This window comes from Cornus florida, unplaced genomic scaffold (assembly GCF_030987335.1).
Source record: "Cornus florida cultivar Cherokee Brave unplaced genomic scaffold, ASM3098733v1 CherokeeBrave_3.0.0_Hap2_Chr05, whole genome shotgun sequence".
In the NCBI taxonomy this organism is placed as follows: Eukaryota; Viridiplantae; Streptophyta; class Magnoliopsida; order Cornales; family Cornaceae; genus Cornus; species Cornus florida.
The window spans coordinates 22,322,319-22,466,497 of record NW_026775575.1 but is presented as its reverse complement, the minus strand read 5'-3'; the positions used below and the strand labels follow the sequence as shown (position 1 = coordinate 22,466,497).

Below are 144,179 nucleotides of genomic sequence, written 5' to 3'. Positions count from 1 at the left end.
TATCTCCTCGTTTTACGTGCCGGACACCGTGGGGTATGCCGAGTGAGTCTCGAGAGTTGTTGGGGGCATTTCTTCGAGTTCGGGACTCTTTGAAATGCATTGTTGGTCATTTCAAATTTTTTTTGGATTTTCGAGTAGGGAAGTCCCTAGCGGGACCCGCAACCGGATTATTTGCCGTGCATAGGATTATTTTGCGGCACCGTTACTCTTCAAACATCATTATTTGGTACATAATCATGTGACTATGTGGTTAATTTTGTGTTGTGGCATATATATATAAAATGAAGCAAAGATGATATTTTGGGGTCACGTGGACCCCACCTAAGCAATCCATGACTTAAGGGTCCGAGCTCCCTTTTTTTTTATTTTTTTTCATTTCCCCTCCCCTTAGTCACAGTTCTTTCTCCCTTTCCTGTTTCCTGTTTCCTTTTCATTTTTCTTTTCTTTTAAGCCTCAAGCTTTTCTTTCATTTTTCGGTTGATTGGTTGGAATTCCGGGCTCGGTTCTTTAACGGAAAATGTTCCCCTCATCATTATCTACGACATAGTCCAAAGATTTAATTTTATGTTGAGTAATGAATATTTTACGAATTTTTTAAAATTTTAGATCTAAGACTTCGGAGGAGGTTTTGAGCCACTTCGAGCCAGATTCTGGAGACGTTCCTTTGGGACAGCTTACTCTCATCGTTGTCGGCTACATTTCCACCAAACAGTTTTCATTTGGCCGGTGTTGACCATAGTTGACCGGTGTTGACTTTCTGTTGCGTGTCACTTATAAACCATTAACACTAGCACAAGTTCACGTAGAAAATGGCTAAGCAAGGGTATCGATCCACAAAGATTGCTAGCTTATGGTAATCAAATTTCAAAGATTAATTTCTAGTTTTTAAGATGTCACAATTTGGTTTGAAGATTGGTTTGTTTGTTGTCACTTAGCATAAACTTAAAACATAATTTAACGAATTCAAAGATTGAATTTAAAAAATAGAGGAGGCCATGGAATCGAGTTCACCAAGACCTCATAAACATGCTACAATGTACTTAACTTGGGGAATACTATTATATGTAACAATAATGTATAGAAACATACAACAACTACAATAATTTTTCATAAAATCATACAAATCAGAACAAAGCATAACCCATCTTTGATTGACATGGCTCATCAACCTAAACTAAGGTGTGGTATGAGCCATCTTCCCTAGGCATGGCCTATTAAGGTCCTGAATTTGTAAGTTTAGCACAAGAAAGTAAACCATCTAGCATAAATTATCTTTGGTAGGTATGGACTATCTACCTAACTACATTAATCTAAAGGTGTAGCATGATCCATCTTCCCTTAGCATAATTTATTTAAAATTCTACATGACATGCCTAAAAAACCATTTCATGAAAAAACATACTCATATATGTGAATTCAGCATGGATCATGTATCAATTTAATGCAAAAACACCAATTTCAATATAAACCTTTATCTTATTCATAAAATCCATTGCATACAATGTTATTTCCCCAAATTAAACTATAAAGATTACATATTTAACTGGTCAAGGCTACCTCAATCCCCTAGGAAGGGATTTAGCTCATCTTGGTGGTGGTGGAAACTCTAAGGGTTGAAGAGGAAGTCTCCATCTTCAGCTCCATAACAGCTCCTCTCAAGAACACTCAAGAAACCTAATTATCCCTCACTTTCTCTCTCCAGAATGTATACAAAATTTGATCTAATATGAATAATGATATGAAATACAATATAGCCCTGTGTATATATCCCTTTCTGCCAGAATCAGTAAAAAATCCCCCCAAAACTCGTGCATTGAAGTTGGAGAAAAGAGAAAAAAAAGACTGAAAATTCAAATCTGCACATTTATTCGTAGGTGGGCGTCTGGATGCCAAGATTATGCTTGGTAGATGCGTCAGGATGCCAGCCTTTTTCAAAAGGCATCCGGACGCCAAGATTGTGCTTGGTAGCTACGTCCTTACACTAACCTGTAATGACCCGTTCATTTTCCTCCCTTTCCTTTTTCTCAAATTTTACGGATAAATTTTTTTTTCATTTAATTTTCTTTGCCGAGTTCTGTTTCTCGACGCTTAGTGTCGTCTCAAGTGCTCAGAAATGGTTTCCGAGACTCTTTCCCTTGGATTGACAACTTCTTTTAAGGACAGATTCATTTTCACATTTTCACTTTTTCGACATTATTCACTTTTCGTCCTTTTCCCTATTTTGTCTTTTCCCCGTTTGTCACTTTTTGGCACAACCTCACTTTCCGTGCTCGGAATTGGTTTTTGACTTCACGTATCTGCATTCTAAGTGGTTTCCATGAAATACATATCTTTACTTTTGCAGTAAAGCACTCTGGTTGCTCCCGGTGTCCATAGGGGTATGGATGCATAGTTTTCAAAATCTTTTTCTTTTCTTAGGGTGTTTTTCATAAATATTTTTTGAAGATATTTTATTTTAAGGATTTTTCAGAAAATATTTTTGGAAGATACTTTCATTCTGGGTCATTAGTGCAGTTTTCACTTTTTGGAGGAGCCATTGTGCAATTAATAAAAGTTATCGCAAAAATGCCTCGTTTTGAGCCTGGATCTTTGTATGGGATTCATTTTCACATTTCATTGAGTTGTGTGCTCTTAAAATTTCCTTCTGATCGTTTTTCTCCAGTTTCAAGGTTTTTGGCCCCAGTTGCTGCCGAATTTGTTCGGGGCATATCTCTCCGCTCAAGACTCAATTTTTGACGCCGTTTCTTTTGTTGTTCATATTTTTTGATTTTGGTTCTTTTTCGTTCATGAATTTTTTCCATTTGAGCGCGTATGCTCAAATTCCACTTTTCCCGACCCGGCGGGGCCCCTTCGGGGCACTTTTAGGGTTTTCCTATAAATAGGGGGCTACAAAATTAAAAAGTCATCTTCCCCACTCTTCATGTACGGTTAGAAGCTTCCATGGCAGCCCAAGGGGGGCTACCATGTAATGACCCGATCATTTTCCTCCATTTCCTTTTCCCTGAAATTTTACGGATAATTTTTTTCTGTTTAGTTTTCTTTTCCGAGTTCTGTTTCTTGTCACATAGTATTGTCTCGAGTGCTCAGAAATGATTTTTGAGACTCTTTCATGTGGATTGACAACTTCCTTTGAGGACTGAGTCATTTCCGCATTTTCACTTTTCGGACACAATGCACTATTTCGTCCTTTCCCTATTCTGTCTTTTTTTCGTTTGTCACTTTGTTGGCATAACCTCACCTTTCATGCTCAGAGTTGGTTTTTGACTTCACATGTCTTTATTTTAAGTGGTTTCCATGAAATACGTATCTTTACTTTTGCAAGAAAGTACTCTGGTTGCTCCCGGTGTCTATAGGGGCATGGATGCACAATTCTTCAGAATCTTTTTCTTTTCTTGGGGTGTTTTTCATAAATATCTTTTGAAGATATTTTATTTCAAGGGTTTCTAAGAAAATATTTTTGAAAGATATTTTCATTCTGGGTTATTAGTGCAGTTAACCCTTTTTGGAGGGGCCATTGTGCAATTAACGAAAGTTATTGCAAAAATACCTCGTCTGGAGCCTGGATCCTCGTACGGGATTCATTTTCACATTTCGTCGAATCATGTACTCTTAGAATTTCTTTCTGGTCGTTTTTCTCCAGTTTCAGAGTTTCTGGACCCGGTTGTCGCCAAACTTGTTCGGGGCATATCTCTCTTCTCGGGACTCGATTTTTAATGCTGTTTTTTTTGTTATTCATATTTTCTCATTTTAAATCTTTTTCGTTCACGGAGTTTTGCTATTTGAGCGCGTCTGCTCAAAATTCACTTTTCCGAACTCGGCGGGACCCTTTCGGGGCACTTTTAGGGTTCTCCTATAAATAAAAAGTCATAAATTGAAAAATCAGATTTTCTCTCATCTTCCCCACTCCTTGGCCGGCAGCCATGGCAGCACCTTGGGCTGCCACATTCTCTCTCCGCATTTGAACCACTTTTCCTTGGTGAAAAGTCTTCGGCCTTAACGTTTATTGTTCGCCTTGACGCCGCGCACCTTTCCCCTTTATTAGAATCTATTTTTGACCATTTCTTGAATTTGGGTTTGAAGTCAATTTGTGATTTTCATGGGGCTTCTTGTTCATCGTGTTGTCCCCGACAAAACCCTTCGGTATCGTCGGATTCGGAACACTTTTATTTCGGTGGGCCTTTGAGTTTTTCATCTCAAATCGAGGTAGGGGTGTTATAATTTATTTTCTTGTTATATTGCATGCTTGTGATGCATATACAACTTGTTTACATGTTAGGATATTAAATCTAGAACTTTTGATTAATTATTTTCTAGTATGAGATTTGATTTTCCCGGCTGCTCATAACTTTGTTTAAACATGTGGCATGATAGAAGATTACCCCTTAACAGGTTGATTGACATATATTAAATCTAGATCATTTGGACAAGTAACGAAGATTTTATTTAATATTTATCTTGAATAAAATATTAAATCATGTGGCCTTAACTAGCTTGAAATCAATATGTGTTAGCATATTATATTAGGCCCTAGCATGCTCTTCAACATAGGTGAATTTGAGAGTAATCAGACACATTTAGAAATCTAGTAATATTTAATTAATTTGATTGATTAATTTATTCCGAGTGAACTATTCACTCCATTAAAATTTTGACTTAATATACTTGATATGCATGTCATATAGTTTCACATATATTAAATCTAGAATATTTGATTTGCTTTTGAAACTTTTCATTTATTATTTTTCTAGTATTAAAGTTTAATACTCATGGCCGTTTCTTGCTTAGAATTCACTTGTATCATGTTTTTAAATCAAGTCTTGACATGTTGTATAACATATATTAAATTGAAATTATTTGGATGAATTTCAAAATCTAGAGATTTTAATTAAAAGAATTAATTAAAATTCATTCAATGGTTCCATGAGCATGTTTAAGTCACTATCTTGGTATTCATGATTTCCTTGACATGTTCCTTCACGTGTATTAAATTGAGAATAATCGGATAAGTTTGAGACTTACACTAACTTGTTTTTCTTGTATGGAACATAGTTCACTTATATGTAACTTGTATTCCATGGCACTTTTAGTTTTTCATCATGTAACTAGACCCCGTGTATCTTGGTTTCATTAATGTACTTAATGAACTTGCATCATTGTCTTGGAACGATTTAATTACACATGTGTTGCTTAGTAGGTAATTGAATCATGTATCTTATACTGATGGTATATGTACTTCAATGGATTTCTTATACTATATATCTTGGTTCTAATCTATATAGATGCATACTATGATTTCTTGACATTTCACATGCCATTATAGTTGAATACTTAGGGCATGACTTATGTGTTTCAAAATCTTGGTTGTGTGAAACGTGGTTAATGCATTTCTAGTATTTTGATAAAATCTTGACTTACACAACTTGTTGATTTTGGAACTTGGAATATCAATCAAGAATTGACATGGCTAGGACTAGGTTCTAGTACGGGGGATTGTCCCTCTAAACTATAGTGCGCACTAGGGGAAGGTACCTGTGGGTTAGTAGCCATAAAGTGATCTCAAGAATACGGTTTTAATCCGGGCGATATCCGAGTTTCCACATTGGTTGATTTCACTCTTTAAATTTCAAGTTGCTATTCCTTGAAGATTTAAACTTGTCGTGTATGTGAAATACTCCAATCTTGTTTCATTGCATAGATTTTATGCTTCATTCGTGATTTTATTCCTTAAATTTCAAGTGTTGCATTCATTGAAGATTTAAGACTATTTTCGTATTATATGGAGTATTCTATCCTTGTTTAAATGCATAGATATTATGCCTTATTCTTTATTTCATGTATAACTCTTTTCATGTTTTATGGAATGTTCCATCCTTGTTTAGTTGCATAGATATTATGCCTTGTCATTGATTTCTTATATTACTTCTATCGTGTTAATTGGAATGCTCTAATCTTGTTAATTGCATAGATATTATGCCTTGTTCTTGATATCATGTATTACTCTCAATCATGTAAATTGCATTTGATAATGTGATCCTAGTATTCTAGTATTCGTCTTATCGTGTTCTTGGATTATCCCAACTTGACTTGTTTCATATATGTATATATATCATGATTCTTGTTGCTTATACTCTAAGGTAGCTTAGGATGCTCCCTGAGTCTCATCTTAACATAGATGTTAGGTGGCATGACCCTTTTGAACTGTATCATGTTAGTCTAAAAATCTAAAAGAAATCGAGTCATGCATGCTCATTCTCTACGAGTAAACTTGTTTACTCACCCCAAAGTTACTAGGGTTTTGATTAGGTACGAGGACTTGGTTCGTGTTTCTTATCATGCTTGGATGATTTGTAGACTTGAAGATTTCAATTCTTGTAAAGGTCGACTTGAAATGCCATTTATAGCCATTTTGTCAAATGTGTATATTTGATTCCAAACTTATATTATGTGCTTAAGCACACTTTTTGGTATTCATTCTATATATATGATATGTGGCCAAGGGCTAAACTTCATTTGTAATCCATGTATATTGAAAAATGTAGAATTTTGCCTTTAATGAGAAAAACATGAAAACTTGAGTTTCAATATGTCATTTTTGTACCGGTGTGTGCATTGTGTATGTAATTCATCCTTTAGCATTCATTTACCATATGTGAGGTGTGACCAAGGGTCAAACACCATTTAGTGTTCATTTTTGCATTTTAGTTCACATATTGCATTTTTGGGCTAAAATAGTAGAAACCAAGCCTTTAAGGGTTCATTTTCAAATCGGGTTGTGTAAAGTGTGTTCCAGCAACTCTACTAGGTCTCATTAATCTTGTATGAAGTGTGGCCAAGGGTCAAACAGTCATTTGAAAGCATTTTATAATTTTAGTTTTCAAATTTCTCTTTTCTTGTTCATTTTCGCCTTTTTGGCCGTCGAGGGGTCGAATTTTGTATCGGCGGTATTTTTAAGCCATAGATCATTGTAGCACGTCCTAATAAGTAAGTTACATCCGCGTGCATGATCGTTTCCGGGAAAAACCCTTTTGTTTGTGTTTTGAGCCTCCTATGGACTCATTTCACTTTTTTGTTGAAAATACTAGCTTAAGGGCATTTTGGGTATTTTCTTTGGGAAATAAATTCTGTTCTCGACTTTGTCACATAGAAAATGTGATTTTAGGGGGAGTTTCTTCTTCGTGTTTTTCTGAAAAATGTCATCTTAACCTCGAAAACCGCGTTACAAACTCAATTTTCTGTTAAAACACTATTTCTGCTACCTAGGGTTGCTTCTGCCCATTTGGGCCGGCGCCCGCGGGTTCTGGGCGAGCGCCCGTGGGTTTTGGGCGGGCCCCCACCAAGATTCAGGGCTGCCCCACACCTTTTCCCACGGTTCTGCGGGTTTTGGGTGGGCGCCTGCATTGCTTCTGGGCTGCACTGCACCTCCAACTTCGGATGGCTATATCTCACTCGTTTTAACTCCTAATTGGTCCATTCTTGAGTCTAAACTGACCGCGTCGAAATAAGCTTTCCAATGGTATCAATTAGTGCTTCAAATTCTATTATTGTCTCAAGTTATTCAGATTTTAGTAAGGTAGTGTCAGAATTTGGTTCGAACCGGGATAGGGTTTTCCTTCCTTCGACTTCATGATTTCATATCTTTGCCATCTGGACTCCGAATCATGCGATTCTTGAGTCCATATTTGTTAATTTTTCATTGCATATCCAATGGTGTACACGGGGGTACTCATTTCAGTTGGAATTACCATTTTACCCTTTTAGCCTTAAGTGCTCGTTTTTTTTCATCTTGTCATTTCTCCTTCGTCCGGACTCCGAATTATGCGATTCTTGAGTCCATCTTGATTAGTTTTTCGTTGTCCTTCCAATGGTGTGCTCGGTGGCACCCGAATCTATATTCTCAGAAATGACTATTCTGCCCCTGGGGGCTTAATTGTTACTTTTTCGATCTATTACTTCCGCACTTATTCCTTTGAGTTCCGTGACCTCATAGAAGGTCATCTTAGGGTCTTAGAGGTGTGTTGTGCCTTGGGAGACCGTTGTATTATTTCTAGCTTCCGCATCTTGGATCCAGTTCGGGTCATCATAGGACACTAGGTTGAAAAAAATCCAGGGTCGTTACATGCCACCCTTTTTCTCTTAATTAAACCTTCTTCCTTTTGTTAAAAAGTCATAATGCATTTGCGTTTTGTGTTTGTCTTGACTGCGTGCATCTTTTCCCCTTATTAGAACCCGTTTTTGGCCATTTTTTGAGTTCCGGTTTGAGGTCAAGTTAGGATTTTGGTAGGTCCTCTTTGGAGTTTAATGTTCACGGCGTTGTCCCCGACAAAACTCGAAGTATTGTCGAATTCGGAGCCGTTTCATTTTGGTGGCTTTTGAGATTTTCATCTCAAATTGAGATATGTGATGTCTTAGGCTTTTATTTATGTTGTATTGATGATTTTATAAGCTTATACCACTTATATGCATGTTTTGTATTAATCCTAAAATTTAATTTAATTATTTTCCTTGTATAGGATTTAATTCTCAATGATGTGTATAACTTAGAATTAAAGTATAACATGCTAGTAAATTTGGCCTTGATATGGTTGTTGACATATATTAAATTTAGGTCATTTGAATAAGAACTGCAACTTTTATTTAATATTTTTCTTTTGTGAAAGATTAATTCCCATGGCCGTACATTGTATGAAATTAACTTGTGATAGGTTATTAAATTAAGTCTTGACATGCTCTTTAACATACTTTAATTTTGGAGCATTTGGATGAGTATGAAAATCTAGAGATTTTAATTAAATGAATTAATTAAAATCGATTTAAGGGTTCCATTGGCTTAATTGAGTTTTAAACTTGATATTTGAAATGACTATGACTTATTTACTAGCATATATTAAATTGGAACCATTTGAAGTTGCTTTAGAAGTTAGAGATTTAATTATCATGATTTAATTAAATTCTACTTTGTTGTTCCATTGGCTTAATTAAGATTTTGAATGAATGTATGTACTGGCCATGCAATATTGTTTAACATGTGTTAATTAGGGATCATATAATTGAGATTTGAAATTTAGAGAAATTAATTAGTTTATTTAATTAATTTTCGTTTCTATAGCATTAATGATTTAATCATGTGTTTGACATTAGTTATATGCTTAAATCATGATTTTGGACTTGTATTTAATTCATGAGTTTATGATTTCAATGTTGAGATATATTGTTATAGCGTGTAATGAATCGCATACTGAAGATTCGACATTTGTCATACCTTAGTAGTTGTGGACTTAGAACATGTATTGTATGTGTTTCATTCGGTTGTATATGGTAGATAGTTGATTATCTTAGATATACATCTTGATATATACGTTATTGCATTATTTATTGATATTGGAAACTTGGGGATGTCGTTGTTTGACTATGGCTTGGACATGGTTTTAATACGGGGAATTGTCCCTCAATAGTCTAGTGCGCACATAGATAGGTTACCCATGGGCTAGTAACCCTAAAGTAACTATGGTGTCGGTTTGATCCGACGTGATGTCCAAATATCCACTTTGTTTGATTTCGCATTTTGTTTCAAGTGGATAACTAGATGATATTGTAACTTGTTGTTCTTTAATTGATTTTCCGTTTTGAGTTTCAAGATGTTAACTTAGAGGAATCATGTTTTATGTATTGTATTAGAAGTTCTAATATTGGTTAAATTGCATCGATATTGTGATTTGTATTTTGATGTTCAAATTTAATTTAGGAATGATCTTTTAAATTCATTAGAACATAGACGTTAGGTGGCATAATCCAATTTAGTTGTTTTCATATTTTAGATTTCAAGTTAAAGACTTTGAGAATCTATATCTTGATATTTTATATAATATGTTTCCATGATTATTTGAGTTGCATGAACAATGTGATTATGCTAGAAACAGTCTAAGGTAGCTTAGGATGATTCCTTAGACTCATTGAAACATAGACGGTAGGTGGCATGACCCACTTTAGTTGTTTTCGTATCTTAAGTTGCAAGTTGATATTTTTGAGAACCTATATCTTGTTGCTTTGTATAACATGTTTCTATGTTATTTAAATTGCATGAATGGTGTGATTTATGTTATAAATAATCTAAGGTAGCTTAGGATGATCCCTGGGTCTCACTTTGACATAGAGTTAGGTGACATGAGCCCCTTTAACATGTTTCACCTTAAGGTGATATAATTGTAAAATGTTAGGTCGATGCATACTCATCTCCAACGAGTAGTTTTATGTTACTCACCCACGTAGTGGAGACATTTTTCAGGTACAGGGACCTTGATTTGGGATGCACACTAAGCCATGAAAGTTTCATAGACTTGAAGTATCATTTTCATAAAAATGTTGGCATGAAATCCTATTTGTAGCTTTGTATGTCAAAACTTGTATCTTTGATTCCATATATGTAACGTGTACATAAATACACCTTTTACGATGTATTTGACATGTATGAGATGAGGTCAGAGGCCAATTACTATTATTTTGTATCCTATGTAACTTTTAACTTCAAGAAATATTATGGAAATATTGGAAAATGACAAGTCATTACTTCACCATGTTAGCATCGGGTGTGGGAATTCCATTTTTATTCTTTCATAAAGTCTCATTAATCATGTATGGAGTGTGGTCAAGGGCCAAATGGTAATTTGAAACCATTTCATATTTTTTAATTTCAAATTTTCCATTTTGAGTTTAATTTTGCCATTTTTGGCCGTCGGGGGGTCGTATTTTGCATCGGCCATTTTTAAAAGCCACGGACCATTCCCGCGTGCTTAAAAACACTAAATACATTTGCGTGCATAATCATTTTAGCCTAGAAATGCATTGAGGGTCAAATGAACACTTGGTGCAAAGTTATATTTTCCTTGTTTTTGGCCTATACTGATCATGGGCGTTTTGGGCATTTCACAGCGCGTTTTTTTTTCTTCTTTTGAAATGGTCAGGTAGAAAACGTGATTTTAGGGGGAGTTTATTCTTCATGTTTTTTCAGAAAATATTGTCTTGGTACCAGAAATCCCTTGCAAAGTTCAGTTTTCTGCTATGCATGTAACAACTTTTTTACCCTCTTGGCCTAAACTGATTTAAGGGCATTTTGGAAATTTTCCTTGAGAAAAAAATTCTGGTCTTCACATAGAAAACGTGATTTTTTTTTTTTGGGGAGGGGGGGGGTGGTTTCTTCTTCGCATTTTTCCAGAAAATGTCATCTCGGACCCAAAAACCCCGCGTCAAAATTTGATTTCCTGTGTACACCTGCACTATTTGAAAAAGTCTGTTGTAAGGGCATTTTGGGGATTTCACGTCAAAAATATATATATATTTTTTGACATGGTCAGCTTGGAAAAATAATTTTAAGGGGGGTTTCTTCTTCGTGTTTTTTCAGAAAACATCGTTTAGTACCTCAAAACGGCGCACAAACTTCAACATTTTGCCCAAGTTACTATTTATTACTGTCAAAACACTATTCACGGCCTTGGCGACGTCAATACTTTGTTTTGACTTTTCTCTTCCATCCGGACTCCAAATCAAGTGATTCTTGAGTCTAACTTGATTAATTTTTCACTGTCTTTCCAATGATGTGCTCAGTAGCACCCAGATCTTGTTAAAAATTACTATTTTGCCCTTAGGGCTAAACTTGTTCAGTTTTCTTTTCTTTCTTTTTTTTAAATTTCTTCCGCTATGCTTTCTTATAAGTTTCGTGACTTCATGGGAAGTCACGGATGTGTCTTGGGAATGAAGTACATTTCTAGAGACGTTATTTCCATATAAAAGACTATTTTGCCCTTAGGGGCTTTTTGGTCTTTTTCTGATCTTTTCTTCCGCGTCGGTTCTCATGGAGTCCCATAGCCTTATGAAAGGTCACTTTGGTATCTTAGGGATATTGTATATCCCTAGAGACTCGTTTTCTATTTTCGCTTCTGCATTTCGGATCCGTTATCAGGTCAAACTACAGTTCATCACAAGATGCACTGGCTTGAAAAACCAGGGCCGCCACATAACCATTTCCACAAGGCGTCCGGAAACCAAGATTGTTCTTGAAAGCTGAGTCCGAACGCCAGCCTTATTTTTCTGCAATGCCTTTCATCTTCCTTGCTAGGCTTCTCGGGTCTACTTCCCTTCTCAGGCTGAGCTTGCTCAGGGACTTAGGACCACTTTGGTTGATTCTATAGCTCTCCATGAACCATGTTCATTTAAATCCTGTAAAAACTTGCTTTTATTCGATTTTGGAGATAAGCCCTGAAAATAGACAAAATATACAAAAACATATAAAATACACTTTATTAATATGCTAAACAGACTAAAACATGCAATTAAGGGCATTTGAATATGAAATATTCGGTGCTTACCAAACCCTCAAACTTACATTTTGCTAGTCCCTTAGCAAAACAGAAATAAAACACCCCCTCTTTCGTGGTAGTGATGATTGCATTTAGCATATATAATAAGCCTTTTAAACCCCTAAGCATCCCTAGAGGACGAGTGAAGTCTCATAAGATTTTAACAGAAATGCTACCCAAAACATTAGCAAGAAAGTTCATTCTTGAAGTTGGAACATATGACATTAGGGAGAATTTTATTATGAAGACTACAACAAGTATGTGAAGCAATAATATCTCAAAACAATTTTCAAATTTCAGCATTCATGCATCGATAATATAATCCATATACACAACTTTCAATATCTCATCTTTAATAGCATTCATCTCAAGCTTCCATCAAAAGTGAATCAGAATATTTTACTTTATTTATTTTTTTAATGCATTCTAACCCCTTCATAGCACATATCATAGCTTTCAGATCCTTAACTTGTCTTTTGAAATAAAATCTCTAAGGAATGAATTTTATTTCTATTTTATTTTATTTTATTTCAGGATGACCGTGTAATGTCTAAGTCCCTTAAGTTTTCTTCTAACTATCCCATGTAGCGAGCGTTAAGCCAACGACTCCCAAACCAAATAGTCTTAGCGCGCTAAGTGTAAAAACACTCCGAAGAGAGTAATGACTAGGGATAACTAGGTTACGAACTCAAACAGGCCAACACATGATACACTCTCCACTTGTCTTCCTTTTTACATGAACACTCAATGCTTGATGAGGCATAAGGTCTAGTTATTCGGTCGACAAAGTAAATGAATGTAAAATTAATATATATATATTTTTAATTCAATGCCAAGGAAACTTCTTCCATCCAACTCGTTAATTCAGATAAGCCATGATACCACAAAAAGGAAGTTGCATACATATTTTTTTTTTAAATTCCGATCTGCTCAAGTGTAGTGTGAATTCAACTTAGAGATGAAAACTCGAAAATGCTCTATCTAAGTCATGCAATGGACCTTTTTCATCTAACATGCATACTAACATTTTTCAACCATTCTTTGATATCATATGTATACATACCAGTTGTATTAATCATATAAATCTCCTCCCCAACAAGTTCTAACCAAAAAAAAAAAAAAAATCATTTGCCTATCATTTTTTTTTTTTTCTTTTCTAGCCAAGTTGACAATGAACTATACAACATTGCATGCATATAATTGGTCACACCCCAAACACCCCCAAACTTAATCAATACATTGTCCTCAATTTATGAAAACAAGCATAAACTGAAAATATAAAAAGGGTAAAAAGGAGCAACACTACCAAGTGTTGAAGCATGCATGCTATACATCCAATCCCATAGGATATGCTAAGTATCCTCCCCCAAACTTGTACCTGATAATCTGTCAATATACCACTAGGTACCAAGCATAAAAACATAGATATAGAAACATTGATATAAATCTGAAAAAGGCGCATCATGCTTTTAATTAAAACTGGGAAATAGAGCAAAATTTGTGCACATAAAACGTGCACCCACATGTCACGCCAAACATGGCCCAAACAAATATCCAAAAATACAGAGAAGTATGAGAAAGAAATGAAAGGAAGAATAAAAATAAGGAGAGAAAATGGGCTCAGTCCAAATTTCTAGGTTTGGGCGTTCGGACGCATCGGGCGGCGTCCGGACACCAAGTGCCAAGGAGCGTAGTGGTGCAGCCTTGCACTTGCCATGGCATGCAGCTGGACATTGGGCATCCAGACGAAATTTTGCCAGTTGGCTGGAATTTCTTTTTGGCCATTTGGAGGTTGGGACGGAGTCAAAAAATTTCAGAAACTCTTGAATACATTGATAACCTACTGGGACACTCTCTAGAACACTCGGAATGAAAAACGAAGGTGTTATATGAAATCTCAAATTTTTGAGTTCAGGAAACTTATTTGTGCCTAGTTGCCTTAGCGTCCGGACGCCAAGATGGGCATCCAGATGCAAATTTGTTTGAAATCTATTTTTTTATTTTGAAAGCCGAAACTAACCTGAAAAATTCTGAAACTTTAACTGGAACCTGTTTATTGCCCAAGACACCTAGTATAACCATCGGAATGAGATTCAGAGCACTTTTGTCAAAGTGCTAATTTTGAGGTCTTGGGCAAAAATTTTGAATTTTTATTTATTTATTTATTTATTTTTCAATGTAAAAATACATCTAAAAGATAAAAATGACCAAAATGACAAAAAGAGAAAAATAAAAAATTGAAAAACATCTAACAACTATGAATCTCAAGGTAAGGGCTAACGTTTACCATGTCTCTCTGGAGAGTCTTGTGTTCCCATATAAGAAAGTTTCTCTAGGAGTGGAGAAAATAGAGAGTGATGATAAAAAATGCGAGTAGGTAAAGGAAGGACCTTAACCCACTCTTCTCCCTCAATTAAGAAATTTGGATTATTTAGGGGCTGTTTTGGATTATGGGAAGGTTGATTTGGATTTTTGAGGGAAACAATCTCTTCACCATTCATTTCCTCATTTTGAACCACAATTGGATTTTTGAGGGAAACAATCTCTTCACCATTCATTTCCTCATTTTGAACCACAAATTCTTCATGCAATGTTTCTGATTTTTATCATTTTTTCATTTTCTAGAATTTTTTTGATTTATCGGGGTTATTTTTGTCTTGCCTCGTTTTACGTACCGGACTCCGTAGGATGTGCAGGGAGTGTTTGAGAATTTTTTGGGGCATTCCCTTGAGTTCAGGACTCTTAAAAATATATTAGTTGTCATTTTGGCATTTTTTCATTTTTCGGGCCAAGAGGTCCCAAATGGGACCAATAACTGGATTCATTGTGCACGAGGATCATTTTTCAGGGATATTACACTTCATACATATTTATTTGATGCATATTTATGTGGTTATATGTTTAGATGTGTATTGTATTATGTGTGTGTGTGTGTGTGTGTGTGTGTGCATAGTCTGACAAAAAGGATATTTAGCCACATGGGGCCCACGAGAACTTAAAACCTTTTATTAAGGCCACAATTTCATATTTGGAGGCCATTCTTTTCCTTCCAAACCGTGCCTCACTTTCTCTCACTGTACAAATATGAGACGGCCCAAGTTTTTCAACCCGGTGCGTCAGTGATGAACCGAAAGATAACCTGATAACGGATCCAAAATGGGGAAGCAAAAGACAAAACAACGGTCTCTAGAGATACCACGCATCTCTAAGACACCAATGTGACACTCAATGAGGTCACGGAACCCAAAGGAAACAAATGCGGAAGCAACATTTCAAAAATGAACAAGATTGAACCTAGGGGCAAAATCATCATTTCTAGCTTAAAATTGGGTGCCACCGAGCACACCATTGGAAAGAAAACGAAAAATCAAGGAACTTAGACTCAAAAATCGCTTGATTCGGAGTCCGGATGAAGAAGATATGGCTTACGGAAGAAGAAGGGGCAAAACGGTCAAAAATAGCAAACCCAAGAACATCTAACCGGTTAGATGGCCTATCTAACAGGTTAAAAGGCCAAAAATAGTGACAAAAACGCTGCCCACACTCATGTAACCAGTTACAAGACCCCATCTAAACGTTTAGATGTGAAGGGGTAGTAAGGGTGCGACCCAAAAACTTGGCAGCAGGGGTTTTTCCCGAAAAAATGAAAATTTGAGGGTCTAGATGACATTTTATGGAAAAACACAAAAAAGAAACCCCCCTCAAAATTGAGTTTTCTATGTGACTTACGAAAAAATTTAAAAATACTCACTATGAAATGCCCAAAATGCCCTCCCAAGAAAACTGGTCCAGAGAGTCCAAAAAGCTGCTAAATTAAAAAACTGACAGCTGAACTTCGGAAGCGATTTCCGATGTCAAGACAACATTTTCTGGAAAATCACAAAAAAGAAACCCCCCCTAAAATCATGTTTTCTATTCAACCATGTGAAGAACGGAATTTATTTCCCAAAAAAAATTTCCAAAATACCCTTAGGTCAGAATATGCAACAAAAGTGAAAAATGAGTCCGTATGAGGCTCATTTCACCAAAGAAGAAGCTTTGCCCGGAAACCGACCATGCACGCAAATGTAACTTACCTAGTAAGATGTGCTACAATGGTCCACGGCTCAAAAATATGGCCGATACAAAATATAACCCCCCAATGGCCAAAATGCCAAAAACGAAGTTTGGAACGAAAACTTGAAATTTAAAATCATGAGATGGTTTCAAAATGCCGCTTGGCCCTTGGCCACACTTCATACATGGTGAATGAAAGCTAATGGAAGAATCAAATGGAATTCCCACACCCAATGCAAACATGGTGAAGTAAAAACTCAATATTTTTCAATACTTTCACAATATTCCATGAAGTCAAAATTTACATAGGATACAAATTACATGTTATTGGCCTCCGGCCTCATATCATACATGTCAAATATATCGTAAAGAGTGTACTCATGTACATATTACATATAAGGAATCAAATGTACACATGTTGACATATAAGACTACAATTGGCATTCCAAGCCAACCTTCACAAAAATGGAAGTCTCCAAGTCCACAAACCATGCAAGCCTAATGAAAACCTCAACTTTGATTCTTGTACCTGAAATATGCCCCAGTATCGTAGGGGTGAGTAACATAAAGCTACTCGTAGGAAATGAGCATGCATCGACCTACCTTTTACAAGTTTGCATGATTTAATTATTGTGGTTTATTCTACCTAACGTCTATGTCAAAGGTGAGACTCAAGGAGCATCCTAGCTACCTAAGATCATTTCTAACATCAATCACCTCATTCATGCAATTTTAGCAACATAGGGTTATGCTTACACAAAGCAACAACATAGGAGCATTCTCACACAAAGCAACAACATAGGCGCATGCTTACATAAAGCAACAACATATAGATTCTCAAGGTTATCAACTTGAAGTCTAAAATGCAACATCAACTAAATATAACAATTTAGTATAATTAGAATATCTAATACCACACATCAAGACATAGATTCTCTAGGTTATCAACTAGAAATCTAAAAGTGTGAAATCAACTAAATATAGCAATTTAGTATGGATGTACTTAACAACATTAAAATCGCCAATAGCCAAAACCACAAGTCAACAAGGTAAACATGATTGTCAACTTGAAATTGAATGCGAAAACAAAAAGTGGAAGACTTGGACATCACACTCGGAATTCTGCCGAGACCTCAATGGTTATTCTGGGCACTAACCCGCAGGGAAGACCACCCTAAGTGCGCACTATCTCAATGACTTAGAGGACTCACGTCCCGGTACTAGAGCCAAACCCTAGCTATCTCAACTCAACAATGTTCCAAGATTCCAAAATAAGCCAAATAAGTTCATAACTTATACATATTACTACTACATAGTAACAAGTTAGCAATATAACTCTCAATTGTGCATAATAAGCATTTTATATCCATAATGCTACGAAATCACAAGCCAACGATATATTCATATAGAAACATACTCTCATGAATATAAATTTAACAACAATACCCTTCAATGCATATAACATAATCAAGTAAATACTTCACAAGTCTAAGTCCATGATCTTAAAATAGAAGCACCTTCTAAAACATGATTAAATCTATGGATAAACAAGATAGAATCTAATTACATCAAAATAATTAAACTCTCTAGATTTCAAATCATTTCCAATTGGCCCCAATTTAATATATGCTAATAGACATATCATGGTCATTACATATATCCCCACAAAAGCTTAATTAGGCCCATGAAACCACAAAATTAGATTTTAATTAATTCTCTTAATTAAAGTCTCTAAATTTTCAAACTCAACCAAATGCTCTCAAATTAAAGTATGTTAACAAACATGCCAAAACTTAATTTAAAAGCATAATACAACTCAATTTCATGCAAGGTACGGCCATGAACTTTAATCTTTCACAAAAGATAAATATTAATTAAAAAAGAGCAATTCTTATTTAATTAATCCAAATTTAATATATGTTAACCAACATGTTAAAACAAGATTTTTTACCATGCCACAATTCAAATCAAAGTTATATATCATCATGAATTTTAAATCTTATACAAAGAATTAAAAATTACTAACTTTCTAGATTTGATACAAGACACATATATAAGTTGTATAATCATGCTAAATACTCAATACAACACACACAAAAGCCTAAAACATTCCCTACCTCCATTTGAGATGAAATCTCAAATTCCCACCAAAATAAATCGACTCCGAATCCGATGAAACTCCTAGGTTTTGTCGAGGACAACACCACGAACATGAATCCCAAGGAAGCCCCATCAAAAACACAACTTGACTTTAAACTCGAACTCAAGAAATGGCCAAAACAAGATTCCAATCGGTTGGAATCGAAGGCCTCGCTGAGGGGAACAATAAACACTAAGGCATTAAGGTATTTCATTGAAGGGAAGAAGCTCAAAAGAAGAGAGAGAAGATGGAAACCATGGCTGCCTCTACATTCGGCAAGAGAGAGGAGAGAGAGAGCAAAAATCTATTTTTTCACTTAAAAGCCCCATATTTATAGAAAAACTCAAAAAGTGTCCCGAACGGGCCTCACCGGGTCCGGAAAAGTGAAATCTGAGCAGACACGCTCAAACAGCAAAACTCTATGAACGAAAAAGATTCCAAATGAGAAAATATGAACAACGGAAGAAACGGCGTTGAAAACCGAGTTCCGAACAAAGAGTTATGCCCAAAACAAGTTTGGCACAAACTAGGGCCAGAAATCCTGAAACTGGAAAACATCGTCCAGGAGGAAATTCTAAGAGTCCACGACTTGACGAAATGTGAAAATGAATCCCATACGAGGATCCAGACTCAAAACAAGGCATTGAGCATTAACTTTCATTAATTGCACAATGACCCCTCCAAAAAGTAAAAATTACGAAACTGCCCCAGAATGAAAATATCTTCCAAAAGATATTTTCATAGATACCCCTGAAATAAAATATCTTCAAAAGATATTTATGAAAAATACCCCAAGAAAAGAAAAAGTTTCCAAAGACCTTTGCATTTATGCTCCTATGGACACCGGGAGCAACCAGAGTACTTTTTCACGAAAATAAAGATACGTATCTCATAGAAATCATTGGGAATGAAGATACGTAAAGTCAGAAACCAACTCCGAACACAAGAAGTGTGGTTACGCAAACAGAGTGACAAATGATGAAAAGACGGAATAGGGAAAAAGACAAAAAGTGAATAGTATCGAAAAACGAAAAATGTGGGAATGACTCGGTCCTCAATAGAAGTTGTCAATCCACAGAAAAGAGTCTCAAAAATCACTCCAGAGCACTCGAGACGACATTAATCGACAAGAAACCAAACTCAAAAGGGAAAAGACAACGAAAAAAATTTATCCGAAAAATTCGGGTCTTACACTTCCTCTCTCTAAAATATCATACTTTAAGCTTAGATTTCTTCCTCTTTCACTTTAATTTGGGCTTTGCCGTTGTAGTCAAAGTTGACAAGCTTGGTAAGGGCTTCATTTTGATTAGACCTGATCCTCGATTGGGGCATCTTGGGATTTCAGTTTTGGGCACAAATTTAGGGTTTTTTTTTATATATTTTGAGGTAAGGGTGCTCTAACCCACATATTCTTTGATTTTAGTGAATTTTCTCCCTTAAATTTGTTCTCAAATATGTTTGATTTGATTATTTAGCTCCTAGATGCTTAGGGTTTTATATGATAATGTGGTTTATGTGAGTATTTGGCCAAATTCATGTTCTTTGAATTGATGTGATGAAATATGTTCAATTTATGACATAATGTATTATATATGTTAAATTGTCTATTTAAAGGATGATGTATATGTATGAATGTTAAGAATTAATGGCTTATATGTAATTTCATTATTATATTGGCATTTGGAAGCATGAAGCATTTATATATTCATTGGGAAGAAAAAATGAACAATGTTTTTAAAGCAAGAGAAATTTACTTTGGGAAAAATGTTTTCGGAAAATGTTTGCGAAAACCCGGACGCCTAGGAGTTGCCTAGTGGTCTGTGGAGTTAGTATGGTCAAGGGAGTCCAAAGCCGATGTTTTAGACATTACTTACTAAGCTGTTGAGCTCACCCCTTATCTTAATATTTTCAGGAAAGGCAGAAAAGATTTGGTGTAAAACTTGTATTCACGGACTTAAACGACGCTAGAATTTACGTTGTATTATGATGTTGTATTTAATGCCATAGTCGCCTTATTTATATACTAAATTCCTTGAAATCATGTAAAGACAATTTGATTATTAAAGATATACAAAATAATTGTTTAATGGATGTATTTATGTTAATTATGCATGTTTTTGGGACAGGTTTAGACTATATTTAAGCTCTCAAATGGACAAAAGGAGTGTCGGGACTTCAAACCAGCAGGAATAGGCCAAAAGGCCTTAACAGGCCAAACCGGTCGACGTCTAGGATTTCATATCAACTGGTATCTTCCAATGAGGTTTCTGGCTTGGGAATACTAAACTAGTCGACGTGAGGTAGGTACACATCGATTGGTTTAGCCAAACTAGTCGACATGTACCTCTTTACGTTGACCAGTTTATGGTCCTTATCTGTTTGGCTTTCTTCTTCTACTAGGGCCAATCTCAACCTATTTGGTAATGCTATGGGACACTATGATACTTGAAATGATATACAAATTATGTCTTGACATTGAAATGATTGTTTGCCCTTAGATGACCTCGGGTTCGGGTAATGACCTGGTTAGCGATTCGGACCCCAATTTTGGGTTGTTACAAATTTGGTATCAGAGCAAAGGTTCGAATACCTTTGGGACGATGGGTAGTGGCATACCTGGATGGGGTAGAGGGTTGACTTGCATTGATTACATGTTTTTATGTCAGTGTGATAGTGTGGATTCGAGTAGTTTATCTCGGGTAAGGAGGTATGCTAGGTAAGACCAAGTGTCCGATAAAGGTTTATGATTAGATCAAATGATTATTGAAGATTTTATTTGGGGAATTATGTCCTGAATACTTGATAGTACGCTTTATAATTGAGTGACTCATGTTTATACGGTAATAGGAGATTCAGTGTTTAGCCATCTTGAGAGATGTTAAGGGCAATGAAACTATAGGTTGCGGTTAGTAGTTGTTTATTCTGATATGTGATGGTGTAATAAGTAGCATGAGTATGGTTATCGAAAATGTGTTTACTTGGGTTGGGACTTAGTGTTTGGCAGATTGGATTCCTTGTGTAGGGTTTTGTGTATCCTTTAAAGGATGAGTTGAGATTGGATGTTGTCATATTCGGTGGTTTGGTGACCGTTATTCTTTTGGGCTTCGAAGCTTTGCGTAGTAGTGCAGATTGGACCGATGTCTGTTTTGAGTCAGGCATAGAATCCAACGAGTTTTGCGATATAATATTGTGAGTGATGAGTACCCTCATCGACTGGTGAACATTGTGTGTTAGTGGCAGTGGTGTGTGATTGCCTATTAACGTCAGGTGTCAAAGGCAATAAGGTTGGTGAGCTCATAGTCTTGCAGTTTTGTGAGGTGTTTCTCGGGAAGGTGTGTGACTGTGGTCCTTCTGCTAAAGGAATGTAGGTTTCGAGGACGAAATCTTTTTAAGAAGGGTAGATTGTAATGTTTCTCATTTTTTCTATTTTCCATTTTTCGGGATTTTTTCAATTTTTTGGATTATTTTATTTTTATCTCCTCGTTTTTATGTGCTGGACACCATGGGGTGTGCCGGGTGAGTTCTGAGAGTTGTTGGGGCATTTCTTCGTGTTCGGGACTCTTAGAAATATATTGTTGGTCATTTCAATATTTTTTGAATTTTCGGGCAGGGAGGTCCTGTCCTGGGCGGGACGCCCAACCGGATTTGCCGTGCATGGGATTATTTTGTGGAACTGTTACTCTTCATACATCATTACTTGGTGCATAATCTTGCGACTATGTGGTTAATTTTGTGTTGTGACATATGTATGTATATATATATATATATATATATATATATATATATATATATATATATAATGAAGTAAAGATGATATTTTGGGGTCACGTGGACCCCACCTGAGCAATCCATGACTTAAGGGGCCTAGGCCCCCTTTTTTTATTTTCATTTCCCCTCCCCTCAGTCACAGCTCTCTCTCCCCCTCTCCCTCTCCTGTTTCCTTTTCATTTTTCTTTTCTTTTAAGCCTTAAGTTTTTCTTCCATTTTTTGGGCGATCGGTTGGGTTTCTGAGCTCGGTTCCTGGACGAAAAATGTTCCCTTCATCATTATTTACGACATAGTCCAAGAGTTTAATTTTATATTGAGCAATGAATATTTTATGAATTTTTGAAAGTTTTAGATCTAAGACTTTGGAGGGGGTTTTGAGCCACTTCAAGCCGGATTCTGGAGACGTTCCATTGGGACAATTTTCTCTCCTTGTCGTCGGCTACATTTCCACCAAACAGTTTTCCATTCGACCGACATTGACCGGTGTTGGCTTTCCGGCCGGGGATGCCTTTTAGCTGCATTTTGAGGTAAGGGTGTTTAACGCATTACGTTTTTCCTCTATTTGAGTTTTCCATACTTGATTTCATCCCGTATTGGTTTTAAATGATGTTTATTAGAAGTTAAAGTGATGTATATGTTCTTGATGAAAATGCTGTGTTTATGCATGTTAAAGGTATATTTGTAATGTTAATATTATTAAAATCATGCTATATGTGCAAGTTGCTGCTTTAAGAGTATTTGCTGTAATGTGATGATGTGATCCCATTTATACAAAGCATGCTTATTTGAGTTTAGAAAGTATGAATCATGTTCGGTTATTCCTGAATAATGTACAAATTCACCTCTTATCTTAATATTTTCAAGAAAGCTAGAGAAGATTTGGTGTAAGACTTGCATTCACGGACTTAGATGACGCTACAATTTATATTGTATTGTGATGTTGTATTTACGGCCATCGCGACCTCATTTATGTACTTAAATTCCTTGAAATCATGTAAAGACAATTTGTATAATTTGATTATTAAAGATGTACAAAATGTTGTTTAATGGATGTATATATGTTAATTATGCATGTTTTTGGGATAGGTTTATATTGTATTAAAGGTCTCAAATGGACCAAAGGAATGTTGAGACTTCAAACTAGCAGGCATAGACCAAGCAAGCATAGGCAAAACAGGCATTAGCAAGGTTAACCGGTCAACGTCTAAGGATTTCAGGTCGACTGTTATTTTCCAGTAAGGTTTTGGTGTGGGAATGCTAAACCAGTTGACATAAGGTTGGTACACGTTGACTGGTTTAGCCAAACCAGTCGACGTGTACTTCTTCATATCAACCGATTTTTGGTCCTCATCTGTTTCACTTTTTTCTTCTACTGGGCAATCTCAACCTACTTGGTGATGTTATGGGACACTATGAGGCTTGAAATGACGTACAAATCATATCTTGACATTGAAATGACTGTTTGCCCTTAGATAAGCTCAGATTCGGGTAAGGACCCGGTTAGCAATTCGGACCCCCAAGTTCGGGTCGTTACAAATTTAGTATCAGAGCGAAGCTTCGAATACCTTTCAGATGATAGGTAATGGCTTACCTAGATGGGGTAGAGGGTTAACTTGCATTAATTACATGCTTTGTATTGGTGTGACACTGTGGATTTGGGAAGTTTGTCTTGGGTAACAAGGTGTACAAGGTATGACCAAGTGTCCGATAAATGTTTATTATTCGATCAATTGATTATTGAAGATTTTATTTGGGGAATTGTGTCCTGAGTACTTGATAGTACACTTTGTAATTGAGTGACTCATGTTTATGTGGTATTGGGAGATTAAGCGTTTAGCCATCTTGAGAGATATTAAGGGTAATGAAACTAGTGGTTGCGGTCGGTAGTCGTTTATACTGATATGTGATGGTGTACTTGCATATTAAGTAGCATGAGTATGATTATCAGAAATGTGTTTACTCGGGTTGGGACTTAGTGTATGGCAGACTGGATTCCTTGTCTGGGGTTTTGTGTATCCTTTAAAGGATGAGTTGAGATTAGATGTCGTCATGTTCAGTGGTTTGGTGATCGTTCTTCTTTTGGGCTTCGAAGACTTACATAGCAGTGTAGAGTAGACCGATATCTGTTTTGAGTCGGGCATAGAATCCAATGGGTTTTGTGATATAATATTGTGAGTGATGAGTACCCTCTTCAGGCGGTGAGCATTGTGTGTTAGTGGCAGTGGTGTGTGATTACCTATTGATGTCTAGTGTCAAAGGCAATAAGGTTGGTGAGCTTATAGTCTTGTGGTTTTGTTAGGTATTTCTCGGGAAGGTGTGTGACTGTGGACCTCTTGCTTAAAAAGGGTAGACTGTAATATTTCTCATTTTTTCTATTTTCTATTTTTCAGATTATTTTATTTTTATCGCCTCGTTTTACGTGTCTTACACCGTGGGGTGTGCCGGATGAGTTTCAAGAGTTGTTGGGGCATTTTTTCGAGTTCGGGACTCTTAGAAATGCATTATTGGTCATTTCGATATTTTTTGGATTTTCGGGTTAGGAGGTCCTAGGCGGGACTCGCAACCGGATTTGCCATGCATGAGACTATTTTACGGACCGTTACTCTTCATACATCACTATTTAGTGCATAATCATGTGACTATGTGATTATTTTGTGTTGTGGCATATATATATATATATATATATATATATATATATATATATATATAATGAAGTAAAAATGATATTTTGGGGTTATGTGGATCCCACTTGAGTAATCCATGACTTAAGAGGCCAAGGCCCCTTTTTTTCTTTTCATTTCCCCTCCCCTCAGTCATAGTTCTCTCTCCCTCTCCTGTTTCCTTTTCATTTTTCTTTTCTTTTAAGCCTCAAGCTTTTCTTCCATTTTTCGGCCGATCGGTTGGATTTTCGGGCTCGGTTTACTGACGAAAAATGTTCCCCTCATCATTATTTATGACATAGTCCAAGGGTTTGATTTTCTGTTTAGCAATGAATATTTTATGATTTTTTGAAAGTTTTAGATTTAATACTTCGGAAAGGGTTTTGAGTCACTTCGAGCCGGATTCTGGAGACGTTTCTTTGGGATAATCTGCTCTCCTCCTTGTCGGCTACATTTCCACCAAACAATTTTCCATTCGGCTGGCATTGACCGGCTTTGACTTTTCTGTTGGGGATGCCTTTTAGCTACATTTTGAGGTAGGTGTGTTTAACATATTATGTTTTGCCTCTGTTTGAGTTTTCCCTACTTGATTTCATCCCGCATTTGTTTTAAATGTTGTTTATTAGAAGCTAAAGTGATGTATATGTTTTTGATGAAAATGCTATGTTTATGCATGTTGAAGGTATATTTGAAATGCTAATATTGTTAAAAGCATACTATATGTGCAAGTTCTACTTTGAGATTATTTGCTGCAATGTGATGATGTGATCCCATTGATACCAAACATGCTTATTTGAGTTTAGAAAGTATGAATCATGTTCAATTATTCCTGGATAATGTACGAATTCACTTCATGGCATGAGCATGGTTTGTGGGAAAACAAGTTTGAAATGATTTTAAGGAATGTGTTTAGAAAAGGTTATAAGAGAGGGTTTTATAAAGGAAATCGGGTTTCGCGAGCCAGGGGCTAATTTGACCTAGAAGGAGCACGTGTCAGATTTGGACATGAAAAGTTGATACTAGGCTCCAAATAATTGCTAGGTTTGGAACCAAGAATAGTATCAATCTCGTCTCGGTAAATTCGGTTAGTAGTTTTTGGTGTGTGTTGTGTTGGGCCGGGACTATGGTTGTGAAGGCAATGCATTTCATAGGACATTGGTATACATGATTATGAGTGATTATTTGATGATATCTTTGGAATTGAATGGTGTGGATTGTGATTTTGATAATTCCCCATGTATAATCCTCTGACTTCTTTTCCCCGTTCTTTGGTTGTTGGTTCAAGGGAGTCCAAAGCCGATGTTTTTGGCATCACATATTGAGTTGTTGAGCTCACCCCTTATCTTAATATTTTCAGGAAAGCCGAAGAAGATTTGGTGTAAGACTTGCATTCACGAACTTAGACGACGTTAGAATTTACGTTGTATTGTGTGTTGTATTTACAGCCATGACGGCCTCATTTATGTACTTAAATTCCTTGAAATCATGTAAAGACAATTTGTATAATTTGATTATTAAAGATATACAAAATGATTGTTTAATGGATCTATATATGTTAATTATGCATGTTTTCGAGACATGTTTAAACTTTATTTAAGGTCTCAAATGGACCAAAGGAGTGTCAGCACTTCAAACCAGCAGGCATAGGCCAAACAGGCCTTAGCAGGGCAAATCGGTCGACGTCTAAGGATTTCACGTCGACCAATATCTTCAAGTGAGGTTTTTGGCGTGGGCATACTAAACCAGTCGATGTGTACCTCTTCACGTCGACCGGTTTCTGGTCCTCATTTGTTTGGCTTTCTTCTTCTATTGGGGCCAATCTCAACCTACTTGGTGATGCTATGGGACACTATGAGACTTGAAATGATGAACAAATCATGTCTTGACATTGAAATGACTGTTTGCCCTTAGACGACCTCGGGTTCGGGTAAGGACCCGGTTAGCGATTCGAATTCCCAGGTTCGGGTCGTTACAAATTTAGTATCAGAGCGAAGGTTCGAATACCTTTCGGACGACGGGTAGTGGCTTACCTAGATGTGGTAGAGGGTTGACTTGCATTGATTGCATGCTCTGTGTCGGTGTGACAGTGTGGATTTAGATAGTTTGTCTCATGTAACGAGGTGTGCTAGGTAAGACCAAGTGTTCGATAAAGGTTTATGATTCGATCAATTGATTATTGAAGATTTTATTTGGGGAATTGTGTCCTGAGTACTTGATATTACACTTTGTAATTAAGTGACTCATGTTTTTGTGGTGTTATGAGATTCATCGTTTAGCCATCTTGAGAGATGTTAAGGGTAATGAAAGTAGAGGTTGCGGTCAGTAATCATAAATATTGATATGTGATGGTGTAGCTATGTATTAAGTAGCATGAGTATGGTTATTGGAAATTTGTTTATTTGGGTTGGGACTTAGTGTATGGCAGACTGGATTCTTTATCTGGGGTTTTGTGTATCCTTTAAAGGATGAGCTGAGATTGGATGTTGTCATATTTGGTGGTCTGGTGACCTTTCTTCTTTCAGTCTTCGGAACCTTGCGTAGCAGTGTAGAGTGGACCGATGTCCATTTTGTGTTGGGCATAGAATCCAACGGGTTTTGCGATATAATGTCGTGAGTGATGAGTACCCTCATCGGGTGGTGAACATTGTGTATTAGTGGCAGTAGCGTGTGATTGCCTATTGACGTCCGGTGTCATAGGCAATAAGGTTGGTGAGCTCATAATCTTGCAGTTTTCGGAATCGTTTGATCTTGTCGATTTAGTGGTTAATTTAATGAAAAAAGAAAAAAGAAATGAACATTCTTACTTACGTTTTTTTAACCCGAAAGTTCAAAAAAACAGATATACACACATTCACTATATATACATTACCTCTAGTGAGACCTAAACACACAACCTCCCCGTTTGGTTAGAAGAATTTATATTATCTGAAGTACCCATTAGCACCATTAGGACTTTATTGCTCCCTAAACATGAGAAATGGAATGAAAAGTTGGAAAGAATATCCATTCAATTCCACTACGAAATTTATCCTTGAAAAATTAAAACAACCATGATCATTATTGTTTTATGCCCCCACTATATGCCATCAATAATCTTTAAATTTATCCACCTTAGATATGGCCCAACAATTTATTCATTGGACTTTGAAGTTTAGCAAGTTCAAGGTATGAGGTTCGAATTTCGATGGGTGTTTTTTGTGGTTAGTCTCCGCTATTCCTACAGTGACTCTCTCGGTCCGAGTGAAGAGGCGATCTTCCGAATTCTCAGAAATTAATCGGATTGTTGAAGAATCCTAAGAATTCGTGCCTTCCCCAAATACCCCGAATTAAATAATAATAATAATAATAATAAAACTCTTTTAACCTAATTACTCGAATATCACGACTCTTATAACCTTTAAGAGTTTGAGTACATTTGGTAAGAAAGGAGTGCGGACATTTAGTGGACCCCAAACCATTGAATGAAAGGTTTACTTCGCACAATATTTTTGTTATTAAATTAAAGTTCCAAAAAAAAAAAAAAAATTGTTATTAAATTGCTAACTTATATATATCAACAATTAATTGAAGTTTCTCTTTTGTTTGCATTGTTCATATATATATATATATATCAACAATTAATTGAAGTTTCTCTTTTGTTTGCGTTATTTATGAACATGATTATGTCCACTGTTCAATGCTCTAAGTCAAACTATAAAATATAGAAGTTAGAAAACTAAATAAGGCTGAAATTAATTTTAGTTGTTACATTTGGCCAGCAATTTAAGACCAAGAAAAGAAAGGCAAGATGAGAAACAACAAAGTTGTTAAAAAACTGTCAGTATATACTATACTAAGCAAAACAAATTTATTAAAACAACTCTCCCTCTACATTAATTATAGCAGAATTAAAAAATAAATAAATTTAATAGAAGAATTTAAATTCAAAGATACCAAATTTGGCAAGAAAAGTTTCCGAAAAACAGAAAAAGAAAAAGTACAAGTTGGTTTGTTGCTCCAAGACCAAAAATATAAAACAACTCTAAGGAAATTTGATTGTTTTGGTTTGACAAAAATGAATAGGAAAAATAAAATAAAAATTAATGATATTCATGACGAACACTTGTTATAAATTGTTTAGTCAAATAATTTTTAATTAATTATTTATACTAAATATGACTAAGTTGAGGTTCTATTTTTTTATTTGTTATATAATTAACTAATTAAAAAATTAAATTTAATAATTTATTGTAATGATTCGGTGCAATAATTATTTTTTTAAAATAACATAATTACTACAACACGAAGCAACGTCATCTGCCATATCTTTAAGGGTATAACTGTAATTTCATTCCCAAATCCTGGACGTAGTGGCACCACTGGTGTGGTGATTGGTGACTACAAAATAGATAAAAGGTAATACTATAATGTGCTCCACCCTATCATAATTATTGTGTGCTCTCCTTTAAATTATTACATTCATGGTGCAAAAGTTAAGATTATAAATGAAATAAAAGAAAGACAATAAAAAAGCTTTGATTATTTGGTAATTTTTACACAATTATTTTTGAATAATTACATATACGTTTCAACAACAATTATGAAATCGACCACATCGTAATATTAAAATTTGTTAAAAATCTTAATGATATTTTATAATATCATTTCCCCTTACAAAGATATAGAAGAGTAATATATATATACACACACACCTACACACACATCAATGTATATTATTGAGACCATGCACTCCACCAACCCCCGTCTCTTTCGACGGGTAAAAACGATCTCTCTCACATCTCATGCATCTCTTATGGTACCCACAAAAGAGACCTACGTGTCAACATCCCCATCCGTCCAATCACATGAAAATCCAACGGCCACTAAACGTTTTCAACTAACACTCCCAGCTTCTCACCTAACACTCTTTTAGACGTAGCCTCTATTTAAACAGCCAAGAACTGGTGAACCACCCTCAGCAAATTCATTGCATTTGCACACATATCTATCTATACACATACATATATATATATATATATATATAATTCTATATCTATAGTTTGTATCTGTATAGATAACCACACAAACACACAACAAATTCAACTCCTGGCCTGCATTTTTTTGTCATCTTAGTTTGTGTACGTCCTCCTAATTGGATTCAATTCCTTGTACCTAGCTTTTCATGTACCAAGAAGTTTCATAAATATATATATATATATATATATATACACACATATAAATGGAAAAATCATATGAGAATGGTAATGGCAAAGGTTTTTGCCTTAAAGATCCATTGAATTGGGTTATGGCGGCGGAGTCCCTAAAGGGTAGCCATTTGGAGGAGGTGAAGCACATGGTTAGTGAGTTTCGGAAGCCGGTGGTCCGGCTTGGGGGCGAGACACTGACCATAGGGCAGGTGGCTGCAGTGGCAGCAGCCGGGGAGGCCGGTGGTGGTGTGGATGTGGCGTTGTGTGAATCGGCTAGGGCCGGCGTGAAGGCCAGCAGTGATTGGGTAATGGAAAGCATGAACAAAGGGACAGACAGTTATGGGGTCACAACTGGTTTTGGCGCAACTTCACACAGGAGGACTAAACAAGGAGCTGCTCTACAAAAGGAGCTTATAAGGTTTGATCCCTCATATATATATAATAGATGTATAGGTGAATTATATCAATGTTGAAGTAATTGACATAAGTGGGCGAAATATAATATATATCCATCCATGAATCATGATTAATGTTTGTGACAATATTACCCTTTTGGCACCTTACAAGGAATATCTCCTCCTTTTTCTAAGCCATATTAAGCTTTGGAATTACTTAACATGAATGTGGAAACCCTAAATATATCTCAATTGGGTTTTCTAACATGTTACAGATTATATTATCAATCTACTGTAAATCAGAAAATTAATTGATTGTAATCTGTTTTATTATAAAACAGAGTGGACTGCATAAGGTCTTAGGAAGAAATTTGTTAATGGGGGTAGAGCAATGATCCCAACAAATTCGAAAACAAATGGAGATCACCTCATAAGAGCTGGGGTTCACAATTCCTTCAATTTATTTGGTCTACATAAAAAAATTCAAATTCTAGAAAGTGATAAAATGCAATTAAAATTAATAATAAAATTTCTTTATAATTATTAATGAATTTTTTACTAGTTTGAGTGAACAAACATTACCCGTCTAATAATTTCAGGACCATTTGGAGGAGGTGTCCTTGGTGTGACATGTTTTGTAAGATTGATTGGGTGGAGCAGTAGTTTTATTGTTTTTGGTTATCGGGTCCGTTAAAGTTTTTTTCAGCAAATAATTGAGTGGTCATTAGTAATTTTTGTGAATCTCAATAACTAGTATTTCAAATCTGGGCCACATTGTACAATTTTGTGATTACTTTTGGTGGTATAAAAGGTGACACGTTGGATTGAAACTGGTCCCACCTAATAATTTAGTGCATCAGAATTATGGGTCTATTCTATTTTTTTTGTTTATTTTTTATTATGAGAAAAAAAAATCTAGTGGGAGCCTATAAAATTTGTTTCCTTATTGGATTACAAAAATCGCAAATGGAAAAAACAGTGATAACCTTTCAAAATTGGTCACTCGCCCTATGTTCTATTAAAAATAAATAAATAAATAAATAAAAGAAAATTAAGGATTTGGAGAGATAGAATAAGGCATGAATAGTAATTTTGTTACCCTCCAAAAAATGAAATGATATAGAAGGAAAGACTAATATTTTTAATAAAAATTTGTTAATACCAAATTTATCCTTATTTTAATAAAAGACAAATTTTATAAATAAGGGTATGGTTATAAATACAGTAAAATTGTTTCCTTTTATTTCTTTCCCCAAACATGATTATTATCATTTTCTTTCTTTCTCTTTATTAATCAACCAAACACTATAAACAATTAACAATATACTTCCATTTCTTTTCTTTTCTTTTCACACCTAACTAATATTATTCTTTCTTTTTCTTTTCCGGCCACCATACCAAGCATAGCCTAAATTGTAGATTGGTAGATGATGATATGATGCATTGATATGTATAAATTATGTTCCAACAGGTTCTTGAATGCTGGAATATTTGGGAATGGAACAGAGTCATGCCACACCCTGCCTCATTCAGCAACAAGAGCTGCAATGCTAGTGAGGATCAACACACTCCTCCAGGGCTACTCAGGCATCAGATTTGAGATATTGGAGGCCATCACAAAGCTCCTCAACACCAACATCACCCCATGCTTGCCTCTGCGTGGCACGATCACGGCCTCCGGTGACCTAGTCCCTCTGTCCTACATTGCCGGACTCCTGACCGGCCGCCCCAACTCCAAGTGTGTGGGGCCCAAAGGCGAGTCCCTGGATGCCGGTGAAGCATTCCGCCTTGCAGGCATTGCGGGTGGCTTCTTTGAGCTGCAGCCTAAAGAGGGGCTTGCACTTGTCAACGGCACAGCAGTAGGGTCTGGTTTAGCCTCAATGGTCCTTTTCGAGGCTAACATACTAGCTGTTTTGTCAGAAGTTTTGTCAGCAATGTTTGCTGAGGTTATGCAAGGGAAGCCAGAATTCACTGACCATTTGACACACAAGTTGAAGCACCACCCTGGACAAATTGAGGCTGCAGCTATAATGGAACACCTTTTAGATGGGAGTTCTTATGTTAAGGGTGCTCAAAAGTTGCATGAAATGGACCCTCTTCAAAAGCCTAAAAAAGATCGGTACGCGCTCAGAACGTCGCCACAATGGTTGGGTCCCCAGATTGAGGTTATCCGGTCATCGACGAAGTCGATAGAGAGGGAGATCAATTCTGTGAATGACAACCCTCTGATTGATGTGTCAAGGAACAAGGCCTTACATGGTGGGAATTTCCAGGGCACCCCAATTGGAGTCTCTATGGACAACACTAGACTAGCCATTGCATCCATTGGGAAACTCATGTTTGCTCAATTCTCTGAGCTAGTTAATGACTACTACAACAATGGGTTGCCTTCGAATCTCTCCGGTGGACGAAATCCGAGCTTGGATTATGGGTTTAAGGGCGCTGAAATAGCGATGGCAGCGTATTGTTCCGAGCTGCAATTCCTTGCCAACCCGGTCACCAACCATGTCCAAAGTGCTGAGCAACACAACCAGGATGTCAACTCTTTAGGGTTGATCTCTTCTCGGAAAACAGCCGAAGCAGTTGACATTTTGAAGCTCATGTCGTCGACCTACTTGGTTGCGCTATGCCAGGCTATTGACCTGAGGCACTTGGAGGAGAACTTGAAGAACACAGTTAAAAACACAGTGAGCCAAGTGGCTAAGAAAGTTCTCACAATGGGCATCAATGGAGAGCCCCATCCTTCAAGATTCTGTGAGAAGGACTTGCTCAAAGTGGTTGATCGCGAGCACGTTTTCGCCTACGTTGATGATCCGTGTAGCGCGAACTACCCATTGATGCAGAAACTCAGGCAGGTTCTTGTTGATCATGCATTGATCAACAATGATGATTTGATGAATAAGAACACTTCAATCTTTCTAAAGATTGGAAGTTTTGAGGAGGAACTGAAGACCTTATTGCCTAAAGAAGTTGAGAACACCAGAAGTGCTTTGGAGAGTGGAAATCCAGTAATTCCAAACAGGATCAAGGAATGCAGGTCATACCCACTATACAAGTTTGTGAGGGCAGACTTGGTGGGGACTGGGTTTTTGACAGGAGAGAAGATCACGTCGCCCGGTGAAGAATTCGACACAGTTTTTTCAGCAATTTGTGAGGGAAAGATGATTGATCCACTGCTAGAATGTCTCAAGGATTGGGATGGTACTCCTCTTCCAATTTGTTAGAACTTCTTGGACAAAAAGTACTTGCATTTTCTGCTATCCCTATTAACAAATTGTCTTTGGATTAAACGGGATTACTGGTTTTGTGATCCCAAGCCCCTTTGTTTTGGACTTTTTACATTTTTTATTTTAAAATTTTAAAATTTTTCCATTATATATATATAAGTTTTCAGTTCCTACCTTGTATTCCTTGTATTTTTATGGATTTATGTATAGCAAGAATTGCAATCTTGTTCATTAACCTCTGTTTTGGTATTGAAGTGTGGTAACTGAGAATTCCAATGAATTTCTAGCAATAAAACTATTAAAGAAAGCTAATTCCATATTTTTTGGATTTACTGTATGATTGTTTCACCTAAAACACTAGAACAAAAATGACTTCCACATTTATAAACAACACATAGAAGAGTAAACTGGTTGTTAAGAGAGATGTTCTCTTTTCAGATATTTTAACCCAAAACTCAAATGACATCTACTCCAATCAACAATAAATTATTAGATGGTCTTCGTCTATTTGACATTAGTGGACTAATTCAATAAAAATCCTCCGATTATGAAACTTTGTAATTTATTAATACATTATTGTGAGACTATTTTCTCAATCCGAGAGTCTGTATTTAACTGGTCCACCACGTGTTAATGGTCGAGAACCATCTAATAATTTCTCTCAATCAACTACAATGATATCTAACAATGAGGCAAAGAAATTAATTATTACAACTACTAAAACGGTAAATTTGTACATCAGCAATTAGAACAAATAGGCAATTGCCATCATATACAGCGACAAATTTCTCAGGATAAGCTCAACGTTTCAACGATAAATTTGTACATCAGCAACCAGTTAGCCATTTTAGAACTTCTCCCCCAAAATCCCAGTTTCTGAGGCCCCTCAAAAAGTGGCATGATGTTAGAGCTAACAATTTTTAACGGGTCAGTCATCATCCGATAAACAAACTACATTTTCTGTATTAACCCCGACTCTACCTGGAGTTTCAAATTCTGACAGATCCAAAGTATCAAAGTTAGTACCCAAAGATGGCAATGACGGCAGAATGTTTGGTGGATGTGCACCAGCTTGGTTATCAACGTCCACAAGCAACCCCTGTGCAGACATTGATGAGTTATAAAGAGCTGGCACCATTCCCGCAATTTCAGGTTGGGGAGGTCTATTGTTAGGGGCAACAGCTGGTTCCATTCCTGCAGTTTCAGGGTGGGGAGGTCTATTATTAGGGGCAGAATGATATGTCGGTAGTGGCAGCGGTGGCGGAGGTGGTTGGGGACCAGCAGTAGAAGACGTGGACAGATTATTTGGTACATGATTACTTAGTATTCCTCGAGGAAGGGATGGAATATTGGTTGCAGATGCGGATGTCAAATGTCTGAACGGTTGAAGGTGAGGAGCTGGGGCACGAATTTCACTGACAACTTGGCGATTTCCTGTGGGAGGGGTGATGGGGCTGATAATTAGGGGTCTCGTTGGAATACTTGAGAGAGGTGCCGATAGATGGTGAAAATGTGGAAGTGGTGCTGCACTCTGCTGGGTAGTTGTAGGTGGGCAAACTGAAGATGAACCATTTGGAATGCTTGAGAGAGGTGCCGATGGATGGAGAATATGTGGAGATGGCGCTGTACTCTGCTGGGTGGTTGTAGGTGGGCAAACTGAAGATGAACCATTTGGAATGCTAGAGAGAGTTGCCGAAGGATTGTGAAAACGTGGAGATGGCGCTGTACTCTGCTGGGTGGTTGTAGGTGGGCAAACTGAAGATGAACCAGTTGGAATGCTTGAGAGAGGTGCCGAAGGATGGGGAATGCGTGGAGATGGCACTGTACTCTGCTGGGTGGTTGTAGGTGGGCAAACTGAAGATGAACCAGTTGGAATGCTTGAGAGAGGTGCTGAAGGATGGCGAATACGTGGAGATGGCGCTGTACTCTGCAGGGTGGTTGTAGGTGGGCAAACTGAAGATGAACCAGTGACAATGGAAGGTCTCGACATAAACTGTGATGGTTGGTGATGCAGCTGGTTCATAGAACTGGAAGGAACGGCTGCAAGAAAATTAAAGTTTAGGTGCTCACTAGCAAGGAACACAAAAGTGTTAAGACTACACGATGAATGCACGTAAAACATCCATACACGTATAAAAGCATATAAATAAGAACACGAATTAGTATAGTTAAAGGTAATTCGTATTGATACACTCATTCAAACATTACATTTTAAACTGAAACAGCTTCATAATATTTTCATAGAGTATGGACACAGCCTACTTGGATGCCGCAACTAGATGCAAGCCTTGTATACCAATAGCTAATGCAATGGGATGTTGCTGGGGGAAGTAGATAACAATTAACAAGATAAGTAGACATAATAGAAGAGAAAAAATCCCAACTGTAAGCACATGTTTAGTACCACAACTACAAATATCGAAAACACTAGTAATGGGCGTTTTTTAAAACATATGCATCATCTAATGATAAATGATTATTCCTGTTAGGGTTCATGTGCCCTAAAGAATCATGGACACATTAATAGAGCTAGTAATTTGATTATTTGATTTAAGGTTCCACGTTGAAACAGCATAATATATTTGGCGTCTTACAGAATTTAATGTTGAATCTAATCTGATCTGATCTGAATCTCTGACAATCACGAAACTAATATGAGGCATAGGTAGTTAGGATTTAGTGTCAACTGTCAAAGAAGCGTCCTCCAGCATGCCCCTGGAAAATTCGGAGAAGTTTCTTACACATCTTAGTTGAAAAATTGGCTCTGAAGCCTAGAAGGTGATAAAGATACAAATACGAGTGTCTAGTAGACTACCGTCCCTACGCCTACACTTGGTAGGTGGGAAAGAAGGGAGAGGGAGGCAAGAAAGTAGGGATGGGGCAGGCCTCTATTGTTTTGTAGAAGGAAGCATAAGAGGATGGCTAAGGCACCCCCTGGCCAACCATTTTGTTTACATCTAAAAATGGAAAGAAGATGAGTGAGAGGAATTGATATATGTTTTCACAAAATTGAAAAGAGACTACATTACCTTTATTCTAATAACTAATATAATTAAGGATATATTGGTAAAAATGACAATACTATCCATTTTCTTCCCCTCCACTCAACAGAACAGAAGAGGAAGGATACCAACCCTTCCTTAAGGATGCCTATTCCATCCTTCCTGTTCTCCCTTCCATCTATTTTTCCATCCTTCCTACCAAACAGAGCATAAGACACTAATCATGTAAAGTAATCATAGCTTGAAAAAATCACATCCTTTTGTCAAGATATTACTTTCTTCAAAATATTGATCTTCAATTGTAAATTCATTTAGATCATGATACCACTGTTCTGCTATCAGTGTTGCCAGATCTACTGATTGTGAGGTTCTTGGCCTTGCTGCAGTTCCTTTAGCTGATTGGAATGTCTTGTAATTGGTAGCATTTAGCTTTGCTTGTTTTTCTTTTTGCTTCCTATTGGAAGTGGACTTATTTCATTCTCATTGTGATGTATAGTGGGGGTATGCCTCCACTTTAAATCTGTACCTTATTGTCTTTTATCTTTTAATACAAAAAGTGGCTAAATTAAAATGATGAATTAAATAAATATATAAATTTACAAGTAATCTTACGAAAAGAAATTAGTCAAAGCTACAAATAATAAATTGCAGTCTTAGCAACTTACCAAAAAATATAAATAAATTGCGGACTTAGCAACTGAGCCCATGCTTTATGAATCCCATTAAGAAGACGTATCAGTATCAGATACCGATACTCCTCGGATACTCATGAATATCTGTTTACATGTAGCCATAATTTAAAAATTTTCATTTCAAGCATTAATATGACACTTCTAAGATATTTTGGCCACATATCCTATCCTTCTTAGAGTCACAATTAGCTCAAAGTGGGTGCTATGTCACATCCCGAGGGCAAATTCATGAATTAAAAGCAGATGCTTCATAAATTCATGACTTGGGATTTCGCAATTCACTGATTCAAATTTATAGTTCGTGGATTTGATCTCAACTTAACACAATCAATGATCCATGTTAATTTCTGAAAGATTTCAGTCTATAATAAATTGAAAAACTGACAGATCTTCAGGATTGTCAAATCTATCTTGGGTGTTGGGTCAAGAAAAGAAGAATACAGATCCATAAGTTTCTCAGACCTGCAGAGATTTATGACATGCTGATTGAGAAGAAGAAGAAGAGAGAAGCATAGGGTGATGCATGTTAGAAGTCATATATATATAATAGTGGGTCGTTATGTAATTATGTTTAGTTAATAGGCTGTTTGTGTTATTATGTAAACCTTGTAACATATATAAGCCTACATAGGCTAATTAGGTTTTGTAAGTGTTTGATATACAAAGTGAATACGATTTTGCTCTCTCTCTGTTTCTCTCTTGATCAAGAACATGGTATCAGAGCAAAATGATCATGAGTGTGAGAGTTAGTAGGTGGGTTGGTGGTGAATCACGATCGTGAATGTGGTTTTGATGTAACTGTCGGCAATTTCTTGTTCACCGTAATCAGATCTGAAGTGTGTTCGTCGTTTTTGCCTTCTTCATCGTCACCGGCAGCTCCTCTTTGGTGGTCGTCGTCGCCGGCAGAAGTTTCTTCGTCTCGATTTGCAGAGGTGAGATTGGTTTTCGGCCGCTGCTCGTGGTTGGTTTGCCGTCGCCTCCGCCGTATTGTTTACCGGAGTTTGTGACAGAGTGAAGAAGAAGACCCGTGTTTGGCAACATGGTTGTGCTATTCCAATCCCGGTTTACTAAACCAGGGATAGTCCAGATCCGGTTCCAAGATCCGACCCGTACTAGGAATCCGACCCGCACCAGGATCCGACCCGGTTTCAGAATCCGGCCCATTACAGACCTGCTTCCAGGTTCGGCCAAAATACAGAATTTTTGTTTTCTCTCCTTTTTCTTCTCTGTTTTGCTGGATTCAACATGGCCTCAAGTTCAAGTTCAGATTTGCTTTCACCCACGAACAGTCTTAATTCTCCCATGACTTCAGTTAAGCTCAATGGGAAGAATTACATATTGTGGGCCAAATCTGTTGCCATTTTTCTCAAAGGCAGAGGTCTTGGTTCTCATTTGACTAAAGAGAAACTCAAGGCAACTGATACTTCCTTTGATGCATGGGAAAAGGAAGATGCTCAGATCATCTCTGTGATAATAAACAGTATTGAACCCCAAATTAGTTCAACTTTACTTTATTTGGATATAGCCAAGGAGATATGGGATAGATTGCAGCAGTTATATTCTGGGACAGGTAATATCACCCGTGTTTATGAGCTATGTAAACAGTACTTCAATCTTGAACAAGGTACTCAAAGTATAGAAGAGTATTATTCCAAAGTTATGGGAGTCTGTGAAGAGCTGAATATGTATCAGCCCATCACTGCTGATGTTCGCAGTATGCAACAATAGCGTGCGGACTTTAATGTTGTCCGTTTTCTTACTGGTTTATCATCAGCATATGAGCCTTTTCATGCACAGATTATGAGCAGTCCAACACTTCCATCTCTTGCTAAGGTGTTTTCTCGACTTCAGCATGCTACAATAGCAAGTGATACCTCAAATTTGAATACTGGACAGAGTGGTGAGCGTTCAGCATTGGTAGTTTCAAAGGGTGAACATAATACTTACCGTGGAGGTCGTGGGGGACGCTTCGCCCGTGGTGGTCGTGATTCACGTGGAGGACGTGGCCGTGGCAGGGAATTAAGAAAGTGTGCTCATTGTGGTCTTTCTAATCATACTGTGAACTTTTGTTGGGACCTTCATGGGAAACCATCTAGTTATGCAAATCAAGTTTCCTCTTCTCCGAATGATGTCGCTTCTGGATCACACAATGTAGCTGAATCAGATACAGTTCATGTTCCACGGGATGAGTATACTCAGTTTTTGTCTTATAAGCAAGCATCTAATTCATCTTCCACGGCTACCTTTGCCCAGTCAGGTACTGCACACACATGTCTATTGTCTTCCACTCGCAGTCCTTGGATCATAGACACTGGAGCATCTGATCATATGACCGGATGTTCTTCTCTTCTATCTGATTTTCATTCTGTACCTAATTCTCAAAGTGTTATTCTTGCTAATGGTTCATCCATTCAGGTTTCAGGTTTGGGGACAACTCAACTTAGCGATTCATTGTCTCTCTCGTCTGTTTTACATGTTCCGCAGTTTCCTTTTAACTTAATGTCTATCAGTAAGCTTACTAAATCTCTCCAGTGCTCTGTTATATTTGATCCTACTTCTTGTGTGTTTCAGGATCTCAAGACGAAGAAGACGATTGGTACGGGACATGAAGCCGGTGGCTTATATTATTTTGATTTCTAACCTTCTCCTGTGGCTCTTCAGTCTTCTCTGTCTCCATTCCAGTGGCACTGTCGCCTTGGTCACCCGTCACTTCAAGTTTTGAAGCGTCAAGTTCCTAGTCTTAGTTATTTGAAATTCTTGTCATGTAAAGTTTGTCAACTTAGTAAGCACCATCACGTGTCTTTCAAGTCTAGGGTTAATAATCGTGTTTCTAGTCCTTTTCATTTGGTTCATTCAGATGTATGGGGTCCAATAAAACATTCTTCAATCAATAAATTTCATTATTTTGTGACATTTGTGGATGACTATTCTCGCCTGACTTGGTTGTTTCTAATGAAAGATCGTTCTGAGTTATTTTTAATTTTTCAAAAATTTCGCAAAGAAATCAAAACTCAATTTGGATGTCCAATTCGTATTCTACGTTCTGATAATGCTAAGAAATATTCTTCAACTCCCTTTGATACATATCTTAGTGATAAAGGAATTATTCATCAAAATTCATGTGTTTATACTCCACAACAAAATGGAGTTGCAGAACGTAAGAATCGACATCTCTTAGAAGTAACTTGTGCTCTTTTGTTTCATATGCGTATGCCTAAACGGTTTTGGGGTGATGCTGTTCTTACAGCTTGTCATCTTATTAACCGTATGCCGTCATCTGTATTAAATGGCAAATCTCCACATTCTATTTTATTTCCTGATTCTCCCTTGTTTTCTCTTCCTCCTAGGGTTTTTGGATGTGTATGTTATGTCCACAATCTTGGTCCTGGTTTTGATAAACTAGACCCACGTGCCACAAAGTGTGTATTTCTTGGCTACTCTCGCTCTCATAAAGGTTATCACTGCTATAGTCCTGTTTCTCAACGGTACTTTATTAGCGCGGATGTCACATTTTCTGAGTCCATCCCATATTTTTCAGATACTGATTCACTTCTTGATATCAATCTTGAGTCGCCTCCTTCTGCAGTTCCTCTTCGCTCACCTTCTCTTCAATCTCAATCTCTGGTTCCTTCATCTGCCCCGTTACAGGTGTACAAACGAAGACCAAAGCCATCTGCTGTCGTGCCTCCTCCATCATCTTCAGAGTCTTTGGATCCGACAAATTCCACTATGTCTGATTCCTTGCCGATTGCACTTCGTAAAGCTCCTTGCTCGTGTGCTACTAAACATCCCATTGCTCATTATGTTTCTTATAATTCCTTATCACCATCATTCTCATGTTTTTCCTCTCAGTTGTCTACTACATTTTTTCCTAAGACTGTGCAGGATGCTTTGTCTGATTCGGGTTGGAGGAAAGCAATGCAAGATGAAATGGATGCTTTGCATACGAATGGCACGTGGACTCTTGTTCCATTACCTCCAGGTGTCAAACCTGTTGGTTATCGCTGGGTATATACTGTGAAGTATCTTTCGGATGAGTCCGTTGAGCGTTTAAAAGCACGTCTTGTTGCCAAAGGTTATACCTAGACTTATGGTATTGATTATGATGAGACGTTTGCACCTATTGCTAAGATTTCCTCTATTCGTGTTTTGATTTCTCTTGCTGCTAATAAGCATTGGCCTCTGTTTCAGTTAGACGTTAAAAATGCCTTTTTGCATGGTGACTTAGCAGAAGAGGTTTATATGGAGCAACCACCTGGGTTTGTTGCTCAGGGGGAGTATCTTCACACTGTTTGTCGCCTTAAAAAGGCTCTATATGGCTTGAAACAATCTCCACGGGCTTGGTTAGGAAAATTCTCTGAGGCGGCATTAAAGTTTGGTCTTTAGAGGTGTCAGACTGACCATTCGGTATTTCACCAGCGCACTAAAGCTGGTTTCATAATTCTTGTGGTGTATGTTGATGATATTGTGATCACAGGTGATGATTCTGAAGGCATTGCTAAGTTGAAGTTATTTCTGCAATATCGATTCCACACTAAAGACTTGGGTAAACTTAGGTATTTCTTGGGTATTGAATTAACTCGATCCAAGACAGGTATAAGTTTATCCCAACGAAAGTATGTGTTGGACTTATTAGAAGAAACAGGTATGTTAGGTGGTCGTCCGGTTGATACTCCTATGGATTCAAATACAAAACTTGTAGCTGATGTGGGTGATCTATTTAGTGACCCGGGTAGATTTCGTCACCTTGTTGGGAAATTAATTTATCTCACTATCACTCGACCTGATATTTCATATGCTGTTAGTGTTGTAAGTCAATTCATGGGAGCCCCTAGAATGCCACACTGGATTGCTGTTCTTCGGATTCTTCGATATCTCAAGCAAGCTTCAGGTTTTGGGTTACCATATAAACCAAATGGTCATCTCAGGGTGGAAGGTTTTACAGATGCCGACTAGGCTGGTTCTCCTTCAGATAAGAGATCTACTGCCGGCTACTGCACATTTGTAGGAGGAAATCTAGATACATGGCGAAGTAAAAAGCAAACGGTGGTAGCTCGATCTAGTGCTGAAGCTGAGTATAGGGCAATGGCCCATACCACTAGTGAGTTGACATGGATACAACATTTTCTAAAAGAACTTGGGTTGACAATTGAAGCTCCTACTCCATTGTTCTGTGATAATCAAGCAACAGTTCACATTGCATCAAATCCTGTGTCTCATGAGAGGACCAAACATATTGAAGTTGATTGTCACTTTATTCGAGAAAAAATATTACGTGGGAGCATCTCTACTCCATTCGTGAAGTCTGAAGATCAATTAGCTGATATGTTTACCAAAGCATTGGGTCATAATCAATTAAGAACTATCTGTTCCAAGCTGGGATTATTTGATATATATTCTCCAGCTTGAGGGGGAGTGTTAAAAGTTATATATATAATAGTGGGTCGTTATGTAATTATGTTTAGTTGATAGGCTGTTTGTGTTATTATGTAAACCTTGTAAATGTATAAGCCTACATAGGCTTATTAGGTTTTGTAAGTGTTTGATATACAAAGTGAATACGATTTTGCTCTCTCTCTGTTTCTCTCTTGATCAAGAACAATGCACAATGAATAATAGGATGTCAGGCAGCTCGCTACACTGGCATAAGGCATCGTCTTATTCTGTGTCTCTCACTGCAATGGAGAACGTTGTTTTATTAACAAGGGTAAAGTGCAAAAAAAAAAAACCCTCGCTATATACAAAATGTGCAATTACCCCTGTTGTTTATAAGAGCCCCCAAAATTTTCAATTTGTGCAAATAAAGACAAATCTTCAATTTAGTCAAAAATTAACAAAGAAATGACTAAAATACCCTAACGATATAAAACATATATAAAGAAACAGTATTTCCTTACACCAAACACTAAACTCTCTCTCTCTCTCTCTCTCTACAACATCTATCAAATATATATATATATACATGTGTGCGTGCGGGCGTGTGTGTGTGGTTCAATCCCAAACATCCAAAAAACACCACCATCACCATCACCATCATCACAGTGTACACCACCAAACATCCAAAACACCACCACCAACCACTACTGGAGCTTATCAGAACAATTTGACACGTTCCATAACCACAATACCCAGAGCTATTACGACCCAGAGCTATTACGACCCCCACCAAATACAGCTGATGTATATTCTTGTGGGTGCCATGCCTACGGTCATGTTTGCATAGGCCTTTCCTATAGTTGTTCTGAATGTCCATTTAAACTCAATGTTAATTGCGCTTCGCTCACGCCTACCGAAAACCACCAAAGTCAGGATTACTGCCACCAAATTCAACTTTCTGGCCAAACTCATCCCTTGATTCTATGCCACACCAATAAGAATACGGACCTGAGGTGCTCTGCTTGTTGGTTTCATTTTGAGGACTACATGGTCTATCATTGCCTCTAACACAGACTTTGCTGCACAAATCATGTGCAGAATTGGCAGAGGAAATCAAACACCCCTTCCACCCACAACATCCTCTCATCCTCTTCTTTCCACCACCACATGAATATTTTTCTTGTATCACTTGCAAGGCATGTGGAGAAAGTACTCCGGACTTTTCGTATCAATGTTATGTATATGCAATTTCTCCGTGTCACATGTGCTTCACGAATGCCTACCATCAAATCCACAATCCATCAGCATCCTCTTGCTTTCATGAATTAGAGTGAGTGGGGGACGATCTTTTCATGTAACGCCACTTGTTTTCAAACCAAAAATGCGAAAAAAATTATTCAATTCACTCTCTCTCTCTCTCTCTACATCTATCAATATATATATATATATATGGTTCATCCCAAACACCACCACCATCACCATCATCACAGTGTACACCACCAAACAACCAAACACCACTACCAACCACTGTACTGGAGCTTATTAGAATAATTTGAGACCTTCCATAACCACCATACCTAGAGCTATTACGACCCCACCAAATACATCACCACAAAACATTAACCCAACTCTTCGCCACATCCCACACGACTGTTGTAGAGAGAGAAGAGAGAATGGAGAGAGACGGAGATAAGGTTTAGAGAGAGAATCTGGAGAGAGGATAAAGAGAATTATATTTTTTTTCCTTGCTTACATCTGAGGGCATTTTAGGGTTTTTGTAAAAAATTGTCAAAACCCCAGCTATGAGAAACTGTCGATTCAATTTTAAGTATACTTACAAAAAAGTCCTCTTTGTTTGTCATATCTGACCTTCACCTCAAATTTTACTCGATTTCTTAAAAAAAAACATAACATTATGCTATGCTAGTGGGAGTCTATTATGTTCAGTCATTTTTTTTGAACTTTTGTTACAATCAAATATGTATATAGATATTTTTTTTAAACATACAGAGACATTTATCTATACAAAGATATAGATGCTCTAGAAGTGCTCCCGCTTTGATAAAATTTTGTATTTAGCTTCTCTCACGCTCTCGCTCTCACTCTCGCTCCTGCACTCACACCTGCTCCTGTTCATTGAAATTTAACTTCTTCAACTATAATATCATTATAATTGTTAGGAAAACCATATAATTTATTCAAAAAAAAAGTATTGAGATATAATACAAATAGGTCATTTACTAGTTTAGTCCAAAATTTATCCATGCAATATAACTCACAACTCTCTATTCATTGGATTCAGGTTAACTCCGCCTCTGTGTTCCTTTTGGCCATTGTGTAGTTGTTTTGAGATGCACTCTCCGTTTGGACTCTCTACTAACGACACTTATTAAAAAATATGAACATGAATCCAATGAATATTCGACGACTAAATGCTAGGGTGATCCCCTTGAGCGTTGTGTTGCATTGGCTTCCAGATGCTTTGAAAAATTGATGAGGGGCGCCACATCGACACCAGAACGCCCGTGCTTTTCTAGATGAGTGCGGGTAAAGAAGTTAGCCCAGAATAGTGGTCTTGGAATATAGGAACATTGACAAGGAAAGGAATGGAGTTGGTAGACACTATGATTAGGAGGAGGGTGAAGATATCAAGCGGGTAGATGCACAATCTAGTGAAATTGAAGGATGTAAACTCTACTACACCAGAAAGGATAGACATAGAAATGGAGTACGTAAAATCATTGAAAAGAATGTAAAAGAAAATGTTGTAACTGTTATTAGAAATGAGAATAGGATATCTTAGCTCCTATGCACCCCAAGTAGGACTAGCCGAACACATTAAAATACATTTTTGGGAACATATGGATCAATTAACATGGTCATGCAGGAAAAAGATGTGCAAATTGAAACATTAACACACAATTTTATGAATTTGGTGAATTGTCACATGTATCATGTTGTGACCATATTCCCTATCCATGTCCATGCTTCACCGAATCACCAGTCATGCTTAATTTTTCATACTTCTAATTTTACCACCAACCTAATAGGCTAGAGGGTTTTATTGGACTTATTGACTTTAATGTCGAGAGCTCAAATCCATCTGCTGTCTAGCACAAATATATTTACATTTATATTCACACACAGACGATATTGCCTGCTGTAGTGGTAAAATGCTCAGGCTATCAAGCATAAAAAAATGCGCGATCAAATGTTGAGAACCCACTTTGTGCAAATAATGCCGAAGGTAGCACTCTTGATTATCAGACACTACAATGGGTATAAACATACAAACATCTATATATATATTTTCACAAACGCATGCACAGATATAAACTTATAAATTCAGTAGTGACATTCCAACATGGAAAAACAGAAGTTTAAGAAGGTATCTTTAAGAAATTGTACCTTGCTGCATTCCCAGGGTACCAGAAGGCCTGAGATCTAGGCACTTGGACCTGAAAGCCTCGGCCAATATCTTATGCATGAAAACTTTGTTGCGATTTGAATCAAGTTCCTTCCTTTTCAAAAGATATGCAGCCTCGGCATCTTGAAGTTTAGTATCATATTTCATGTGGATTTGAGCAACAATTGCCTCTATCTCCTTTTCACAGTCAGATCTCAGCCGCGACTTCTGCTCAAAGAGAGGTAATACTCAGAGGAAACAGACAAAAACTGATACAACTCACTAGAAGTGATCAAGACAAATGCACGTTGACACTCACCGTATCTTCATGGACCTTCATAGTGTTCTCCATTTCTTTTTGTAACCATTCAAATTCATTTTGAAGTGGATCTACATATAAAGGTAATGTAGAAATCCGGGAAGGCACTTGTGGTGCAATATGAATTGGCAGATTTGCCCAAAAGGCACCAGCAGAAGTATCAATTGGGAGATGTGGTCCCAAACTTGAGCCAGATTGCTGAAAAGCTGGACTTGGAAGCTCCGTTGTATGCTCAACCATTTGGAGTGGAGTTCCAGTACTTTGGAATGAGTTACATCCTTCACTGATTGGTTGATAATCAACTCTACTAGTTGAACTTAAATCAGGCTGAACAAAGCGAGGAGGTAAATTTGTAGCATCCACCGGAGGATGCAATGCTAGATTGGTACCAGTGTAAAGAACAGCTTGATTTGAAAGCTCAACCAGTTGTGGAGCCTCAGCAGTGTGCCCTTCAGTATGAGGCTGATGTTCAACACCATGAAACGGAGGTAAATCAGTGTGACCAAGTGATAAATTGCTAGATGGTGATGACAGCTGTTGCTCAACAGGCTCAATTATTGGTGCTTCATGATTAATTTGAACAGTCGGTCCAATATCAACTGAATGCAAAGATGAAACCTCAGCTTGATGCAAAACATTCTTATTTCCACTACCAGGTCCATCTCCATCTTGCATTTCAGCAAATGTTGGTAATTGAGAACCTTTGTCCTGGATTGCCTGGCCAAATGAGATATCAACAATAAAAATTAAGGCATCCCCTTTGGCATTTTATATATAGACTTTCTCAAAGAAAATGTATTGATTGATATTTAAATAACCATCTCATAAATTACATGGACTCTCCTAAATGCGTTAACATATGGGATATATCTTGTTGAACATGGACCTAAGATATCAAATATTCATATTTACTATATATTTATCATTACATTCTTCTACTATGTTCCTTTTGCTACATTACCACTACAAGACGAGTGAAGTGTCCATATTGAATGTTCTATGTAACCTAAAATTATAGTGTCGCCTAGGGCGTCTTTGTATTTCTTAGGGTTCGCTCCCCTTTTGAGCGTCTTTCAATGAAATCTTACTTATCAAAAATAAATAAATGTTACCTAAAATTAAAATATAGCATAGGAAAAAAAAGAAGAGTATTCATAATATATTCATTCATGTCCTTGTGTCCTTTGGTTTGTGTTGAAAGATGTTATGGTTGGAGTATCATTATAAGAGTGATTTAAGCCTTAAATAACTCCTTGACATAATATTGATATTAGTGCATCATGGGAGTGATTTTAGGAATCTTTTCTATATCATATTTATCACATGTTTGTATTATTTCACCTACAAATAGAGGTGATCATTATATACAAACATTAAGAGAATATTGTAAAACAATAAAATATAAGTGAACAGAGAAATTAAACAAGAAAAATACAAAGATATTACGTGGTTCAGCCAATAGGGCCTACATCCACGGCACAACGAGCCCAAAGAGCTACATCACTTTTATAATATTCTCTCTTAATCTTGGTATACAATGATCACCTATATTTATAGGTGAAGGAATACCAACATGTGATATATATGATATAGGAAAGATTCCTAAAATCACTCCATGACTCACTCATATCAATATTTTGTCAAGGGGTGATTAAAGGGATTAAATCACTCCTACAATGATATTCTCCAAACATGACATCTTCCAACAGTTTGATAAACTTGATCATTATATCACATTTGACACATGCACCTAGTCCATGTAATATAGATAATTTCATTGCAATATGAGGAAAACTAGAGAAACCAAATCCATAAAACAGTTTATTTTACTTTATTTCCTAGTTTGTACTAACACACCCCCCTCCAAGGAATTGTTTGCACCTAGCAGGAATCGATACTGAGACCTGATACTTCTTGAGGCACCAGGGCCCAAGTCTTTTCCAGCTAGGCCAACCCCTTGGGGTTAATTCATAAAACAATTGATCCACAGCTTACCACTCTTTTGGGCTGGTAATTATCCCCATTAACCATACTTCTTTATCACAAAAGAGTACAGCCAGATAATCAACCCAGAAAAGGTTCCAGGAGAAAGCATATGGTTATCTTCATAGACATTTAAATAAAAACACTAGAAAGATAATAAAATAGAACATGTTTGTCACAATAAATTGTTATAAATAAAAATAAATAATAAGGAACAAAAGTTATATACCAGAGCATGTGGTAACTGGACACCTTGAAACGGAGTAACAACTGGCCGCACTGGGGCTGATTTTACCAAAGATAGTTCAACAGAAACTGAGTCAGAAGTGATGATACCACCTGCATTATTCTGGGTCCCTGTAGCATTTTGTATGACATCTGATTTACCTGTTCTATTATTCTCTATATTTGATTCTAAAGGCAGCTCCACAGAAAGTGAGTCACCATTGATGAAGCTACCAGCTGTGCCATTCTGGTTTCTGATAGCATTTGTAATAATGTCAGATTCCTCTCTTCTATCATTCTCTATGCTAGGTTCTACAGCAGAAGTTGTCATTTCTGTGGAGTCAGCAGCCCCCGTTACTTCATTATGAGCAATTGCAGGCATTTTTGATGAAAGCACTTGATCTTGGATGCTTGATACAGGGATCTGTCCTCCAGAAGAAGACACCTTCGGAAAGACAATGTTCTCATGACCATCACTGGAACTGGCTCCTAAATTAGGCTGCTCAAATCCAGAAATTGATGCTCTCTCAGAGGAAGTACCTGCTGCATCATTTTTGCAATTTGGAATCACTTAAAGAGTCAATTTTCAATGGGGACATGACATGATACCCTATTTCGCCCCCACCCCACTTGCTTGCATACCATGCAAGAACCCCTCAGGATTTTATTCTCCTATAAGATGTCCACACATGGCAAACATTTCCAGGGAGTGTGCTTTTTTATATTCACTAGCATGTAGATCTATTAAAAAACCAAGTTGTTCTGGAACAGCTCAGCTTCCGCTCATTAAAGGCTCGGCATGCTTAACTCATTAAGAAGACGAGCCAAACTCAAACCTCAACTATGAGATCATATATAAATTGAGCCAAACTTCAATATTGGTAGGATCAACTCCTGTAGGTTTGTGAATGGAGTTCTAATTTTATATCATTTGTTGTTTTCTGTAATTTTGAAAGTTCTATACCTTTTTACTGAAAGTCACAAAATATGATAAAAATATAAAAAAAATTAAATACTATTAAGATGATAAATATATATATATATATATATATACACACACTAGATAAAAAGGACGTGCAATTGCATGTAATTAGAAATCTTAGTCTAGCATAAAAAATTTAAAAAAAGACAACTTTGACATGGTAAATTTGAAAATTGTCATATAAAAATTAAAATTTCATTGTCATCTTCATACAAAATAATTTATAGACTTTTACTGTTATCTTCATATAAAAATTAAAATTTTATTATCATCTTTACACCAAATAATATATATAGATATAGTTTAGTTATTATAATGGTTTAGGTTTCTTGAAGGTTGCAAGAAATGATTCACTCCCACTATTTTTCTCATGGTTAAATCTCTCACTTGTTAATTATTGTAGTCATGTGAGACAAGTACTATTACTAATTATTCAATTTAAAATTAGAAAAGAATTAATCCCAACTGTTGCAACTTGTTACAAGTATGTCCAAGAAACTTTTAATCTAATTTCAAAAGGTAAAAGGTTAAAAATGTGTTAAAATATAAAATTCTTTTGGCAAATAATGAACAAAATATTTCTCATGGTTAAATCTCTCACTTGTTAATTATTGTAGTCATGTGAGACAAGTACTATTACTAATTATTCAATTTAAAATTAGAAAAGAATTAATCCCAACTGTTGCAACTTGTTACAAGTATGTCCAAGAAACTTTTAATCTAATTTCAAAAGGTAAAAGGTTAAAAATGTGTTAAAATATAAAATTCTTTTGGCAAATAATGAACAAAATATTAGTAAAAGTGTATAAAAATTAAATACCAGATGTATCAGTTAGCAAAATACCAATGCAAATGAAAAATCTATTAAAAAAAAAAAAGTAAATTTGAAAATGGAAAAATATAAAAAGTAAAAAGTAAATGTGAATCACTAATGGTATGGAAAAAAAAATAACAAGAGGCAAATGAAATCAAGATCTATCAATTGAAATACACATTTAAAGTGAACGAAAATTGGAAATCTACTGAACCAAGAAAATAAAAAAGAATGGAGAATATGTAACAATGTCACAACAAAAGGTAAAACCAAGTCATGTCTATTTTAGAGAAACCTAATTCTTGTTAAGACATTTTATAACTTTTTATTACTGTTTTGTTCTTGATGCATTTTAGGTCGAGATTTACATAGGCTGGCCGTTGGAAGGTTGAAACTATATAACAATAAACCGGATATGTATATTGAGAAACACATGTTTCTTCTCACTTAAAATGTTTGTAATTAGTAATTACTATATCATCACAATTTAAAAATATCTTTAATTTAAAATTTAATGATATCTCATAATATTTTTGTAACGAATTTATCAGAGTGTCAATTCCCCCCCCCCCCCCCCCCAAAGAGAAAAAAAAAAAATCAATTAGTAGTAAAATCAATATACAGTTTTCTTTTATATAAAATATCTAAATTGAAACTCTTAAGCAAATAGTTAACAATTAAAATAATATTTAAAAAAAAATTTGAAAAGAAATAAAAAAATATTAAATCCTTCTAGTTTCCTAACTATGACTGTTTTCTAATCGGAGTGAACTTCGTAAGAATTAAACTTGTATATAAAAAAAAAAAGAATCATCCTTGTACAACCATAAAGAGATCAGTTTCCTTGTCTATTTCTTTATTGGTACGGTACTAAGGACTGAACTCATCTTTTGAAAGGCCTCAAAAAAAGCCAAATCTAACACAAGTAAAGGAAATTGAAAAGAAAAATAAAAAGTGTAATTTAGAAAATCAATACTTATGAAATATTACATCCTTAAATTCGGTCGGCACTTGTCAGAGGTTACAAGTTATTGAAACTCTATTTTTCAGTTGACGGAATTGACTCCCCCTAGATACTCCTGGGAAATTGCTCTCTATTAAAAATAAAAATAAAAGAAGAAGAAGAAATTGCTCTCTCCATTCACATTGAACTCTATCCCATCTTGTCTGGTCATTCATTATCGAAGTAAGAAAAATATTTAATACAGATGGAAAGGGGCAAAAGGAATGTAGAAGAAGCTCTTTGCAATGTTGTGCGTGGGAAAGCCCAGGCTATTGAAATATTTTTCTAATACGGAGAGTAAGTAGAAGGAGGCAAAAACCTTGAAACCAAGGAGTTTTAAAAACATCTATTGAATGACTCTCGGTATTTATAGATGCATGTAATGAAAAGGTGTCTTAGTAAAGAGGTGTGAATTTATAAGGTGTAATCATATAATTTTAATCGTATATATGCTTCGACTTGCAAACACCTCTCTGACACAACTCTTCATAAATTTATTTAAAATACAAATACAAATAATAACAATAATAATTGAATAGGTGTTTCATTTGGACGCAACTCTTGAAAAAGAGAAGAAAATTTCATTTCAACGCAACTCTTGAAAAAGAATAGAAAAGTGATAATATATAATAATAATGTCTCAAAAGATTCAACAAATTAAAAAAAGAAAAAGTGAAGAGAGACCTTTAAAAATTCTTACAATAAATTGAATATCGATACAACAATAATTAGACACTTAACAAACTTTGTGGTATGTCTTTAACAAAAATTGCAGTAACTTATGTCTTGAGTCTTTTTTTTATTTTTTTTTTACTTTTTTTTTTCTTTCAAAAAGGTGTTAGTAGTTAAATAGACACCTTTTCAAGAATTTAAAGAGGTGTTAATATTTGATTCTAACTCTAATTCTTAATTAAAATATGGATATTATCGCAGAAAACAATACACAAAAAATCAAATGACTCCTATATATAATAACTTTAACTAACAATCGCTATGTCATGTCCGTGAAAGTCTTAATCTGCTTCATCATTATTGAACACCCGCACAATACTGTTGGCAGTGTTGTCAACTTATCGCGAAGCAACGAAACAATGACTTGGACGAAAATATATATACATAAAAAGATAGAGATAGTTTCATGTAATAATTACAGTATATTGAATAAAAGTTATATACAGAGATAGTTTCTGTTTTTGAACATCTCATAGCAGCAAAAGATTAAGCTTGAAGACAGTCAAATTGAACTATGTGAGGACAGTATCCAGAGGGAGGCTGATGCTAGACAAGGGTATGAAATTACTTTATCAAATGAAGAAATCCTATTGTCTCAAAAATCTAGACCGAAGTGGACTAAAGAGCAGGATAGATGTTCCAAATTTTTTTATCAGAAAATTAAGGCTTGAAGGGTTCATAATAATATTACAGGGCTGGAAGACAATGCTGGCAACATGATTCATGATGCAAATGGGATTAATGATTTGTTGCTTCACTATTACATTGATTTGTTTTCTTCCAAGGGTCAAACCAGCACTCCCTCGGCATTTTATTTAAGGAAGACTCAACTGTAAGATGCTGCAGCCCTTGAAGTTCCAGTTACTAGGGAGGAAGTTAAAGGGGTTCTTTTCAGTTTGGGGATGGATAAAGCCCCTGTTCCAGATGGTTTCACAGTTAGATTTTTCAGAGATTATTGGGATATCATAGGAGTTGAGGTTACAGATGCAGTGCTGCAGTTCTTCAACCATCCTATCCTAGGTAAAGGGTTGAATAGTACCTTCATTTCGTTCCCAAGGTTAAGGAGGCTACCAAGGTAGGGAAATTCAGACCTATTTCCCTATGTAATGTGTTATACAAGATTATCACCAAAATCTTGGCTGACAGGCTAGGATTAGTTTTGGACAAAATTGTGGGCAAGGAGCAGAATGCTTTTGTTGGGGGTAGGAAAATTCAAGATAATTTGATCTTAGCTAGTGAGTTATTGAGGGGTTTTGGTGCCAAGCATACTAAACCTACATTAGCCTGGAAGGTGGACCTCAGAAAGGCATATGATTCAGTTAGTTGGGATTTTCTGTTAAGCCTTTTACAGATGCTTGGTTTTGGTAATAGGTGGACTGGTTGGATTCAGGCCTGTATTTCATCTGTTTGGTTCTCTATTCTTGTCAATGGAAGCCCTTGTGGTTTCTTTCAACCAACTAGAGGAATTAGACAAGGATGCCCCCTGCCCCCTTTGCTGTTTACCCTAATTACAGAATATATCTCCTCAATGTTTGAGTATGAGTGCAGAAGAGGGAATTTGGTTGTATCCAATGCAGCTAGGAGAGCAAATCTTATGGTTTCTCACCAATTTTTTGCTGATGATTTGCTTCTGGTGGTAAGGCCTAACATGGCTTCTGTGTTCACTCTTAGAAGAATCATGCAGAATTTTGAGGATTCTTCTGGTTTGTCTGTGACTAAGGATAAGTCAGAAGTTTTTCTTCTTCTTTCCTAAGGAAAGCTAATATTTTGAGAATTCTTGGTTGCAAGCAGGGCACTCTTCCTTTTACTTACTTAGGGTTACCTATATCTGATAAAGGATTGAAGAGACTTGACTGTAAGCCTCTGTTAGATAAACTGATGGCAGCCACTTCTAGATGGGCTGGATTGAATCTCTCTATGGTAGGTAGGGTTGAGTTATTAAGGTCTGCTGTCACCCCAATGGTGCATTACTGGGCTTCAGTTTTCACTTTACCAGCAGCTGTCATTAATGTAATTGAGAGAAGGATGAAGAATTTTGCTTGGGGGCATGAGGATAGCACTGTGAAGCTGCATGGGTTATGTTGGAAGAAAATCACTGCTCCAAAATTAGAGGGAGGTATGGGATTAAGGAAACTTGTGGATATTGATAAGGCAGCCAAATGTGCCTTGGCTTGGGATCTTCTTTTATCTAAGGACAGGCTGTGGGTTGCTTGGTACAGGCAATGTTATATCAAGCATTCAAATTTCTGGTTGGTGGTGCCTAGAGAGGCTCATTCTGCCATTTGGAAAAGCATAATTTCAGTTAGGGATATACTGAAAAACAATTGCAAATTTTGTATAGGCAATGGACAGAAGCTGAAGTTGTTTTTGGATCCATGGTGTGATGGACATTTTCTGTCAGAAAATTTCAGTTTTAGGACTTTGAGAAGTATTTCTACTAACAAGCAGAGTGACTTAAGCACTTGTATTGTTCAGAATCAGTGGCATTTTATTGAAGTACCTTTGGAGGTTCAAAATTTCACATAACGGTTCAGAATTTATGGAGGGTGTGATCAGATTTTGTGGCAGCATAAGGGTTTTACTTTTAAAGCTGCCTGGGAGGCTTGCAGAACTTCTAAACCAGCTGTACCTTGGTATTTTCTGGTCTGGAATGGTGGTAGGCCTAGATGGTCAGTGTATTGTGCCTTAATCCTACAAAATGCAGTCCTCACTGGTGATAATTTGCAGAAGAGGGGAATTTCTCTAGCTTCTAGATGTTGTTTGTGTTATAAAAATGAGGAGTTGGTTGATCATGTGTTTGTGGAATGTAGTTTCTCTTGGCAGGTGTGGTGTGAATTGGATGGTATGTTTAGTTGGAGGGTTCAGAAGACAACTTGTGGGGATTTTGCTGCTGCTTTGGCACAGCTATTCAAAGTGCAGTCTGTGAGGAACAAGATATCAAAGATGGTTTTTTCAGCAACTATGTACTATCTGTGGAATGAGAGGAATGGCAGGCCTCACAGAGATACTTCGAGATCTCCCTCCATTCTTGTCAAGCGCATTGTGTGGGATGTTTTAGATGTTGCTGGACTGTGTCTTCAAGATGTGATTAGTTAATTTAGGGAATAGGGGTTTGGCTCTATTTTCCTGGTGTTGTTTCAGTGAGGTGGTTGCCTCACTTTTTGCTTTGTACGATTTTGTTTAATATTTATAAAAAAATTTCTTCATTTAGGAAAAAAAAAAAAAAAATTGTAACCTATATATACATATATATATTTAAAAAGTATAGTGCACTTACGACGTAGGCCTGAAAATAAAAAAAGGTTTTTGCAGAGAAGAAGATAACATGAAAGAGTTTTTTTCCTGAGATCATATGACTCTTAGGTATATATAAGCAGCAGATAACCCTTCACAATAGGCATCTCTTTTGAATATAAGAGTAGAGAGATATTTTAATTATTGATGCCTTTGAAAATTACGTTGCAAGAAGTTACCATTTTTTTCAAGGTATGGTAAATAATTAAAGTTGATTTTTTAATAAACAAATCCATAATATAGAGTGTAAAATTGATTTAAATTAAAATTTAAAAATTGTTTAAAACAAGAAATTATTTTAAAATGTATATAAAAAATAAAAATTGAATACCCTTTTATAGGGTATATATATATATATATATATATATATATATATATATGTTTTCATGACCTGAGTAAAATTTAGGATCCATGCAAAGCCAGCTTACCTAATAATTCAACCTGCGCCAAGGACTTAACTTCGTCTAACCAATGAGCTGCTTTCTGACTCTCTTCATTCATTTCGGCCAACTGATTTGACTTGAGATCTTTCAGGCGTATGTCCTTCTGGCTTTTGTGTTCTTCCAGCTTCTTTGCAAACTCATTATCCAATGTCTTAAGTTTACTGATTCTCACTGAATGATTTGTGTGTATAGAGCGAACAAGAGCATACTCCAACCTGTGCCGCTCCTCCAGCTGTACCCTCCTTTCCTCCCATTCTCTATTGAACTCTTGAAGTTCCTCGTCATGCTTTTGCAGGAGCTTTGCCATCCGTTTGTCACATTTTTTCTGTACTCGTTTCAAACTTCTTGAGATCTCTTTCTCTGCCACTTTATGTATTGGCGCCTGCTCCTGCTGTGGAAAGACCTGTTCATCAACAACCTCCTGGATTTGTGATCCATCTCCAACTTCCAATTTTACATCTTGAATAAAAGATGCCACCGATTGTGATACCTGTGCATTCAGCGGCTCCTTTGTGATATCTTCAGCTTCTGAATCCGAATCCTTAAGGTTCTCAGAATGATGTAAGAACATTTTCTTTAACAACCGCAACTTTGAGTAAACGTTTTTTGCCTCCTCTTCTTTGCAGCCAAAATTCAAATGATGCTGTGCTAGCGCAAGCGATTGCTTCCTATCAATTTTGTATTTTAGCAAGGAAGCTCCGATCCAACACTGAAACAAGCACAGTACACCAGTACAATAAATAATGAGAAAAGCAAGACATTTAAGAACATAAACATACGGAGTGTTATTAAAGGCTCAAGGCGCACCACTGCGCTAAAGGACCTTTGGAGCCTAGGCACGAGGCGCACAGCGAGGCGCGTGCCTGAGTGAATACACAACTGAAATTTTAAACTACCATAAAAGCATTCATATCTCGTAAGTCGTATCCATATTCTAAAAATTAATATTAAATATAAAAAAGTAAATCCATCAACTATATAAGCATTCAAGAACCATAAAATACAGCACAAATTTGTTTTCTTGAAAGGCAAAATAGAATTTGTTTTTTTGAAAGGAAAAACAGAACACAAAAAGAAATAAATCTACTAACAAAACAAAAATAACTGTTAACAAGGAAAGATAAAAAAAAACAGAGCTCAATCAAAAAGACGTAGAGACAAAAGAAGTAGATGAAGAGAGAGAGAGTGTGTGAAGAAAAAGGAGAAAAAACGGAGCCCAAGAAAAAGAAAAAGATAGAGAGAGAAGAGAACTAGACGAAGAGAAAGAAATAAGCAAAGATGAGAGGGGAGAGTAGAGGAGACGAGAGAGAAGAAGAAGAAAGGATTGACATGGCTTCATTGTTCATTTCTACAACTAGGGCTTCGTTGTTGGTCTCACAGTCTCACTATTTCTATGCTCGGTTGACACTTTGACTCGTGAGCTTTCTTATTTGTTTATTCTTTTGAACAAAAGTTCCTTCTCTCATAAGCTTAGGCTTTCTTATTAGTTTATTAAGGTGCCAAAAGTACCCTTTTTGGCTTAAGAAATAGAATAATCATTTTTTTAAAGGAAAATAAGTGAGGCGCGCCTGACAAATAGGACGAGGCGCAACCGAGGCGCGCGCCTAGTAAACATCACTGAGCCTGGGATGACAACAGGTGCTCTGCGCCGTGAGCCTAGGCGCGCCTTTAACAACACTGGGATCATGCAAGCAGACAAGAGTGGCCAGATGCTATGTAAATATTAAATATCCACACCCACCCACCAGCACCAAGATAACCGCCACCATCTTCAAAGGTGTTTAGTCTCTTCCCATAATTAATTGGACATATATGTTCTATCTGCTCCGTTCTAACAATTTAGATTGCAGTTATATTCAGAAAGAGAAGGGGAAAAACCATGGATGCCATGAAAATGATAGAGTGGCCAGAGAGAAGGGACAACAAAGAAATTTCTCATATACATGCATTTTGCAGTAGTTCCATAGTGCCAGAATAAGAGAAATGTCCTTATAAATTTTGCAATGAAGAGATTTCTTTTACAATTAAGATTTCAATTCTTTTTTTTTTTTTCTTTTTTTTTTTTTTTTTATCAGTAAGGATTGTATAAGAAGCGTTCAAAAGGGAAGCACATCCCTCAAAACCTACACATGGCCAAATAGGACCTCTAAACCTTCAAAGACTCCAAAAAATCTACAAGCTCCTCCAAGGTATTACAATTTCTCCCTAGAACCAAACAAAAAAAAAAAGTACTAATTGGAGAACTTCATCGTCCCAATAGGATTCTCCTTTCTTTCGAAGGATCTCCTATTTCTTTCAAGACATAAGCACCACCAGACACTAAAAAGTGTAACCCTCCAAAAATCACGAACTTGGGCCCCCACTGTACAACCTCTCCAAGCTTCAACCAAATCTCTAGAAGATATGGGCATAACCAACTAAACCCCAAACAAACCCAACATCAAAATCCAGCAATCTCGAGCCATAGGACAACGCAAAACCGTTTCCCCGTCATTCTTGCACATGTAACACCAATTGACCACAATCTGATTTCTCCTCATAAGGTTATCCTGAGTCAAAATCTTCCCCAAGACGGAGGTTCACACAAAGAAAGCCACTTTGAGAAGGACCTTCAAACGCCAAATAGCCTTCCACAGAAGGGTGAACCCGAAACATCTGAAAGACACCTATAAAAAGACCGAACGTCAAAGTGACCCTGAGGAGAAGGAACCCAAACACAAAAGTCAAAAACCTCCCCTACAATGTCCTGGCTATAAAGCAACTCTAAAAAACCAATGACATCCTCAACCTTCCAAACTTGAAAATGCCTCAAAAAAACAAACATCCTAAACCGTACACCCACTATCAAGTCGATAGTGGTTGACCACCAAGGCATGTCTATCTGTAGGAATTCGAAAAAGTCTAGGGAAGATGAGAGCGAGAGGGCGATCACCACACCAAGTGTCCTCCCAATAGCGAATACACCCAGCATCCTCACTCAAAATCTGACGTGTTTGGAAAATTCATTCCACCCCTTACGGATGAATTTCCAAACCCCAACTCCACTTGGAGCTCTCACCTCAAAGGAGCACCAACCTCCACGCGCTTCCCCAAACCTGCACGCAATCACCCTCCTCCACAGTCTTTTCCTTTTAAGATTTCAATTCTTACAAGAGAACATTTGTGATACATTTTTTTCTATTTATTTATATTGCAAAGTATTTATGATCTGGATATACCATTAAACTGATCAGTTTATTCTTTTCTCGGTGCTTTGGATGGAGTTATTTCACAGTCTCAGAATGCGTTCAATGGTGGTTAGCAGATTCTAGATTCCATTCATACTGCTAGCGAGTGTGTAGATTCTAGGATGTGTAGTGGCGTTCCTTGAGTTCTCTGCAAGCTTATGATCATGTTATTTGGAGTTTCCTGTTATGTCTATGAAGCTCAAAATCGTGTCTTGGAATGTTCGAGGATTGAACGACCCGAACAAAAGGAAGGTGGAGGCCTTGTTGAGAAAATGGGAGGCGCATGTGGTGTGTTTACAAAAGTTCAAGTTGGATACATCCACAGATAGGGTGTTGAAAAGCTTATGGGGAGGCAGATTTGTGGATTAGGATGTGATTGATGCTAGCGAGTCTATTGAGAACAGGGCAGGAGTGGCATTCCGCGGGTCGTCTACAAATTGGATGTCGAGAAGGCCTACGATCATGTGTTGTGATTTTTTTATGCATATGTTGCAGAGGATGGGGTTTGGACACAGGTGGCGGACATGGATTTATCATTGTATTTCGACAGCACGCTTTTCTGTCTTAGCGAATGGCTCTCCAGAAGGCTTTTTCCCTAGTTCTCGTGGATTAGGCCAGGGGGATCCTCTTTCCCCCATTTTGTTCATCATTGTTATGGAGGCCTTTAGTAGATTGATGGGGAGGGTGGAAGAGCTTGGCTTTATCCAAGGATTCTCTATGGGTAGACTTCCCAATCAGCTCACAATCTCTCACTTGTTGTTTACGGATGACACTATCGTTTTTTTTTATTCTAGAGTTGATCAGTTGAGATACTTGAGATGTGTATTGGCTTAATTTCAAGTTGTTTCCGGATTGAAGATTAACATTGGGCAGAGTGAGTTAGTCCCAATTAGGGGGGTGGAGGAGATCCATGAGTTAGCAGGTATTCTGGGATGTGGGGTTGGCTCTTTCCCGATTTCTTACTTGGGACTCTCCTTGGGTGCCTCGCCGAGGAGGATTTTAGTTTGGGACCGGTTGTCAAGAGATTTGAAAGGAGGCTGGCGAGTTGGAAAAAACAATACTTGTCAAAAGGAGGGGGAGAATCACGGCAATGAAATGTACCCTTTCAAACCTCCCTACTTATTTTATGTCACTTTTTCCAATGCCCAAGACAATACTCCAAAGGCTTGATACAATTCAGAAAGAAAAAAAAAAATTGTGGGATGGCATGGGGGATGAGTTCAAATACCATTTAGTGAATTGGGAGAGTGTCTATATCCCTATTTTAAAGGGAGGTTTGGGGATCCGAAGGTTGGATATGTTCAATAAGGCCTTGTTGGGCAAGTGGCTATGGAGATTTGGAAGAGAGAGGACAAAACTACGGAGGCAGGTTGTTTCGTCAATTCGGGGAGGGAGATGGAGGGTGGCTTTCTAAGGAAGTGAGTGCTCCCGCGGGTATGGGATCTTGGAAACTAATTCGGAAGGGTTGGGATGAGTTTTCCAAATGCATCCGGTTCAAAGTTAGGAGTAGGAGGCACATTAGATTTTGGGAGGATCAATGGTGTGGGGACTTTGTGCTGGCTTGTAGATTTCCTCGTCTTTTTAGGATTGCTGTTAATAAGCATGTTGTAGTTGCTAATTGTTATTGGCTTCATAATGGAAGGGTGACTTGGGATGTACAGTTCCGCAAAGAGTTGCATGATTGGGAGCTTTTGGAGATTACAGATTTTCTTGCTCTGATTTACAACCAGGTGGTGGAGGGTGTTTAAGGTTAGATCTTTCTACCAAAGTCTTATGGAGACCCATGGCCTTTCCTTCCCTTGGAGAGCTATTTGGAAGACTAAAGCCCCCTTGAAGGTGGCTTTCTTTGCATGGTCAGCTACCCTTGGAAGTATCCTCACTCTCGACAACCTTAAAAGAAGATGTCAGGTTGTAGTGAACTGGTGTTGCATGTGTAAGAAGTCGGGGGAATCTGTGAACCACTTTCTAATTCATTGCCCTATGGTGAGGGACATTTGGGCTATGTTCTTGGCTACCTTTGGTGTGGCTTGGGTGTTCCCTGAGTCCACGGTTGATTTGCTTGAGGCTTGGAAAGGGTGTATAGGAAAGTCGAGTTAGAGATGTTTGGAGGGCCACTCCCTTGTCTTTGGAGTGGCTTGTCGCGCAAGAGAAATAGGAGATCCTTTGAGGGGGAGAGGTCTCCTATTTGGTCTCTCAAATACAATATTTTGTCATCTTTTGTCTTTTGGGTTAATGGGTGAAATTGTATACCCTTGGATAGTCTTTTAGATTTTGTTGATAGTTTAAAGATATAAGGTCGCTAGTAGCGGCTTTTTGTTCTCTTGGGACGTTTCCCCTTTTGAGTGCCTTTAATGAATTTTACTTATCAAAAAAAAAAACACTCCAACATAAAATTAGGCAACACAAAATTCTGTAACTGCTAAAACAATCAACATTTCTACTTAATTTATCGCCCATCCTATTTACTTCTAAATCCATTTCTATTGCAATGTAGGTCTGTTGAAAGAAAATTAAAAATTGAAGAGAGAAATTAAACATGAAGAACACAAGGAAAGGCGCACAAAACCCACAGGGCTACATCACCTTTATTATAGTCTCTCTTACTCTTTGTATACAATGATCACCTTTATTTATAGGTGAAAGAATATAAGTGATAAATATGGAAAATACATCGATGGAGGATTTCTAAAATCAATTCCATAAATCATTCCAATCAATATTCTATTATAGGCTAAAATACTCACCCCACCCCTTCCTTCCCTCTCCCTCTCCCTCTCCCTCTCCCTCTCAAGTTGGTACACGGCGATTTTAACTCAAGTGTCCAACTTGAAACTTCATATGAGGTCGCTGAGAGTCCGAGACGAGTTGCAAAGATCCGAGACGAGTTGATCCGGAGATCTGAGACGAGTTGATCCGAAGATCCGAGACGAGTTGATCCGAAGATCCGAGACAAGTGATCCGAAACGAGTTGATCCGTAGATCCGAGACGAGTAAAGTATAGAGTAGGGAATGATAAACCTGCTTTGATACCATGTTGAAAGAAAAATAAAAATTGAAGAGAGAAATTAAACATGAAGAACACAAGGAAAGACGCACAAAACCCACAGGGCTACATCACCTTTATTATAGTCTTTCTTAATCTTTGTATACAATGATCACCTCTATTTATAGGTGAAAGACTATAAGTGATAAATATGGAAAATACATCGATGAAGGATTTCTAAAATCAATTCCATAAATCACTCCAATCAATATTCTATTATAGGCTAAAATCACTCCTATAATATTCTCCAACAAGGTCTTTAATAATTAGTAGATTTGAGACCAGGAAAATGCAAGACGGAATATGAAGTAATATTTCTCTAATTGATTCTGATTCATGCATCATTACTAGTATTGTGTAGCACAAAGAAAAAGAAAAGAAAAAAGAAGGGATTTGTTACATTGCAAGCACCAGTACAAGTTCTACAATGAGTTTCAGAGGAAAAAAGAGATCCGGAGAGCCTTTCTAATTACTCAGACTTTGATATAAGCAAAACACAAAAACAACTACCTTGTTTCTTTTCCTAAAAGAAGCATACAAGCATCCATTTATCTAAACAAGTAAGATAATTACATTATTATCCAGTATGTGAGAGAGTGACAAAATAATTGATGGTGGAAAGATTCTAACCAGAGAGATTTGGAAAGCCTGTAATATGGTTGCTGGTTCCCTATTGACATGATGATTATCAATAACGTATTCAAGAAACCTTCTGACCATAACCTTGACATCCTCCTGCATTTACAGCCAATTGCACCCAATCAGATGGTAATATTGGCAATCTGCAAGTTCAGCATAGCATGACAGCAGTGACTCATGCTACAAGATCAACAGATGCATTCTCAAACACCAATAAATAATGCTGCAATTCCATCAAGACGAACTATTTGGAAACCCTTCAATTTATTTTTCTTTGTTTGTTCATTTTTTAAGAAAAATGTATAACTAATAATTTGTAAAAGAGTGTGCATGATCTGCAATAACTAACAAAGGCAATAAATTTCTAACATCAAGCAGTGGTAGTGTCCTGTTGTGCATAAAAATAAAGAAAGGGACCCTACTGAACTCATCAAAATCTAAGCCATGAAAAAGGTGGTAAATTAACCCCATCACCATTATGGAGAGTCCCAATTTTTTGAATACTTGGATTTCTCCCTTCATCTAACAACAAAACTGCATTAGGGATCAAAATTTAAATGACTTCCTCCAACTTAGACTAATCCATCAAATCCCAAGAGATCCATGACTATAAAGGTAGAGAAAACCAGCAGACTATAATCCATCTAAGGACAAAACTCGAAAGTAGGATCAAAGAAGAGTGCAAAATGGGTGATAAACTGATACAGAAGAAGCTCCACATATGATGCTATGATTTGAGACTTTCCAACCTAATAATAGAAGAAGATCAATCATCAAAATATTTCTCAACGCAGCTACAGGATCATCAAAGTATTAGTCTCCGAGAATCATCTTCCCTGGAAAGTTGCACTACAGGCCTTGCCTAAACATTACCCAAAGGTTTTATGTCACAATTACTCACATTTCATTTACTGAAATCAAAACCTTTACCACCCCTCCCCCAGCTTCACGAAATTCGGCCCCAATCTAGATCTCCATGACTAATTACAAAGAAAAATATTTCTGATCTTCCTGTAAGCACAATCTTCCTTTCCAACCATCCGACCACTATTCTTCAATGGCCACAATGAAATCAACCCTTTCGTAGGTCCCTTGTACAACCACCCAACCACATGCTAAAGACAATTTCTTTTAAAAACTCATCCTAAATCATCACCTTACACCTTCACAATGAAAATCCAAACAACCCAACAGCAAATTCTTTGATGTACCCACAGTCCAACATGCTTTGCTTGGTAGGCCTTTTTTTCCCCCCACCTTTTGAACAGTTGCTTGGATCCAAAACAACTGTTCAAAAGGTGGGGGGGGGGGGGGGGGGGGGGGCGGGGGAAAAGGCCTAAACCAAACATAACTCAAAATCCTTTCCAGCTACATTTTCCACCAAGGATTTTTCTAAAAAACTCATTTTCTCCACTGCTGAGAAGAGTTGAGTTCAAAGCACAACACCATTTCTTTGCTCTATCAAAATGTCCTTTGAGACAGGGCCCACAATCATTACCAGAATTCAAAGAGAAGATATCTGTCCCATCCTCAAAACAAAATACCAGTTCCCCCTTGGAAACAAATCAACAAAACAACTTCCTACTTTATCCTACTACATTTAATGTATACTTATAGAAGAGGTGACAAATTCCTCCCCCTATGTGACCTTAATAAACATTGGTGATCATTTTAGCAGATATGCAAAGCCTTATAGAGCCTAACCTCGGGGTCCTCAACACATGTGCACCTTAAGAATATCATACGCACTCCAAATTTTTTTTTTTTTTTTATTTTTATTTTTTTTTTCCGATGAGTAAAGATTGTATAAAAAGCGTTCAAAAAAGGAACACATCCCTCAAAAGCTACACAAGGCCAAATTGGGCCTCTATATCCTCAAAGAGTCCAAAAAATCATTGGCATTCCAAATCTTGAATATGCACAAGAGTGGACAACTACATAGATACAATCACACACACATTCATACACAGAGAGAGAGAAGGGTACAATTATTTATGACCATTTCAAATAAGGCGATGGAATCCTACATAAATGCCCCAGGTCATTCACGCTGGGAGTATGGAACCTAGACTGCCATTTGACAAGGTTCACTTTGCTAGCATGTTGGCATAAACATCACGGTACAATTGCGTTTACGAGTATATATCATTTAAATATTAAACATGCTGTACAGTATTGTATGAGTTGTCACACGTGTACAGTTAATATTATATGAGTTGTCACCTACCCTTCATTACAATATATAGAATTACCACGTATAGGGTTTTCTTGTTCTCCACTCACCTACTCCCGTAACTTCTCCTATATAAACACCATTGTATTATTATATTACTTACTCAATAACATATACGTTTTCATATATTCTCTTTCTCTCTCTCTCTCTCAACATGGTATCAGAGCAAAAATCGATCCCTCTTTAAATTTTTTTTTTTTTAGTCTTATTCAGACTCCAATCTTGATTCCATCTCGACTTTCTCTCAATCTCTTCATGGCGATCTCTCCTCAGTGATCTCAGTTCTCGTCTCGGCAATCTCTCTCGGATCCCTCGGCTCTCTCCTCGATAATTTCTCTCAGGTTCATCTCGGCTAGATCTTTGGTTCTCTCGCTACTATATCTCATTTGTTCGGCAGCTCTTGTGATGGATACAAAGGAATCCCATCTTCTTGGGTTAATCACCAGCACCAAACTAGTAAAGCGTGAGCGTGCAAATCAACCCTCGTCCACCGCTACTATCGTTACTTCAGGTAATACGTGTCTCCATGCTTCATCTTCTACACCTTGGATCATTGATTCAGGGGCATCCGATCACATGACAGGTAACCCATATCTTCTTTCTGATATTTCTCATGTTTTCTCACCATCGATTGTTACTATAGCGAATGGTGCCAAATCACCTGTTCATGGAATTGGTACCTTCCGCACTTCGGGTCTCACTTTTTCATCAATTTTATATATCCCTCAATTGTCATTCAATTTATTGTCAGTTCACAAAATCATATCAAATTTAATTTGCTAAGTAACTTTTTCTCCTTCCTGTTGTGTCTTTCAAGATCTCAAGACGAAGAAGACGATTGGTGGGGGGCTTGAGAAGGATGGACTTTACTACTTCCAGCCAACTACTGCTCCAATAGCTCTACATTCCACCTCCTCTTCAGCTTACCAATGGCATTGCTGCCTTGGACATCCCTCTTTAAATAGTCTTCGAGCCTTGGTCCCTTCTTTAGTTGATTTTTTTCAGTTTAATTGTACTACTCGCGAACTTAGTAAACATCGTCGGGCTACTTTTAAGTCTCGTTTTGATAAAAGTTTAAAACCTTTTGAGTTAGTACATTCGGATGTTTGGGGACCAGCACATACTACTGTTTATTTGGTGCTCGTTATTTTGTGTCATTTATTGATGATTATTCACGTTTAACTTGGGTTTATATTCTTAAAGATAAATCTCAAGCATTCTCTGTTTTTCAATCCTTTTATGCTGAAATTCCAAAGCAGTTTGATGCAAAATTACTTGTTCCTGACAATGCCCTTGAATATAAACTTAATGTTTTTCAAAAGTTTCTTGAGTCGAGGGGCATTATCCATCAAACATCTTGTGTTGACACCCCTCAACAAAATGGAGTTGTTATACGGAAGAATGGCCCACTCCTAGCCATCGCTCGTGCCTTAATAATTCAAATGCATGTTCCAAAACATTTTTGGGCAGATGCAGTTCTGGTTGCTACTTATCTTTTAAACCGCATGCCTTCTAGGGTCCTTCAAGGAAAATCACCCTTCCAAATGACGTTTTCTGACAAAAATCCTTTTCTATTCCTCCAAAGGAGTTTAGGCGTGTCTGTTTTGTTCATAATCTAAGCTCGAGACGAGACAAACTTGATCCTCGTGCTCACAAATGTATTTTCTTACGTTATTCTCTAGCTCAAAAGGGATATAAATCTTACAGTCCAACTCTTTGTAAACAATTTGTGTGTGCAGATGTAACTTTCTATGAGGATGTTCCTTATTATTCTCAGGAAGGAAGTCGTCTAGAGGACTCTGTTCTTCAAGAGTCTGTTCTTCCAACACCAGTTTTTGATTCTGACATCCCACCAACTCTTCGTGTTTATGCTCGTCGCCGGAAAAGAGTAGTTAATCATGTTCCAACAACTAAAGTAGTAAACCCAGCCTTGCCACTTCCACTAGTCGCTTCAACGCCTAGAGATTCTTCCATCTCTCCGAACTCTGATCTTGATTAACCTATTGTTGTTCGGAAAGGTAAACAGTCTTGTACCAATCACCCTATCTCTAATTTTGTATCGTATAATAAATTGTCCTCCTCCTTTTAAAGCTTTTTCTTTGTCATTATCCTCTATTGCTCTTCCTAAGGCCTACAGGTAGGCACGTTCTCATCTAGGGTGGAGGAAAGCTATAGAAGAAGAAATAAACGCTTTAAAATTGAATCATACTTGGGACCTTGTTCCTTAGCCTACTGATACTCAGTTTGTTGGTTATCATTGGGTTTTTTCTGTTAAATAAAAGCCTGATGGTACTGTTGACCGTCTCAAAGGTCGACTTGTTGCTAAAGGCTACACTCAGACTTATGGCCTTGATTATACTGAGACGTTCTCTCCTGTGGCCAAACTGAATTCTGTTCGTGTGATAATCTCTCTTGCAACTAATCTAGACTGGCCACTTCATCAACTTCATGTTAAAAATGCCTTTCTGCACGGTGACCTTGATGAGGCAGTCTATATGACTTAAACCACCTGGGTTTGAGTATAAGGGGGAGTGTGTGCATCATCTCAAGAAGTCTATCCATGGCCTCAAACAGTCCCCTCGTGCATGGTTTGATAAGTTCAGTAAAGTAATGGTAGCTCATGGTATGACCAGAAGCCAAGCTGACCACTCTCTCTTTTTTAAGAAAACGAAACGTGGTATTGTGATTCTTGTGGTGTATGTAGATGATATTGTTATCACCGGCAGTAACAAAGATGGGATACAAGTAGGGGTGCACACGGTTCCGGTCGGAACCGGAACCGGAACCGTTCACGACGGTTCCTTGAAAATGGAACCGGAGCTGGAACCGTGTAGTATGGAACTGAACCGGAACCGAACCGTAGAACCGGTTTGGTTCCATGAGAACCGTTAACCATGAGTTGAGAGACAGCGGCTGAAGCTTGCGACCGAACTGGCTTGCAGACAGATCTAAAATATATGGGTTTTGAACTTCCGATTCTTGTAGATTTTGTAGTTTACAGTTGCAGAGAGAGAGGGCAAGTTTAGCAGTTGCAGAGAGAGAGAGGGGGGGGCAAGCTTGAGAGTTGAGAGACAGCGGCTGAAGCTTGCGAACCCGAACTGGAGCAGCAGCAACAATCTGAAATGATATGCCAATATGGGTTCTGAACTTTTGATTCTTGCAGAAGCCGAAAGCCTTCAACAAACTCAAAGAGCTGGCCCATCAGACGACCCATAGAATTTTAATTCACAAGTCTTTGTCCAGAAAGAATTTGATTTTATCAACCCAAGCGAAATTAAGCAACTATATATTTACTCCAGTTAATTAAACCTATGAAGCCACAAATAAGGAATGAAATAATACTCTTAACTAATAAAAGGCTTCAAGAATTAGATTTGTCTACCAAAATGGAAAAACTAAAGTAAAAAACCCTTAGACCAATTAACTAAATTATTAATTATTTGCAATGTGAAAAAGAATAATGACTTACACCAAGTAACAGCGTGTGTGACACACTTTGTATCCTTATTCCTTGTACACACACACACATTCTTGTAGATTTTGGTGTTTGCAGTTGCACACATAGAGAGAGAGAGAGAGAGAGAGAGAGAGGGAAGTTCAGATTTGGGAACGAAAATAGAAAAAGGGCAAGTTCAGAGTTGAGAGAATAGAGATGGAGGCGATTGGTTTAGACGGTTAGATGAGTTTTCACCCACGTGGCTGCTTGTAGGCTTTAGTTTAGAATAACTAATTAAATATATAATTATATATATACATATATACGGTTCCGGTTCTTACTGGTTCCCACGGGCTGGAACCGAAACCGGAACCGTACACCCACGGTTCCAAAATTAAGAACTGGGACCGGAACCGGAACCGGAACAGTGAGAACCGGAAAAACGGTTCCGGTTCTCACAGTTCCGGTTCCGGTTCCACAGTTTCGGTTCTTTTGTGCACCCCTAGATACAAGTTCTAATCCATCACTTGAGTTCTAGCTCCCTTACTAAGGATTTGGGTAAACTTCGGTATTTTCTAGGAATTGAGATGGCTCTGTCGAAGCAAAGCATTAGTCTTTCTCAGCGAAAGTATACTTTTGATCTCTTACAAAGCTACTGGATATCTTGGTTCGAAACCTGTAGCTACACCCATGGAGACTAATGTAAAACTTAAGGTGGATGATGGTGACCCACTCATAATCCAGAGATGTATCGAAGACTTGTAGGTAAACTTATTTACCTCATAGTCACTCGTCCAGACATCTGCATAATCTCCTATGTAGTCAGTGTTGTGAGCCAGTTCATGACCAGTCCTCGGGTACCTCACATGGAGGCAGTTTTACGCATTTTGAAGTATCTCAAGGGTGCTCCGGGACATGGTCTACTTTATCGATCTTCTAGACATCTTCGGATTGAGATTGGGCCGATTCTCCTTCTGATCGACGGTCCACCACGGGTTACTGCACCATCATATGAGGAAACCTAGTAACTTGGAGGAGTAAGAAACAGTCAGTTGTGGCTCGTTCCAGTGCTAAAGCAGAGTCTCGTGCCATGGCACACACTGCCTGTGAACTTACTTGGTTAAAAACTCTTTTACAGGAACTTGGGATTGTACCCAATTCCTCTCCATTGTGACAATCAGGCAGCTATTCATATTGCTAGCAATCCAGTCTACCATGACAGGACTAAACACATTGAAGTAGATTGCCATTTCATTCGATCTAAAGTTGACTCAAATGAGATTGTTACACCTTTTGTTTCTTCTTGTAGACAGCTGGCAGACGTCTTCACCACTAAGGCGCTTCCCAAGAACTCTATTGATTCCAAATATAGCAAGCTAGAGTTATTGACATTTACTCTCCGGCTTGAGGGGGAGTGTTGTACAATATTATATGAGTTGTCACATGTGTACAGTTAGAATTGTATGAGTTGTCACCTACCCCTCATTACCATATATAGAATTACCATATATAGGGTTTTCTTGTTCTCCACTAACCTACTCCCGTAGCTTCTCCTCTATAAACACCATTGTATTATTTAATTACTTACTCAATAACATATACGTTTTCATATATTCTCTCTCTCTCTCTCTCTCTCTCTCTCTCTCTCTCTCTCTCTCTCAACAGAACACAAATAGTATCTCTCCCTGAAGATAACATGGCGTCTCTCCCTCTTAGGTTGACCATGACAAAAATCACCACTTTTAAACACGTCAAGGGATAGGACCACATCGATTTGCCTCTTAATTTAACAAACAGTCCACCAAACCACAAGATGATCTCCTTATTTTTTGGATCACAAAGAAATCTTACTCTTCTTTTTCAAATTTGTTCATAATTTTTCTATACTTTCTGTATACATCCAATGTCTACTGGTTGTCTTTATTGGCTACTGATTCTGTACCTTCAAATAATTGTATATTAAGAATGGTACTAAAACTTGTTGAAGTAAAAAAAAAAATGTTGTCAATTTTATCTTTGAATCTATGTGGAAAGGTACAAAACAAAATTAATTTACAAATGAACAAAGTACAGCAACTGCATCTCACCATAATTTTGCAAGGACTTGATGCTCGTCTAAAGGTGCTTAGCAGAGAAAAACAGTAAACTACACATTGACCCATTTGACACTACCTAAGGTAAGACCTTACCTAAAATTCACCTTTCTTTGAGGCCAACAAACCTCAACAAGTCATTCCCTTTTGGCAAAAGGAGCTGTGTGTCATCTATCAAAAGGGCCATAAATTGGCACCAACTCCCTATCCTTTACCTTACTGATAAAGAGAGGATCCCACAACATCCATTCCCTGACCTTAAAATATAATCTTGCAGAAAAATGTCCTAGCACACTGAAACACAAGAAAGGCTGGGAAAATATCTATGCTAGAGACAACTCTAGCATTGTGCATCAAGTGACCAATACTATGAGGTGCTTCATTTCATTATGAACCCAATCTTCCTTGAGCTTCCATACCAACCACCTCTCTCCTCCAAAACCCACTCCATCTAATGCTAAAGCTACTACCATAAAGAGCCTGATAGAATACCTCAAGCTTCATTGATGGTTCCAATTTTTTCCAAGTGCCCTGGCATTAATAGCATTGAACAAAACTTTCCAAGGCTAAGGTCTCAACTAAGAAGCATGCCAGCTAAACTGTTGGAAATATTAACTGTGTTCATGAACATGTTCACATGGAGAGCTTGAAAAGCATTAACAGATGGAAGCCTTAGAAATTAATTTGATTCTGTTAACTATTCTAGCATGCATTAGAAAGATAAACTTTCTACAAATAAGTAGTAGCTTGCTTGTTTACGCATAGCATAAAGATTATTTCACAAATTTACTTATCATATGCAGCAAATACATCAATTATTTAGGCAAGTCGACTAACTCTTCTTCTGCATTCATACTATTCAAGCAAACAAAGACAGCTAGAACTGTCATCAAAATGACAACTGAAGATACTCAAATCATACTCCCTCTTGAAGAAAGAAAGAGTAAAAGGACCACAGAATTCTAAAGGGGGGAAAATATAAGATGCGAACCGGGAGTTGTAGAATTTCACAGAGCCTTGAAATGTCTGGTTTCAGGAGAAGATGAAGACTCTTCTGCGCATCACGCTCTGTTCTTCTTTCCTCTAACTCAACTATGTTAAGTTCCGGTGACAAGGAGATATTACTAGAGGAAAAAGGTGAAGAGGAAGCATAATTTGTATAAATTGTTCCAGTTACATGAGCAGTTGAGCTAGGCGAAGATTGAGATACGGCTGGATTTCCAGAAGCCCCTGCACAAATAAGAAAAACTATAAAATAAAAAAAAACTAAAGCACTAGTACCTAAAAACCACCCTTAGAAATTCATTAATTCCCCAACAGAAGTTCAAAATTCTCCAACAAAAGGTCAAATTCATCGAAACCATGGAAATTTACCATCCTTGTATGTTGCAACTTCAACTTTGTCCAATCCAGGCTTTACAGAGGAGGCTAGATCAACAATATCATTCCCCACCTTCTTGCGCTTCTTTCCAACTTCTCCAGTTTCAACCCCTCGCTTTCCTGGTGATTCAACAAAGTATTGCACTCTTTTCCTGTTTCTCTGTAGTGGTCCAGATAAATATTTCCACCGAGGATTCCTTCCCTCCAACAGCTTTGTCCAAAAAACATGAGGTTCTTCTCCATCTGCTAAGTTATTTTTTACCTCACCAAGCAATGAAATACTCCTACTGTAACCTCCCCCACTCTGTTGGACTTTTGAAATGATAGAATTGCTTATATCATTTTTTTCAGCATTCCAAGAAAGCAAAGCCAAGAACTCCTTGACTACATCTTGTAAAACTGATTGCTCAGACAAGACATTTGTCCCAGAGGCTGTGGTACTACCACCATGAAACTCATCCAATTTATTGAATAAATATGAGGCACCCCACATAAGCAGTGTGTGACTAGTAATCCGGCTTATGCTGTGCAAATTGTTATCTAGAGTCTCAGGCTTCGGAAAGATCAAAAGTTTTTCTTCCACAGTACAAGATGAATATAAACGGAAGATTTTTATCTGTTCAAACTGTGAATCAATTGATATTTTGTGTAGTGCTCTTAAATCATTCGCTGGGTTCCAGTCACTATCGAATATGACTATAGTATCCACTGACGACAGTTTGATGCTTCCATGGCAAGCACGGTTTTCTAATAAAAACACAAACCTCCCACTATCCTTGTCATTGAACTTGTTCAGAGCAGCTTGCTTCCTAGACTGGAGAATATCCTTTTCAATACGTTCATAAGAATCTGGCCCGAATCTTTGACGCAGAAAGTCATCCAATATATCTCCAATTGAATCCCTTCTAGAACCACCGATCGACTGTTGTACAGAATGTATAAATTAGAACATGACAACAACTAAGAAAACAAAATGCACTTTGCATATAAATGTGTGCGCGTGTGTGTGCGCGCGCGCGAGCAAGGAAAGGGAGAGAAAGAGAGTAGAAAAAACTTATCACATCTATTAAGGTAAAAGTTTCATGGCCAAAATCAAAAAATAAAAGCAATGACAACAAGATCAATAACATCATTTAAGAATTAGATGCCATGGAATAGCATATTTAATTGAAGATGACATGAAATCATTTTCTTGTTTGCAACAGAAAATACTAAGTATGCATTACAAAATGCAAACATATAATGACAAGTTTGACAGCACAGGACTTATTCAATGATATAAAATTGACAGTATGAACACAAACTTCATTAAATATTCTATTCATAAATTACCCCCACATCCTTTACCAATACTAGTAATATGCAAGCGAAATATTGCAGTATCGACAACAAATTCTTGGCATTGAAAGCACGTAATTTATTACTCATTTATATCTTTAAAAGCCTAAACTACCTATTCCTTACTAAAGAGTTTTCATATTATGCTCTCCTGGGTAAGAATCATAATGACTTCAATTTCGACTCTATTTATTAGTAGCATCCACATAAAACTATACTGGATCCTTCCTGAAACATAACCAAATATTGAACCATCATGACATGAACACATACCATTAGGAATGATTCATAATTAAGCCTAAACCAAAAATGGATTTTGATATAAAAATAAAAAATAAAATAAAAAAATGTGTGCATATGCGACTCCCATGAGATTTCCAATGCATTAGCATCACTGCAAAACAATTTCCAATGCATTCCCACAGTGAAAATTTCATATCCTGGAACCATGTGCTAAGAGTAGCTTCTCAATAGTACAAAACACTTGAGCCATTGGCCATTGTTGCTTCTGTTGTAAAGATATAATTGAACACAAGGAAAATGAGTAGTTTAAGAATTTGCTGTCACTAAAGCTTATGTAAGGCTTAAGAGATCATTTTGCAAATTCTGAAAGATGACATCAAAGTGCTGACTAAGAGGACATTGATAAAGGAAAAAAGAATAGTGAACAGTTCCTGAGGAAACATTGCAGGTTAAAATCAAAATCATTAAACATGTACCTGAAAAAGGATCACCACTCTCAATTGCAGATTTTTTATTTCAGAGAGTATTGCGTCAAGAAGTTCCAATTTGCCACTTGCTTTAATGCCCACATCCAAATACTCGACCTCAGGTAGACCTTTAGTTATCGTGCCTTGCAGTGAAGGGTCCACGGTGTAGGGGTGATCACAGCACTATAAGAAAAGGTAGGTAGGGGGGGAAGATGAGAATATATAGCCACATCAATGTCAAACAAAAATGAACAGTTCAAATTAAAAACTGACAGGTAACTTCAAACAATAAAAAATATTTATCTCTATCGCTTGTGTATTTACGGACTTGCAGGAGTTGTTATTATTTTCTCACATTAATAATAAAATCAGAACGTAATTAACACATCTGACGCATGGATACATAGTCATACCCGACACACGTACCTGAGTCCATGTAACAAAGATGTCCACAATAGATATGCTAAATGTTTAGAATAAGGCTAAATATATCTAATTAATTAAAACAATAAAGCAATGAACTTGCGTGTACACCTCAGAGGAGAAAAGGATGATGTTTTGCACCTACGAGGACTTAGAGTCATGTGTTGGCAATTTCCCACGAGACAGGCAGCAGAGATGGTTTTGGAGTACGGAAGAAGGGAGTTGGGTGATGCCTTTCTCATGCTTGACAACTGGGGGTACAGAGCGGGATGTACTGGTTTGTTGAAGGAGGGTATCTGCCAGATTTTGGTTTACGGACTTCCCTTGCATCTCTGGTGCAACTGTTTGGCAGAACCCATTGGTGAGAAGTGCGGGGGTTTCGTTGGGATAGAGAAGGATGAGAGGATCAACACAAAGAAGTTTGATGTTGTGCTCAAAGATGGTGGATCTGTTCCAGATTTTGTGATCATGGAGGATGAATGGATTGCTTTCAGGGTTTCGCTTTCAGTAATTGCTCTTCCGACAATGGAGGCAACGGTGGCGTGGGCTACTCATAAGGCTTACGTTCCGTGTCCTGAGGCTGGGATGGGAAGAACGAAGACGGAGGCTGCGGTGGTGGATCAATCAGAGAAAGATGATCGGAATGAGTCTCTGCAAGTGCTAGTTGTGGAAGGTAAGGAACGAATGGTGGTCCACGCGAAGGATATGCGCGTGAGGAAGGATTAGCATGATTGACGTGTTAGCACGACACTTAATGGACATAAGATAAGATCTCCAGCTGGCGGAACGCGTGTAGAAGACCGTGTGGTGAGGAGCTCTTGGTCATGTGATATGCAACACAATTTCAAATTCTCTGGACTGGGCCGTGGACCTGTGGATAAGGAGGACTTTGGGCCTGGTTTTCGTGGGCCATTTTTCAATATGAGGGGCCATGTACAGCAGAACTGGGCGGCCACCAATTGCTCACCCATTGGGCCTTTCCTCCAAGGGCCCTAAGGCTGGGCCCAACACTTGTGGACCATTTTCAACGGAGACAGCAAACAGGGTGTGGATACCTGTTCTGGGCTGGGTTGGACTAACACGAACAGATTTGGGCTGCTCCAATTTTCTAATAAAGATTCAGAATGTAATGATGGGTTGGATCACACGGGGGGAGGGCAGACTTGGCCCATTTATAAAGGACTGCAATCCAAGTCAGGTTAAGAAGATCCACGACCCGTCTGCAGTTAATCAGAAAGCTGATGCACATTGTCGTCGTCCCTGATCCATTCACTGTATATGGTCGCGAGTGGAAATGGCGTGCGAAAGGGGTTGTTGTTGATGGTTCCGATGCAGGTAGGTTTTCTTTCTCTCATTCTGCTCCATCTTTTTCTTGTGGGGGACCATCTTCTGCAATTGAAAATCAGAGTCGAAGGGAGGAGGGTCCGCCTTCTACTTTCCGACCTGCTGGGAGATCTGAACTGAGCTCACCAACTGTTAATGATGGGTGTAATGAGAAGACCATTGTTTGTGTTGGAAGGGACATTCGCATCACCCTTAATTATGATTCAGCAGCGTTGTTGTTGTTGCAAAAGTTGAGAAAACACAGATTGCAGGTAGACGAGCAGGTGTGTATTGACATGGATTCTCAGGTTAACAAACCGGTGGGGAGCAGGAGCAGCTTCATTGACTGGTTGTCTTGTGACAATTCTGCGCTGCGGGCTGGGGTGAAGGCAATGTGAGGATGGAGCAGCAGGACTGACCTGTTGATGCCTTGACATGGGATGGGGCAGACGGAAGGAAGAACAGGCTTTGATGATCCACAAGGAGACGGTGGAGGGGAGAGACGTGGGGTTGAGGAAGGAACCAAAAAGGGGTAGAAGAAGATCTAGAAAGAGTTCTTATTCATGGAAAGGGGAGAGGAAGGTAAGGAATCTCATTTGCTATGTCAATCATGAGGGAGAGGAGTAGAAGGAGGAGTAAAGGGGAGGGGAGCGCCATTGTTTCCTTGTGAAGTTCCGACTCATTTCTTGGAATGTCCGTGGTCTCAATGACCTGGATAAAGGGAAGGGTGAAGGTAGCGGTGAGGAAGTGGGGGGCACATGTGATTTGTTTGCAGGAGACGAAGATTGCCTCAATATCAGATAGGGTGTGAAGAGCCTTTGGGGAGGGAGATTTGTTAAATGGGAAGCCTTGGAGGCTGTTGGGACTTCGGGGCAGTATCCTTGTCATGTGGGATAGGAGATGGGTGTCAAGGGTGGATGTTTGGAGGGGGGAGATTCTCTATTTCTTGTGCTTTTGTTATGGAGTAGGATGGCTTTAGGTGAGCTTTCTTCGTGTGTATGGCCTGGCGGAGGATGGGGAGAGACACACTCTATGGCACGAGCTCGGTGTTGTGAGGGCACTATGGACCCTTCCTTGGTGTGTTGGTGGGGACTTTAATGTGGTGCGATCCCCGTCGTAGCGGTCTTCAGGAAGAAGATGGTCTTCAACTATGGAGTAGTTCTCGGACTTCATTGACAGCCATCACCTTATTGATTTGCCGATGGAGGGTGCATGTTTCACTTGGTCCAGTGGCAAGAAGGATGGTACTCTTTCTCGGCTGGATAGATTCTTGGTTTCTAGGGATTGGGAGGAGCGGTTTTCGGATGTGGTACAAGCAGCTTTACCCAGATCGGCGTTGGATCATATTCCGCTGGCCTTGGATTGTGGTGGGTTGAGCTCCTCGTGCACTCCCTTTTGTTTTGAAAACATGTGGCTTAGGGCGAAGGACTTAAAGGGGAAAGTTCGTTCTTGGTGGGAGGGGGCTACAGTGGTCAGCACTTCGAGTTTTATTTTGGCCGGAAAGCTTTGGTTCTTGAAGGCTAAGATTAAAAGGTGGAATAAGGAGGTGTTTGGGAATTTGGAGTGGAGGAAGAATAGGGCCCTTGCAGAGTTCATTAAGTGGGAAGGTTTGGGTGGTATTGTTAAGGCTCAAAGGAGTCAGAGGACAGAGTGTCAGGCGGAGTTTTCTTGTTGAGATTGCTACTTTGGAGGAGATCTCGTGGCATCAGAAGTCACGGGTGTTATGGCTCAAAGAGGGTGACTGAAATACAAAATTCTTTCATAGGTTGGCCAATGCTCACAGGAGGGGTAATCATATTGGGCGGATTCGTGTTGATGGTGTGGATCTATGTAGGGAGGAGGATGTGTGCAGGGGGATTGTCTCGTGAGACATACAGTTGGAGACCTAGACTTGGTGGTCTGCATTTTAACTCAATTTCAGAGTTGGACAGGGACGGCCTAGAGGTTCCCTTCTCCGGAGAGGAAGTGTTGAAGGGGCTAAAGAGATGTAATGGTGACAAAGCCCTGGTTTCACTATGAAGTTACTGTTGGAGAGCTGGGAGGTGGTCAGGGGTGGGGTGAGGTGATGCAGACGTCCCAGGAGTTTGATTCTTATAGGTGGTTCGAGAAATCTTTGAATGTTGCTTTTTTTTTTTTTAGTTTTCCTAAATGCTGCAAATTTCATAGATAAAACAATATCGTATAATGGAGACAATGAGGGCATACCCTCACTACAAGAAAATCATAATCCTAACAAATAGTTAAGAAAATTCAAGGACAAACCCCTAAAAAATGAACATAGACACAGATAGCCAAAGAATGTCTTGCAGGCCTACATCCAAAACATCTAAGAATTCCCACAAAATACTCTTAACTAAGCTGACAGGATCTCTAAGTTTCGAGTTATGGTATCTCTCATTTCTCTCCCCCCCAAAGAAAGTATAGTGTCGCAGTGAATAAGAGCTTGAGCAACTTATGTTTGCAGCTTTTTGATTTAAACTTCAGCAAAAAGAACATTGCCAATTCTTGAATTGAAGCACATCTTTGAACATTAACCTTGCAAATATCTGATAATCCAGCCCAAACCTGCCTTGAGTAGTCACATCAGCAGACAATATGATCAAGAGTCTCTTCACCTTTCAAACATAATACACACCTTGATGCCAAGGAAATTCCTCTATTCTGTAAATATGAACTTGTAACCACAACATTCTGCAATACCAGAGTTGCATGAATCGACCTTCTAGGCCTACCACCATTCCAGCATAAGGTATACCAGAAAACCTCTTGCCTCTTCATTCTGGAAGCTTCCCAAGCAGCCTTGAAGGTGAATCCAAAAGTTTGCCACAACAGCTGGTCATTGCCTCCATATATTTTATACTTAAGAAACAAATGAAGTACCTCTGGGTTACAGTCTTCAAAGTTAGAAGTGTTCCATTGCTGGTTTTCAATAAACTCACTTAAGGTCACCAACCTGTTTCTGCAGAGATTCCTCAAAGTGCTATACTGAAACCTGTCAGTCAAGAAGCTACCATCACTCCAAGGATCCAGAAACATCATTACTTCCATGCCATTGCCAATCCTGTACCTCCAATCCAGCTTGATTATATCTCTGACAAAAACAATGCTCTTCCAGATTGGAGAGCAAGAATCTTTAGTCACCACATGCCAGTATGAAGCAGTCTTTAAGTAAGTATTCTTAAAGCAAGCTACCCACATTCTAACTTTTGAAAGGAGAAAGTCCCAAGCTAGGACACATTTGGCAGCCTTATCAACATCACCAACTCTCCTCAGGCCAAAACCTCCCTCCTGCTTAGGTGCAGCAAGCTTCTCCAATTCAAACCATGAATTTTGTGACTACTCTCATCGTGACCCCAAATAAAGTTTCTCATTCTCTTCTCTATAAGATTAACAGCACCTGCAGGGATAGAGTACACTGATGTCCAATAGTGTACCATGGATAGAACCACAGATCTAACCAGCTCCACCCTTCCTGGCATTGAGAGATTCAACCCTTTCCATCTTGTTGTGGATGCAATGACCGTGTCAATGAGTTTAGCACAGCCAGCCCTCTTCAAGCATTTATCTGAAATTGGTAAGCCAAGATAAATAAATGGGAGTGATCCCAGTCTACAATCCAATGCCCCAAAGATAGTAGATTGCCCCCTAACAGACCTGGTGAAAAATACTTCTGACTTCTTTTTTTGCTTACAGAGAAGCCAGAAACATCTCCAAAATGTTTCATAATCCTCTTAAGGGACATAGTCATCAGCAAAAAATTGGTGAGTCATAGGAATGCCACCCCTTCGAGCAGCTTCAGCTATCACCATTGATCCGTTATTCACCTTATCTGCAATAACCCCTGAGAAATACTATGTGACAAGTGTAAAAAGAAGAGGAGATAGAGGACAGATCTGCCTTAGACTTTTACCATACTGAAAAAAACCATAGGGGCTTCCATTGACCAATACAGAAAACCAGACTGTAGTTATGTATTGCTTCACCCAACCAATCCAAGTACTCCCAAACCCAAATAGCTGCACTAAGTGAATCAGAAAAGACTACTGGACAGAGTCATATGCCTTTCTCAAATCAATTTTCCAAGCTAAAGTAGGTTTTGTATTCTTTGCACCAAAGCTTCTCATTAACTCATGAGCAATAATTAAATTATTCTGAATGTTGCTTTTATTGCTCTTATCCCCAAGAAAGGTGGAGCCATTGATGTGAAGGATTTTAGACCTATTAGCTTGGTGGGGTGTTTATACAAGCTGATGGCTAAAGTCCTTGCTTCAAGGTTGAGGGATGTGTTGGATGGAGTTATTTCAGAATCTCAAAATGCTTTCATTGGTGGTCAGCAGATCCTGGATTCAACCCTCATTGCCAGTGAGTGTGTGGATTCTAGCTTGAGTAGTGGTATTCCGGGAGTTCTTTGTTATCTTGATAATGAGAAAGCTTATGATCATGTTAGTTGGAGTTTTCTGCTTTATATGTTGGAGAGGCTAGGGCTTTGGGGAGAGATGGAAGAGGTGGATCGAGTTCTGCATTTCATCAGTGAGATTCTTGGTGCTAGTGAACGGGGATCCGTCTGGCTTCTTTGGCAGCTCGTGGGGTTTGAGACAGGGGGATCCTCTTTCTCCTTTTTTGTTTATCATTGTTATGGAGGATTTTAGCAAATTTATGAGAAGGGCTGTGGATCTGGGATTCATTAGGGGCTTCAGGGTGGGCAGAGACTTGGATCATTACATTGAGATTTACCATTTGTTATTTGCAAATGATACTTTGGTCTTCTATGATGCAGATGTGTCCCAAATGGGATATTTGAGATGTGTTTTGGTTTGCTTTCAGGTTGTATCGGGTCTAAAAGTGAATGTGGGGAAGAGTTCTTTAGTCCCTGTGGGGGAGGTGCATAACATTGCCGAGCTTGCAGCGGTGCTTGGGTGTGGGATCTCCTCTTTCCCTATTTCTTATTTGGGATTGCCTTTAGGTTCTCCGTCGAGAAGGGTGGGGGGTTGGGACCCTGTGGTTGAGAGGATTGAGAACAGGCTTGTTGGGTGGAAGAAGCAGTACCTTTCGAAGGGAAGGTCACCCTTATGAAGAGTGCATTGGCGAGTCTTCCCACATACTCTCTCTCTCTTTTTCAGATCCCAACCATCATGGTTGAAAGGGTTGAAAGGCTTCAACAAAATTTCCTTTGGGGTGGGTTGGGGGATGAGTTTAAGTACCATCTTTTTTTTTTTTAATAAGTAAATATATATTAACAAAGACGCTCAAAGGAAAGCGAACCCTTAACAAAGCAAACGAAAGACGCAAAAAGCGCCATTACAACGATAAGTTGTCATCCAAATCCAACAAACTGTCCACAGATGGACAATTTCTCCCATTAACCCAAGAAAAAAGTGAATGCAAAACATACGACTTAATAACCCACGTCGGCGCCTCCTTTCCCTCGAAAGATCTCCTGTTCCACTCTAGCCACAGCCCCCACCAAACACAAAGAGGTGCAACCCTCCAAGCTTTCCTAACCCGACTACCCATTGGTCTCCCTCTCCAAGCCTCTAACATGTCCACCGACACCACCCACTCAACCCCAAACACATTCAGAACCATACTCCAAACATCCGCTGCCACTTTACAATGCAACGAGAGATGGTTAACCGATTCGCCCGTCATCTTACACATGCAACACCAATTAACTGTTACTCGGCCTCTCGTTGAAAGGGTTGAAAGGCTTCAACAAAATTTCCTTTGGGGTGGGTTGGGGGATGAGTTTAAGTACCATCTTTTTTTTTTTTAATAAGTAAATATATATTAACAAAGACGCTCAAAGGAAAGCGAACCCTTAACAAAGCAAACGAAAGACGCAAAAAGCGCCATTACAACGATAAGTTGTCATCAAAACCCAACAAACTGTCCACAGATGGACAATTTCTCCCATTAACCCAAGAAAAAAGTGAATGCAAAACATACGACTTAATAACCCACGTCGGCGCCTCCTTTCCCTCGAAAGATCTCCTGTTCCACTCTAGCCACAGCCCCCACCAAACACAAAGAGGTGCAACCCTCCAAGCTTTCCTAACCCGACTACCCATTGGTCTCCCTCTCCAAGCCTCTAACATGTCCACCGACACCACCCACTCAACCCCAAACACATTCAGAACCATACTCCAAACATCCGCTGCCACTTTACAATGCAACGAGAGATGGTTAACCGATTCGCCCGTCATCTTACACATGCAACACCAATTAACTGTTACTCGGCCTCTTGTTCTAAGATTATCGATAGTAAGAATGCTGCCAAGTACCGCTGTCTATGTGAAAAATGCCACCTTCAATGGAGCTGACGTCCTCTATACCGCCTTCCAAGGGAACCCATGGATCCGTAAGACTTTGGTAAAACAACCTGATCTCAAACACCCCTCTAGAACCCCCCATCTTCACCATCTCATCCCTTCCTTCCCCCTCCACCCCTTGACTATATATTAATCCCATTAAATCTGTAAATTCCAGCAGCTCCCAATCATTGAAGTTTCTATGAAAGCACACATCCCAACTAGCTCTCCCATTCTCTAACCAAAAATAATCTGCAACCACAGCAAACTTATCCTCAACCATCTTGAAAAGCCAAGGGAACCTACGAGCCAGCACCACATCCCCACACCATACATCTTTCCAAAACCTCACATGCTGCCCATTCCTAACTCTAAACTGTATCCGCTTAGAAAACTCATCCCAACCCCGCCTAATTCCTTTCCAAGAACCCATACCTGCTGAAAAAGACACATCTCTAGACATCCAACATCCCTCCTCTTCCCCAAAACGACAGGCAATAATACGCCTCCAAAGCACAGACTGTTCACACCCAAATCTCTATAACCATTTCCCTAACAAAACTTCATTAAACATATCCAACCTTCGAATTCCCAACCCTCCTCTTTTCATAGGGGTGCAAACTTTCTCCCATTTCACCAGATGGTACTTAAACTCCTCCCCTAAACCCCCCCACAGAAAGTTCCCCTGAATCTTGTTCAGCCTACTAACCACTGTTCTCGGAATCGGAAACAGAGACATGAAATATGTAGGAAGATTAGAGAGAGTACTTTTCAACAATGTGAGTTTACCCCCTCTCAACAAGAATTGCTTCTTCCACCCGGATAAACTCTTTTGGAACCTTTCCACCACCGGATCCCGAACGGCAATTCTCCTTGTAGACGATCCCAAGGACAACCCAAGATACGAAAACAGAAAAGACTCCACTCCGCACCCCAAAATAGCTGCCAAATCGTGAATATTTCCCACCTCCCCCACTGGAACAATCACACTCTTGCCAATATTAATTTTCAACCCCGAAACAACTTGAAATAGGCCAAAACACACCTCAAATGACTCAACTGATTCACACTCGCATCATTTAAGTACCATCTTGTTCGTTGGGAGCAGGTTTGCATGCCCATTCAGCTAGGTGGTTTGGGTATTAGGAAGGTGATCCCTTTTAAGTTTTAATAGGGTTCTCCTAAGGAAGTGGCTTTGGAGATTTAGAGGGGATCGACATCGGTTATGGAGGAGGGTCATCTTTTGCCATTTTGGGGAGGAAAGAGGTGGGTTGTGCTCCCATGCGGTTAGATCTCCTGGTGGCATTGGGTTTGGCAGGTTATTCAGAAGGGCTGGGATGAATTATCAAAACACGTTTGGAAGGACTTTTGGTGTATCGATCGTCCGTCGTTAGCTGTTCGTTTACTAGGCTTTTCAGGAATGTCGTGGACAAACATGCTTAGGCAGCTGACTGTTATCGGCTCGATAGCGGAAGGATTACTTGGGATGTGAGTTTTCAGCGACATTTTCATGATTAGGAATTTGACAATGTTTAACTTTCTTGATTTGCTGTATAGACAGACGTTGGATGGTGGATGCCCGGATTCCCTTTATTGGGGCCATCTACTCGGGAGATTCGAGGTTCGATCCTTTTCAGTTGCCTCTCAGGTTTCTCAGGGGCAGATTTCCCTTGGAAGATAGTTTGGTGTTCGAAGGCTCCCCTCAAAGTGGCATTTTTTGTTTGGACTGCAGTTTGGGGCAAGATTCTGACACTTGATAACCTCAGAAGGATAGGTTACAGTTAATTGGTGCAGCATGTGCAAAAAGGATGGTGAAGCGGTGGATTTCTTGTTGTTGCATTGCCTTGTGGCTCATAACTAGTGGAGTTTGATTTTCAGCTTGTTTGGTGTGCAGTGGGTTATGCCCCGGACGGCGAGAGGTTTGATTGACTCTTGGAGAGGGTATAGGGTGGGTTCACACGCTCGCCTCTTTTGGAGGGTAGCTCCCCTATGTATTTGGTGGTGCATTTAGAAGGAGAGGAATAGCAGATCTTTTGATGGGGAGGAGTCTCCCATAAGAACTTCAAAATTCTGCATTATTAGCTTCATTTTTTTGTTGGGGTATGGGCAGATATTGTACATCTATAGAGAAGATCGTTGACTTTTTGGCCTCTTTGGGTCCTTGGGATCCCTCTTTAGGCTTTGGCTTCGGCCTCTATGCATTCTTGGGACGCGTTCCCCTTTTGAACGCTTTCTATACTACTTTACTTATAAAAAAAAAAGGTTAAAGGTAAATGAGATGTCTACAAAAATCTCTCAAGACTTAATCACATATCTAGGTTAAAGGTAAATGAGAACATAGGTGCCATCTTTGATATTGAGCGCAAGGTTTCACCTAGAGGTTCTGTATTACAGGCCAATCCTCCTCCACTAGTACCAATAGGTGGAATAGAGAACAGCTCAAAATTTGTTTTAATCTTGTTTATAAAAATTGGGGTTTTTAATAAAATGATTTTCAAAACAAAGATTTTACAATACAGTGAGTATTGATCGAATGGTCGATCAATTGAGAGTTTACAAGAATTTATTGAAAAATAATAGAAATAAATAAATCAGTAAGCTTCAATAGAAGGCTCGATCGGTCTCCTATAGTGGTTATAAATATGGGGTTATAGTCCGTCTAGGTTATCTATCATAGGAAAATTTTCAACTCTTTAAATATTATGGAGAGAATTTATATTTTTAGAGGGAGATTTGAGAATCAATCTAGAGTTCTTCATAGATATACCAGACTATATGTCATTGAGAGAATCAAAGCAAGGACCTGAATTGAAACTATCAGACAAAACATCAATCAGGTGGTTCGTAAAGAACAAATTGATCCAACATTACTTGTCATAGGGATCAGAAGTCCAATCATTTTATGTATAAAACAAAAAACAAAAAACAAAAGAGATCAAAAGTCCATGGAGAAGAAGATTGCATGAGGAGCGAGTCTGTCGATGGTTCAGTGGCAAGAGGATCTGGAATTGATCTTGCTTAAGTTTCAGTCAGGATGGACAAAGGGATTCTTGGATTGTCTAGTAACTTAGTTGTAACGACTTTCTCATAGTGATTTATTTATCTTCCAAGACCAAGTCTCATGGTTTTTACCTTTCTAGGGTTCTCCAAGCAAAAATTGTTGTCTCTGCTTTATTTCATTTATTGCTTTTATATGTTTATGTGATTACTTTGAGATAAGTGATTAACCAATCAACTGAATTTTAAATAAAAATTAATGGTAATTTAAACACCCACTCTAGATCCAGAATTTTAAATAAGGACTAATGGTAATATGAACACCCCCTCTAGATCTAATTAACTGCATGTACTCTAACGTATTGGAGCCTTGGGGATCCAATACTAAGAAGCACGGACACTCCAAAATGGGCAAAGAATCCGTGTCCGACACGTGTCGGACACGGACACGCGTCGGACACGCCCCGACACGTGTCGGACACGCCAAAAAACGTGTCTGGAATTTTTTTATTTTTTTTTATTTTCGGACACGGCTTGGACACGGCTCGGACACGGCACAGACACGGCTCGGACAGCTCGGACACGGCTCGGACAGCTCGGACACGGCTCGGACACACTTTTCTGGATTTTTTTTTTTTTTTTTTAAATTTTTAATGCTGATATGTTAATTTTTTTTTTTTTTTTTTAAATTTTTAATGCTGATATGTTCTATTTTTTGTTTGTACTACCCTAAAGACGATGATATATATATATACTAACCTAAAGATGCCACAATTCGCCGTGTCCGTGTCCTAAAGATGCTGATATATATATATACTAACATATCAGTGATATATATATATATTCCAACCTAAACATATCAGTGTTTTTTTTTTAAATTATTAATGCTGATATATATATATATATACTATTTGCCATGTCCGTGTCCTAATTTTTTTGGATTTGCCGTGTCGCTGTGTCCGTGTCGTGTCGTATCCGTGTCCCGTATCCGTGTCCGTGCTTCTTAGATCCAATACTTCGCAGCACCAAATGTGCATGTGGACATACATGCAGAGGAAGAACTGAAATGTTTGACTTAACACAGCATATAGATAGAATAACACAAGCAATTCTGGAAGTACATAAGAACAAACCTTATGCATTGAGATAAGAATATCACGCAAAGCCCCTACAGAGGCATTCTTTGAACGAAGAGAGAAAGAGTTTGAAAGTAGAGTAGCACAGTACTGCTCAAGTTGCACATTGGATATCCGAACAGGAAGCCAATACTCTACAAATCTAGAAGAGTCTGACTTGCAGCGGTACGCAACAAAATCTGACAACTTCTGCTTCAATTTAGCAAGATTATCATTGGAGTTGGTTTCCGATCCATCACAGGAATCCAAGTCACCAAGAGAATCAAGTAGTGACAACAGATTAAGGTGCTCAGCTATGGTATCCTGCAAATCCAGTAGGATTGTTAAGGCCAATCTTTGTTAATTAAAATAAACAAAGTGCAAGAGGAAATTTACCCTTATTTGACCATTGAGAAGGAGAAATCTAACATCAGTGGTTAGCATCTTAATTTTTTCAAAATGGGTTGAGATTCTAGAGCTTTGACACTCATCGACTATGATTGCCTCCCATCTTATGCATTCCAACATATCTAAATCCTGCAGAATAATATGTAAGACGTTAACTAGATGTCCATGGCAAGTGAACATAAACAACCTCGAAATGTGTCAGTTAAAATTCTTTCCTCATGAAAAAATTCAGAGAAAACAATCTGCACTACTCAACATGTTCTCCGAAAAATTAAGTAAAGTCCTTCGAACTCAGATTAACCAATGGGACTCGACCAGGGAATAACTTGTCAATCAACAAGAATTCTATAGCTAAAAAATCTCACATTAAAGATGTACCTCAACAACAGCTTCTGGAGGGGATAAAAGTACTTCAGACATTATGGACCCTCCTTCCTCATAAAACTCAAGTGTCCTGATACGTCTTCGCCTATCTTTATCTCCACTGTAAATTACGACATCAATGGATGGCGCCAAACGCAAGAACCCAGCTACCCACTGGGAAAGAACACTAGAAGGTGAAATGATGAGGAAAGGCAGACAAACTTCAGGCAACAAAGACAGAATAAATATGATCAGCGTCATTACTCGCTCCTGCAAACATAGGTTGTATAAATTAGTTTAGTGTGTCATAAATAAGCAACTACACCTTAAACTATGAGATAAAGATCAGATCAAAGCGACGATGTTCATCAACATGTAAAAATTTTGATGATGTCCATAAGAGGCTCAAGGAAGAGCAAATTCAAAGGAAGCAGACTATGAGCAATTAGTTTGATTTCAAGCAAGGAAACACTTAGAACTTTGCATACTTGAGTTTTTACTCACAATTAGTCTTATTTTGTCCTGTCTTTAATAAGTGGTTCGTTCACTCAATTTCATATATGTTTTATATCCGGAACTCAAATGGTATAGAGTGATTCTATCATGAGTCTATTTAGGAAATCATAGCCTGGTTCTTCAAATACAAACCCTAGTTGGTTTATTTGAGTTGCACAATTCAAAGTTTCCAAGTTTCTCATTTTGCATTCATAGTCTTACCAAGAATGGGAAACAGAGATTATTTAGTAATTTTTTTGAAGCTTTTGATGCTATGTTGGAATTGTGTAAGGAACCCTGACTCTAGGTGTTTCTTCTTCTTTACTTTTTTCACTTAACAAGCCTTCAAAACCAATGACCAGAGCTTGTTAATCTGTATTGCACGCTTGAAATCATATCTCCTCTGTGTCATATTGCATCTCCCTTCTAAGAACACAAACTGCTTTAAAGAAGTGGCATTTAATGTGTTGGAGAATAATTATATGAGTGATTTAAGCTATACTAGGGCATCAAGTTGTTGCCAAATTTGTATTTGAGTTTCTATGTAATTCCTTTATATAAAATACTTTTAGAGCAAGAAATTTCACTAGCTACAAGTCTTCTTCCCCAATTCACCTATAAATAGAGGTGGTTATTGTAAACAAAATCAAGAGAAAATGGAATAAAAGAGATCTAGCCCTTGGGCTTTGTGTGTCGTGGATGTAAGCCGTAGTGGCTGAACCACATTATATTTGTGTGTTCTTCATGTTTTACTTTCTCTTTCAACTTTTATTTTTCTTCCAACATAATGCAATCACATAAAGTGGGAAAGACAAAAATTCCAAATTCTTCCTTCTAAAACTTGAGGCTCACGATATTATTCTGTGCAGTACACTGACCTCTCAAATACGAAAATTCATGGGATATAAAAAAATAGAAAGAGAATATGTACTATGCCATGACACAGGGAAAATTTGTTAAGCCCATGCAAATACTTCTTTAAAAATTCAAAGCTAAACTCTAAAACCACAAAAGCATCAAAGTTACAGTTCATGTAGATTGTTAATGGCCACAGAAAATCCCCAAAACCTTATCTTTCCCTGGCTGTCTTTTTTTTTTTTCTTTTATTGGCAATAAGAATCAAAACCCAACCCCCTTGCTGCGCTTTTTAAATTGCCTTGAATACCTTAGGTCTCTTGCTAGAAGATTGCTCTCATCTGTTAAATTTGGATGTGGAAATAAGAAATGCAAATAGGAAAAGGGAAGAGAAAAAGATGGAGAACACAGGCATGTATATGGTTCGGCACTAAGGCCTACATCCTTGGACAAAGTGCCACTAAGGGCTACATTTCTATTATTCAGATTTATTTTGGTAGAGTACAAAGAGCCTATATATAGGCACGGTAAAGATAAGAAAATATGGAAGGTGTACAATAGTCAAAGGAGGCACCGTAATTGGTGGAGGATTTTGCTCCACCATTATATAAAAATATTTATAGTAGGAAGGAAATTACCTGATCATCATGATTAGTGGAAAATTTTGCTCCACAATTATATAGAAATATTTATATATTTCAACAATCCCCCTAAAGTAGGAGTATGAATATCATGAATGCCCAACTTGCTAAAGAAACGCCTCCAAAGATGATGAGAAGGTGTCCGGAACAAAGCCAGGTAATTGACCAGATCTTGCTGGTGAAAATGACCAGATCTTACTGGGAAAAATAAACTGGAACTCACCGGGAAAAATGGCCGGAACTAAGCCGGGAAAAGGCCGGAACAACACCGGGAAAAGACCGGAACGAAGCCAAGAAAACGGCCGGAACTAAGCCGTGAAAAGGCCGGAACAACGCTGGGAAATGGGCCGGAACAACATTAGGGAATGTCGAGGTGCTGAACCATCCGAAAAACGGACCGGAACTATGCCGGAAAAACCAATTGGAACTTGCCGGGAACTGGCTAGAACTACATCGGGAAAGGAATGTGAAGACATGGAGAATATGCTCTAAAATAATAATACCAATACTCCCCCTCTGATACCATGTTAAATTTGGATGCGGAAATAAGAAATGCAAATAGGAAAAGGGAGGAAAAAAAAGATGGAGAACATAGGCATATACATGGTTCGCCGGTTTGGCACTAAGGCCTACATGCATGGACAAAGAGCCACTAAGGGCCACATTCCTATCATTCAGATATATTTTGTTTGAGTACAAAGAGCCTATATATAGGAACAGTAAAGATAAGAAAATATGGAAGGTGTACAATAGTTAAAGGAGGCACCGTGATTGGTGGAGGATTTTGCTCCACCGTTATATTGACCGGATCACCATGATTGGTAGAGGATTTTACTCCACAATTATATAGAAATATTTATATATTTCAACATCATCGATTATTTCAAGATTCTAATCAAATCTCTCAAAGGATATAGAGGAGAGGATTCTTTTAAAAGGAAGGCTAAAAGTTCTTTTACAGAGAAGAGATATGTTCTTTGTCACTAAATCCCCAATACTGTTGCTTCTTGCTTCTGGAAATGTGAAAATCCCCTAAAGAACTTTCTGTAGGGACCACCAACGTCTGTGGCCTAATGGTATCTCCTCTCCTTTCAAAATGAAAGGTATAAGGTTCTAGTCTCTCCAAGAACATTGTGAGAACATTGTGAGAGTTCTTTGCCAGGGAAGGAAGGCATTTAGTACAGGAATAGCAATTGTCTCCAACTAGTCCACTAAATTATTATTACTAAGTAACACAGCCAAGCAATCTTAGACTGTCCATCTAATGCACAATTTAGATAGCCAAAAGATCATACACATCTCCTCAACAATTTATTCTGGGATACATAGAAACCTCCCACTTTATAATAATGAAGTAGCAAAACTTGGAGCTCTAACAAAAAACTAATGAAAAACCTTTTATTTCCAGCCTCTGAGGTCCCGTAGAATACCTACATTTCACGAATGTAAATGTCCTATCATGAACAAGGTAAGGAAATACATTAAGGATCTAGGAAGAAGAGTTGATTTCGTTTTTTGGTTACAAATAAGAATGTTATATAAAGATAATTAAATAAAAATACTTTAAATGAGTCCTCATCTCATTCAAAGTAACTTCAGTAGAGTAAACTAATAATTTTAGAATGGAAGTTTTTTTTTGATAAATAATCAATTCATTAAAAAAGTTCAAAAGGGGAACGCGTCCCTACAAGATCACAAAAACCTGGGTACCCTAAGGCCCCAGGAAAGCCAAAAACTCAACAGTCTCCTCAGTAGAGGAACAAAGTCTACCCGAACCCCCAAAAACGAGAGAGCTAATAACAAAAGATTTCAGAACAATGATGGAAGATTCCTCTCCATCAAAGGATCTTCTATTCCACTCCCTCCACAGACACCACCAAAGACACAGCGGCGCCATCCTCCAAAACTCTCAAGCCTGTGCTCCCACCCAACCCCCTCTCCAGGTGCCCATCAGACCTCTCGTAGATCTAGGCATGACCCAATAAACTCCAAATAGACCTAACAAAAGATTCCAACAATCAACCGACACCGGACAATGCAAAAGAAGATGGTCAACCAACTCGCCATTACACTTACACATGCAACACCAATTCACCGTGATATGCTTTCTCCTTCTCAAATTATCCAGCGTCAATATTTTACCCCACACAACCGTCCAAGCAAAGAAAGCCACTTTCAATGACACCCGAGTTAGCCACACTGCCTTCCAAGGGAATACCACCCCATCTGAGTCCAAAAGGCATCCGAAAAAAGATCTCACACTAAACATACCCCTAGAAGAAGGAATCCAAACAAGAGAATCCCTACCTCCTCCACGGATCACCTAGCTATACAACAACTCTAGAAAACCAAAAACATCATCCATCTCCTAGTCCTGAAAAGATCGCTGAAAAAGCACTTCACAAACCGATCTCCCGCTATCAAGGCGATAGCAATCAACCACCAAGGCATGCCTATTAGCCTCAATCCTAAAAAGTCTAGGGAAAGAGCATGCTAAAGTGCGATCTCCACACCACACATCCTCCCAAAACCGAATCTCCATACCATCATGAACTCTAAATCTGACATGCTGAGAAATCTCATTACATCCCTTCTAAATGGCTTTCCAAACACCAACCCCTCCAGGGATAGACACCACAGCAGAGCACCAACCCCCCTCTCCTCCCCAAAGCAACACAAGATCACCCTCCACAATCTATCCCGCTCAATACCAAACCTCCACAACTACTTACCTAACAGGCCCTGTTGTAAGGCAACAGACGCCTAATCCCAATTCCTCCGAACTTAACAGGCTTACACACCTACTCCCAATGAACCAGATGATACTTAAATTCATCCCCCAAACCTCCCAATAAAAAGTTCCTTTGAAGTCTTTCAATACAAGCAGCAACCTAGGACAGAATCTGGAAAAGGGATAAAAAAAATATGTGGGATTGTGGGAATACTCGACAAAGTGTTTTTCTTTTTTTTTTTATAAGTGTTTTTCTTTTTTTGACAAAGTGTTTTTCAACAAGGTAAACCTCCCCCCTTTTGATAAATATTGCTTCTACCACACCGCAAGCCTCCTTTCCACCCTCTCCACCACCGGATCCCAAGCACCTACAATCCTCGAAGAACCCCCCAGAGACAAACCCAAGTAAAGGATCGAAAAAGAACCAACTCCACACCCAAGAACAGAAGCTAATTCCTTAATCTCCGAAACCTCCCCCACTGGAATCAAAGCGCTCTTCCCCACATTCATTTTCAAACCCGAGACTGCCTGAAAACATATCAACACCGACCTCAAATATCTCATCTCAGACACCTCAGCCTCGCAACAAACAAGAGTATCATCCGCAAATAACAGGTGGGAAATCTCCACTGATGCATATCATCCCTTCCCACCTAAAACCCCTGATGAAACCCACCTCCACAGCCCTCCCCATCAATCTACTAAGCCCCTCCATCACAATGATGAACAGAAGTGGGAATAATGGATCTCCCTGATGCGAACCTCGCGAGCTACCAAAGAAACCAGTCGGGAACCCATTCACCAACACCGAGAATCTCGCTAAAGAAATGCATAACTTAATCCATTTCCTCCATTTTTCCCCAAAACCCATCCTTGCCATCATATATAACAAGAAACTCCAACTATCATGATCATAAGCTTTCTCCACATCCAACTTACACAAAACCTTGGAACCCACTCCTCAATCTATCATCCACACACTCCCTAGCAATAAGGACAGAATCCAAAATCTGACGCACTCCTATGAAAGCATTATGAGATTCTGAAATAACCTCATCCAAGACCACCCTCAATCTCAAAGAAAGAACTTTGGCTATTAGTTTATAAATGCATCCCAACAAACTAATAGGTCTAAAATCCTTCACATCTACGGGTACCCCTTCTTCGGAATAAGGGCTATAAATGATGCATTCATGGATTTCTCAAATCGCCCCTGAGTATGAAAACTACCCATCACCTCGCCCCTAAACACATCCCAACTCTTAAAAAAGAAACCTCATAGTGAAACCATCCAGACCCAGAGCTTTATCTACAATTTCTTGGCGTCTTCAGCACTTCCTCCTCAAAAAACGGAATCTCCAGACCCTCCCTGTTTTCCTCAAAAACCCTATCAAAATTAAGTCCATCTAGCCGGGGTCTCGTGGAAACAGGCTCCGTAAACAGTCTCTGATAGAAACGGGCAATCCCCCTGCAAACATCGTCCTCCCTACTCAACACCACCCCATCCACAGTGAGTCCCTATATGATTACCCCTCTTATGAGTATTAGCCAACCTATGGAAGAACTTAGTGTTCCTGTCCCCCTCCTTGAGCCATAATGCTTTGGATTTCTGTCTCCACAAAATCTCCTCCGACACAGCAATCTCATCCTGGCACGCCGCTCTCCTACGCCATGGAAGTTAAAAGTTCAAAGCATAAGAAAAACAAAAATCAAAGACAATATACATTATTTTGGCTTCAAACTTTTTGCTTAGTTCATCCTTATAGTACACATGATGATTATAGTGTTCGTGGAACACTATGATCATCATATGTACTATACGGAGGGTGATTGTAAGTAGGCATGGGGAGGAGCATGGAGGATGGTACTCCCACAAGGTGAGAATCCCATATGGGGTTGGGGGTTGGAAACACATTCGGAAGGGTTAGGATGAATTCTCTAAGCACATTAGGTTTCGTGTTAGGAATGGAAGGAGTTTACGTTTTTTAGATGACATTTGGTGTGGAGATCGGTCCCTTGCCGTCACTTTCCCTAGACTTTATCGGATTGCTACTGATAGGCATGCCATGGTGGTTGATTGCTATCGTCTTGATAGTGGAAGAACGTTATGAGATGTACGCTTCAGGAGCCTGTTTCAGGATTGGGAGATGGAGGATGTATTAGGCTTTTTGGAGCTGTTGTGCCGTCAGGAGATAGCAAAGGAGGATTCTGATTTGTGCTTTTGGGTTCCAACTGCACATGGACATTTCTAGTAGTGGACGCGACTACTAGAGGAATGTTCCACATTATGTGTGGTGGTGCATTTGGAAGGAGAGGAATAGTAGAATGTTCGAAGGGAAGGAGTCGTCCACGGCTACGCTGAAACTTCATATTATTCGCTCTCTATTTAGTTATGTGAAGAGGAGTTCTTGTTCCTCCTCCGATGATTTAATCATTTTTTTGGATTCTTTGGGGCCTTAGATCCCAGTTCCACTTTTGTATAAGAGATGCGTTCCCCTTTGAACGCCTTTTATTTTTTTTTTGATAAGTAAGAATTTATTTAAAAAGATCAAAAAGGGGAGCGGAAACCAAAGATACAAAACAAAAGGCTAAAGGGCGCCTTAGACCTTCAGAGAGGCCAAAAAAACAATAATTTCCTCCGTAGATCTATAATCTCTCCCTGAAACCCAACAAAAAAAAGTACAAATAATAGAGAACTTAAGCATAGAAACAAGCTTCTCTTTTCTATCAAAATATCTCCTATTTCTCTCGAGCCAAATACACCACCAAATACAAAGCGGCGTAGCCCTCCAAGCATCTTGAATGGAAGCCCCAACGGATATGCCTCTTCAAGCTTCAATCAACCCTCTAGAAGAACAAGGCATAACCCATTGAACCCCAAATAAACCAAGCATCAAATCCCAACAATCTCTGGCCATACTACAATGTAAAAGGAGGTGATCAACTGACTCCCCATTGCACAAGCACATATAACACCGATTGACCACCACTTGATTCCTCCTCCTCAAATTGTCCTGGGTTAAAATCTTGCCTAGGACTGAGGTCCAAGCAAAAAAGGCGACCTTGCGGGGAGCCTTGGAACGCCAAATAGACTTCCATGGGAAGGGTTCTCCGTGATGAAACGAAAGGCATCTAAAAAAAGATCTAACCTCAAAACGGCCTTGCGAGTTAGGAACCCAGAACCAACAATCCGACTCCCCAAAAGAGATCACCTGGCTATACAAAAGCTCCAGAAAGCAAGAAACATCCTCGATCTCCCAATCCTGAAAATGCCTCCTGAACTGAACATCCCAAGTCAGTCTCCCGTTATCAAGATGATAACAGTCAACAACCATGGCCTGTCGGTGAGAAGCAATCCTATAAAGCCGTGGGAAAGCGAGAGCAAGAGGGCGTTCCCCACACCAGATATCCTTCCAAAAACTGATCCTCCTTCCATCTTTAACTCGAAAGCGAACATGCTTGCAGAAATCATCCCAACCCCTCCAAATGAAATTCCAAACTCCCACCCCCCTTGGGCCACACCTCGCCAGAGAGCACCACCCACCTACTTTCCCCAAATTTGCTCTTAATAACTCTCCTCCAAAGCCAATGCCTCTCTATCCCAAACCTCCATAGCCATTTACCAAGGAGAGCCTTATTAAAAGGCAACAACCTCCTTAACCCTAAGCCTCCAAACCGAATTGGATGGCACACTTGCTCCCACCGAACCAAGTATCTCCCCCCCCCCCCCCCCCCCCCCAAAAAGGAAGTTGCATTGCAATCTTTCAATTCTCTCGGCCACTGAAGAAAGAATCTGAAACAGAGAGATGAAGTAAGTAGGAAGGCTAGAGAGGGTGCTCTTAATCAAGGTAACCCGACCCCCCTTGGACAGGTACTGCTTTTTCCAACCCGCCAACCTCCTTTCAAACCTATCGACCACCGGATCCTAGCTCCCCACACATCTCGAAGGAGCACCCAAAGGCAATCCTAAGTAAGAAATGGGAAAAGAGCCAGTACAGCATCCAAGGATCTGCACAAGCATCTCAATCTCAGGAACCTCCCCAACAGGCACAGGCAGACTCTTTCCAACATCAACCTTAAGGCCAGAGACCACTTGAAACCAAATCAAAACGCATCTCAAGTGCCTCAACTGGGACGCGTCCGCATCACAAAACACAATAGTATCATCCGCAAACATCAAATGGGAGACCGCCAATTGACTAGCAACATCCCTGCCCACTTGAACACCTTTTATTCAATTATTACTTATCAAAAAAAAAAAAAAAAAAAAAGCACCATTCTTTCCAAGAAAATGAGACATTGATTGATGCCTAAGCCCTTCGCTTATAAAAAGCTACTCGATTACAACAGTAATCATACAAAATCACCCATGTCCATGGAGATATCCAAATTTGCTTAGGAGATCTGAACCTTGGAAAAGGTATTTCTTTTTTTATGATTTCTGCATCTGCATAAGCAGAGGCCAACTATCCAAATAAAAAGGCATTACTACTAGGCTCTGTTACAATTGCAAAACTGTCAGAGTTGGCTGTAATTAATATTCGATTGGCTGTGTATATTTGTAGTTTACTTTTGAGTATATCTTCTCCCCCAAAATGTATTTCTACCTTCAGATCAATAAAATATTTTTGATAAGTAACATTGAAGGAGCTGCAGGAAACTGGAAACAGGTGGAGCTGCTAACGTACAGGGGAAGCAAACCAAAAGCTAAAAAAAAAAATAAAGGAGAAAGATATCAAACAAAATAATTGATGGCCCTAGCAAAGAACTTCAATTTCTTCAAAGAACTCAACACCTTTTAATTACTAAAATATTTGTTAGATATTCTGCTCCGTTTATCCCAAGAATAAGCAAATCATTACTAAATATTATGCTTTTATCAGTCACAAACCACAAAATAAGATGACTGATTGTAAACCACACCTGGCCGTCAACAACAACAGCATGCTGACCCTTCTGCCAATACTCAAGTAGCTTCTTAACAGAATTTAAATGACTGTTATCAATTCCAGGAGAAACTCCAGCTGGAAGCTTCGGAAGTTTGATTGAGGTTTCTTTCTTACTCTGCAGTATCCGCAAACAGTAAGTTAAAAAAGCATAGGATAAGTATAAAGTAGACACAGATTAGCATCCAATAACAGGTTAAATTACGTTAGCAGCAAAAAAGTGGTAAATGGTGCACTTTTATTGGAACTACCAATGAACAGAAAAACCAAAAAGGAACTGACATGGACAACAATGCTTGGTACCTCAGTATCTATCTAAACTAAACCGGGTTACTCTGTTGCCCCCATGTTGCAAGGAATTGTAAATTGGAAGGTGATTTCATTTGAAGGTTATACATATTCCTGGAGAAGTATTTTATTGTCCATAACTTTGCCAAGCAGGAATCATCCTGAAATGCTTTACTTGTGTCTGTAAGAAGCATATGCAAATGTTAAGGAGGGATATTGGATGAATACAGATCAAATTAACCGAGATCTAAGGTCATCACTCCTCAATAAACCTCAGCTTGCCTATGAAGAGTAACCACGAGGGTATACGCTTTGCACCAGTCCCATATCTGATTATATCTTTTCTTCTATAAATTCAGTTATTACCAATTCTTTTTTCAGTTATTTTCACCTATGGAATTTGATCTTGCATTCTCAAATGACAAGTCTTTAGAAAAGACAAATGAAGACAGAGATTGCATTGTTTAATATGATAATATAGACAAATAGTGGATCTTGGTAGTTAACTAAAATTTTAGGATTCATTGGCTGGTGTATTGGTAAAAGTTCAATCTGACAAGTGCAGGGACAAGTCCTATCTAAAAAAAGCCACTTCCTGCAGAAGTGTGACAATAACTGGGTAATGGTTTTAATTTATTTATTTATTTATTAAAATTCAAGTAATTAAGGAATTCTTAACAGTCAGTCTGTCTCCTGAATCTAGCTCACAAAATGTCCACCCTCTAAGTCAGGATCATTACATGACCAGATTCAAGACATACAGGATCATGCCTCATCTATGCATCAATAGAACTTGTTTAGCAAATCCGTGCCAGGTGAATGAAGGATGCAGTGAGAACCTGCTTCTGCTTACAAGCTTTGAAATTAGACTTCAAGTTGAACTTCTTTGGGTACTAGTCTAATATCTATGAGTTGAAATCCTAGTCAGCTATATAACATCTAAATGCACAATCGCAAGTAATAATAAAAATTCAACCAATAAAAAACATGTCCCTGTTCTTCCTAGTTTTGCTAGTGCCCAGTTCGTGTGTGCTCGTAATTGTGGCTAAAACAATTTCAGATGAATCTTACTAGATCCACATACATAATAGTATGTACTAAAGATTCAAGCATGAAAAATGAACCAAGAAGATTTATTGGCTTCCATATCAAATTCCACCAAAGGCACCTCATTAACTCGAGACAAAAGAGCAGCTCTCTTGGCCTTCTCGCAACGATGTTCATACTCCCTTATGAGCCTCTGGGTGTGAGGTGAAAACAGAAACGAAGCATTCTCTAACTCCCAAGTAGCATCCTCATAATCAAGGCCACACCATTTAACAAGCCACTCATAATGGGGATCTGAATTATCGCCAGCATGCCCACTGCAATTCCCATTGTGATGCACAGGAAACACTAATAATCTTTTCTTTAGCAAACGATGTGGCATAGTCCACTCTTTCCACCTTGTGACCTGGAAAGAAAAAAACTTATTAAAAAGAAGCAACACAAAATTGGCATAACTGAATAATCAAGATAGGACCTGTCAAGCCAGATCAGTATTTATGATGCACCTGATTCTTCCGATTAAATTTTTCAACAAGCAACGGTGCTTCAAGATGCACTAGAGTTTCTGGTACCCAGCGGTTGTGAAAATGAGCAAGACCTTTATATTTAACAAAATACTGCTTCTGCCTTGGCAATCCTATAACCAAAATACCAAATTAATAAGAGAAATTTAAACTGAAATCCCAAATTACTTGGAGAAACTTAAGAGAGAAAATTTATATATGCTAGGAGAAGATATGGAAACGCAAAAAATGAATTCCTATCAATATTTATTATAATATGCTAATCTTTCTCGTTATGAAAATGAACATGATATAATGTGTTAAATGTTAATTTGTCCATGCCTTCAACATCTGGCACCTCCACTTCTCTAGTGTCCCAAATTGACTCTATTCCTTCCGAAACTGAGTGGACACCATACTCAATCTTTTTTTTCACACACCACTTACAGTGCCAAACTCCCAGTGGAACATCATTCAATGGAGGATCTAAACAAGAGATATGGTATGTTCTCTTGCAACCTTTTCCATCACAGCACCTGAAATTGTATATAAATTATAAGAGACAAATCATAGCAACAAAATAAAGAAAATGAATTTGATTAAAACAGTTCAAGATTGAATTATGTGACAAATAACATTAGGGGGCACTGCGCACTCCCTTTTGAGCGTTTTTGATGAAATATTACTTATCAAAAAAAATAAAAAAAGAATTCGTGTCCAAAACTTTCTGAACTAGTCATAGCTGATACATAATATAGTCAATACAAAGATTTAAAATTCTGAACTAGTCATAGCTGATAAATAATATTACTAGTTAAATATCATATAATAAAAGCAAAAGGCTTACCAAAATATACAAACAAATCCACACAGCATAACTTAGTATCAACAAAATCATTTCTAAAAGAATAAATATTGCTTTCTCTAGCTCTTTTCTTTTCTTGTTTTCGCTGGGGGTAGGGGGGTCGGGGAGCATGGTCCCTGCCTGCCTCCCTTACTGTCCACCACTGCATAAATACTATATTTATATATTTGGATGCTTCCTATAAGTCAACCTTACATTAGAAACAGTCTCGGTATCCTATATGAATCTCTATAACTTAAATATCATCAAATTGTTTACTATTAGGGAGAATCAACATCATCAAAATATTGAAAAGGTCTGTAGGCCCAAGATGAAAAATAAATAAATATATAAAAAGGAAAAAATAATAATAATTAAGCCTATCGTAGATATATAACATATTTTCTGAAACTAGAAACTCATATCTAAAAAATATCAACTATATGACATAAACACTCCTCTGAAAAATGTGCACTGACACAAAGGGGTGAAATATTTCACCATATGTTGCAGTATTTTTACAGCTAAAGAGCAAGTAAATCTAAATAATTTTCCTAAATATGAAAACCAAAGTAACCAACTTCTCTCCCATCAAATTGTACATTTGAGTTTTAAATAACAGGTTCCTGCCTCTTTTTAATTTCTTCAAAATATATTCCACAACAGACTAACAATAAATAAATAATTTGGAAAAGTAGTGTTTAAGAGGCATTTACCAAGCTAATAAAAAGCTTTAACTTTGTGAGTTCATCCATAAAGACCATAACTAATAATACTTGCAAAAATAAATGCACATATGAAAAAGTTTACCCACAGGAGCTTTCCACCAAGCCTGCAGATTACACACGTATTCTGGTCACTCTCAGAATCCAGAGGAGACTCCCGATTCGTATTGCCATCACATTTGTCAGCAAGTCCCGGTATGATACTGGATTCAAGTTCCCCTCTATCCTAATGCAAGGCATGAAAAAAGGGCAATATTTACTCCATGATTAACAACTCATCTAACATAAACTGTTAAACAAAGTTCCACAGCTTTGTCATAAAATGATAAGGGAAATCACATCATAAAGTATTTAGCATGTATGTAGTAGCATGACCAAAAATATCTCTCTTTTTGTGATTATTAGAATCTCTAGCATGTCCTAAAAAGAAATGAAAAAAATAAAGATAATAAAACAAAGATGTACAAGAGGTCCAAATTATTACAAAATAAGCATTTATATTGGGATGAAAGGGGAAAAATTAACGGTGTTACAAGTCCACTATCAGCCCAGAGGCCCTAGTCACTATTGGGACAACAGCATGCTTAACCAAGTGCTGATGAAGATCAGACTTCCGATGCTGACCTCAGTCATGCTTGGGAAGCTTAGGATGTTGGTTGCCCTACCTCAGTTCGTCCTGTCTACTATTTACACTTATATATTTCTTTTTATAGCTTCACTCCATTGCATATATATTACAATTTAGCAAATTTTGGGCTTCAGTGTAATTTTCTCATAGCGAAGTCATAAAGTACAGTCAGCAAGGGAACAATAACAGTTCTTATCCCTCTCCAGTGTGAGATCTTGCTGAATATGTGCCACTGTGAGAGCCAAGACAACGATTTTTCTGTTAGGGTCATGACGTTGTTTGTGCCAAGAATCAGCAAACGCATCCGATTTAGAGTTAGGAGTGGGAGATAGGTTAGGTTTTGGGAGGACAGCTGGTGCGGGGACTTTGTTTTGGCTTATAGGTTTCCTCAGCTCTTCAGAATTTACACGAACAGATGCGCTCGGGTTACTGACTGTTATCGGCTTGATAATTGGAGGTCGATTTGGGACGTGCAATTTCGCAGATATTTTCTTGATTGGGAGCTTAGTTCCTATCTTTACTCTACGGACAGGTGGTGGAGGGTGAGGGGATGGATGAGATGGTGTGGGCAGGTTCCTCAAGACGAACTTTTGAGGTTAGGGCCTTCTATCTGAGCGTAACTGAGATTCCAGATCCTTCCTTTCCTTGGAATGCAACTTGGAAGTCCAAAGCTCCATTGAAGGTGGATTTTTTGCTTGGACATCTGCCCTCAGAAGTATTCTCACTCTTGACAACCTTAGGAGACAACAAATTGTGGTGAACTGGTGTTGTATGTGCAAGCAGACAGAAGAAACAGTGAACCACCTCCTTCTTCATTGCCCAGTGGCGAGGGACATTTGGTCTATGTTCCTAGTAGCGTTTGGCATGTTTTGGGTGTTTTCCTGTTCTATGGTGGACATGATTGAGGCTTGGAGAGGGTGTATAGTGGAAAGCTGAGCCAGAGACGCGTGGAGGGCCACTCCCTTTTGTTTATGGTGGGGCTTGTGGCGCGAGAGGAATAGGAGATCCTTTGATGGAGAGGAAACTCCTATTCGGTCTCTCAAATACAATATTTTGTCTACTTTCTTTTGGGTTTATGGGCGTGATTGTAAAACAATGGGACATCTTTTGGATTTTGTGGATAGCTTGAAATTATAGTGGCAGCCTATGGCGCCTTGTGTATTCTCTTGGGAGCGCTCCCCTTTTGAGCGCCTTTAATGAATATATATATATATATATATATATATTCAGTCCCACACAAGTATAGCACTAACAAGGATGATGCAATTCCTATAAAAGCACCCACACCTTCCTCCTTTCATTCAGTCAAACAAATCACGTGCAGATGGAGTCATTGTGTGACCGCAAGTGTAAACAAATTTTAGACTTGTGCAAGCACCGCCAATGTTACATGGACTTGGGTATGTTTGTTGGGTGGGAGCATGTATCCATGCGTCTGATGTATCAAATTCCCATACAAAAAGACACATGGACATTGTTAAATATTCATATTATTGAATATTTTATTTTATTTTTTGGAGTAAAATAATATCTTTATGTAACATATTGCTCGATATGGGCATTTTACTGATGTAAGCAGAAGCGATAAAGTTATTCACAAGGAATAATTTACTTTGAACCCACAAAGTAGAGTGTTTTGAATCCACAAAACAAGAGATAAATTCATAAAGAGTTCTGAAATATTATTAATAAAAAGGTTAAAATGTTGCTCTTGCAATACATGAATATTTATAATAGAGAAAACCTAACACTAGAAGGAAATTAAAATCTAATCCAACAAGGAAACTAATCCTATAAATAAGCATAAAAATAATCTCTCTAAAAAATCTGGAAAAAAAATAGAATAAGAAACCTAATAAATAAAAAATACTAAATATAAAATTTTAGAGCAATCCGAGTTCGTTAAGGCCTTGAACAAAAATCCCGAAATATTAGCAGGCCTCCTATAAGACAATAAAACGTGATTTCGGAGCCCTAATCGAAGGTTTTCAACCGAAAACCAGCATGGCCCACAAGCTAAAGCTAGTGAGTTTTTCTCAATGCATAGTTTCCACCCAAAAAACACTACTGGTTTGTCGAAAACGGACTTGTCAAACTGCTTATCGAACTGTGCAGAATTTTGTCCAACATCATTTACCCATTTTGAAGCAATAATATACTACAATTGAATTATTGGACAATCTTTTTAGGTGCATGTCCAACAAAATATGTTGGGACACATATCCCATACCCATGTCCTAGACTCCTAGCAACGTACATCGAACACAAGTATTTCACCTACTTTTGAAGAGTCCATATAGCAGTACCGCCTACGGATGCAAAAAAAACCCCACCGCGGTGGATAACCCACCCTGCTCCACCCCGTTTAAATTGGTTTTGGGGACCCGTTTATTTAAATGGGGTTGGGATGGTTAGAGGTGAAAAAACCAAACGGGTTCTAGGCAGGGAGGGGGGAGGGTCGCCCTGCCCCGTTTATATTATGATATTACAATTTTACCATTATATGTTTATATTATATATGGAAATAACCCTAAGTATATATAATAAGAAACCCTAGCCTACTTAAACTAACTCTAATTTCATTACAACCGCACACCTGAACTCCATTCCCACCTTTGGCCCTTCTAGTTCTAGACTTCAAGAGATTTCAAACTGTTCATCACCATCTTCGCCATTGATTCAACCCTAGCCTACGAGTGTTCATCGCTATCTTCGCCATCTATTGGTGAAGGAGATCAAAGGCTTCAAAGTTGATCTGACCATTGATTCATCACCATCTTCCAATCTCTCTAATCGATCTATCCATCCCTCCAAATTTCAAATGTATTTTTATTTATTTATATAGACTTGTTTATGTGCATATATATATACACACACACACACATAACTGCACTTATATATATGATAGTATACACAACTTCATTAGTTGATTAATCTTTGTACTTTTGTATTGTATGTTGCATGTAGTTTGTAGTTACTTTATCCAGATTTAAACGGGGTGGGGCGGTTAAAGGCGTGGGGCGGGGCGGGGCGGGGCGGGGTGGAGGAGTGATTTTGTAAACGGTTATGGGGGGTATTAAATTAAACAGGGACGGGGATGGGGAAGGGGATCCCCGCCCCAACCCACCTTGTTGCCATCCCTAGCACTGGCAAACGTAATTTGAGTGGTTACAGTTTTGTGAGCGAATTACATAGTTTAACCTTGACTGGACTCATCTCAATCCAATTTCTTGTTATTTATGCACCCTGGCCTGGGATCATGAAAGATTTATAATAGAGCTTTCCTTTCTCAACCAAGGTTTTAAAAAGCAGTCACGGCCGCTAATGCGGTCACATTCACAGCATCCATGCAAGTTGTAACCGGTATTACATAACGCCCTAGCCAGGGAGCATGAAAGGTTTAGAATAGAGGTTTCCTTTCTCAACCAAGGTTCTAAACGCAATCATAGCCACCGATGTGATTGCGACCGCAGTGTCGCTATCTCGGACTATAAGGGGGGTTATATGACGGGTATCAACCGTCAAGGCCATGGTTCAACACTAGAAAACATGATCAAAGTGAACCAATTTGCAAGTGTGTGGTTGTTTTAAAACTTGATGTCTGACTCCATTGATGGACTCACTACTCCATTGGAGGTTCTAGGATTAAATTTGTATTCCATTTTCTCCATCTTTGACATGGTAAACGTGTTAAACTCGACATTGGATTCAAAATAAATAGGGAACCACACTACTTTAGGAAAAAAAAAAAATTAGCTAATAATATTGTGGTCAAAACTCCTATTAAAAAATTGAGTCGAGTAGTTTGTTGCTCAAGCTCTCCTTAATAACACAATGAGATTCAAATGAAAATTGGGCTCGACTCATTTACCTACAAGCAAGCTCAAGCAAGCTTCTTCCTAATTCCTCTTAAATCGAGAATGACTAGCTTTGGTTCATCTTACAATCCTCTATCTAAATATCTAATTCATGTCATGTCGTGGCCATCCAATAATGCAAGATCAATAAATAAATAAAAATAACCATTATAACATTCTATTAGCTTCCTTCTTTATATGTTATCAGATCTCAAAGGAAACTTAATGAGAATGTGTTCAGAAATAGGAACTTATAAAAAGTTTTAAAAACGATGAAAACTGGGGTAGAAAAAGGAAACCAACCTTAGTAACGGAGGTGTCACATAGATCATTGTTTAATGTCAAGTTGCAAGAACAGAGCTCCTGTGGCGGTGAATCATATCCAACCCTACAAGATATGAAACACAAATTGATTTACATCTTTATTATTTAAAAAGAAAGAACAACGATATGGAATTTGGAGTGCAAACACCAATTCATTTAATAAACAACGTGAGAAGATCGACAGGGTATGAGGTTCATTCGAGTTTGACAGGTGCAAGAAAGGACCACTTTTCCATATTTGTGAAGTACTGTAATTTACAACTCTTATCATGTAGCAACAAGATCATCAATTGACAACTCTTATCAAGTAGCAAAAAGATCTAAACTGTTCAGATTGGAAGATGACATCCTTAGAAAATAACATCGAGGCTTACGGCAACATGCTCCACAAATTTGTGGTGACACATTTGCTAAATAGCAAGATTTCATCTTCAAACGTGTTGATATATTCAAAGACAGTTTTGAATACTTGTTAAGAAACACAATCTGTATAAATTGAAAGATGAAATTTTTTTATTCAACAGCATACTGACCTGCATGTCCACTTTATACAATTACAATGACATAAAGAGTTCCACCCATGTAAAATATACAAATTGCTATGTCTTTTCGATTTTATTTCGCTAGTTTTTATTGTTGGAATTCATTTTTGGCATCTTGTACATGCATGGAGTTAAAAGATCTAATTTTTCAAGCACTTTTCTTTTAACCCAGAATTAAAATTGAGACACACAACTAATTGAGACTAAGCTGTTGAAATAGTTTTTGATTGATTAAACATAGTCTTTTTCATTTAACTTCGGTTGGTGGGTAATTCTCTTTTATTTTTTCATAGATAAGAAAGATTTCATAAAAATGTTCAAAAGGGGAGGCTCCCAAAACAGACAACCGCCGTCCATGACGACACTAAAGCTTTAAGCTATCAACAAAATCCAAAAGACAATCCACTAACATACAATCCCACCCATTTACCCAAAAGCATAAAGAAGAAAGTATACTATACTTAATAGCCCAAATAGGAGACTCCACACCCTCAAAGCATGAGGACCTGTCTCTTTTTCCATTTTTCCCATTTTCCTTTTTTTGACATTTTAGAGTCTCAGGTCAAGTGTTCGGGAATTTTTTTCCAATACTTTGCATTTATTATTTTGGAACATATTGGACATAAATATTTCATTTGGGACACACTGGACATCATAATTTATTTTGGGGTGATTGTATTATTATTTTCTAGATATTTTCTTTTTGAGGGGCCTTTTTGCAATTTTGGAAGAAGTGGGGGCCCATGGGTGACTTTAGTGTCATTTTTGGCATATATATGCATATACATATGTTGGAGGAGAGAGAGAGAGAGGGGGGGAGCAGCCAAGGGGGCCGGATCCCCCTCCCCCATTCTCTCTCTCTCTTCTTTTCTTCTTTCTTCTATTTCTTTCCCTTTTCTTTTCTTTTGTATCCAAGCTTCAAGGCTTGGTATCATCTACCTCCGTTGAGATTCGTGACTCGTCGTAGAAGGGTTTTATGTCGAGGACACCAAGGGGAGCAAAACCCTTGCAGGGATGATTTCAAAGTCGGATTTGGAAGCTGCCCCATAGGAGGGTTTAACGTTCTCCTCGTCATCCTCGTCGACTCTTCAAAATTGTAGCTCGATTGGAGCACTCTCACTTTTGGAGCTTTTTTAGATTTTCATCTCAATGAGATGGGGGGTGTTGCGTATGTAAGGCTTTAATTCCTTTGAGTTTTGTGAGTTTAGATTATGTATGCATGCATATGTGTGTGTGTATATTTAGAAGTCTGCGTTTGGGTTAAAAGGCTTTAAAAATGATAATTAGTGATGTAATTATTTAATTCTATGCCTAGAATGTTTCTTGGGTACGTTGTTGTTATTAAAGTTATTAGGCAAGGAGCTTATTTGATTTTGTAAATTTCATATATGTGTATACGTGTTAATTACTTTGAGGCTATATGGATGATATTGCGAGCTAACTTTTGCAAGTATGATTATGTGGATATCTATGTTGTAGTAGATTTGATAAATTGCCCTTCTAAGTATGATGATATATTGCTTAATGTGGAATCATTGCATTAATGAGTAGGCCATGATAGCATTGGACTTTAGGGCATGATTTGTATGGATAGCGTGAGCTTATGTGCGCTTGTGAAGTGCAATTTGGTTATATATCGGTATGTGCTTACCTTATGAAATTGGATGATGATTTTGGGATATTCTCGAGGATTTTATTGTACGGTTTGATCTGTAACAACTAGGGCTTAGCGCTAGCAGGCGAGCTCGGACTCTCCAACTTTATAGTGGCCACTTGGCTGATTCCCTGCAGGTTAATAGTCCGAAAACAACTACAGTTCATTACCAGTGGTCTTATTCCGAAAGAACCATTTTACCGGTTCATGCAATGTGTGTGACTGGGGGTGCATGTGTAACAAGATATCCCTCTCCTCTGTTGATTTCGAATCTATTGTTAAGTTGGCATACATGTGTAGTTGCAACTTGGTTTATTGTTGTTATTTCCAACTCCAGTTTTTGTTGCAAGTTGGCATCCATGTGTAGTTGCAACTTGAATCCTTATTTTATTTCATTTGCTACGTATATGCTTATTAGAAATGGAATGGATGATGCATATTTACATTGAGGTTTATATAATGAAATGGATATGTCTAAGTACAATTGGTAGCTTAGGATGATGCTTTTAGGATTTTCCTCGGAATTAGATGTTAGGGAGCATGTCTCTTTGTATTGTTGACATGGGCTACTCTTGTGAGGCCAAAGGAATATAGTATGTGTATGTAACTAGCATATTTCCTACCGAGCATTGTAAGCTCACCCCTCGTTGATTCCCCTCTCAGGTTGAAGCAAGGCTTTTGAGGACGATGCTTCCTTTTTACTTGTTTTGTGATGTAATTTGGTATTATATGTTTTTTGTCGCCATTTCATGTTGTAGCCATTTTAGGTATTATGATTCGAGTTGAGGTGACATGTATCTTTGGGAAATGTAATTATGAGTATGTGGTATGATTTGGAATAATTGTATTTGGTACTCGGAGAAAATCATGTAATGAGGCCATAAAGCCACTTTTTTTCCAAATTAGTATTGCTACCATCTTATTTTGCTCACTCAAGGATGTATGTTGCACGCACATACTTAGGATTCACCATGTTCATACCATATTTCATCACTTGGGAAGTTTTAGATTCAGTTTTGGGACTATATATATGCATATGAATGATTTAGGGTGGCCATGGACCTTTCTGCAGGGTTATTTTTCCATTCTATTTCGTTGGGATCGATCTTAGGTACACTACGATCGATCTTTAGTTCATTCGGATCAATCTCAGATTTCTGTTTTGTTGGGATCGATCTTAGGTTCACTAAGATCGATCTTAGTTCCTGTTCACAGCACTGTAGGGCAAACTTCAAATGGCCATATCTTGCTCATCTTAAATCCAAATTAGGTCATTCTTGAGTTTAAATTGACTGTCTTGAAATAAGCTTTCCAATGGTACCAGTCTCATTCCACAATTCCCACAGCACTGTAAGGCAAACTTCAAACTGCCATATCTTGCTCATCTTAAATCCAAATTAGCTCATTCTTGAGTTCAAATTGACCGTCTTGAAATAAGCTTTCCAATGGTACCAGTCTCATTCCATAATTCCCACCATGGAGAGAGTTATGATTCTTTTTGTGAGACATGCTCTGAAATCTTTTAGTCCGAGGATGCCTTTTATGGCGAATCCATTCCTTTGATGTTAGAGACCTCATATAATGTTATTATATGATTGGTTTGGTCTTAGTACTTCATTTGAGTTATCTTTGGGGTCACATTAGCCATGTAGGTTAATGTGGGTCATCGCTTTCGCATTTGTGACTGTTTTGGTTTCTTTTGTCATTAGCTTCCTAGTTATGCACGTACTCAAGTCTTGTTGACTTCACTTAAGGTTCTTGTGTTGTCCTAGATATGGCATTTTTCTCTAGTAACATCTTCCTTTTATTCGCTTCCGCATTTTGGACCGAGTTCCAGGTCGGCTTTGGGTTTCCTAGTTAATGCACCGGATCATGGGATTTGAGGTGTTACACAAAGTATCTCCTATTTCTCTCTCACCACAAACCCCACCATACACACAGGGGAGTAGCCCTCCAAGCATCTCTGACTCGGCTCTCCACTATACACCCTCATCAAGTCTCAAGCAAGTCGACCATAGATTCTGAGAAAACCCATGGAATACCAAAAGCAACCAAAAAGAAAGACCAAACATCCCTTGCCACCAAGCAATGAATACGAAGATGGTTAACAAATTCCCCCGTCTTCTTACACATGTAGCACCTCTTAACCACAACTTGACTTCTTCTTCTAAGATTATCAATAGTGAGGATGCTTCCCAAAGCAGTTGTCCATGAGAAAAAAGCTACCTTAAGTGGTGCTTTCGTCCTCCAAATAGCTTTCCAAGAAAAAGCAGGGCCAGAAAGCTCCACCATAATAAAATAGAAGGACTTAACCTCGAACACCCCTCTCGAGGAACCCACCTACACCATCTCATCCATGCTCACCCTGACCACCACCTGGATATAGATGAAAGCTAGAAGATCTATAACCTCCAATAGTCCTCAATCACAGAACTGTCTAAGGAACCACATATCCCAAGTCTTCTATTATCAAGGCGATAATAATTAGCAACTATAGCATCTCTATTCACAGCAATCCGGTAAATTTGAGGGACCCTACGGGCCAAAGCCAAATCCCCACACCATGTGTTACCAAAACCTGACATTTCTTCCACTTTAAACCTTGAACCGAATCCTTTTAGAAAATTCATCCCAACCTCCACGGAGAAGTTTCCAAAAGCCCATACCCGCTAGGAATCTAACCTCCCTAGACTACCACCCACCATCACCCTCCCCATAATGACAAGCAATGAGACACCTCCAAAGCTTGGTCCTCTCTTTCTCAAATCTCCACAACCACTTGCCCAACAGCGCCTTATTAAACACATCCAACCTTCGAATGCCCAAACCCCCCATTTTAACAGGGGAACGCACTTTATTCGAATAAGCCAAGTGATACTTGAACTCATCTCCTAAACCCCCCCATAAGAACTTCTTCTGAATAACATCTAGTCTTCTAACAACTTTCTTAGGCATCGGAAAAAGCGACAAAAAATAGGTCGGGAGGCTTGAGAGTGTGTTTTTCATAAGAGTAACCCTTCCCCCTTTTGACAAGTATTGTTTCTTCCAGCCAGCAAGGCTCCTCTCAAATCTCTCAACAATCGGATCCCAAACAGAAATTCTCCTCAACGAGGCTCCCAAAGGGAGTCCCAAGTAGGAGATCGGAAAAGAGCCAACACCACATCCCAACGTATCAGCCAAAACTTGAATATCTTCCACCACCCCAACGGGGACAATCTCACTTTTTCCAATATTTATCTTCAAACCAAAAACAACTTGGAAACATGCCAACACACACCTTAAATACCTCAGCTGATTAGCATCACAAAAGACAATGGTATCATCTGCAAACAGCACGTGGGAAATGACTAATTGATTGGGGGCTCTACCCACTAAGGATCCCTGAATAAACCCAAGCTCCCCTGCTATGCCCATCAAACGACTAAAAGCCTCCATAACAATAATAAACAACAATGGGGAGAGAGGGTTCCCCTGCCTCAAGCCTCGAGAACTAGCAAAGAATCCAGCCGGAGATCCATTCACTAAAACAAAGAAGAATGCTGTAGAAATGCAGAAAAAAAATCCACGCCCTCCACTTTTGACCAAAGCCCGTTCTCTTTATCATGTACATCAAAAAATCCCAACAGACATGATCATAAGCCTTTTCAATATCCAATTTGCAATCAGGATATTTTGTAATCTTCCTTTTATTGTCTTTTTGAATGTCCTTGCTTAAGGATATTGAGTGTCCTGTTTAGGACTTTGGTTGTTTTTTTTTTTTTTAATGAGGGTATGTCCTCATATTGTTCCTTGTACTATCTTGTTTATATTTATATATACTCCTTCATTTAGGGAAAAAAAAAATATCCAATTTGCACACGACCCCCAAAATTCCACTTCTCGCCCTAGCCTTAATACACTCACTGGCAATCAACACTAAATCTAGAATTTGACGCCCTCCAACAAAAGCATTCTGAGAATACGAGATTACACCATCAAGCACTACTCTCCTCAGTCGAATGGCTAGCACTTTCGCAATAATCTTATACACAACCCCAACAAAGCTAATGGGTCTGAAATCCTGTGCTTCAATTGCTCCACCCTTTTTTTTTAGGACAAGAGTAATAAAGGAAGCATTAAGACTCTTCCCTAACGATCCATGCAGGAAAAAGGAGCCAATTGCCCCCATCACCTCAACCTACACCACCTCCCAATTATGCTGAAAGAAAGCTAAAGTAAAACCATCTGATCCAGGAGCTTTATCCCTATCACAGATCCTCAAAGCCGCCAACACCTCCTCCTCCCCAAACGGCATCTCAAGCCAGTCTCTATCACTATCCGAGATAACCGCAAACTCAAGCCTATTAAGCAAAGGCCTCCAAGAAGCAGTCTCCTCAAAGAGCTGCTTGAAAAAAGACACGAACCCATTCCGGATATCATCTTCCGCAATAATCGTAACCCCATTAAATCGAATCCTCCCAATGTGGTTACCTCTTCTATGAGCATTAACCATTTTGTGAAAAAACTTCGTGTTTTGATCAACTTCCTTGAGCCAAAGGGCTCTAGACTTTTGTCTTTGAGAGATCTCCTCCATCTCCACAATCTCTCCCTCCCTTCTGCTCACATCCCTGCTACTAAGACCTTCCTCACCCTCCTTCCTATCCAAAACTGAGATTTCCAGGAGGATTCTGTTCTTTCGCCAAACAAGGCTACTAAACACTTCCTTGTTCCAAGTCTTAATATCACTCTATAACCACCTTAATTTGGATGCCAACTGGAAACTCGAACTGCCCCTAAACTCATAGCCCGTCCACCAAATCCGACCCTATCTTTGAAGTCATCAGCCCGGAACCACATATTTTCAAACCGGAAAGGCGATCTCCCTCTCCTCACCCCTCCACAATCAATAAGAATAGGAATATGGTCCAAAATAGCACAAGCCAAAGCCACCTGAGACACATCAGGGAACTTCTCCTCCAAATCCCCCAAACCAAGAATCTGTCAAGCCATGACAACGTTGGTGATTCCCGTCCACTAGACCATGTGAAATGGCCTCCTTCCATCAGAAGATCAATAAGATGGTGGGTGCCAATGAAATCAGAAAAATCAGTCATGGCTTGAGACCAAAGACCTCCTGTGGATCTCTCACTAGGCGTACGGACAGCATTGGATTCAATAATTAACTATCAGTTAATTTTTGTATTGAAATACTAGTCTTGGGCGATATGATCTGTTTCTTGGAAAATAACTAAACTTTTTGACAAGTCTTTTCAATTCATAAAAAATAAACAATTGATGGACATCCCAAGTGCTACAGCGGAAAAAATTACTCCCTCCGTTTTATGAGTCACAATTCCCAATGTGGACAACTATTGTGGAACGGAGGTAGTAAGATGTTATAACTAGAAGATAGGAGGAGTGTGTAAATTAATAGGTATTCCTATTTGACAAGTTGATTCAACAATAGGTGATTCCAAAGGCACTAACATCTGGAACTCATAGAGTGCCCAGTAGTTCCTTCTGTTTAGGTTTCCAAATAAGAATCTGGCATCCCATTTTCTTTTACTCTTTACGAGTTTACATTATTGCTTTATTACTTGTGTGAACCAAGTTGATTAATTAATTGGGTTAAAAAAACTTCAACTTGATGATCATCAATGTTAAAATCAATAAAAAGAGAAAATAGACCTATAACCTATTCATCCCCCCTCTAGGTCATATTATTAGCTTCAGGAAGCGCCACTCTCAAAGCTGAACTAATTTCTATCTTTAAAGCTTGATCTCAAGATTATGAGCACTGTCAATGGCAGAAACGGGGGACAACATCATGTAGCTCGTTCACATTTAGGAAAACAGCTAGGACTCGTACCAATTGGAAAAATAATAAATAAATAAATTTATAATAATAATCTGATTCGCGAAGTGAATAGCAGCAAGAAAAAGAATCGACCAAGAACTTTCTCTTGTTTGGGATAAGACGCAGAGTTGCAATGGTGACAAAGCCCTAGGTCCGGATGGCTTCATTATGAGATTCCTGTTAGAGAGTTGGGGTGTGGTCGGGGATGAGGTGATGGGGACATTCCAGGAGTTACATTCTCATGGGCCCTTATTCCAAAGAAAGGTGGAGCCATAGATGTTAAGGATTTTAGATCTATTAGCTTGGTGGGGTGTATGTAGGGGTGGCAAATGGACAGGTTGGGTCGGGTTTGGGTTTGGGTTGGGTTGAAAATGGGCGAGTCAACATGGGTCAAGACCCATATTCAACCCGTTCAAAACGGGTTGAAAATGGGTAGGGTCAACCCGTTATAACCCCGTGGACCCATTAATTATTATTATTTTTTTTTTTTTTTTTTTTTAATATTATGGAATACTAATACAACATGATGTAAATGACATGGGCTTTGAAGGTACATTCCATGTTCACATTTTCCCTGCTTCATTTGGCCCCTACATACTCATCCTAACACCACCATTGGTTTTTTTTGTTTTTTTTGATAAGTAAGAATTTTATAAAAAAACGCTCAAAGGGGAGCGAAACCCATGGAAACAAGATGAAAAGGCCACAAAAAGCTTTAAGCCTTCAAAGAGGCCAAAAAATAACAATCTCCTCAACAGAACGATAATCTCTCTCTGAGACCCAACAAAAGAGTAGAAATAATAGAGAACTTAAGCTTAGAAATGGGTTTCTCCTTGCCATCGAAGTATCTCCGATTCCTCTCGAGCCAAATGCACCACCAAACACAGAGAGGGGTAGCCCTCCAAGCATCCCGGATGAGCGCCCCAACAGAGAAACTTCTCCATGCCTCAATCAACCCTCAAGAGGAACAGGGTATAACCCAAGGGACCCCAAATAACCCAATCATCATATCCCAACAATCTCTGGCCAAACTGCAATGCAACAGAAGGTGATCCACTGTCTCCTCATCGCGACGACACAAGAAACAGCGATTGATAACCACCTGCTTTCTCCTCCTCAAATTATCCTGGGTTAAAATCCTACCCAAGACAGACATCCAAGCAAAAAAGGCCACCTTAAGGGGAGCCTTGGAACGCCAAATAGCCTTCCAAGGGAAAGTGCCACCCTCCCCATCAGAAAGGCACCTGAAAAAGGATCTCACCTCGAATCGACCCTGAGAGTGAGGACTCCAAAGCCAACAATCAACCTCCTCATGAGAGATCAACTGACGATACAGTAACTCCAAAAAACGAGTGACCTCCTCAATTTCCCAATCCTGAAAATGTCTCCTAAACTGAACGTCCCAAGTTAGTCTTCCATTATCAAGGTGATAACAGTCAACCACCAAGGCCTGCTTGTCAGAAGCAATCCTATAAAGCTGAGGGAAAGAGAGAGCAAGGGGAAGTTCCCCACACCAAAGGTCCCCCCAAAATCTATCCTCCTTCCATCCCTGATCCTAAAGCGAACAAGATTACAAAAAACGTCTTATCCCTTTCGAATGCAAGTCCAAACCCCCACACCCTTAGGACCACGCATCTCAAGAAAACACCACCCACCACTGATTTCCTCAAACTTGCTGGCAATGACTTTCCTCCAAAGCCAAAGCCTCTCAACCCTAAATCTCCAAAGCCATTTCCTAAGAAGAGCCCTATTGAAAGGCAACAACCTTCGAATCCCTAAACCTCCACTCCAAAGAGGACGGCACACTTGCTCCCATCGAACCAGATGATATTTGAACTCCTCTCCTCTCCCTCCCCAAAGAAAATTCCGCTGCAAACTCTCAATTCTCTCCGCCACCGAAGAAGGAATCTGAAAAAGGGAGATAAAATAGGTGGGTAGGCAAGAGAGAGTGCTCTTGATCAGAGTGACCCGCCCCCCTTTGGATAGGTACTGCTTCTTCCAACCCGCCATCCTCTTCTCAAATCTATCCACCACCGGATCCCAACTCCCCACACATCTCGAAGGAGCACCCAGAGGCAAACCTAAGTAAGAAATAGGAAACGAGCTAGTGCCACATCCGAGGATCTGAGCAAACATCTCAATATCAAGAACATCCCCAACCGGCACTAAAACACTCTTTCCAACATTCACATTAAGCCCAGAGACAACTTGAAACCAAATCAAAACGCATCTCAAATGTCTCAGCTGGAATGCATCAGCATCACAAAGAACCAAGGTATCATCTACAAACATCAAGTGAGAAATCTCCAACTGACTAGCAACATCTCTACCCACCCGAAATCCTTTCAACAATCCTAGATCAACAGCCTTTTTCAACAGCCTGCTAAGAGCCTCCATCACAAAAAGAAAAAGGAAAGGAGAAAGCGGATCCCCCTGTCTCAAGCCCCTCGAACTAGAGAAAAACCCCGTTGGAGCTCCATTCACAAGGACAGAAAAGCGCGCACTAGAATACAAAAAAGAATCCATCTCCTCCATCGCTCCCCGAACCCCATCCTCTCCATCAAGTAGATAAGGAAACTCCAACTCACATGGTCGTAAGCCTTCTCAATGTCCAACTTACACAAAACACCCGGAACCCCACTACTCAACCTGGAGTCCACATATTCACTAGCAATAAGAACAGAATCCAAAATCTAATGATCTCCCACAAAAGCATTCTGAGAATCAGAAATGACGCCATCCAGAACCTTCCTCAGCCTAGAGGCTAAGACTTTGGCAAGCAACTTGTAAAAACAACCCACCAAACTAATAGGACGAAAATCCCTAACATCCAACGCACCTCCCTTTTTTGGAATAAGGGCAATGAAAGTGGCATTCAAGCTCTTTTCAAAAGAGCCATGAGCATGGAAAGCATGAAAAGAGCCCATCACATCAACTCGGACCACTTCCCAACACTCCAAAAGAAAACGCATAGAAAAGCCATCTTTCTGATTGTTCGACACATGATAGAATGAATGTTAACTGAGAAACACGGATACTGATATGAAATACAGATACGACATAATATAATAGGATAAATTTCAAAAATGTAAAAGTCAAATAAATGTTAAAAACTAATAATATAATATTTTTATATACATACATATGTATATATAAACATATACTATAATATTTTTGTTCATTTTATCCTTATTATAATTTTGAATGAAATCTGTGTTTTTTTTTTCTCCCTAAATTTTATATAATTTTTAAAACTTATTAAAAAATTGGCAAATGTTCGTACCCAGGGTGGAATGAAAATTGCAACACTATTGTTATTGCAAAAGCTTCACTCTCTATATATAAACATTTTTTTTTTTTTTTTTTTAAAAAAAGTTCTAATTGAAGGACCTGTCACCCATGCCATTTCCATGACACGAGTAAGATTTAAATAGTATACTTGCACAACGGAATGGATTTGATTTCGTTCAGACACCGAAAGTCCACCCTACCATTCAACTATGCGTCGGCAGAGGCATGCAGACTTTCAAATTGGCAAATGTTGGTAAAGTGGGCTTATGCACATATACGACCGACATCAATCCAATGATGTCGGTTGTATATTTTTTTAATTAATTTTCTTTTTTTAGAGAGAAAAACTTAGAGAGAAGGGATTGATGAGAGACAAATTTAGAGAGAGAGGATTGTAAGTGAGATAAATGAATTGAGTGCAATATAGAATAGATGTGTATTGCGTGTTTATTATGTGATGGGTGAAATATGGGTAAAATATGGCTAACCATATTCAACCCATCATGACCGTCAAATTAAATGGTTAAAAATTACCCAACCCATCTTGACACTTAAATTAAATATGGTTCACCCATAACCATTAAAAAGCGGGCGGATATGGGTGGGTTGATGGTTTCTGACCCATTTTGCCACCCCTAGGTGTATGTACAAGCTTATATCTAAAGTCCTTGCTTCGAGATTGAGGGATGTCTTGGATTGACTGATTTCATAATCCCATAATGCTTTTATCGATGGTCGACAAATCCTGGATTCTACTCTCATTGCCAGCAAGTTTGTGGATTCCAAGTTGAGTAGTGGCACCCCATGGGTTCTTTGTAAGCTTGATATTGAGTAAGCTTACGATCATGTTAGTTGTAGTTTTTTGTTGTACATGTTGGAGAGGTTGGGCTTTAGGGAGAGATGGAGGAGGTGGATCGAGTTCTGTATTTTGTCTGTGAGATTTTCGGTTCTGGCGAACGGTGGTTTCGTCTGGAATTTTTGGCAGTTCTCGGGGGTTGCGACAGAGGATCCTCTCTCTCCTTTTTTGTTCATCATTGTTATGGAGGCTCTTAGCAAATTAATGAGGAGGGCCGTGGACTTGGGATTAATTAAGGGCTTTAGGGCAGGCAGAGATACGGATCATCAATTTGAGATTTCCCATCTATTGTTTGTGAATGATACTTTGGCGTCCAGTTGAGATATTTAAGGTGTGTTTTGGTGTGTTTTGATGTGCTTTTAGGCTGTCTCTGATCTGAAAGTGAATGTGGGGGAAGAGTTCCTTAGTCCAGCAAAGGGCGGGGAGATGGGACCATGTTATTGAGAGGTCTGAGAAAAGTCTTGCCAGGTGGAAGAAGCAGTATCTTTCGAAGGGTGTGAAGGTCACCCTCATGAAGAACACGTTGTCGAGTCTTCCCACATACTTCCTCTCTCTCTTTCAAATTCGAGCCTCCGTGGCTGAAAGGATTGAAAGGCTTCAGCGGAATTTCCTTTTGGGGCGGTTTAAGGGATGAGTTCAAGTATCATCTTGTTCGCTGGGAGCAAGTGTGCAGGCTTCTTCAGTTAGGTGGTTTGGGTATTAGAAGGGTGATTCCTTTTAACAGGGCTCTCCTAGGAAAGTGGTTGTAGAGATTTGGAGGAGAGCGCCAACGGCTTTGGAGGAGGGTAATCTCATACCGGTATGGGGAGGAGAGAGGTGGGTGGTCTTCCCTAGCTGTTAGATCTACTGGTGGTGTTGGTGTTTGGAAGTTTATTCCGAGGGGTTGGGATGAATTTTCCAAACATATCAAATTCAGAGTTCGAGACGGCGGGGACACTCAATTTTGGGGAGATGGGACCATGTTATTGAGAGGTTTGAGAAAAGTCTTGCCGGGTGGAGAAAGCAGTATCTTTCGAAGGGTGGGAAGGTCACCCTCATGAAGAACACGTTGTCGAGTCTTCCCACATACTTCCTCTCTCTTTCAGATTCGAGCCTCCATGGAGGAGGAGGTTTTATTCTGAGCCTCTTCGATGGAGGCCAAGGCTTAATGACCTTCATCTTGACTCTATTTCTGTTTTGGAAAGGGATGGGTTGGAGGTTCCTTTTTCGGAGGAGGAGGAGGTGCTGAAGGCTCTCAAGAGTTGTAATGGCGATAAGGCTCCAGGCCCTGATGGTTTTACTATGAGATTTTTGCTGGAAAGTTGGGAGGTGGTTAGGCTTGAGATTATGAGCACTTTTCATGAGTTTCATTCCACAGGGAGATTTGAGAAATCACTGAACGCATCCATTATTGCCCTTATTCCTAAGAAGGGTGGTGCTTCTAATGTCAAGGACTTTAGACCAATTAGTCTGATTAGGTGTATCTATAAGATCATTGCGAAAGTCCTTGCGCTTAGGCTGAGGGAGGTGCTTGATAGAGTTGTTTCTGAGTCTCAAAATGCTTTTATTGGGGGTAGACAGATTCTGGACTCGGCTCTCATTGCCGGTGAATGCGTGGATTCTAGACTTAGTAGTGGTGTTCCTGGTGTTCTTTGTAAGCTGGATATCGAAAAAGCCTATGATCGTGTCAGTTGGAATTTCCTATTGTATTTGTTGGAAAGGATGGGTTTTGGTGCGAAATGGAGGAAATGGATTACTACATGTGTTTCCACTGTCAGATTTTCGATTTTGGTTAATGGGTCTCCTACGGGATTCTTTGGTAGTTCTCGAGGTCTGAGGCAGGGGGACCCTTTTTCCCCATTTTTGTTTATTATTGTTATAGAGGCCCTTAGTAGGCTGATGAGAAGGGCTGTGGATTTGGGGTTTATTAGGGGTTTCAAGCTCGGCCCTGAATCGGTTCAGCAGATGGAGATTTCTCACCTTCTTTTTGCGGATGATACAATTGTTTTCTGTAAGACAGAGGTGTCCCAGTTACAATATTTGAGATGTGTTTTGGTTTGTTTTCAGGCTGTCTCTAGTCTGAAAGTCAATGTGGGTAAAAGTGTGCTTGTCCCTGTGGGGGAGGTGCAGGATGTGGATTCTTTGGCTGCTGCTTTAGGCTGTGGGATGCAACGCTTCCCTATTTCTTATTTGGGTCTACTACTGGGGGACTCGGCAAGGAGGGTGGGAAGTTGGGACCCGGTGATTGAGCAGGTCGAGAGAAGATTGGCTGGTTGGAAAAAGCAATATCTCTCCAAGGGTGGAAAAGTCGCGTTAGTGAAGAGTGTTTTGTCAAGCCTTCCAACATACTTTCTCTCGCTTTTTAGGATTCCAGCCTCTATTGTGGAAAGACTGGAGATGCTCCAACAGAATTTCCTTTTTTTTGGGGGGGGGGGGGGGGAGTTTAAATATCATCTTGTCAAATGGGATCAGGTTTGCAAGCCTCTTCAGCTTGGTGGTCTCGGAATTAGAAGACTGGCCCCTTTCAATAATGTTCTTCTAGGCAAGTGGCTTTGGAGATTCGGCAGTGAAAGACATAGATTATGGAGAAAGGTCATTTCTTGTCGTTTTGGGGAGGAGAGAGGGGGGTGGTCAGCTAAGCCTGTTAGGGCTGCTTATGGTGTGGGGGTGTGGAGGTCCATTGGGAAGGGGTGGGATGAATTCTCCAAACACATTAGATTCAGAGTTCGGGATGGAAGATTTGTCAGGTTTTGGGAGGATTCCTGGTGCGAAGATAGGCCTTTGGCTATGTTGTTTCCAAGATTGTTTAGGATTGCTATTGACAAACATGCTTTGGTTGCTGACTGCTACCGTCTTGATAGCGGGACGTTGTCTTGGGATGTGCGATTCAGGCGACCTTTTCAGGATTGGGAGTTAGATGATGTCACTGGCTTGTTGGCATTTTGTATAGACAGGAATTGGATGGCACTGGTGTGGATTCCTTGTTTTGGATGCCTTCTTCTAATGGGATGTTCCAGGTCCGGTCATTCTTTGTGCGCCTCTCGGGGTTTCATGGGTTGCCCTTCCCATGGAAGACGGTGTGGCTCTCTAAGGCGCCCCTTAGGGTGGCCCTTTTTGTGTGGACTGCAGCTTGGAGTAAGATTCTGACTTTGGACAATTTACGGAAGAGAAGACATATCATTGTTAACCGGTGTTGTCTTTGCAAGTGCTTTGGGGAGTCCGTGGATCACCTTCTGCTGCATTGTCCTGTTGCTTATGAATGTTGGAGTCTTTTGCTTGGTTTGTTTGGCATCCATTGGGTCATGCCTCAGACTTCTCGAGGATTGCTAGATATCCAGAGGGGCCAATGGGTGGGGGCTCAGGCTAGAGACTTCTGGAGGGTGACCCCTCTTTGCGTTTGGTGGAGTCTTTGGAAAGAGCGGAACAAAAGATCTTTTGATGGGAAGGAGTCCTCCATTGGAGAGCTGAAATTTTCTATTATTTGTACCCTTTTTTGTTGGGGTTGGGGGAGGGATTATTCTTTTTTAGAGGACATTGTGGATTTTTTGGGTTCTTCGAGTTCATAGATTCTTTTTGTGTATATCTCGGGACGCGTTCCCCTTTTAAACGCTTTCTAATACATTTTACTTATCAAAAAAATAAAAGATTTGAGCCTCCATGGCTGAAAGGATTGAAAGGCTTCAGCGGAATTTCCTTTTGGGGCGGTTTGAGGGATGAGTTCAAGTATCATCTTGTTCGCTGGAAGCAAGTGTGCAGGCTTCTTCAGTTAGGTGGTTTGGGTATTAGAAGGTGATTCCTTTTAATAGGGCTCTCCTAAGAAAGTGGTTGTAGAGATTTAGAGGAAAGCGCCAACGGCTTTGAGGGTAATCTCATACCGGTATGGGGAGGAGAGAGATGGGTGGTCTTCCATAGCTGTTAGATCTACTGGTGGTGTTGGTGTTTGGAAGTTTATTCCGAGGGGTTGGGATGAATTTTCCAAACATATCAAATTCAAAATACGAGACGGCGGGGACACTCAGTTTTGGGAGGACTTATGGTGCGGTGAGCGTTCTTTAGCTTATTCGTTTCCCAGGCTCTTCAGGATTGCTGTTGACAGACATGCTTGGGTGACCGACTGTTATCGGCTTGATAGCAGGAGGATTACTTGGGATGTGCGTTTTCGGCGACAGTTTAATGATTGGTGTTACGACAAACGCAGCGAACCCAAGCAACAATCACAAAACACGACAGAAAAATAAAACACAACACACAAAGATTTACACGTGGTTCGGCAAAGCCTATGTCCACGGTGGAGATCAAGCGAAGGTCTTCACACTTTGTAAAATCGGAGATTACAAGTTTCAGCCCCTCACTCTCTGTGTGTACGATTTTCAATCTCTCTCTCTCTCTCTACCCACTCCAAACCCTAAATGCCCTTAATATATCAGACTACAAGAGAGTACGATTTTGGTGGGCTTGGGCACACAAAGCTCATCCAACGGGTCGTCGGGTCAAAAGTGGGTCGCAGTGTACGATTTTGGTGGGCTTTGACCCTCACAAAGCTCATTCAACGCGTCATCAAGTCGAAAGTGGGTCACATTGCGACCCGGCACCAAATGCAGGACAATGTTTTGAATTTTCTTAATCTTCGAACGCTGGATGGTGGAGGACCTGATTCCCTTATCTAGGTGCCCTCTCCCCAAAGGAGATTTGATGTTCGGTCCTTCTTTTGCTGCCTCTCAGGTTTCTCAAGGGCTGATTTTCCTTGGAAGATGGTTTATCGCTCCAAGGCTCCCCTTAAGGTGGCCTTTTTTGTTTGAACAAGCATGGGGCAAGATTCTGACTCTTGATAACCTCAGAAGGAGAAGACTGGTTACGGTCAATTAGGGTTGCATGTGTAAAAGGGATGGAGAGTCAGTGGATCATCTTCTTTTGCATTGCCCTGCGGCTCGGGACTGTTGGAGTTTGATTTTCGATTTGTTTGGCGTGCAGTGGGTCATGCCCAGGTCTTCGAGAGGTTTGATTGACACTTAGAGAAGGAGGGGTGTGGGTTCTCATGGTTGTCTTTTTTGGAGGATGCCCCCCTTAGCGTTTTGTGATGTATTTGGAAGGAGCGGAATAGTCAACTTTTGATGGGAAGGAATCTCCTTTAGGAACTTTAAAATTCCGCATTATTAGTTTTCTTTTTAGTTAGGCGGGTGGGGAGAAATTGTACATCCATTGAGGAGTTTTTTGTTTTTTGGAGCTCCTTGGGTCCTTACGATCTCTCTTTTTTTTCCTTTTTTCTGGCTTAGGCCTCTGTGTATTCTTGGGACGTGTTCCCCTTTTGAAGGCTTCTAATACCTTTTTACTTAAAAATAAAAAATCAAAAAATTAAAAAAAAAAAAAAAAAAAACACCTATACACCCTTTCCAAGCCTCTAACAAATCAACCGTGGACTCAGGAAACACCCAAGCCACACCAAAAGCAACGTTCACAGAGTTCCCCGACTTCTTACACATGCAGCACCAGTTCACCACAACCTGACGTCTCTTTCTGAGGTTAACGAGGGTGAATATGCTTCCAAAGGCAGCAGACCATGTAAAAAAGGCCACCTTCAAAGGGGTTTTCGTCCTCTAAATAGCTCTACAAGGGAAAGAGGAGCCAAGGATCTCCATAAGTCTATGGTAAAAGGATCTAACCTCAAACACCCCTCTCACCGATCCCTGCCACACCATCACATCCAAACCCACACCCTCCACAACCTGACATCTCTTTCTGAGGTTGTCAAGGGTGAATATGCTTCCAAAGGCAGCAGACCATGTAAAAAAAGCCACCTTCAAAGGGGTTTCCGTCCTCCAAATAGCTCTACGAGGGAAAGAGGAGCCAGGGATCTCCATGAGACTTTGGTAAAAGGATCTAACCACAAACACCCCTCTCACCGATCCCTGCCACACCATCACATCCAAACCCACACCATCCACCACCTGGTTGCAAATCAAAGCAAGAAAATCAGTAACCTCCAAGAGCTCGCAATCATGGAATTCTCTGTGAAACTGCACAACATCCCAAGTCGCCCTTCCATTATCAAGCCACTAAAAGTCCGCAACTGCAGCATGTTTGTTCACAGAAATCAAAAAAAGGCAAGAAAATCCACGAGACAACACAATGTCCCCACACCATCGGTCCTCCCAAAATCTGACGTGCTTCCCGCTCTTGACTTTGAACCGGATGCATTTGGAAAACTCATCCCAACCCTTCAGAATGAGTTTCCAAGCTCCCATAACCGTTGGAGCTCTCATCTCTGTAGAAAGCCACCCTACATCTCCCCCACTGAATTGACAGGAAAAAACTTGTCTCCATAATCTTGTCCTCTCGCCCCCAAATCTCCACAGCCATTTCCCCAACAACGCCTTATTAAACATACCCAGCCTTCAAAATCCCAAACCTCCCTTTGAAATAGGGGTACAAACTTTCTCCCAGTTAACTAAGTGGTATTTGAACTCATCTCCCATGCCTCCCACAAAAAATCACTCTGAATCGCATCTAGTCTTCTAACCACTGTCATAGGCATTGGGAAAAGGGACATAAAATAGGAGGGAGGTTCGAAAGGGCGCTTTTCCTAAGAGTAAGCCTCCCCCCTTTCGACAAGTATTGTTTCTTCCAACCCACAAGCCTCCTCTCGAATCTCTCGACAACCGAGTCCCAAATTAAAATCCTCCCCAACGAAGCCCCCAGAGGGAGTCCCAAATAAGAAATCGGGAAAGAAGATCTTTGCGAAAGTCTTAGCAATCCGGTTAAGAAGAGTCTAGGATGGAGAGATCTCAAAGTCGCACAATGCGTTTGTTGGTGGGAGACAGATTCTAGATTGTGTTGATTGCCAGCGAGTATATTGAGGCTTGGGTAAGAAGCGGCATTCCGGGGGTGGTTTGCAAGTTGGATATCGAGAAAGCCTATGATCATGTATGCTGGGACTTTTTGATGTATATGTTGCAGATTACTAACACTTGCTGGTGGGATTTGCAATCTGATTTTCTTCTAATGAAAAATAGATGCAATAGTTGTGTCGATAATCTCTAACATTATCTCCGGTCTTTATTCATTGATACCATGTGTACGATTGTGCAAGAAGAAAACAATAAAGAACAGGAAAAGAAGAACACGCATAAACAAGAAAAGAGAAGCTCCAAAAACTAGGGTATGTTGCTAGACCAATCTCTGATCATGATTCCTTGATTTTGGATTGTGGTGGAATGCGCAAGAGAAGCTCTCCTTTCCATTTTTAGAATATTTTTTTTTTTATAAGTGTTTCCATTTTTAGAATATGTGGCAGGGATTCTCTGGGAGAGTTCGTTCTTGGTGGGAAGGTTATGATGTGAGTGGTACCCCGAGTTTTATTTTGGCGGGTAAACTGTGGCTTCTGGAGACATCAAGAGATGGAATAAGGAGGAGTTTAGGACCTTGAAATGGAGGAAGAATCGTGCCTTCTCTAAGATTGCAGAGATTGATCGGAAGGAGGTGATGGGTGACGTTGAGGAGGCTTTGAGGCATAGGCAGGTCGAGTGCAAGGCGGAGATTGCAGAGATTGCCACCTTGGAGGAGATTTCTTGGAGGCAGAAAAATCTAGACCCTTGTAGCTAAAGGGGGGATGAAAACACGAAGTTCTTCCACAAGCTTGCAAATGCTCATCGTAGAGGAAACCAAATTGGGAGGATTTGTGTGGAAGGGGAGATGTTGTGTAGGGAAGAAGAGGTTTATAGGGGGGTTGCCTTTTCTATCAGTTGCCTCTTTCTATCAGAAGTTGTTCACAGAGACTCATAGTCGGAGACCTTTACTTGAGGGTGTGCAATTTGAATCGATTTCTGGTGTGGAATGTGAAGGTTTGGAAAGGCCTTTTTCTCAAGAGGAAGTGCACATGCGCTGAAGAGCTGTAATGGGGACAAAGCCCCGAGTCCTAATGGTTTCACCATGAGGTTCCTTTTCCAGAGTTGGGAGGTGGTTAGGGGAGGAGTGATAGGTACTTTTCATGCTTTCCACTCCCAAGCCGTTCTGAGAAAAGTTTGAATGCCACATTCATTGCGCTCATTCCAAAGGAGGGAGGGGGGGTGCCCGATGTGCAGGACTTTAAGCCTATTAGTTTGGTGGGATGCTTATACAAATTAATAGCTAAGGTCCTTGCGTTGAGATTGGGGATGGTTTGGATGGGGATTTCGAATTCTCATAATGCTTTTGTTGGAGCCATCAAATTTTATATTCCGTCCTAATTGCTGGTGAGTATGTGGATTCTAGACTGTACAGTGGGATCCCCGATGTTTTGTGCAAACTATACATTGAGAAGGCTTCCGATCCTATTAGTTAGAGCTTCCTTCTCTATTTATTGGAGAGGATGGGACTTGATGAGAGATGGAGAAGATGGATCGAATTTTGCATCTCTAGTGTTCGCTTCTCAATCCTTGTGAACGCCTCTCCGACGGGATTCTTCAGTAGTAGTTCGAGGGGCTTGAGACAAGGGGATCCGCTTTCTCCCTTTTTGTTCCTCGTTGTGAAGGAGGCCCTCGGCAGATTGAAGAGGGTTGTGGTTTTGGGCTTTTTGCGAGGCTTTTGGACGGGTAGAGACGTCTTAAGTCAGCTGGAGATATCCAGGGGCGGAGCCATGATTGTATATTAGGGGAGGCATAGTGTATTCGAAAAAGAAAAAAAAATAAATAAAAAAAAAAAATAAGAAGAAAGAAGAAGAAGAAGAAGAAGACACTAACAAATAATTTTTTACACATCAAAAGACTAACAATAAAAACAAAAAATCATAGCAAAATCACAAAATTATCAAGCAACAGTATAATATTCTTGATCTAATTCATGTGATAGATTCATGTGACGTTGTGAACAACACAACTAAATTGCAGTTACTAAAACAGATGATAGATTCATGTGAACAAAATAAAACTAGGGTTTTCATATTCTATACAAAAATGAGTGTTTTACCTGCAAATTCAGAGGAAAAATAAATAAATAAATAACATTCAAATTGAGGGGTAAGTCGATGATAGATTGACAGCAAAATAGAAGATTGATTCTGATTTCTATCTCTATCTTTCAATTCTCTCCTTCCTATTTTAATTCTGATGTTGAACTATGTAAAAAGCAATTGAAGAAAATGAAATTGAAAAATGGAGCAAGGACGGGCACAGAGAGCAAGAAGATTCTGTACGAGGACCTCACTGTTTTTGTTCAGAATTTGACCGGCACACATACCAACTACAAAGTTATCACCACTCAAACACACCACTAACCATTGGTCTTCCACTTTTAGGCTCTAGGCCCTACATATAACACACTACTAAACATTGTCTTCCCCTTTAGGCCTTGCAAATTATAGCATGTTTTCACTCTAACTTTTTTTTTAATTAATTTTATTATTTTTGAGGGGGGACATTTTTGAACTTTCAAAACAAATATGCATATAATAGCAGGGAAAACAAAAATTTCACGAGGGCCGTGTGCCCAGCCCCCCCCACCGGCCCGGCCGCGAGCACGGGGGCACATGCTCCCTCCGCCCCTGGATATCCCATTTGATATTTACTGATGACACTTTGGTTTTTTGTGATGTGGATATTTTTTATGATAAATAAAGAGTATATTAGAGAGCATATTCTTAATATTGATTATCGAAGCGGCAAGATAAAAGGCATCAGCTGATGACACCACCACATCCCGAAAGCTATACAAAGAAAACTCCTAGGTACCAAGGAACACAAAAGATATACAATTTTTCCCCATCACCTAACCAAAAATAGAACTAATAATAGTAAATTGCAGCACCCCAATGGAAGATTCCTCCCCATCAAAAGATCTTCTATTCCGATTCTTCCAAATACACCACCAGACACAAAGGGGAGACCCCCTCTAAAAATCACGGGTGTGGGCCCCCACAGTGAAGCCTCTCCAAGTGTCAATCAAATCCCTCGAGGACCGAGGCATGACCCACTGAACACCAAACAAACCAAAAATAAGACTCCAGCAGGCAAAAGCCATAGGGCAATGCAAAAGAAGGCGATCCACGAACTCTCCATCATTCTTACATAGACAACACCAGTTGATTGTGATCAATCTTCTCTTTCTCAAATTGTCCAAGGTCAAAATCTTGCCCCAAACTGCAGTCGAGACAAAAAAAAAAACCACTCTGAGAGAAGCCCTCAAACGCCACACCGTTTTCCACGGGAAATTGGAACCATGAAAATGGGCAAGGTAGGGGAACAAAGAACGGACCTCAAAACTCCCCTGAGGAGAAGGCACCCAAACCAAGGAATCAGACCCTCTACCATCCACCTCCTCTTGACTGTACAAAAGATCCAGCAGCCAGAAACATCATCTAATTCCCAATCCCGAAAGGAATGCCGGAAACGCACATCCCACGTAAGCCTACCGCTATCAATCCGATAACAGACTGCTACCATAGCATGTCTAGTCACCGTCCCTTCTCCCGGCTACTGCAGAAGGCACGTCAAGTCAGATATCTCTCTCTCTTGCTCTCCCTATCTCACATAACAATTACGAAAGACATAATTAATTAATAATTCAAATTAATAATTAATACACCCAAATACACTTTTAATTTAAAAACAGAAACCTAAAGACCCAACTAGTGAGAGTACAAAATTTCTCCTGAAAAGTCTTGGGAACAAACAAGACAACGGGCGATCACCACACCAAGAATCCTCCCAAAACCGAACATCCCTACCCTCCCAACCTAATATGCTTAGAGAACTCATCCCAACCCTTTCGAATGCGCATTTGCACACTCCCACGCCAACAACAGATCTAACAGGCCCCGAAGACCATCCCCCCTCTCCTCCCCAAAGTGGCACGAAACAACCCTCCTCCATAAATGATGCCTTTCGCTACCAAATCTCCACAGCCACTTACCAAGGCGCGCCCTATTGAAAGGGACCAACCTCCAAATCCCAAGACCACCCTTCTGAAGAGCCCTTCAAACTTACTCCCACATAACAAGATGATACATGAACTCGCCAGCCCGACCACCCTAGAGAAAGTTCTGTTTGAGACTCTTGAGTCTTCCGGCTACAGTGGAAGGAATCTGGAAGAGAGAGGATATATGTTAGGAGACTCGACAATGTACTCTTAACAAAGAAACCTTCCCGCCCTTCGAAAGATACTACTTCTTCCACCCAGCCAATCTTCTGTTAAAACGTTGAATCACCAGATCCCAAACTCCCACTATCCTTAAGGAAGCACCCAAAGGCAAACCCAGATAAACAATAGGAAAGGAACTCGTCCCACACCCTAGAACCACAGCAAGAGAAGTCACCTCCTGAACCTCCCCCAAAGGGACAAGCACGTTATTTCCCACATTAACCTTCAAACCTAACACTACGTGAAAACAAACCTCAAATATCTTTTTTCAAAACCAATGTACCATCCGCAAACAGTAAATGGGAAATAGCGCATTTCAATGGATCCAATCGATATTTTTCAATCTCGAATAAACAAACCACCAACTTTTCTTCATTAATCTTCAGAGGTGAATTACATATGAATTTTCCTCCTTTCCAGTCCACACAATAAAAGAGTTTTTGATACTCCTCTTTTTAATCTGTTGAGCCGAATCTGGACCCATCCTGAATCCCCTGATAAAGCCCAAATCCACTGCCCTGCTCATCAACCTGCTAAGGGCCTCCATAACAATAATGAACAAAAAAGGAGAAAGGGAATCCCCTTGTCTCAAACCTCGAGAACTTCCAAAAAAGCCGGAGTGAGACTCATTCACAAACACGGAGAATCTAACAGAAGAAATACAAGTCTCTCCTCCATCTCTCCCCAAATCCCATCCTCCCCAGCAAATACAAAAGGAAATTATAACTAACATGATCATATGCTTTCTCAATGTCGAGCTTGCACAAGACTCCAGGAACACCACTACTCAACCTAAAGTCCACACATTCGCTGGCAAAAAGAACAGAATATAGAAATCTCCCTGCCCCTAATAAAGGCATTTTGAAACTCTGAGACGACTCCACCCAGAACTTCCCTCAATCTCAAAGCAAGGACTTTAGCGATAAGCTTATAAATTTTTTTTTTTGATAATACAACCTAGCAAAGACTTGTTGGTCTAAAATCCTTGACATCGGACGCATCACCCTTCTTAGGAATGAGGGCAATCAAAGATGCATTCAGCGATTATTCGAACATCCCATTAGAATGAAACTAATTAAAACTGCCCATCACCTCATGTGGATGAGTCTCAGATGAGGTACTTGAGTTGTCTATTGACTTGGTTTCCAGTCGTTTCTAGCTTGAAGGTGAACGTGGATAAAAGTGTCTTGGTTCCCGTTGGGGATGTTCCAGAGATCTCCACTCTAGCTGGCATTCTAGGTTGCAGCATTGGCATTTTTCGTATTTCTTATTTGGGGTTACCTTGGGGCGCCATCGAGGCGAGTGGGATGTTGGGAGTGTAGAGGTGTGAGAGGAGGTTAGCTAGGTGGAAGACGCGATATCTTTCGAAAGGCGGGAGGGTCACTTTGATGAAGAGCACTTTGTCGCGTCTTCCAACCTATTTTCTCTCTTTTTCAAATTCCTTCTTCTATGGCTGAGAGGATTGAGAGATTGCAACGAAATTTCCTTTGGGGTGGGATGGGGGAGGAGTTCAAGTTTCATCCAGTTCGATGGGATCAGGTTTGCAGTCCAATTCATTTGGGAGGTCTTGGTATTAGAAGACTGGTGCCTTTTTTTTTTTTTTTTTTTGATAAATAAGCAATTCATTAAAAGCGTTCAAAAGAGGAACGCATCCTTACAAGACCACAAAAACCTGGGTACCCTAAGGCCCCAGGGAAGCCAAAAACCCAATAGTCTCCTCAGTAGAGGAACACAGTCTACCCGAACCCCAAAAAAATAAAGAGCTAATAACATAAGATTTGAGAACAATAACCGAAGATTCCTCTCCTTCAAAGGATCTTTTATTCCGCTCCCTCCACAGACACCACCAAAGACACAGGGGCACCATCCTCCAAAACCCTCGACTTTGGCGATTTGGGGTGGAGAAGCATAGACTTTGGAGAAGGGTGGTTGCGAACAAATTTGGGAAGGAGAGATGTGGTTGGTGTTCGAGGGAGGTGAGAATCCCTTACGATGTTGGGGTAGAGTGAATTCTCAACACACATTATATTTCGAGTGGGGATGGGAGAGGGATCCTCTTCTTTTTTCTTCTTTTTTGATAAATAAAGATGTATTAGAAAGCGTTCAAAAGGGGAACGCATCCCAAGAGCTGTACAAGAACCAAGAACATAAACAGAAAAGGGGATGACCTATGGACCCAACGACCCCAAAAAGTCCATGGTCTCCTCAACAAAAAGACAATCTCTCTCCAAACCCCAACTAAAAAGAGAACAAATAATAGAGTATTTTAACGCCCTAATGGGTAACTCCTCCCCAACAAAAGATCTTCTATTTTGTTCTTTCCAGAGGCACCACCAAATGCAAAGAGGAGTCACCCTCCAAAAAACGCGAGCACGAGCCCCCACCCTTTGCCTCCTCCAAACATCAATAAGACCCCGTGAGGTCCGGGGCAAAACCCACCGGACGCCAAAAAGACCCAACATAAGACTCCAACAGTCATAGGCCACTTGGCAATGCAAGAGAAGGTGATCCACAAACTCTCCATCGGTCATACGACTCAAACACAAACAGCACCGATTAACAATGACATGTCTTCTCTTCCTCAAATATCCTCTTTTGGGAGGATATTTGATGTGGCAATCGCTCTCTTGCCATCACTTTTCCCAAGATCACTAGGATTGCTAGTTGATACTACTCAACTAGTACTACGTTTTATGTTGTGTGACCATGATGAAGTCATATCGGCCCAAACTGTCCACAAACATTATTAGCATAACTAGCTTCTTCAAGTAAGATGAGATGAAGAAGCCGATGAAGAGGTTGTTCCAGGTCTAGAGGATGAGAGGAATGAAAAAGAGATATAGAAAGGGTAATACAGGGGCTTGAGCTTGTTGAAACTAGCTTTTCAACATAGTCCACCCATTTTCTCATTGAGCGAAGGGTGCGAAATAAATCAAATTGATTTTTTGATAAAAAGTACTATGTAAAATCTTTGGTTTTTCTTCTTCCTTTATCCCTATCCCATAGGTACAATGTTTGAATCAATAGAGAACCTTTTCTTCTGTATGAATCGATATTCGTTATTACATTCCAATTCCTTCCCGATAACTCCCAAGGAAAATCTCAAATTGGATCCAAAGTGGCCCCAATTTAATAACTCCTCTCTCTCGCTAGCCCCTACAGTTCTAGTGGACAGACACTGTTGTGACTAACTGCTATTGTCTTGGTAGTGGGAGAACTGTTTGGGACATACTTTTCTTAAGGCACTTTCAGGATAGGGAGATTGAGGATGCCATTGGTCTTTTGGAAATGGTCTGCAGACGAGTTTCCAAGACTCGTGGGTGTGGGTTCCTTCTCCCCAAGGTCATTTTAGTGTTCGGTCTTTCTACAAGTGCATTACAGAAGCCCATGGGGAGTCTTTCCCATGGAAAGTTATTTGGAGATCCAAGGACCCTCTCAGTGTAGGTTTTTTTGCGTTGACTTCGGTGTTAAGGAAGATCTTACCCAAGGTAACTTAAGAAGGAGAAGACAAGAGAGATGGGGAAACGGTTGATCGCCTTCTTGTGCAATGCCCCGTGGCTAGGGATTGTTGGATCTTACTGTTGAGTTTGTTTAGGGTTCCCATATCCCTCAGAAATTTGATTGAGGCATGGCCAAGTTGTATAGTGGGGGCACAAGTCCGTAATTTTTGGAGGGTTATGCCTCTTTGCATCTGGTGATGTTTATGCCTTGAAAGAAAGAGGAGATCCTTTGAAGGAAAGGAGACTCCTATGGGGGAGTATAAGTTCTCTATTATTAACACTCTTTTTTGTTGGGTTACAGGGAGTTATTGTAAATCCATGGAGGAGATAGTTGAATTTTTGGACTCTCTCAGAGTTTGGAGGCCCTATTAGGCCTTGTGCATTTTCAGTGGGATGTGTTCCCCTTTTGAAAGCTTCTTTATACAATCTTTACTTATATATATATATATATATATATATATTATGTTATTATAATTACAGTATGACCCCAATACTAATTACTTGTTGTACTAATTTCCCAGCATTAATTATTGTACTATTTCCCAACACTATTCAGTGCTTCGACATTTTCTATTGCTGATATTTCACTGCAACTATATCACACCAAAATGATATTATAAAAGCAACAGAGGTTAAAGCATAACCATAATAATAATTAAATAATAATAAAATTGAATGTGGAACAGCATAGTATATAAAGTTTCAATTAAACAGGACACGGAAATAAAATATGACGGATATCAATCTTGACACATTCACATTTTCAGGTTCTACAAAGAAATGAATAGATAATCTAAGAAGTGTGATTATACTCTTGGATCATGCTTGATTCTCCAACTCTTAGATAGTTATAGCAATCTAATGTGTGCCCTTTAAAATGCAAGGCAACTCAAAGATTAACTTCAACATTTTTGTAAAAAGAGGCAGGACTTAGATATTTGGCCCTACACACAGAACAATTAAATAAGAGGGGGAAAAACCAGTAAAAAATAGTGTTTTGTTAATGCTAGTACCTCCGCCTTTTAGAACAAGTAACACAAGTTTCAACATAGTTGTTCCTTTTGCAGGCAGATGATGGTGAAGAGACATCATCTCCAACAGAAATGCAGATGTCTTTGTTTGTGGTCATTGAAAAAGCATTAGAATCCATGTCCACGGTATGCCGCTTTCTTGTAGATGCTATGACTTTGTCTCCAGTTACCAAATCAGTGTCATCATCAAGAGTCTCTTCGATTATGCCATCACTACTGGGGCCATTTAAGCCATCTCCATCCGAAGGCTCATGTGGTTCCTCTGCACAACCATGCTCTGGGTATGACAATCCCACTTCATCGGGATTTCCTAATGTTTCCGTTTCACCATTTCTTAAACTAGAATCGGATCTTTCAACAGCTTCACAACTTCTCTCAACACTTTCTTCTCTCCTTTCTCTGGATACATTACCCTCACCATCCTCGTCCACTTGCTTGGAACCACTACCTGCACCAATGTTGCTATCAACTTGAGACAAATTCTCCAGCCTCTCCATCTCCTCGTCAGTTTCTATTATTCGATGAAAAAGTGACATATAATTATGATGAACAATTCAGCAATAATGTTTTGAAAGTGCAGATATTAACAAAATTCATTGCATTAACAAAATGAAGATATATTTTCCAGGCCATAGTTACAAATTCAAGATGTGGGTGTTTCTTCCCCCTTCTTCATTCATCAAATTTAAAAGTAATGGCAGGAATGTGAACAACCGTGATTTCACTTGCATGGGAGTATGATTTGAAACTGAGAATAATGGATAACAATAATATTTCTTATAAACAATACAAAATTCATCAATTCAGGATGTAGGTGTTTCTTCCCCGTTCTTCATTCATCAAATTTAAAAGTAATAGCGGGGATGTGAACAACTGGAGTATGGTTTGAAACTGCGAATAATGAAATGGATAACAATAATATTTCTTAAGTATTAATTTGGGTTGGAAATTATTGATACTAAAGAAAAAGGAAAATGTGGGTAGTGGGTACCTTCTTGTAAAGCCCCCCTTCTTTGTTGGGGCTTAAATGTAGCCTTATAAGAACGGGCATCCATCCTCTTTCTCTTCATACCAACAGCAGGTTTTTTCTGATGTTGTTGTTGTTTCTGGTTTCTGCTAACTTCCCTGCTCTTCTTTCTACTTAAGTTCTTATTATGTTCCGTATCTGATGGACTACCACTTGACTCTTTCTCAGACTCCTGCTCCTTTGAACCAGAAGAAGAACTCGGTGAGGGTTTTTTCTTACCCCTTTCCGACCTCCTCAAAGAAATCGGCGATGGCGAGCTCTTCTTTTCAAATCTCTCAGATTTATTCTTCTTCTTCACTGGTGTCCTCTTCTCAACACTCTCCTTTGAAGGACTTGGCATCATCATCGTTTGTTTTCTTGATGATGATGCTTCCCTAGCCGACCTTCTCAAACCAGATGTATCCATTGTCGAAGATCCTGAAGTAGACGAAGCTTTGCTATTAGAGACCCCTTTTTTAGAAGCTTTGCTATTAGAGACCCCTTTTTTAGAAGCATTGCGACTAGATCGAGTATCATTTGCCATGGTTCTTATTCTGGGCATAGTTAGAGAGAGAGAGCGGAAGAGGAAAGAGAACCAGGTTTGGGGGCGTCTGGGTCTGCAACGTTTGCCATGCCGTGTTTTTCTTTTTCTTTTCTCTGTTTTCTTAACTGAAACGACAACGTTTTACAAGGATCTGGCTCTTCTTTTTATATTGACGTGACTGAATTCTGGCCGCTGGATCTAGATACCAGCGGAGCCGGATCCGTGTAAAAACTTACTTAAATGAACATCTTAGCCTATGGGACATCTTATTCAAATCTTAGATGAATATTTTTGTTTTAATTTTTACTTATACCTTGAATTACTTTTTGACCTCGTATAAATTAACTCATTTCTCCCTATTTTTTTAATACAATTTAATATAAAATATCTATAAATTTAAATACCAAAATACCCCTGTAACAAAACCCACCAAATCACACTTTCTCTTTTTCTTCTCTTTCTTTCTAAATCATTGAGAGAAACTGAAATAATAAAGAAACCTAAAGACCCACGTAGACAATCCTTCCGATCTCTTTCCAAACAATTTTTCTCTCTTATTAGTCGCCGACTAACCATAAACGTTCAGATTATGATCTCCGACGTTAATATCATTTTGTTCATAGAGTTGTTCCCAAATGATAGTTGAAGATTCAAGGAGCTAGATTTTCAGGGGTCTGAAAATGCCTGAAACGTCACAAATTTTATCTCTAGGTTTTTTTTTTTTTTTTTTTTTGGGTAAGTAAGAATGAAATAAATAGGAAAAGAATTTACATAAATAATTGGGGTATACCCCAAGCCCAACAGCATAGGCCAAAGCCATCTAAGCTACAATAGTGATAAAATCCATACAGAGATATGGGATGGAATGAGACTTTGAATCAAAGAATGATCAATAATATCAAAGTATATTGTCTCCTGCTTAGACTGAGAAATCCAAAAGAAATTGTTATATTCTCGATTCAAAGGAGAGAAATAAGTCTGGATATAATGCTGATTCAAAAGAATTTAACTTTTATAGAATTGATGAAAAAAGGAATATTGATTATCGAACCCGTTCGTCTATTTTTAAAAAATGACGAATAATTTATTATGTATCAAACCCTCAGTATTTCATTGGTTCATAAGAATTTAAGTAAGTCTGGATATAATACTGATTCAAAAGAATTTAACTCTTCCAGAATTGATGAAAAAAGGAATATTGATTATCGAACCCGTTCATCTATTTTTAAAAAACGACGGACAATTTATTATGTATCGGATCCGTGCTAGCTAAATGGTAACCCAGTTAGGTGGTCACATGTAAAATCTTACTTGAACATCTTACACCTATGGGACATCTTATTCAAATCTTACCTAGATGAATTTTTTTGTTTTAACTTTTACTTACACCTTAAATTACTTTTTGACCTCTAACATATACAAATTGACTCATTTCTCCCCATTTTTTTTAATACGATTTAACACAAAATATCTATAAATTTAAATACCAAAAATACCCCTATAACAAACCCACCAAATCACACTTTCTCTCTTTCTCTCTCTCTTTTTAACTCATTGACTCTTCAACTAAAATAATAAAGAAACTGAAATAATAGAGAAACTTGAAGACCCATAGACAATCCTTCCAATCTCTTTCTATACAATTTTTCTCTCTTATTAGTCACCGACTAACCATAAACGTTCAAATTATGATCTCTGGCGTTAATATCGTTTTGTTCAGAGAGTTGTTCCCCAATGATTGTTGAAAATTCAAGGAGCTAGATTTCAGGGGTCTGAAAATGCCTGAAACGTCACAAATTTTATCTGTAGTTTTTTTTTTTTCGGTAAGTAAGAATGAAGTAAATAGGAAAAGAATTTACATAAATAATTGGGGTATACCCCAAGCCCAACAGCATAGGCCAAAGCCATCCAGGCTACAATAGTGATGTAGTCCATACGAAGATAGCCCAATGAGGCTTCCAAAAAATAAAACCAACATAGAGGACAATAAAGCATATCCAAACAAGTCCTTAAATTCAAAGCTAATGAACCCTAACTAGTAACTAACTAAAACAAATAGAAGGCATAATTATCAACAAAATGAAAGTTTCAAACTATGGTTGGGGTGTTGTGGATTGGTGGGGAATAAGTTGAGGAATTGGTTTAGTTGTGGGCGTTGTGGTTGTGGTAGGAGATTGAGGATGGATGTGTGGCAATTAGTTGAAGGACCGGAAGGGGTTCGTTTGAGCAACTTCATAGAAGGATGAGGGTAAGTTCCAATCATTTGCAATGTTCATGGCATAGGGGCAATCACATTTCTTCATTGAGAATAGCTTCATTGCATTGTGTTGATTATCAAGTAAAGTGTTTGCATTATAGGTGATGATTTGCTTCTAAGCATTCAGTTATTTCTTTTTTGCCAAATATGATAAACATAGCTGGCCAATGCCAACTTCCAAGTCATGATTCTGCTAAATTTCAACTTTTGTTTCTAATTTTAGGATCCCAGATTAGAAAGTATTCCATAAGTTGGGATTTTTATAAAATCAATATTTTTCTTGAATTTCATTCCAAATGACATTTGAATAAGTGAATTTGTTGAATAAGTGATCGTGGTCTTCTGCATTTTGTAGACAAATTAGGCATGTATTGGGTTGTATTGAGTATTGGACTGAAGGCTTGTCCTGTGTGAACAGCTTCTCTTGGATTGCCAACCAAAGACAGAATGAGTGCTTGGGGATGGCATGCTTGAACCACACAAGCTTGTGCCATAGAATAGTAGGAAGGGGTTGTAATATGGTTTTAAAGGTGTGTTTTAAGGAGTAGGTTTTGGCAGGTAATGGACACCATTATCATGAGGGTTGAGGTTTGGTAGTGGTAATATGTGTGAGTCGTATGCAGCGGAATATTTAGAAAGTTTTGATTATTTTAAAACAGATCTGTGTCTTTTCCAACTTTACTTATTTTAGCAATTAAACAATTAATCATATGCAAATAAAATAAAGTAAAGTATAAAGTTAGAGATGACACAAGGATAACCCCATTTGATAAAATACGTCAACTGTTTGTATTGGAAAAATCTCATGAAGTAAACTGATCCACTATGCTGGAAACAAAGTACACTGAACTTTAACTCTGACTCACACCCTATCGTTCTACCAAACACCAACTGCTGACAATCCTCTAGCTTTGCGACTCCCCGTCCAACAGCAACTTGACCTCAGGCTTATGCTTGATATTTGTAGAAGAGTAGCAGGTAAATTAAACAACACTCCACGATGCTCCAACCATTTCAAAGTGTGATCGCTTTTACTTATGTTCTTCAATTGTCAGAATTCGATGTAGAAGTAGATCTGCTTTCGTCTGATCGATGTAGATACAACTGTATGATCACGATCAGGATTTGAACACCACAACTTTAAACTCACTATGTGTTTATGTGTATGTGTTCTAGAAAGATGACATAAAAATCAACTTTGATTTTCTGCAAAAATAAACTTCCTAAGGCTTTTAAGAATAATGAATTTGTAGAACAAAAGCCGTTAATCAACCTATGTGTATGACGCGGTTTATATAGAGGTTTGAAAAGTCCTATTCCTTTACTATTCCTTCTGAAAACAAAGGAAATTTCATGCCTAGGACTCAGAAGGAAAGTTGGATAAAAAATGAATCAAATAGAACGAGGAAACTGAAAACCTTTTACTGTCAGGACTCTTGGAACCAGTTCCCAATCTTGGTACCGGTTCCCAAAGGACAGAATGAAGGTCTTCGAATCTTAGCTTCTGAAACCGATTCCCACTTGACAAAATCCCATTTGAATTTGGATTTTTTATTTTTGAAACTCTGGAAAATATACCATATAGGTATATATTTGAGTCCTAAGTGGGAAACAATGTCCTAACATGTTGTTCTTTCCTTTTCAATGATCAACAGTACTTTCCTCTGCTGAACAACCTTCTAATTCTGTAGTCGATGTCGATTCTGATATGGTAACTGAAATTACAACTCGACTAGGACTTGTTGGTGCCACCGAGCGTGTGCACAAAATAATGCACAACACTTCAGATTTAGAACTAATGTCAAGTGGGCATCATATTTTATAATCTATAAAACCACTAAACACTTATACTATGGAGTATGAAGTAAGCAGGGATCGTCCTAAGAGATCTAAACAATTATAGGATTTCCAGAATTGAATTATACTTTAGTGCTTATGTGATTGTAAAAAGGTTTGATTTTGTGATTAGACTAATTTTAAGCTAAATGATTGCAATAAAATAATGGAGTTTAAAAGATTGGAAAGAGACTTAGGATGTAAGATTCACCACTAAGAACATTCCCTAACTCACTAACTTTCAACTAATTGGGGAAATAAAATGTATAATCTAAATGTGGATAACAATTGTAATGAAAAGTATGAAACATCAATTTAAAGTTTGAATCATTTACCTAATGATAATTAACTAAGTGTAAATCAATTCACCAATTCAAAATATAGTCCATTAATTCAATTAACAATTTCAACTCACACTAATCTAGAGGATAATGTAAATTGTGGCAACAAGCATGGAAATCAAACACAAGCATGGATTGTCTACTTACCTAAGAACGAAGGTGCAATTAAACTAATTAAGCCTGAAATTAACAAAATTCAACAAGAACTTAACATAATTAAACTAACTGTGTAGTGCAATCCATTTAGTAGAAACAAATTCCATCAAATTAGAACACAATAACATCAAATTAAGACAATGCATAGCCATCATATGATTCAATTCACAAAGAAATCAAGTGTAAAAATTAATTATCAATCAAAAACATATAAGAAAATATGAAATTGATATAGACAATCAAATGAAAGAAATATATATCTCAATGCTATAACAAAAATTACATAAATTAATCCCCAAAAGTCAAGAGTTAAGAATTAGTTTACATGCTTAGAGTTTATCCAACCCTAAGTTGAAGAATCAGCCACTCATGGTTGATAGAGTTGAGGACAGAACAATCTCCATCCTTAGATTCATCATCTCTGAGCTTTTCTTCCTAACCCTAGCCTGTTCTTCGTTTTCCTCTTTCGCGTTTTCCAGAGAGAATATAATAATACGATACAGAAAAAATAAAACCTAAAATCCTTCTTTAATTAATAAATTAAAAACTCTTTAAATAAAATAAAAACTAACCTTAAACTAATGGCTCACTGGGCCTTAAGTAACAAACCCTATTAAAGCCCATAAGTTACAAAAATAAGCCCAAAATAAGAAAATCCCACAATGCTGCCAGGTACTGGGGGATTGATCCCACAGCCTTGGGGATCGATCCCCCAAGGGCATTTTTAGTTCTGTGAATAGTGGGGGATTGATCCCCCAGAGTTGGAAATTTCCTTTAAGCCTTATTTAGCTCCATTTTGGCTCCGGGCTAATTGGTTTGCTTCTTCATCTTTGGGAATATCATCAAAGGCCCGAGATTGACCGCTTTTGAAGAATAAACACACTATACGAGCAATGGGCTGCGACCTCTTTTTGCCATTTTCTGAACTTTTTCTGAATGTCTTTGCTTGACTCCAAAAAGGCTTTAGTGAACCAAAATTAGTCCATTTGAACCTTATTGAACTGAAATTGACAAAAACATAAATTAGAATTAGAACATGAAAATAAGATAGATGCAATGACTAAAATGCCTTAGTTTAGGTGCTGAAATGTGCAACATTTAAGCACTTATCACTTGTTTTGTTACCAAAATATGCCAATTACAAAAATATGTCTCACAAACTCCCCCATTGGCAATTTCATGACAAAACCCTAAAAACAATTTATAATCTACCCAAAGCAGAAAAGTAAATTACAATTGTTTAAGGAAACATGAAATTTTTTTATCTCTGTTCTCTTCTACTCTTGGACAAAATTTCACCTGAATTCCTGCACATGAATCAAATAAAACTACCAGTGAAAGGTTAATAAATCAAGTTTAAAACTCCCCTTGAATAAATTATCCAAAAAATTTAGAATTTTCTCCTCCTTAATATAACCTTGTTCTCCCCCTTTTTGGAACAAAATTGACAAAACAATTTAAACAAGTCATTGAGAATAGAAACAAAACTAAACAGTAATTAGTTTATTACATGTCAGCAATCAAAAGATAATATCCAAAAATATCAAATCATGATAATGTAAAAACTGAACAAAAAGTGATGCATGTATGATATAAAGATAGAATCAAGCATCAATATCATCTCCGGCAAATGGAAAAGTAGTAGTCGAAATCTCCGCACCACCACCATCAGTGTCACTACCACTACCATCCTCATCATCCTCTGCATCCTCATCTGACTTATCATCCTCATCTTTGTTATCCTTGGGAACAAGTGACGGGTCTGGAGGAGCTGGTCTGTAGACATCCTCAGAAATAGTACATGTCCTCTGCTCTCTAAGCAATCTAACATCTTCCTGTAAATCAAGAACAACATCCATTATGGCCTTCTGATTTTGAAGAATCGGGGAGTATAGCAAATTAGCATCCTGTGTGGTAAAATTCCGTTTAGATGGAAAAAGCTGAGTAATCTCAAGAAGAGATGACGAAGCAGTTGAACCCCTGCTAGATTTCCTAGACGAAGCTCTTGTATATTTAGACTTGTTGAAAGCCCTAACATCCATCTCAGACATAATCTCAATATGATAAGCACGGGGTGGAAGTGGAATCTCAAACTGCCGATATAAACCCATGATGATTATAAGGAATGGAGATGACTTCTTCTTGGTATTGTTCTTGTAGTGTGCTACCATCAATCTATAGATAAAAGCATCAAGATGTATCTGTGCATCAATAAATAGAAGATATAATACCTTTGCACGATCTGAGGAGATAACATCTTTCTTCCCGAAGTAACCAAGATTGGATATGGCAGACAAATTCAGAAACACTGCCTCATCTGTGAGAAAATGAGATGGTATATACTCAGGATATCTCTACGAATCTGGAACACACCAAGCATTGCAAATATCTTCCCACTCCAGTCCTGACTTGTCAAGTGGAAAACGATAGCCCGTGTTTGTTAAACTATTGGGTATACCAAGAATTTTTATGATCACCTTTTTATCAATCACATAGTCCTTGCCAAATAATGACACTTCAAAATATCCAGAATCATGAACTTTTTGGATATTTGAGTGAAAATATTGAACCATATCTGGACTGTAGGTTCTCTCCATCTTTGTGAAGAAAGGCAATTATGCTTCTCAATGTAGTCAATAAGCTTTTTCCTTGGACTTTCTTTGAGCTTCTTCAAGTTTGCATTGCGTTCTGACTTAATCGGACCATCTTTATACACATTAGTGTATACCTTCCATGCATGCTCATTGTAGAAGTGTTCTTGAGCAAACTCAACATTTTCGATTTCAGAAATTGAAGGATACCCAGGTGGTATCTCAGTAGATGGTGAGGAAGAACGCATAGGCAAACTTGGTTCATCCCTAGAAGCATGTGAACCCTCTTATGGTTACCGAATGGAAATCATCGTTCGAGCTTTCTTTGGAGGTGGAGGAGTAGCAATTCCCTTTCCTTTGGCCTTCCGAGACAATTTTGGAGGCATCTTGTGTTCGGAAAATTTTGGTTTGAGGCCCCGAAGTTCACTTGGTAATTTTGTCAAACACTTGGAGTACGCTTCAACACTTCAAAAACCCCAAAAATCAACAATTCAAGCAAGTATCTTCAATTGATTAAACCCAAAGCCATCAATGTCAAACCCCAATAATCGTCACCAAAAACTCAACCAAATCCCCTAAGGTTTCTTTCAAACCCAAACTCCTCAATCTCAATCTTCAACTTCCTTCAATCTTCAAATCTCAAGATCCAAGAGATGATTCATGTTTAATCTTGCAATATAGGATTAGAATGATGCAAGAATGAAACAATATATGAAGATATATATGTATATATGCTTGATGGAATATAGAGAGAGAGTTAGAAAGAGAGAGTATGCACCAATGCCTAACAAAAAGCAAAATGGGTTCATTTTATGCCTATGCACGCTGCCAGGAATAGGTAGCCAAAGTGGGAACCAGTTCCCACTAGGCAGTGAGCATACGAAAAGTGATGACCACTTTTGAACCGGTACCAAACTTGTGGTATAAGTAGCCAAGCGCCAGAAAGATTTTGGCAAGCTTTTTAGGCACTTGAACCGGTAAGGAATATATGGAACCGGTAGGGACATGGTAGAATGCACTTCAGACTTGAAATTTTTTTAGATAAATTATTTTCTTCTAGACTTTTTGAATCACTCAATGATCAATGCAAAAAAAAAAAAAAAATCTACAAACTAAAATAAAAAATCTTTTTGAATTTTTATAGTTTTTGAATTTTTTTTTTTAAACAAAATAAAGAACAAATCATTAAGCAATCAATCAAAGTCTTTCAATTCCACACATAATCTAAATTTCTAGAAAATTGTCAGAGATATCTATGAACGAAAATTTCGACTCCACAAAATATTCAATCAATTTCAATTCTCATTAAATAATCACCACACGAATTTTAGCTTGCAAATTTTAATGAAACATTTAGAAACCAATCTAGCAAGTTCAAGTGTGTGTGTGCAATCTATCTCATCAATTTTCAATCAATTATCAATAAATCATTGTCCAAACCATATTGATCGAAAAACATCAAGATAAAATTATTTTTGACCAATTTTTCTAAGTAAGGTGGCTTTCACTCTAAAGAGCAGACGGCAATTCCCCAATTCAACTTGTCTCCACTTTTCTTTTTCTCATTTAACTCCACTTCAAAGTTTAATGGGAGTTTTCAAACACATCTCAATAGGTAGCCTTTTCCTAAACAAAGAATTCAACATTTTTCAAATTTTCTTTTCTTTTTCATGCTGAATTAATTCCTTTTTTTTTTCAAACTCCTATTTTTTTTTTTTTTTTTTTCTTCAGACAATAACCTTTATACCTTTTATGATCAATATACCCTAGTCAACAATTCAAAGATTTTTAATCAAAATTTTCAGATTTGGACTAGTGCATAAAAGGTTATGAACTTAAGAGAATCAAATATAAAAATCCCTTAATCAATGCAAATCAACTTTCATTGTATAGATTACAAATCAAGAATCTATTTTTAATCAAAAATCACATGTCCCAATTTGCATTCAAAGATAGATCATAAATTCAATAGAAGAATTTTCTCAAATATATCATATGATTAGAAACTCAAAACCCTAACCAAACCCTAACAAGTGATCCAATGGCACAAAATTTTCTTTTAAACACAAGCCATGATCACTGAATTTCATAGGACTCAGTTTGAAGGTGGAGTCCATTTGGAAACTTATTCCATGGACTCAACATGTGTAATATCCCTAATTTTAAAAGAATAGTCTCGGTATTTTATTAATTGTTTTAATTGATTTCTTGGCTATTTGTTTAATTGTTTATGTGAATTATTAGATTATATATTTATTTGAAATACTTGTTTGGTTAAAGTATGTGTTAGTTAATGTGTGTTTGTGTTCTTAAATGTTAGTTGTTTTCTTGTAATAAAATGGTTAGGAATTAAATATCTTTAATGGTTGTTTATTTTATTTTATTTTATTTTATTTTAATTTGTATGGTTATGGATAGTAGTTATGGGCCAACCAATTGGGTTTCATGGACTACTTGGATAATTGGTTTAATGGGTACGGATAATTACCCATGGTTAGTGTTTGTGTATATATATATATATAATAAAATAATATATGTTTATATTTAAGGAAAATCCTGTGGAGATAATCTAATATATTGATTTTATTTAGATAAAAATAATATACATAGATTATTCGTAACTTATATTTTTTAGTTACCCTTTTTAGTATTTTAATTTTATTTTTATTAATTGAAT

At 38.6% G+C, this 144,179-nt stretch overlaps 2 protein-coding genes across 9 annotated transcripts; one reads left to right on the top strand and one right to left on the bottom strand.

Moving 5' to 3' along the window:
- Positions 1–29,927: 29,927 nt before the first annotated feature.
- On the top strand, positions 29,928–33,953 carry LOC132306188 (phenylalanine ammonia-lyase-like). Its single transcript, XM_059803486.1, has 2 exons — positions 29,928–30,578; positions 32,027–33,953. The coding sequence occupies exons 1-2, from the start codon at positions 30,193–30,195 to the stop codon at positions 33,777–33,779; spliced, it is 2,139 nt and encodes a 712-aa protein (XP_059659469.1). The 5' UTR covers positions 29,928–30,192; the 3' UTR covers positions 33,780–33,953.
- A 574-nt stretch (positions 33,954–34,527) lies between these two features.
- On the bottom strand, positions 34,528–134,417 carry LOC132306187 (helicase protein MOM1-like). Of its 8 annotated transcripts, none has more exons than XM_059803481.1 (21): positions 133,763–134,415; positions 132,754–133,282; positions 104,953–105,037; positions 100,254–100,390; positions 98,938–99,131; positions 98,599–98,729; positions 98,214–98,498; positions 96,735–96,875; positions 87,105–87,359; positions 86,715–86,855; positions 86,337–86,642; positions 74,162–74,335; positions 72,099–73,026; positions 71,716–71,954; positions 62,954–63,058; positions 56,039–56,762; positions 48,948–49,328; positions 48,790–48,845; positions 46,578–47,294; positions 46,261–46,486; positions 34,528–35,822 (listed from the first exon to the last, which is right to left on the bottom strand). In XM_059803481.1, exons 1-21 carry the CDS (start codon positions 134,337–134,339, stop codon positions 34,711–34,713), a joined length of 7,443 nt encoding a protein of 2,480 aa, XP_059659464.1. In that variant the 5' UTR covers positions 134,340–134,415; the 3' UTR covers positions 34,528–34,710. The 8 variants fall into 8 exon arrangements, with proteins under 8 accessions (XP_059659464.1, XP_059659463.1, XP_059659460.1 ...); XM_059803480.1 differs by having other exon boundaries at positions 48,790–49,328; positions 56,039–56,456; positions 56,544–56,762; XM_059803477.1 differs by having other exon boundaries at positions 48,790–49,328.
- Positions 134,418–144,179: the final 9,762 nt, after the last annotated feature.

What these genes read in the sequence shown, in the direction of transcription:
- LOC132306188 (XM_059803486.1), top strand. Translation starts at nt 30,193, where the DNA reads ATGGAAAAATCATATGAGAATGGTAATGGCAAAGGTTTTTGCCTTAAA. An exon ending in CTACAAAAGGAGCTTATAAG is followed by an intron (nt 30,579 to 32,026) that starts GTTTGATCCCTC and finishes ATGTTCCAACAG; the next exon opens with GTTCTTGAATGCTGGAATAT.
- LOC132306187 (XM_059803477.1), bottom strand. Translation starts at nt 134,339, where the DNA reads ATGCCCAGAATAAGAACCATGGCAAATGATACTCGATCTAGTCGCAAT. An exon ending in TTCTCAATGGTCAAATAAGG is followed by an intron (nt 86,643 to 86,714) that starts GTAAATTTCCTC and finishes CTGGATTTGCAG; the next exon opens with GATACCATAGCTGAGCACCT. An exon ending in GGCGCAGGTTGAATTATTAG is followed by an intron (nt 49,329 to 56,038) that starts GTAAGCTGGCTT and finishes AAAATGATGCAG; the next exon opens with CAGGTACTTCCTCTGAGAGA.